Below are 121,896 nucleotides of genomic sequence, written 5' to 3'. Positions count from 1 at the left end.
AATCGACGAGTACTTCTGATGAACAGATTGATGTCATTTTTACTTCCGGTGCACCATTCAATTACCAAGAAAATATGACCATCTTAAACTTCGAAAAACAAATCTGTTCCTCTGAAAGTACCACAAAAACTAGTACAGGCTATGCAACTGATGCATCAGCCAAAGTTGAGGGCGGTGTTTGGTACAAGAAAGAGACCGAATTCGAAATTGACAAGAAAATAACTACACATGAAGACAGCCAAAAGAGCCATTCTCAGAAAAAGCAGGTGACATTACAGGATCAAAACGTACAGTCCTCATATAGAAAATTCAAAACGAATTTTGATGTCTTCAACAAAAATTCAACAAATGACAAAAACAGAGAGAAGGGTGTCAAATTGAAGAAGAAATCCGAAAGTCAGAAACAAAACATCAGTAAAATATATCAAGTGCCGTCGTCAGTGGGAGATGTAAAATCCACAAAACCTTCAAGAAAATCATCCGTCACTGAGAGGAGCATTGATAACAAGTCGGAGGAATGTCGAACAAAATTCAGGAAATGCAAGTGTGAATTCCTCCAACTAATCGTTAACCAGCCGCGTAAAAGACGGAGAATTTCCAAGCAAAGACTTTTGTTAGAGCAGGATATTAAAATGATAATGGAAGACCCTTTTTTACGTAAAAACCTGTCGGTTTGTGTATCAGATTATCGGATCATAATACCAAAACTAATATTTCCTCATCTACGTACTCCCCGAAAGAAAGGGAAGCGAGTAAATAGACGAACTAGGCCTGTTCGAAACGATTCTAAGCTACTTCATAAATGAATTTTAAGAATTGGAATTTTTTTTTTCAAATGCTCACAACCGATAAATACAATGCTTAGTTTGTATGGTATCAAATTTTAAAATAAAATCGGCGTTACAAGAATGAGTTACATTTAATCATTTTATATTAAAAAAAACCCACAAAATTATTTAAAATTTGACGTTTTCACTATATAGTGAGTTGCACATATTCGCTAGTCACTTGCAGCATCAGAACCCAAATACATGTACCTATCCTGTGTACAAGTTGGGTAAAAGCTAGACATATTTACCAAATTTTACCCAAAAAATTTGAATGAATCACTCCAAAACCTTGAATTCACTAGTCCCTCAATTTTGTCAAGGTGACCTATAAAAGTTGTACTACATGTAAAACTTTGTACTTTGCAAGTTATACTTGACCCTGAGACAATGACTCATTTACATATGTTTCTTGTTGATCAGTCATTACAACGTTAACTCTCCTTCTATGCAATGTTCAGATGAAATAACATCTACATCACAAATACGACCATGTACTTAAAGGACCTAGGTCAGGAATGCTCAATACACAACATGCAACGGTACTAGTGACCTTGAGCAAATCTACAGGGCCATTGCACGACTTAATTTCACATCTACGTGTACTTCAAATACTTGTGATGTTCAAGTCAAACTGGACACATCCTCCATTAATAAATGCACAAGAAAGTTAGTTGTATTTATTAACCTATTGTTTTTACCTATTCAGTGTAGTACCATCAAATTCACACAAAAAAAATATTCTTCTACATTTATTTAACAAATAACTGATGTGATTGATTTTAAATTTATTTTATTCAACAACTTGTTAAATGGATAAATTATGATCACAGCCAAAACTGAAATTCAATAAACAACAGATAATACATTGATCCATTTACACCATCATCAATAACTTAAAACCTTGTAACACTTAAAACAATGCCAGCAATGTTAATTTATCATACACAAATTTTATAATGTGCAAATGCTTCCCAAAAGTTCTTTGCATGTAATGTCACTTTTCTAAAAATAATGCACACCTTAAATTCACACATTGTACATATGTAATTATCATTCCTATATATGCCCAGTTATTGATCAAGTTACATGTACATTTTTTAATTTTCAACAACATAAGAACAAGTTGTTTGAGGAAGTAAATAGAGAATTTTAATAAATGCAGAAGGTTCAATAACCAGGTATTCTAATTCCATTATTAATCAGTAGTAAGCATGCATTCATATCTTTAAAGAATAGAATACAGCTACATTGACCATCCCTATAGGCACCTTCCTGGCTACAAATACATGTACAATGCAAATGTATATATGAACAGTTGATGACATTTATCTGTTTTTTATTCACACACAGTCCGTGAAAATTATTGGTGAAATGTATTTCTTTGGAGTCTAAGAAAAGAAGAAAAATGTCTGAAATATGTACCTGCAGGGATTTTTTTTGGAAACCCTAAGAATTGAGATGGTATTTTTTTTCTTTATCTGCCCTATAATTAACCAGTAGGTGGGTAGCTTAATGTAGCAATTGTATGCATTGTCTCCCTTGATCAAGTCCGCTCTCTGTCTTGTCTAATTCAGATGTAAAACACTTACTTTTTCTAAAAATACAAAAGTTCATGTACTCATAGATAATTGATATTAAGAAGCATACTCTTTGGCACATTTCATTATCAAAAAAATATTCTACACCTTCAATATGTGTTCAATCAACATAAAAATATCAATAAATTTGACTACAGTGTACATATCATAGGTGGATTTCTATATATTTAAGAAGACATAAAATGAACAGATGGAATGGGGCCGCCTGTCTGGGACTCTTAATTTCTCATATAGTGTACACAACATTTTGTACACATCAAATAATTGAAAAATTAATTAAAAAAATAAAACAAAAATTCACGAGAATTTCATTAAAAGATCTCAATTTAAAACATCTGTTCATTTAGTAATTGGAACAAGAAGCAACTTATGCATCTTAAGGCAAGAAATGTGACAAATCATGGGACCACATGTATATTTTAAAACAACTGCCATCAATATAATTTTGATTAGTTAAATTTGATATCCGGTTTACAAATAGATATCTGTAAAATTAGCTTATAACTATATTTAAAATAAAGAAAAATAAAATTCAATGTAATGGTTGTATACTCAAACCTTACTTAAATGGGAAATTAAACACCATTATATTGCTTGTAATAAAAATGCACTAAAAGATGGCTTGCTGCTATTGCTGTTACTATAAATAGCACTAGGTCAGACAGGTGGGGGGTTGACATGGTGATACTCTGGGTACACCTGGACCGCTGCGTACCCCACAGGGAAGAAGGACATGATGACACTGACCGCGGCCAGAAACAGGAAGAAGATGACGGTGGCCAGTCGGAGCTTCTTACTGGCTGTCTCCCACTCTGGTACGTGTTCCCAGAACTTGGTCATGATGGTGTCTCGCAAGCTTCTGTACAACACAAAATGTAGAATATAAAATTGGAAACATTTCACTTTTGGAATACCGATTGAAAATACATGCATCTGTTAGACTTCTAAAAACCAAAACATAAAATTCAGAATGATCAACAACAGATTATTTCCCAGAATGCCTTGGTACTGACACTTCCTCTGTTTCCTCTTCCTCCGCCTCTTCACACTTGTCACGGAGTTCCTCCAACGAGTCTGTGATGGAGTTCTGCTGATCTCGTAACTGTTTTAACTGTCCTGTAATCTGAGCCTTGTAGCCCTGCTCAAACCTAACACAAAAAAATGCATCATATATAATATCTATGATTACTGTAAACAAGGAAATGTTTGCATTTGTGAATGAGTAAAGTTTCACAAAATTTATTATCTGTCAACAATACATGAACAATTTTTAAAGGAGGTACAGTACTACAGGATATGCATGCATTAGTGAATTCCTAAACTTCCAATAAAATTACCCCTATCCAAAAGCTTTGTTACATGGAAAAATTGCAGAATTTCACCCCAATAAAAAATATCTGAGTTTACAATATACACATAATGAGAAATGATGTATATGGTTTTATGAAAATCGTCACATGATGATCGACTGACTTGTGATCGATCAGAGTTACTTACCCTTTTTGAAATGCTTCCTCCTCCACTGAATGTTGCTTGGAGCCGGATCCTGAGGACTTGCTGCAGAATAAGATTTTTTTCCATGAAAGAGATCATATATATATTTATAATATATTATATTGCAAGTATTAATATGGAGAATTTCATCAAACATCTGACTAAACATTATACATAAAATATGTGTATTTGAAGCACTTCGAAAGCTGTTGAGTAGGCACGAGCATCACAATTTTGAATCTTTACATGAAAATACATCCAGTTTTTCACAAAGTTGAATAAAATGAAAAAATAAATTTCCATCAATAAAATGTCTTGTGTGGAAAATTATATCTTTTAAGAAATTGCACAATCAAATGTGTGTCATATCATGTAATGAACAAAAGCAATATTTCAGAGAATTGGGGTCCTATGTTTTAGAGGTTTTATTGATTAGGGTGTAGTGATCTATGGCATAATGTAACTGTCTTGTCTGTCCATCATGCTAAAAGAGCAGTGTACATTATATTTAAGTAATATATTCTTGTGCAAAAGTAACTGCCAAGATTAAAGTTTTTGAAAGTCAAACTTTGGGGTCAAGGTCATAAGGTCAAAAATGATAGTACTGTCAACTGAAAAATACTGGCATGAAATCGACCTCTTCTGGTGCAAAAACTACTAATAAGTTTAAGATTTTGAAAATTAGGTCAAACTTCAGGGAAAAGTCGTGTTATAGGAAATGATCATGTAAAAGTATGAAAGCCCGGTCTTTTCAGGTGCAACAGCTCTGACCAAGGTTAATTTTTTCAAAAAATTTTTTGCAAGGTCACAAGGTCAAAAATCATACAATATGTTCTGAAAGGTCCTTTCCTATATAATGCACATAACATGTAAAAGATAAAAGTCCCATCGTTCTCATTCAAAACTTTGGGTCAAAGTTATGTTTTTGTGGCAAACAGACAAATAAGATTTATGTCCTTGCACTTTTGCCAAAGCGGAGGACAAAAAACATGACTAAATGTACATCTATATCTAATAAATACTTTAATAGAGAATTGATAAAATATTGTTTTAATTTTCACAATAATGACAAATAATCTCTGGCTTATCTTTATACTTGATCTTGAATTCTCTACAATAAGTCAAATTAATGTAGTTTACTATATATACCTCTCAGACTGGGTACTGTCCTGGGACAGTCGGAGGTTCTGTCCTAATAGTGACGTGGTGCTGGTCTGTTTACTCATGGAGGCCCGCTTAAAGGCTGAGGTGGTGGAGTTCTTCAGGGCTGCTACTGATGCTAGCTGCTGAAACTTGGATCTGGCATCCTAAAACAGGGTACATACACTGAACATGTTCAAAATCCATACAATAGTTTGTTTTTTTTTCTCTTTGAAATTGACATTGTACATATTTGGAGATTTATGATAAAACAGAGCAGATTTTCTTCTTTTTCTTTTTTAAGAAAGAAGACATTTTAATTAAATTAGTCTAGTCATCTGATTTCTAAGCATATTTATTGCGAAAAAAAAAAAAAAAAAAAGAGTAATAAATATAAACAAAAGCAAGGGCCATATATTTTTGAATACATGCATGCACATGCCTGGAAAACACTAAGAAGTCTACACTAAAAAAGTTTTGACCTTACCCTTATTCAAATTACTTAAAGAATTCAAATGACCCAAGTTTTTATTTTCATACTTCAAAAAAAGATTTCTCTATTCAAATTTTACTCACTACAGAAAGAAACATCTATGGTGCATTCTACTAAAATCATTGCCGAGATCAAAGAAATGCCGCAGACATTATTCTCCAATAAATCAAAAGATTTTCAGATCTGAGACACGTATCAAACTTGTACAGGTGAATGAATATATAACTTTAGAATGTAATATTTATTTAGACCATATCAAACTTGTACAGGTGAATGAATATATAACTTTAGAATGTAATATTTATTTAGACCATATTGATTTCTCTTCAGGCCCCATGGCCAAAAAACTTAGACAAGTTCCTTTTTGCTCTCAATCTCATTTTCCATTATACATTCCTTTGGTAAAAAGGAGACCGAGTCAAAAGTGAGCTCATCTAAGTTTAAGGCCTAAGAGTCTGCAGTCAAAATGTTGTGTATTGCTTGAAACCGCTTATAAATGTCTCAGCTTTCAGGGTTGTCCCTAAGACCCGTGGGCCAGGGAATGTCCGTGCCTGTAATGGCATTATCCCCCCGTTACCCTGGCATTCCCCCTGAACCCCCTGTTAGGGAAGGAATCCAAGACCCCCTTCTACTTCTATAATTGTCCCCTGCTATTTCAATTCTTAGGAACAACCCTGGCCTTTATATTTCAAAACAATATTTTCAACCTTAGACGTTACCCTGCAACATACAAGAAAATGTGAATTTTATTTCTTAATTATTGTAATATTATTAATAATTATTCATACTGTGATAGATTCACATTTTAATATCTGTATTCCTTGGACAAATAATTTTACTCGTTATGGGTCAGGAGAGGGCAAATCAAGATATTTATAATTGTGATCCATAATTTTTTTAAAAGTAAAATAATAATGTAAATTCTAAATATTAAGATTTTTATCACATTGAAATATATAGCATTTACAGTAATTACAGTTTGTCAATTAATGCAGTAGCATGTGGTTATCTCATTCTCACCTCATCTGTAATGGACAACTCCCTCCGTAAAGATGGTGTTACATGCATGGACTCAGAAATGCAGTCCTAGGGTAAGAATGAAGGCATGCACGTTCCAGGCTACTACTTACATTCCAAAGATATTGATGCTAATTGTGTTATAGATTATTATAAAAAGTGCCATAGAAAATGATAATAAATCAAGTATTAAGGTGTATATTTATTATTATGTTGATATAATTTGTATGCTGGTAAAATATGTATGATAGATAATATATCATTATATAGCATTTACAATTAACATATTCCATGTACGATTATAGAAGGCTGCTAGTTTATAACAGTGAAGCTTACATTATGTAAAGGTTGCCTTTTTTAGGGAACTCACACACAGGGTTCAAAAGGTCACTTACCATGGAGACAGAGTGGGGAAGCCCACTTCGATTCAAGGTAGCATCACTAACTCGGCGACGAGCCCCCTGTTTAATTTCATATAAAATTGTTACGTGCATGAGGTCCTACATTAAGAAATACATTATCAAAACTACTGTAATTTCCTTTAATTTGAAGTAAATAAGAATTGCGTTCTTTATCTTCAATATTTTTTAACTACTTAGCATAATAATTTCTTTTAAGTCATTCTCTTTCTTTAACCATCAACAGTTTTGGTGTCAGGAGTGCCCTAGTATCATGTACATGTATAGAAAAAAACTTATCATCTTGAAATGTTAGAATTTTTCCTTTTCTAAAGTATTTAGTCTACATTTCACAAAAAGTCTATTAATGATTTCTAACCCAGTGTGTAGGTAATACCCACAGAATGTAATGTGCTACCATATTTTCCCACTACTCTTCCTTGAGAAGGGGCAAGGTTTCTCATTGAAAAATCATATCCACATACCCTTTCTTCCAAAATTTGGCATGAATTTGGAAAATGGATGCTTAAAAAAAGCACTTTTTGCTTAGCTCAGCTTGAGAGTATACAAAATCAGAGCCATCTCAGAGAGAAGAGCCAGATTAAAATCATGTCCACAAAACAGAAAATTAAAGAACTATAAACTATGAAATGAAGTATCGAAACTAACTGCAAAACTTTCCATGCAAGATTAACACTAAATATCAGAAACCAAAAGTTGCAGAATATCAAAACTTTAATGACAACTAATATTTACTGTACAGAAGAAGCCTTGCATAAAAAGCATGTATAGTTGATCTAAATGCTTGTGGGCCACAAAGGTACGCTATATAATAACACAAAAGAACATGCAAAATCTTCCTTTAATTTCAACAAATATTGTGATCTTGATTTGACTTTAACCTTAAGCACTGTGATGATTGTAAACTGTTAATTAAGTAGCAAAATTTATTATTTAACCAAGCAGCACTGATTAATAAAACTTTATTAAACATACTGATACTATATTGGCATATGACATCACTTTTTCTCTGAGAGAGTAAATATTATAGAATTCTAGTTAATTTACTTTTGGTAGAAAGGCATTGCTCTGGCACACAGAGGCGGATCTTCTCGAAAGTCCTGTAAAATCTCCTGGAAAGAACAATCAACAAAACATATATTAAGTTTCAATCATTTACATGAGTTCACCTATACTCATTTCTTAATTTCTCTCTAGCATCATTGATATCAATTTCACACACGTTATCCCCTTATCAATTAAGCAATATGACTTAAATGAGGACATGTTTTAATATGATAAAAGTTGTTTGAGATGTATGCATTGAATAACCAGCAGATAAAATGATAAGATATCCTTACCTATATCTGAGCTACCACCAAAGGGTCTGTTGTCCTGAATTAATTTTCTACAGCAGAAAATACACAATCTTAATCACCAACACAATATTAATCAGAGATTCTGAATTAAAGCACACAATATCATTATCATGAAAACATACTTGAAATATATTTTTTCCTAATTTTATCAAACAGCTATATCATTATCATGAAAACACAACTGCAAATATATTTTGACTTAACTTTAACTGAACAGCTATATTTCACAGTAAAGTTAATTTACTGGTATTACATAATTGCCTTGTTTAAGTTATCTGATTGATTCCCCTTACCTGGCCTCCTCCAGTTCGGCCGTCTGTCTCTCGTGTGACAATCTCAAGTTATCGACGTGAGTCAACATGATCTCTATTGCCTTACTCATTCTCTTCTCCTGTAAAAAAACCATCAATTTATCAAGACATTCATACTTTGTGCAAATACTGCAGAAGCACTTTTTTCTACCTGGTATTAGTTTATGCTATGCATGGAGTCAATGGAGTCACAAATTTTCTGCGGAAATTTGTCCCGGCATACTTAAGTACATTTAAGGCATAAAGAGGCAATCTAAGAAATCCATACCTGTAATTTTCTACCTGTGGATTGAACAGTAATTGTGATTCTGTTAAATTATGACGCCATGGAAAAAAGTAAATTTGCAGTATGTTGTAATCTTCAAATACTTTAAAGCTGGATTAATGTTACAATATAAAACATAAGACTGACAGGGAAAGTGCTGGAAGAGCAATGTTATTTACTTGATACATGTGTTACCCACCAACAAACCAGTTCATAACATCATGTTTGTCTCCACTATACATGTAAGCTCAAACTGAGGTAAAGCAAACCCAGATAAGACACTTTTATTCTCTCTTTTTAACAGTAAAAAATTCTTTCAAATTATCCTGTAACAAATTTTTTTTTTTGTTCATGAGAAAGATTGTGCTATGATTTAAATGATGCAAACAGCAAAGAGTAACTCATCCTCCCTCCTGTCTCTTTTGATTAAACTTATATGAACTAATTATTTATTTTACATAATGCTTTTTTATACTTGAATGAATCTACAAAATGACATCAGAGATAACAATGAAATATATGAAGATAACGAACAGTATTCGGGCTCAAAAGTTCATCAAACAATACAAAATAGGAGCAGAGCAAACAAGGACCTCAAAACATCAGAGGTGGGATCAGGTGCCATGGAGGAGTGAGCATCCCCTGCCGACCGGTCACACCTGCCGTGTGCTCCTTATCATGATCGGGAAATAATGGCAAAATCCGTCGACAATTCAGTGTGTAAATACTGGCATTCACATTTGCTATTCATGCAATCCTATTCATGTTGCAATGAATAAAATGTCTTTAAAACAAAAATTAACTGGAAGGTCAAGAAAATATATTGCATTCTGAATAAATAATCTAGATTATTGCAAAATGTCCTGCATAGAATAATTAACTGTGAATCTGATGACACAACTGAAGTGATCTTGAAGCAGAGTTATCTCCCTCTGACAACTTTTAACAATTACATCATCTTCATCTCTCAAATTCAGTTTTCAATTTTAAATTAAACATTTCATTTATTCTTTAAATTAACAAATACAATATGAAATGGAAATAAATGTCCAAATATGCAGCAGGTACATATTCTTTGATGTACCTGCAATACTGTGAGTATACTTGAGAACTGGCCAGCACAAACTCACTAAAACTCACCTGACAAATATTACAATACACTTCACGAGATCTTCTGACACTGTCTCACCTGTTGAACTGCCCCAAACACCTCTGCTCTTGAGGACACTCTGGCACTGGCCTGTTCCAGCACAGTAACATGTTTCTGTATCTTCAGAAGGAGGTCCCTGACTTGAGAGTCCACACAGATCTGATTTAATTGCTGCAATCAAATCATTTAAATGGTAACAAGTTGAAGGGGGGGGGGGGGGGGGTTAGGAGGGCCCAGATACCTTCCCCCTCCCAGGCTTTCTGATTTTCAGTTAATTAATTTATATGGTAGAGTAACAAAACACAGACCATGGACCAAGCATATTAACAGATCAAAAGTCATATTCTCCTAAGTAAAGATTTAACTGAACCAAGATGAGTTCCTGTTTTATTCCTGACCTCAAGTGCCTCTCTCAGTCCTTTGATTTCCTTGGCTACATTCTCCTCTGCTATGTCTCGTGATCTCTCCTGTATTTCTAGTCTCTTCTCCAACGTTATCTTGTCTGTCTTAAATGCCAGCGAAAGACTTGTGAACTTGTTCTGAAAAGAGGACGTTTTTTTTTTTAATAAAAAATCTCCCTCTACTTGGTTTTGTAATCAAATGATCTTTTTCAATTTATTTTCAAGAGTCCAATACTTTTGTAGTTAGGTCTTCTGAGAAAATTAAGGTGAGTGTTCATTAAACTCTTGAACACTGATATAAAATAAGGGTATACCAAGTTTAAAATACAGTCAAAACTCGTCATCTCGAACTCAATGGGACCAAGAAAAAACTTCAATATATCTGAGGATTCCAAATATCCAGGGTAAAATACATAAAGAATAAGGAATTGGGACTTTCAAATCACTTCGACATATCCATGGTATTCAAGATATTGGTGTTCGAGATATTGGAGTTCAACTGTACATATAAGGAAAAATCATTTACATTTTAATTCTTCCAAAAATTTAAGACTTACTTCAATTTCTTGTTCCGACAGCTGATCAGGACTGCAAAAAACAAAAATTACAATTAGGAAAAATATTAGTATATAAAGCAATGAAAAGTACTTTATGTTAAACCTTCCTTAATTGTAATAGCAGTAAAGTTTTTCAGGAGCATGTATTAAATCATAAACTTGGAAATTCAAAACAAATCTAATATACTATATACTACAGAAGAATTTAGAGTTGTTTATCAAAACAAAAACGAAATAAATAAAATGATATTCTGAAAATCCATTTCTGAATCATTTAAAAAAATGTGTCTGTTAATTGGTAGCATATCACATGATTTGAAAAAAAAATCTTTTTAAAATCAAAAGGAAAAATATACAAACTTTACCTGATAGTTTTCCCAAATAATTTTAGAACAACATGATAAAATGAATCTGCCATTTTATTTCTGTTTAACTTGTTCAGTAGGAAATCATGCAAGTAAAGTGAATTAAGTCTGCTAAACATTAATATGACAGCCTTCAAAATGGCAATTTCTTATCATTCTTTCTTGTGCAGGCAAAAATAAATCCCCTCTTCTGATTCAATGCAGCTTAGTAATTAGAATGTTATTTGTCAGCTCTGTAAATCATAGGTGGGCTACAAACTGTATTCATGTATTCTCATGTGAATGCATTAAAAGGGTGACAACTCCTCAGAAACACTAAATAGTTTACTCAAGACATGCAATTAACGGAAGACAAAAATACTCCTGAAAGCAACCTAGGATGCGTTAATGAGGAGTGCAGTTTGATGTTGATGTATAAAAATTTTTCTCTATTGTACACCTAGTTATGCTTCTTCCAACCCTTTAGAAGGCATAATTAAACTACTATACTTTTAGCTGAGTAATTGTTTTCTCTACAGTCTTTGGTTTGAACAATATTATAACAAGATGTGTTCGTGAAACACTGATGCCCTCGTATGACAGCTCATGGCCAAGGTTAAAGTTTTTGTGGACAAACAGACAGACAGATGGACACATCAAAACTTATATGTCACTGAAACTCAGACAACAGGAGCATAAACAATTTACTCCCTTCAGGTTTTAACAGAGATACAACTGCGTCCCAAAATTTAACAATTTATGGATGTCTTTGAGATGGCAAGTGCTACAAAGCTGTATATATGTAGAACTTTAATCTTAATGAGGCCCAGTCTACTTGTTCTGCACATACATTTTCATGCAGCACTGTTTCAGACACATCACAGTACACTTAATTGCCATCACAATTGAACAGAATGATGTCACAGTTGCAATGATGTCATATTGTGCTAAAGTGTCTTGCACAGGTTTGGATTGCACATGTAAAATGCTTGAACCGATTCTGGCATTTCTTTCTGTTCATTATGTTTTAATAAATAAATATTTTAATTCATAACGTTAACATAATTTTGACAATATGGTCAATCTCTATGTGGAGATTCTACAATTTTATCTACACACATATGTGTAAGGTACAATGTTATTTTAACTTTTGGAGTTTGAGAATCAACTGCAACCAATCACAAGGAAACACATTTTATTAACCCTTTCCTGTTGATAACTTGAACATGTAGCAGTAGCTTGATTTTTTTTTTGGGGGGGGGGGGGGGGGGGGATCTTTTCAAGTCATTTAAATGCAACTAAAAAGAAATATATTAGTTTCTACAAATCAGAAGTCTCTGAAAAGACAGTAGCTCTACTGGTGTTTACTTACAATAAAGAATCAAGAATCTACTTGTGTGAAAAGTTTAATCAGATCAAAACTGCAGGAGGAGAAGTGTTTTAAAAAAATATTAAAGAAATTTCTATCGTAAGTAATCATGGCAACATTGGTTAAAATAAAATACTGATAAATGGAATATGTATCTTAGTATAGTTTATTTCTGTACCAAGTCTCATTGAAATTGAACCAGAATTGTAAAAGGAGTAGCATTTTGTAAGAATTTAAAAGAAATTTATATTTTTAATGATCATGGCAACAAACCTTTATTGAAATCAAAAACCTATATACAGATATATGTCTCTAGGAAGTCTTATTGAAATTGGACCTGCATATGGGGTTTATGTCTCTCATTTGATTTGATATGCAAGAGCATGCTCTATATATGAACAATTTCTAAATCAAGGCAAGCTATTGACAAACAAGTTGATGAAACAGGGATATTAACAGTCCTGTTCAAAGTCATCATTTTGCAAGTTTTAAGGTCGATACAATGACCTTGTCAGCACATACAACCTATCAATGAGTCAAATGCTGACTGACGTTTTTCTTACTAATTGTTAGGCCATTATTTATACACTGAACTGTCTATGAATTTTCTGGGTTTTTTTTCTGATCATGACAAGGAGCCCACAGCAGGTGTGACCGGTCAGCAGGGGAGGCTCATTCTGTAGACCTGGATTCCTAGCCTAGCAGCTAGGCTAGCTGTTACAATCTTGAACCCAGCCCAGACTATTTTATGTGTACAGCCTATTAAGAATAGCCACTTGATACTAAAAGTTGTTTCCTAACACTGTCACTGCATGACAGACAGGTGTTTGTAACTAGAGAAATCCCCAATCAGCCTCATATAACTCCACACATCAGACTCTATCCCATACACATAGAAAAGAAGCATTCCTTAGAGATCAAAAATGAAATTGAAAGCAGGAATCTAAATCTTAATTTGATCTGAATTTAAAACCCATTTAGATTCAAGGAATTAAGGATTGATCAAGAGGCAGTCAAGTTTTTAACTATTCTTCTTTAAAATTATAGCAATACGATTCTGCTTTGACAGATAGAAAAAATTATAGTCTACTTATTTTCTCTGAGGTCAAGGCCATTTTTAAAGTTCAAATGTCAGGAAATGAAATGCAAGTGTGTTACATTATTCATATCCAAAATGAATTTTTTAAATAAATGATGATTAGGTAGAAGAGTTTTAATTCATTGTGCATTTTAATTAGTCAAGGTCATTTCAACATTATACTCGTAACATGAAATGCTTCTTTACAACTGATTACGTTACCATGCTATGGAAGACATCTGAAGACTCATTAATCATTTACCTGCCTGTAACACATTATATTAAATAAATTACAACAAAATGACACTGCACCTTAAATCCTCTCCATTAAAAACATTCAACTCCTGATAAATCTCATCCACAATTTTACGAAATTCCTCCATGGACACGCCGACCATTCTTCCACCTTCCCTGCAGGTACTCTATAGATTTCTGCACATGCACAGTCAACTCTTAACTAAGCTTTGTTGTATTTGTTTTCTTCTTTGTGTTCTAAAAGATTACCTAAGTACCGACCATTTCTTCCATTGTACACATTGGTGAATAAATCACCTTGAACACAAGGAAGTATCTAGAAGACTATCTGCTATCTTAACACCTATATATGCCTACGTGTAATGCAACGAAGGTTCAATATTCAATCATTCTGATAGTAGCCCCCATACGGCTTTGCATGGTAAAACTGATAACGCATTTTTTTTTCTTAATATTTTAAATAGTTGACATATTCAGATATATATCAGTTTAATCAATAAAAAAATCACCTGCTTAACTTTAAAACAGACTTGTGCAACACAAGCAGTTTATTGAAAAACAGATATATAAATTGATCGATCTCTATTATAATTTGATGACTGACAAAAAACACACACTTAATGGATGTCCTATAAAATATGACCTTGATTATCACTGCAAAAAATGCATGTCCTGCATGTTACCTAATCCCCTATATTTTTGTCACCGTTCTGAAACAGATTTCATTTAAGAGGATCCCCAGGGATTACTTATTGCTTCTCAGACTAGAATCAGATGTACTGAGGTGATAGAACCCTTCATACTTATATAATTATCTATGTACAGAACATTATCCCAACACAATACCTATCACACTCTAGTATTAAATTCAAGCAAATTATATAACCCTATACCTTGATATGGAGGAATGCAAGCAGTACTTTGTAAATGCCCTTTAATATGCAGTTAAATGACTAAAAAAATCCCATCCGTTCTATATTTTTGTTTTGTCCTGGTCTAACATAGAGACTGTTGTTTAACTGGGCTATTTACATAGTCATTTCCCTCCGGCCAGAAACTACTCTTTCTTTTAATTCATTCAAGTCCTTCTTATATCCTGTACAAGTCTCTATGATGCTGACTTAAGGTGACCTTCCTTCCCCCATTCCCTATCAAAAGACCCCTACCCTCCTACCCTCTTGTTCGACTTTGTTCTGGTTTACACCTAAATTAAACAACAGGGTCTCTGGGATGCTCACTTGGTGACAATCCCCCCACCTCACCATTGTAAGACCTCCACTCACCTTTCCTCTTGTTCTGTTTTGTCCTGGTCAATCCCTAAGTCCTGCAGCAGGGTCTCTGGGATGCTGACTTGGTGACCCCCCCCCCCCCCTTCAGCATTGTAAGACCCCACCTACTTCTCTTCTTGTTCTGTTTTGTCCTGATCTACCCCTAAGTCCTGTAGCTAGGGTCTCTGGGATGCTCACTTGGTGACATCCCCCCCACCATTGTAAGACCCCCACTCACCTCTCCTCTTGTTCTGTTTTGTCCTGTTCTACCCCTAAGTCCTGTAGCTAGGGTCTCTGGGATCCTCACTTGGTGACATCCCCTCCCACCATTGTAAGACCCCCACCTACCTCTCTTCTTGTTCCGTTTTGTCCTGATCTACCCCTAAGTCCTGTAGCAGGGTCTCTGGAATGCTGGGCATCACTAGACTGTCAGACTCCCCATCTCCGTTCGTCATCATTTGTCCTGATTCCTGCATCTCATTCAGATCGGGCATCCTTAGGAACTTCATCTGCTCCCGACGCTTGGCAAGGTTTCCCTGCAAAATTTATCCTAGATATTATTGTGCTCAAATATAGTTCATTTTGTCAAACAAAAAAAGATTTGAGCTTTATCCAGAGGGTATCTCTCACGATAAAAGATTGAGTAGGGTTTCTAACAACCTATATGCACAAAGTTTTGTTTCACATTCATACAGGATCTCTTGGTTTAAGTATCCCAAAACAATCAGCACTGTACATGTACCCAAGCATTTGACTTGATTGGAGTCAGAGACTATTTGAACTGCTATTTGAGACTTATAGTAACAAAAGTTCACATTTACAACTTGACACTCTTCCTGTATTCCATGAGAAGATACAGAATCGAAATTACAATTGTTAGCAATATTTTGGCTTCACAACCTACATGTGCATATATATAATCCATATGCACTCGTGTACCAATAATTCATTCTATTTTCTCCCTTTGCATTAAATTTTTCAATAGGTAGATGTAATTTTCCACTTAAGACCATTTGATTTGTTATCATTATAATTTATAAGCCCTGCTTTATAAACCTGTATCAAGACATATTGTAAAATCAGAATTTTTAGCAAGGATTCAAATTTGGAAGTTGGGGTTGCTGAAATTTGATATGAAAACAAATCACTTCCATGGCATCATCAACTCACTTAAAGTATGCAGTGAAGATATTTCATAGTTAATTAATACCATTTTTTATGTCGATCAGTGCCATACTCCTACAGTATCCCTCTCTATATAGATTTAGTTATAAACTGCTTGAAAAGTCATGAATATGTGTGAATTTGTTGCAAAGTATTGCAAAGAAGGTACAAAATGAAAAGAATTACCTGGTTCACAGTGAAAACAAAGATAAATTTTGTAACATTAGTTATCTTGATTATATCAAGAAATTTTTTAAATGCTTAACACAAAGATATCAAAATCCATGCATTTACAGAATTGTCTCAAAACCTTGAACTCTTACCACTATAAGGTTTATGCATATGACACATTAACAGACGTTAAAAGATCGAAATGAATCTCCACATAATTTATAGTTACAAAATTTGGACATAATTTATACCTGTACAGGTTGATTACTTGGATATCTAAACTTTCCTGAGTAACGAAACAAAAACCTCTTCCTGGTTGCCATTCTTTCCTACTCATGTGCACAGACACCAACAATATTTTTTTAAAACAATCGAAATAATATTATCTCACGCCAACTCAGTCTAGATATTGAATGCTTACAGCATACATGAAAACATTGTCTCAAATGTGTTAATTGTATTCTCAATATTCTAAATTTCTACATGATAATGATAAATACTGGAAAAACTGAGAAAATAATTATATAACCACTGTATTTTATCATTTTCTGGAGATTTTCTAACCTTTCTATTATCTAGCTGTCACAATCAAAATTTTCCTAGCGGGCAAAATAAAAAAAAATTTAAAATACATCATGTACATAGATATGAATTGAATGACATAATCACAAACTGCAGCATTGACAGTCATTTATGACATCTGAAATTAATGCATATATCAAATATGCTCTGTCAGTGTCCCAAACTTTTTTTTGTGGGGAGGGGGGCATTCCCTGAATTCTAAGGTTGCATGAACTTGCATCTCAAGTAATAGCACAGGGTGTAGTAATTAAGTTAGCAATTCTCACATTATAGGTCATATGAACCCTAAAACAAGTCAAGTTTTGGAAGTAATCATTACATATTATTTGTAATGTACGTTGCATGCTTAAGACAATTATCTTTTAACCGGCAAATTCTTTAGAGGAGAGCTGGGAAGGAGGAGGGGTGACTGCTGTATACAAGTCTAACATGGTGCTCTCTGTTATCTATCACAAATTGTATACATTCTGTTCTTCTGATGAGAAGCAAAATGATTACATGATACTTTAAGACTAAATCACCAATCAATCTAAATCAGCCTAGATAATCTCTTATCTGCTCATTGTTAAACCTACAAGAAACAGCTAGGCTGATGTTAATCAATCAATGTGATAATTTGCACAGTGCTAGCTGACTTTTTCAAGGTATTGATTTTGGAATTATATTGTAAATGATACAACATTAATTCAAATTTTTTGCTGCATCGGTTTCAACAAACATAGGATGGCATTTCATCTGCAATAGTTAACGCAGTCAGCACATCTTTTGTCTTTTCAAAAAAAAAAGAAAGACAAAAAAATACCATAATGCTAAAATGTTAAATCATTATCAAGGAGGGTTCCCAATCTTTCATGTATTTTGTGGGTAACAATTACCCATAATTTACAACCTCAAGAAAATTAAGAATTAATTTGTAAGATACTAGTACTTTTTTTGTGAAACATGCATGGATCCACAAAATCATATTCCATAGAAATTGTAAATTTTTATCCATCCATGAAAATTTGCTTTCTGGTAATTAACGATTCCAAAGATCACATTAAAAAAATCTCTCCTAACAGAAATGTATAAGAAAAATGACCAAATTTCTGCAAGACTGAACACATTAAATCAAAGACTAGTAAGTTTTTACAGTCCCTTTGATAATAGGATCTTTCAAGTACAGTGTAGCATTCAGTCATCTTGTCCTCCATGGGGTGAACCCTGCATGGCTACCAAGTTTCAAAAGTCATTGAATTAACCGATTCTGTTTTGCAGCTTCTTTGGTAAAACTGTGCATTTCTTTTTTTTTGGGGGGGGGGGGGGGGGGGTTGCTGTTTCAAGATTTTTATTAAAACATTAGAAAGGTTGCTATTTGCTATTTAACACTATTAAATCAAACATGGTTCAAGTTTAATAGCTTATAGTTTATTTACCTGCATAAACCTCTTTTCTATTTGTCATGATCTGTAGAATAAGTTATTTGCACAATCATTCAAACTATTATTAATTAAAGTTAGTTCAGCACTTGGCACTAATTGGGCTCATGCAATCTTGAAAAACTTGCTTTGAATATGCAATAGACATACATCCCAGCAACGGATGTATATATAGATATAAGGAAAATGGTTTAGCTTCTGTGTTAATTGTCTCAACAATGGTTTAGAGTTGGCAGTATATTTCTTAGAGTAATTATTTGTGAAGGTGGGTGTGAAAAAGCCAAAAGCCGCTCTACGAGCAATAAGCTCAGCTAATCAACATGCATATTTTTCTGCCTCTCAGCAGTATATATACCCCCAAATGCCAAACAGTGAATGCACTTATGAAAATGTACACATCCTCAATTTTGTCTATACTATAAATAAGAATTAAAATCTGGGGCCAAAAATAAAATTAGCTTTGTTTGGCGTTGCCGGCCGACTCGCATAAATCGGTGCGGCCCGAAGATTTTTTTCAACAGATACTGATCATAATTTTTATTTTGTTTTATTCATCCAGATTTAGGTGTTTGTACATTTGCGTAATATATACAGAATGGGAAAGAATCATGAAAACGCTTGATTGATCAAACAGTTTTCATTTATAAGCGTCTGTGTGATGTTGAATAAATGCGTATCACGAATCCAAGGATGGCTGTCGAAAGTGGTAAAATGTAAACTCGGTATAACAGAAATTGATGGCATGACTCTCTGTGGTAATGTGGTTTTAAAAGTAAACTGATGAATAAGATATACCAGTTCGAAATAGAAATTTCACGGTACAATGTCCTGTCCGATTTGCTAGTCTGGCTGCCATGCTTGGATTCGAGCACATGATTCGAATTTACACTAATTTAATGTCAGTGATTTTTAATACTATGTATATTAAAGGTTTAAAACTAATAGGGTTTGAAAATCAATGACAAAACTGAGAATCAGTTTGGACTGTGGTTGTCGTTAAACTATCGGAAACCCATGATGTTCGGATACTAACAACATGTACCATTTCTGAAATTTAAATTTAAAAAAATATTTTCCCTACCTACCGACCCAAACGTATAAAGACTAAGTCGGCAACGCCAAACCAACAATATTTTAATTGTGGCCTGGACAATCTAATTATAAAACAAAATATTAAAATATAAACATATTATTATACCATATATGATCATTTTTTGTAATCTGCTGACAATAGTCAAGGCCTGTCTGTATCTTATAACATATACTCGTGATCCATGTTATTGGCACATTCTCATCCACAGAAATGTGTTACATCTTTATTATAAGTAGCACGCTTTTGTGTGTGTGTTTGTTTGCATGTGTGTTTAACTTAGTTTGTCCTTTCGCGAAAAGGAAGAAAAATAATTTGCATCAGGATCGATGTTGAATGCTGTCTTGATTTATAGGTATGCTCTTTGCTAGGGGATGCTCCAGTGTGCGGTGCCCTTTTTTACCTCATCGTGTTTCTGTCAACCTAAAAATTATTTTCATCCTTCGAATTCCCTTTTTACTTAATTTTTCATTTGTTGATGAGTCCAACTTAGAGCAAACTTATTACTGTGGATATTCAAAAGGCCCAGTAAAAGTCAAAGCAATATAGTTAGCAAATCATAATTTGGAAAAAGAGAGCATCTTTCCCATTTTACAATTCACTAGTGATATAGTGCGAGTATAGGACTACTTCAAACAAAGATAAAGCTAAGAGAGAGCACTCACACCATTCTGCTAAGTGTAATGTGTACCAAAATATAAACTTACCCAAATTATATAACTTTAAATTTCTACTGCCCTACAGGTCATGAAGTATAACTTAATAAATTCTTCTTTTTTTTTTTTGAACTTAAACAGGTGATTTAAAGCATGTGCACCTGAGGTATAAATATACACCGGGGGAGTTCCTTCTTTGTCAACAGATTCACAATCCGACTGAATGACAACACCCCAGTAACAAATAAAAATGTCCTACTAAGTCAATACAGAAGAGCTTCTTCTACACAACAGGCAGTTAAAATATACATCTAAACAGCATTTATTACAAGATTGTCTCATCATTTTTCAATTTAATTGTACTTAATCAAAGGTAGAGGCCAAATAACTGACAAAAAATTAAGAAAGTAAACACCTACATATGAAGCATTAATAAAATTTGAAACTAAAGTTACCCAAATCGTTTAATTTTTTTTTTTAGCATTTGAAACTTTTTCCTGGTGTAATACATGTAATCTTGATATCTGACATATATGCATAAACCATGCAGATGGCAAATAATTTTTTTATTATTTTTTTTTTAGCATTTGAAACTTTTTCCTGGTGTAATACATGTAATCTTGATATCTGACAAATAAAATCATGCAGATGGAATAATTTTTTGTTAAAAAATCAACATCATCTTCTATTTTCTCAAGGGTGTCAACCACTAAATGTCAAGTTTAATTTCTGTAATGCAATCAGAACACAATACATGTATAACACATATCCATTCCTGTAACATGTATTTAATTTCTTTACAGTCAGATTGAATTTTAACACCTTAATTTAAAGGTAAAATGTAGAAAAAAAAAATACAGGGCATAATGCCTGCTTTTCATTGTAGTCCCGAACATTTAGTACATTTATAAAAGCTTTAAAACAAAACAACTTGCGCCCGAACCTGTTTCTTATAGCCAATGATGGTAGATTCATATATACCCATAACCATTGATGTACATTTCTGTCATCAACCTGCCACTTTATGATTTTGTTCACTCTAATAAACCAGGTATATTTTTTTTAATTATTTATAGCTATAAAAATTTATTTCAGTAAAGACTAAATTTCTTAAGATACCACCAGACATACCTCTTTCTATATCAGATTGTATCATGAATGCATAATAATTCTAAATGATGGTTAACTCCTCTTGTTACAACTTTAAAAATCTCACAGTCATGACTGAACTAATTGCACTCAATCACTAGCTGTTTTTAAAATCTGTTTGGAAATAATTCAACTTATGATGTATGTGTTTACAAGCTTACCTTTTAAAAATTTGGATGACTGCATGTGGGTGCATTATGAAAATAAGTAAATTAAACGGCTTACATCACTTAATCCACTTAAAATAAATTCTTCTCCCAATGGTCAACCAAATCCTGTTCTATTAAGTCCTAATTTTCACACAGAACATGATGATGAAATTGTACCCATTTATTTGTTTCGAAATCCAAGTCTACGTAAAAAAAATCACAATGCCAATACCCTACCTGTAAACAACCTTCCAAATTGTTATTATTCTCCACAACTGTGATTAGCAATTTAAAACGGCTAGCCTTTGTTACGGATCATCAGTAACCATTTTCTATAGAGCAGATAAGAGATAGACCTATCTCTAAGTATTAAATGACCAAAACTAACTGATCATGTAAATGTTTGCTGCGCTCTTGTATTTGAACTGTATGCATGTATCTGACAGCCAACGTAATGAAATGACATCCTCAAATGCTTTGCTGCTTCTAACCTATTCTGTAAAAGCTAAATACATCGATACAAGCATGGTAATTATATCGCCTCAAACTCTTTTTGAATGCCAATATTTAATGTGACATCAATACTAATTTGTAATTGGCTGTATACAAAATCCTATTTACACTAATTTACATTAAGAGCTGGGCAACTGCTTTGAACTTTCCATTATATACATCCAAGTGCATCCAACTGGCAAAGAAGTTTGAAGAGTTCACTCCCTTTACACATTCAAAAGAGAGAGAGAGAAATAAAAAAGCATTAATAGAAGAAAATTAATGAATACGAAAGTTGTAATAAATCAAAGTAGGTTTTAAAAACACCACCCAACATGAAAACCAACAGATGTAGTTAAATTCACTGGAGGGCATTGCATCTCATATATTAATTCTGACTCACTTAATGATTCTGCTGATCTAAATTTTCATCTTTTCTGTGAAAGTCATTAACATTAAGACTGAGAGGAGTTTAATATCCAAAACTACATTCTAAAGAGTATATATATATCAAGAAGAAGCAGTAATTTTTTAAGTAAGAAATCATTCTTAATGTCTTGTTTTTGACTCTGTGTTTAGATGCATACTTATAAATAAATGACTTACATTAGAGAGTTATAACCTTTACAGGAAGTTGAATTTCACACAAAAAACATGTAAAATACAAACCATCCATCAATTTCTCTCAAAGGAATTTAATCATCCAAAAATTTAATTCACAATTGACATAAAAACTCCTACCTGATAAGATATTCATTGGAGATAATCTGACAGTTTATAGAGTATAATCTGTAACAGCTACTACAAGGTAAACTGTTCATAAAGACGGAAACACAGAAAGAAAACATTTCCTTCCCATTTCACTGAACGACCCTCCTTTGACACTTCACAAGAAATTAACTCCACCTGGACTAAAAAAGATAAAGCCCCCGTTATTTTACCCCTCTCACTGATATAGCTATATAATCCAGAGATCACCCCCTCACTATAGGCCTGCTGAGTGTGATCTCTATATACCTGTAAGACTGTAGTATACATCTGGAGGGTAACTATATAACAAATCTCTGTACAGCTTTAATTGTGGATGGCACTGACATGTGTTTTCAGTGGCTCCAAAGATGCAGAATTGGAACTGAGCATGTGAACATACTTGATGCATATTTATCATAAGAGAAAAGGCATGTTTTTTTTTTTTCTTGCAGGAATTTCCTTTCAATATGTCATCTCTATATTTAGTTTTTATATATTAACACAAATAAGCCAAACTGCGGGGGTGGGTTTACAGTTATGTTTTACAGAAATCATGTTTTTGTTAAGGAAACATCTCTAGGCAAACTAGCTATCATTCCTCAATTGTTTGCAAATTTTTAACAGGTGTTCAACAGGTAAAAAACTGTCATTAAAAAATGATGAAACTCAATTAGAATAAAAATGTCTTTGCATGCTTCTCCAATACTGCAAATCAGTTCTTTTATATAGTACATCTCCAAATTTTACAATTATAAATCTATTTCCATGAGATACTTCTTAGTGAAATTTATACTGCAATTCATTCAGAGTAAATCTACAAATAATTATATATTTAACTTTTATACATTAATATTCAAATGTGAAATTTTGCATCTTACCTGCTTTGGGTGCTACATGTACCATAAGTGCAGAAAATGCAAAAAACTTGTCATACATAAGTGCATGCAGACAGAGATTTATGCCAACTTTATCCCCAAACCCCAATATATCTTATAAAGCACAAGCTATCATGAAGTTAAAATATCAATAAATCACCAGCTCAAAACCTCAATATTCCAAAATCAATATACTGAACGCAAGAATGAGAGCTTGGGTTCAGCAATGAACAGGACACATTGCATACAAGTTTTGATCACAAGATTTGATCATGCATTCTAAAAATCATTATCAGGAAAAGCCCACAATTATACTTGGAAAAATATCTTAAAAGCATATGCCACATTTTTGTACATTACGTAAAAATACACAGAAAAAGAAGAAAAAAACCTGCAGTCGTCAGAAGATAAGTTACCTACTGCAACACATTTTTCTTCCTAAGCTTGGAAAGATGCCACAAATAAAGATGTTATTTGTCAAGTTTCATTAGATTTCTAACACTTTTCACCTCATAACGATACAGAAGTTTTCTCCCTTCTCTCTCTCTGTCTTTCTCTCTCTCACCTGTCTGATTTTCTTGAGGTATGGTGAAGATTTGAATCCACCTGCAGATATGTCACTAGATCCTGAACTGTCACTGAGATTCTGCAAACAGTAAATTCCTAATGATTCCAACAGTTTGTGTTGTCATTTATAGTGTTATAAGTTTCTGATTTCAACAGAATTATCAGGGACAAAGGAACTTAAAGTGACAGTACGGCGCATCTCATCAAAAAACTGACTTGATAAAATTTTCCGACAAGATTTGGTATTTTTTTACTGCTCATAAATGTATAAACTTTCAGAAAATTACAACTGTCACAATTAAATAATTTGGATTATTTCGTTAAAATTAATAGTTATTTATGGGACGTAAATATATACATCGCAACGTGTTTGGGGTTCCACATTCCATGTTATGCACGCATGCATAGTTTTCATAAACAAAACAGCATGGTTAGAGAGGGAAGCCCGGTAAGCCTGCTACATTGACAAAGTCGACCAAAAAGAAAAAGAAACTGAAAATAGAACTTGGAAAAAGCAACTTTCCTGACTAAAATTTAGTTTGGGGATTAATATAATCACTGGATAAGGAAGAAATGGGAACTCGGCGACACTCATGCAGGGCTCTCGAAGGTTCTATTCGACAGGTTTGTTGATACTTGTTATCATTTCTCATTTTTCCATCGCTTTCAAAGAAAAAAAATAAGTGTAAACCCAACATAAAAATACACCTTTGACTTATAAACATTGTTGCCATTTGAAGTGCTAATTTTTTTTAACTGACTGTGCAGAAAAATATTTTGTTTGACATTTGCCGCGATAACGTATGATTAGTTGGTTTTTCCTTTCTCGATCGACCCTAATACACAAAACGTCAACATTTGTACTTTTAATTCTGTTAAATTCGCCTGAAAGCAGACTAAAATCTTTACAATTATTATTTTAGATTATTTTATCAGAAAGTTATGATAATTTGCTTTTGAAAATTGCTTTTACCTAATATTCATTATAATTGTAAACTATACAGTGTAGGCACGTGTCATTTTAGAATTCACGTGGTACTAATAAACAGATCTAAGATTGCTCCAGTTCGTACGACCCTTGATTTTCCTGCAGATTCTAATTACGTTAATTTTGTTTGAGTAGAGAATATTTCTGTTTCTCAAACTGCTTACATAAACTTTATACCTTATTTCTTAGTGACATATAGGGTAAATTTGAATGAAAAAAGCACACATTTTGCAGCCGTACTGTCGCTTTAACTACATTATAAAATCAATAACTCAGATTAGTACAAAAATTATGGTTATCCTATATTTCCAGATTTATACAATGCCCTTTATTACAACTTAGTCGTAGTAAATGTTCATTTGTTTTTTATAAAATAGGATTCATATATTAACCCCTCCACCCCACCCACCCATCTCCCCCAAATTGAGGTAATGTATTCATGACTTAATTTAGTTTGACGGTCTCATACAATTGCAAATTTCTAGAAATAATGATAGCAAGTTGATAACATAGGAAAACATCTGTTCTTTGACATGCACATCATCTTTGTAATCTATACTAGAAATCTAGAAATCAAAAGGATAATAATTTTCTATTTTAAGCTGCATACCAGTTTCTCTAGCTGCCTTATTAAGTTACTGGTTACAGTAATGCTATCATCATCCTTATCCCCCTCCTCTGTGTCTGCCCGCTCTTTTTCTTTGTCTTGACCTTTAGACTTCTCAACTTTGACCTCATTCAACTCTTCCTTCTTTTTGACCTTTGACTCCAAGGCCTCCTTTTCCCCATCTTTGACCTTTGACATGACAGCTGTACTTTCCTTTTGGCTGTTGACGTCAGCTACTGTGGTGGGTGGAGATGCTGTTTTGATGTGTTCTATGCATGTTTCGTCATCTGATGAGTTTAAGGTGGTGGCTGTTGATATTGATGGATTGATGCTTATGGTAGAGGGCGCTGCTAAGGCCTTGATGTCAACTGTATGCAGCAGTATAGAAGATATTACAAGATATGCATTTGAACAGCAAACACCTCAAATTATCTCACAATAAAACTTTCTATAAGATTTTGCATTTCAACTTTCAGTAATTATTTTTAAAAATGTTAACAACAAAATGCCCATTGGCCTTAGTATAGACACCCAATATCAGGCCGCAACTTATCCCAAACATATTTTCTACAAATGAGCCACAAGCTCCTTATGATTTTCTGCTACAACTTTGTGGCACAGACAAAGGTCATCCTAGCTTGCTCTCCTAGTGCCCTTAACCTTGAACTAAATGTGACTACACCCTGTAGTCAAGTTAATGCTTTAATAATATTTTGTAATGTTTTGCCGGTACTATTTCTCTGTTGAATATGTTTGACAGTGTGACTTTAAGTGATCTGAGCACAGCAGAGTGAATACATATGAAATGCCTTTCTCCATATCTTGAACATTAAAAGGTTAAAGTTCACATGCACTTAGTTTTTGACTTTGGTTCTATCAACAGGTCCCACAATTTTAATGCCCTTTCAAGCTTAAATGCTATTTAGACCTTTTTTTTTCAATTTGACTGACATTAATTCAGTCATTAGCTGTAGAAACCTAAAATATTCAACATTTTTCTCTGGAGCAACAAATACAATATTGCTAGACTGCAGACAGAAACAGTAGAAATAGAGAGTCATCTAAGCTACTAAGGTGACCCAATAAAATAAGATAAATATTCCATACTTTTTTTCCACTGTAGATGTGACAACAACTGCATGATTGAATATAAGCAATAATGAATTTCGACAGGAAATTTATGTGGAAATATTTCAGAGCAGTTTATTACATACCTGTGTTATTTTTTCCAGATTTTGTTACCTGAATCACATCTGGTTCTTCCTATAAAATATTATTTCAGTTAACTTCAAAAGAAAAATGTAAATACATGTTTAAGAAAAAAACTACAACATTAAGTTTACAGATAATTCAGCATTTAATGAAGTAATATAAAATAATGTCCTTATTAGTTGCTCTTTTCTTCATAAAAAATAAAATCATTAGATTTCATAACTGCGCAATAAAAAATGAGGAAATGTTTTTATACGACAGTCAGGAGAAAGTTTATCTTTATTATATAACATAAAAATTTCCACTTGAAAGATTGTACATGATTATATATAATTTGCTGAGAACTTTCTATCTCAATTTTAAAATAATTCACAAATATTACATTTACTTTTTAATCAGAGATGAATCCCATATTCAAAAATACACAATCTTAGCAGAATAAGAATCTGATTTGCTCATGCCACCTCAAAAACTGCTTCTGAATACATTAAGTTTTGGAAATGAAATTTACTTAACAACTGTATTTATTTTTTAAGTTAACATTCAGTGTAACAGATGCACTATGGAGTTACTTCCCTTTAACTTTTGTTAATTTAGAGAATGTACTCACAGGTGTGTCATTTAAGTCATCCAATCTACAAATTACAAAAAAAGGTTTGAGGAATATTGACTTTTTATACAAGTATATGTAGCATATAAACACATACATCAAACAAATATTCCTAAAAAATGAAAAAAAATTTTCTTTGAAAATAAATTCGAAAAATTCTTGTTTGAGAGTGATATAATTGAAAGATTTAAAATAAATATAGAAACTTAATTAATATGAATTGTTTAACAATATCAAATGTTAGATGCCTAAAATATATTGCATTTCAGCATGCAGTTACTTGTGGATAGGATGCCTCAGCCCCCCCCCCCCCCCCAACCACCACCATCCCCCCTAATATGCAATCTAGGGCTTCTTCAACATTTTTTTTAATCACCCAAGGAGTTTGGATGAAAATGGCTCATTTTAGAGATAACAACCAAGTATCAGACTTGTTTCTTTTTGATCAGAAAAGCTCACTTGAGCCATTTGCTCAGGTGTCTTGATAAGTATTTTTTTCTTGTAATAGACCTGCAGCACAAATTTATCAATAATCATTATTTTATTGACCCTTCAGACACAACAGTGAGTTGTACATCACAATATTTAAACTGTTTCCAAAAGAATCCAAATCAAGTGATTTACAAGACATGCATGTACCTATGTTTTAGACTTGTGTCCTCAAGTGTACCAGCACTGTCTTCTGCATTGTCCCTCCACTGTGTCCCAAACTGTCTGCTTTTATCACCTATCTGTCCATCAGTGAAATCAGGGTCCATATCACACAACTCTTTGCCTTTGTTACCTGTCTGTCTGTCAGTGACATCACCACCGCTTCCACACAACTGTTTTATCATGACATCACAGTGGTTATGAGAGGTGTCTGTACAAGTCAAGTAACTAGAATTCACAGTAAAATCACCACCACAACCCACAGCACCAGTACTTTGTACACTATCACAGACTGAGTAACACAACGGGGAGGGACTCTGGGAATATGCTGAGGTACCGTGAGACTTTGACATTTTCATGGATGTGGAACAATCCTCCAAGTAATTATATGAAGAAATATAGGAATGAAAACCATCCCCACTTTCTTTTGCCATGCTAGTAGGTAAAATCTGAACTAAGCTTTCAGGGACCTCCACCTCCCTTTCCTCTTTCTGACCCCCCTCAATGGCCGCCTGGAAGCTACCGCTGCGGCACCTTGGGTAGTGCTGTTCTCCAGGTGGACAATTGTGATTGTCAATTGCTGCCTGATAACTGTGTCTTCTCTGCCCCCCACCATTGTACAGGTCATACAAATGCCCCTCCACTTGACAGCCACCATCGTCTATGTATTCCTCCCTCTCATTAACCCTCCCCACATCCAGCTGTAAATGTTCCATAGACTGCTGCACACTCTTTACATTTTTTTCATCTGTGCATATGTTGTTCTTTAGAGAAGGCAATTTTGATGGGGGTTCCTCCCTGACAGCTTGGGTCTGTGTGGCTACAAGATCAAAGGGCAAAACACCTACAATGAAAGAGATCTGTTAAAATCCATTCTTCACACAGGAAATGGAATTTAAAAAGAGGTACAGTGATCAAGCTCACAAAATAATACCCTACCCCCCTCCACACATAAAATTTCTTTAAAGTGCCTATTTGCAATTTTGTAAATGTGATCTAGAACTTGTTAAAATGACCTTAGTTAAAAAACAACAGGCCCAAGGGCCTTAACAGTCACCTGAGTATAATACAAGTAAAGGAACCATAGAACTACAGTGAAACCTGTCTAATCTGACATGCACTGGCAGACAAAGTCTGTCAGAATAGACAGGGTGTCAGATTATACAGTGTAAAGAATGTAGAAAACGGTAAAATGGGAAGGAAATTAAGGGTGGAAATTCACTGTGATGCGGATTGCACAAGGTCGGATTAGATCATTTTCACAATACAGTGAGACTTGTATAATCTGGATCTTGTGTATTCCAAAATCTTGCCTAATCCGATGTTAGCTTTAAGACCCTTTCAGTAAATTTAATTGTTTCAAATGTTGTCTAATCAGAAATTTTGTCTTATCTGAACAATTTTGTTGGAACCATTTGTGTCCGGAATAGACAAGTTTTACTGTATATAATATTGATAAATGGAGAGATGTTACCCATTAGCAAGAGAAATAGGATGACCAAGGATCAACAAAATAGTTAGTCCAGTACGCAGTAGTAATCAGTAACAAATCATAAGGTAGATTTATTTACTTGTCAGTGTTAATACATTCACAATTGTCACTTTCAACATACAGGCTAAAGAAAACAATACTGCTTAAGCATTTGTAGTAAACCCATTCCTTCTCACATTGGCCTCTCTGTTTCTTTGAACAATTAATGTACAAAGATAAGGAAGTTTTGTCTCATCTTTCTTTATTTATTATATTCAAATCTACCTGATCATTAAAAAACTATGAAAGTACCTTTTGTATTACATTAAAATTACTTAATCTTGTATATACATGTAATTCTTTATTCAATTGACCTATCAGATACATTATTTACAGTGATTAATTATCATAAGTGAAATAGCAAAGGGAAATAACTTCTATCAGTTGAATACAGATTTCACTACAAGATCAATAGAGCCCTGCCCAGCACCAGAACACTTGACCCAGTGGTCGAGAATTTCACAAATCTGGTAAAAATACCCTTGCTCAATACAATTTTGTACTCTGTTTCCCTCCTAGACACCCAGGAGCACAGAAGAGGATTTTCAAAACATTAATGCATTTTTACAGTATAATCAATAGGGTCCCATCCTAACATCAGAACCCCTGACCACGGGGCCACAATTTTCACAATTTTGGAAGAGGCATCCTTGCTCATCATAACCATGCACTTACTTTGTTTGCTTAATATAAGGAGCAGAGAAGATTTTCAGAGAATTAATGCCTTTTTCTCTATATAATTAATATAGCCCCATCCTAACACCAGAACCCATTACCCAAGGGCCATGAAATTCACATAAATATTTTGGAAGAGGCACTCTTGCTCATCATAACCATGTACTTACTTTGTTTGCTTAGTACCCAGGATTAGAGAAAGAGATTTTCAAAGAATTAAATGTAGTTTTCTCTATATAATCAATAGAGTACCGCCCGAACACCAAAACCCCTGACCCAGGGCCATGAAATTCACTATTCTGGAAAAAGCACCCATGCTCATAACTATGTAGTTTATTCAATACCCAGAAAAGAAGATTTTCAAAGAAATAATGCACTTTCACTATATGATCTATATAGCCCCACCCTAGCACAGAACCCCTGACCCTGAGACCAATAAGGCAATGAATTTCACAATTTTGGTAGAGGACACAATGCTTATTACAATCATGCCAATAGTTTGACTGCTTGATGTCCAGGAGTAAAGGAGAATATTTTTAAAGATTGCATTAATTTTGGTGGTTTTAGCCCCACCCCTCAGGCCCCTGGGGGGCAGGGACCATGAAATTCACAAATTTTGTTCCCCTTCTCCTATAAACGCTATATGCCAAAACTGGTTGATATTGGTTCAGCAGTTTCAGAGAAGAAGCTGAAAATGTTCAAATGTTAACACACAACGCACAACCAACGACGCATGACGATGTACAAAAACAGATAGCAGTAGGTCACCTGAGAGTGACTCAGGTGACCTAAAAAAGAAAAATTTCTTAAGTTTCTACATTGTCCTGCCCATTTATAAGAACATCTACTGGGAAACAAGTTTTTCGTAACTTACCACTCATGTCTGTGGTTTTCCTTAGCTCACTATTCTCTCTGTTTCTGGAGTGAAGGAATGAAAGTGACTGATCGCTTCTCATCTGAAATCAATATCTATTTTGTTTTACTATCTTCGTTAACCCTTTGCTTTAATTAAACTTCATGACACTGTCTTGTAATCTGACAGTCTCTCTTCACTACTCTTTCTTGGCTGATACTTTTCATTAAGGATAACACTCTGTTCAATAAGAGGGATTGTCTCTGTTATTATGACAATGTCTTTTTGAAGGAAAGAAAATTGAAATCATATTCCATAACTTTTTAAAAAAAAAATACTCTTAACTGTCTTGCTATTGTGAAACATCAAGAAAATAGCAATTTAAGACTTGACATCTCAAAGAGTTCTGCTTCTAGCAAATGACATTGAGATGAATGGTAGATCTGAAACATTGTATTCAGATACAGCATGGATGAAATGCTAGTAGGGAGAAAATATATACCTCCCTATAAAGAGTTTACACAAAAGTTTTAATCTTTCACTTGGTTTAAACACTGCATATCCTTTATCTAAGGGAACTCTTTGGGTGAAGTTTGAGCTAGATGATGCCAATGGGAGAAAAAATGCTCGAGAAAAGCATTTTGCAAAGATTTGCTATAACCTTGAACACTAACTTACTAGAAACTTGGCTCAAGGACACTGCACACCCTCTACCCAGGCAATGAAGTGTGAGCCAGGTAAGACCAAGGGGGAAGAAATATGCTCCAGGTAAGGATTTTACGCATAGAGGTTTTCTGACCTAGCCTTTGATCTAGAAAGTTGGTTCAAGTTCACTGCTCATTCTCTACCTACAGGCATGCTATGGGTGAAGTTTGAGCCCATCTGGGCCAAGGAAGGAGAAAATATGCTCCAGAATTTTACACAGAGATTTTTCTAACTTGACCTTTGACCTAGAAAATTGGTTTAAGTTCACTGCACATCCTCCACCCAAAAGCACTCTATGGGTAAAGATGAAGCTTGACTTGGCCAAGGGAAGATAAAACATGCTCTGGAAAAATGAAATCGGACACATATGGACAGATGGACAGTCTGATCACTAAAGGGAACCGCAGTCGGAGCCCCCTAATAATACAACTATAGACTTTTCTTGCCAGGGTATATCTACATCTCTTTGATGTCAAATACTGTAAGCAGGCCTCTAAGTGACCTCTAAAAGTTAGGCGCCAGCTGGCTCCTAATAAAAAAATTTAGTCGCCAATGCAAATCTTAAGTCGCCGGGCAATTTTTTCTCAGGCGCAAAAAGCTAATATTAGTCAATATAGGGACCCATGAGGCGTAGTCATGGGAGGGGGTTTTCAAAGTGCTCCTTCCACTTTTGAAAGAGGAGGGTCATAAGAGTTTCTTTGTGCCCCACCCCCTTGTCGGAATAGTAATGTAGGAGATACAGGTAACTAGGAAATGATTTTCTCCAATTTAAAATTTCTTTCTAAAATCTCTTCTGAAAAAAAATTGTTGAAAATGTTTATAGGTCCAGAATTCGGCAATAGCCAAGTCAAGTTAAAATGGTTGCCAATTTGGTGACTTATAGAGAAATTTTAGGCGCCAATCAAAAATTAAAGGCACCATGGCGACTAAATTAGTCGCCAATTAGAGGCCAGTGTGTAATTGTACATATTAAATAAGGGCACTCAAAATTTAGTGCAATCTTTCTCATACTGATCAGCATAATGAATTAGTGCATTTGGAGCTAAGCTTCTCAATGTATTTGTTTCAATCATACATAAGCATATACTTAGTGGACAGGAAGTAGTTAATGTGAAAGGCACTAAAATATGATTACCAATAAAATATACATGTATTGTTACAGTATGTACAGCATATCTCAGTGAGGGTTTTAGATCTTTGTGTAAGTATGCCTACTGATCGATACTCCAAATTAGCTATCATGATAAATATGTAATAAATCTAGAATTAGAAGATTCTACACTATTGGAAATGCATGGACAAAACAGGCTTTAAAAAAAATGGTAAATATATAATATATACACAAAATTATAAAGTTAATCAATCTCTGCATGCCAAATATGATTTTTAACCTTGTTGAGTATAACCTTGACATGACATGATGGAAGTGACATTCTCCTTAATGAAATCAATACCTCTGACTCCAATGTTCACAATATTATCTGTAGTACTCACTTTACTTTCCTTGATTTTCTGTGTTAGCTGATTCTCAGCTCGCTGACGTTCCAACTCTAGTACTGCCTTCTCTGCCTCTAGATCTTTCACTTTAGTTTGCTGGTTCTCAATATCTCTGTGTGCTTTCTCTACCTCATCTATCAATCCATTGACTTTACCTACAACATAAAAAAAAAAAATTCTCATAAAGCTATCATAAATAGTTTGAATAGAACAAAAACTCAAGACCAAAAATGTATTCATTTCCTCTAAATTGCACAGAGTTGGTAACTGGGTTTTCTAAAATTAAATTTCCCCTTTTAAAATTACTTGCAACTAAGACTGTTTTCTAAGAAATTAATAGAGAGATTTTTAGAGACTAATTTCTTGATAGTTTGAGGCCTAAGTTGTTGACTGAAAACAAACAAATCAAAACAAAATGCCCCTTGATTTCAATTTCTTGTGTCATAAAAGATTATATTTAACCAACCTTGTAGCTTTTTATTTTTCTCTGTTAGGTCTTTATTCAAACTGAAAAAAAAACAAATATATATATATTTCAAACATTCTTTAATCAGTTTAATTAATTAAAATGATAAAGTCATGCATATTTCACCTACTTAATGTATTTCTCTCTTATATATGCCACCGTGCATTGCTATTAATGCATGTGTTTTGAGACATTAAATTCCCAAACATGCATTTATTCTTGAAAAACAAAAAAAATTGACATCAAGAACATTTCTAGAGTTCAAATCTTGGTTATCTTGTTGATATATTATAGAAACTCTTCTTTTTTGACTACACACTGGGAATGAAAAATGACTTCAACCATTGATTTTCTTTCAACAAACCACAACAAAAATTAAGTATAAAATCTGTTTTAACTTCCGCCTACTAAAGACCCCTTTCACATGTTGAACAACACATTTTTAGAATTCCTACTGTCTTTGAAACAATCTACTATTCCTTTTTTGCATTTGGTCAGCTTGGACTCTCCATTTCTTCTTCTTTTATATGGGATAATTCAAACACTGTAAGACCATTTTATGTGAGTCATACACAGCTCAGATGTTTCGTGTGATCAGCATTTGCTCCCTGTTTGTTCATGGTTTAATTGCTTGCATGATAAGGCCAATGACAATGACGCTTTTTGCTATAATAGTGAAAACTGAAGGTGGACAGCTATAAAAATAAAGGATTTTTTCAAACCTCTGACGGAGAAAAATGGAAATCGGAAGAATAAAAAGAAAAATCATAAGGGTTTACAGCTTTAGAACTGTATTGTACCATAGAATACCATGTAAAAGATGCTATGTTTTCTAGTTTTGATGTCATTTCATTGTACTACCAGGAAATCTGTTGAATAAATATGCAAAAGTGACTCTTGTTTCATGCATATAGAGTTCTTTTCAGCAATTGGCCATAACTGAAGTACTCCCATTGTTGAAACTTTTCAGAAATGAAAACAAATTTTAGTGCTTAAAATCAAGCAACAAGCAATAAGGGAGAGGACAGCTAAGCAAACTGTAAGGAAAATGCTCAATTATCTTCAGAAAGTAAATTAACTCAAAACACAGGTCTACAATATTTTGACTTTAAATTATTTAAATCTTAATGAAACATTCTTACACCTGGTATTTCGTCGAATCAGTATTTTCAAAGTCTAACAATTATACACTGGTGCATTAGATAAGATTAATCTTACTGTCAAAGACTTTACTTCTCTACATAAAATACATTTAAAAGATATTTTGTACAATTGTTTATGGTATTTTCATTTTATCTCATTGCGCATGAAGAAAAACCATTTCACAATGTTTCTTGTAAAGGTGTTCACTGAAGTTATTTCCCTTGTTAAATTTGCCCTATTTATCCAAGACTTCTTATAAGGGAGGTCATTCTATAATGACAATCACAATTGTATGATTGCCATGCAACAACCAAGCAATCACAGAACAGTCGTATGAGTATTATCAGAGGTAATTGAATTTGGATATCTTGACAGTCGCAAAAAACTCAATCTATTTATTTAAACAATAAAACCCTTTCTTTGCTCATACAGAAATTAATGTTGCGACAATACAGAAAAAATAATTAACACGTGCAAGCTCCTAAACTGAGAATGAGAACAGTAGCTATAGATCATCTCTGCTATATGAGACCATCTTGTTACCCTTTACTGGACACAGATTACTGTACATGTACATAATTTGGCGTATTCAAAATTTAGCGCAATCTCTGGGTATGGAGTTGTTGGCGTAATCATGAATTAGCGCTTCTTGTGTCCGTGTCATATATTGTATCTATAAATGATTTCTTAGCGGTATTCATGAATTAGCGCATTGTTGTCTGCACCAAAGCCGCTAAAATATGAAGCCTGCTTTTTTAAGTACACATATAGTATTCTAAACATGTATATGCTAAAAATTGTGAAACTTAATATAAAATTCAATGTCCTTAACTAAATAATGGAAAAAAAATGAAAACAAATCTCCAGCCTAATTAGGATTAAATATTACCAATAATTGATGATCCTACAAATGAAAAATGATGGTCAGCTGATAGTAATGTACATGAAATTTCATGAAGGAAAATTTAGCAAAATATCTTACACATCATAAATCACAATGCACAGTGTCTCCGACTCAAGAATTAAACAAGGCATTATCAGCTTCTGGTTTTGTTCACTTGACATCTCTAAATCCATCCACTGTGGTATACGAAAATGATGCGACATAGAAAATCCTTGCAATATATCTCAGCTTTTAATAGAAGTTCATAGAAGAATTCACCTATAAATTAATTTTAAATTCCATTCCTTGAAGAGCTAGTAGATGAAATGAGAAGTTGACAACAAGAAAGACCTTAATCAAGAATAATGTCAGGTGTGCATTTTTAAAATCAGACTTGCATTGATGTGTTGAAGTCAAAACCCAAAATAATTTAATTTTCAGGACAAAATTAAAGAAAAAATGATAATCTGGCTCTGGATTCCAATTGTTCAGCTCAACAACACTTCCATATCAAAGAAAGTTCACACAATGTAAGCTATAAAATCCTAGCTCCATATTCTGTGTGTCTCACATAAAAAAACACAAAGTTTCTCTGAAGTCATAAATTGCTATTCCCTTAAGTTCCCTGTCTTTGACAGTACGAAGTACGCGGAGACCTCCTCTTAACAACTCAAGCCTGCCTCTCTCCCTCAATATTGATTGGCTGATCTCGTTAAAGATGGACCAACTGTCATGTATCACAAAGATCTGAATCCCCATTCTGTTTATTTATTGTTAAATGAGGGACAACCAGCAACAGCTCTATCGAGGCCCCGTGACGTGCAGGAGAAATGATTCCAAATCCAATAAAGGCAAAATTTAATGCAATTCAGGGAAATTATTGTCTGTGTTGGAAGAGAAGAGAGGGACTTAGATCCCAGGCTATAACAATTAAGACTACAATTCTGACACAAACAATCCATTTCTGGCTCTTGTCTTTTCAAGTATAATTAAGTGTGCAACAATGAGTTGCATTAAATAATATCTAAAAGACATTCTTCTATAATTCCTACACAATAGTTACATTATAGAATGTTTCACAAGTCTGGCATAAAACTTGGGAACAAAATCCATAATTCTCACAGAACTAGACAGCTATATCAATCCAAAGAGGCCCAGCTTTTCTCAATACACAGGATTTTAGAATAGACCCAAAACTGATATTGACCTCCACAAAAATCTTATATCATAAATAATTGAACAGCTTTTTTCTCTTTTAATTATTAATTCTAAAGGTAACATTTGAATGCATCGGTGCAAAGTAAAATGAAACTTCAGTCCAAAATAGGGATTTACACAGATATTTATGTTGACCTTGTGGAAGATATTTGGTGGTGAATGCACGTACATCTTTTAATGTACACATAATCCATTTGTAGATTTCTTAAGATTTGGATTTGCAAAATAATTGTTGCCATAATAATGGATTAATGCATTTTTAAAAATAATTACTGCTAAATTGTATTGATAGAAACAATTGTTGCCATAATAATGGATTAATGCATTTTTAAAAATAATTACTGCTAAATTGTATTGATAGAAACATCACCTTTGTAGTTTATAGATTTCCAGCTTTAAAACTTTCTCGGCTCCTGATTTTTTGTTTTTATCCACAATGACAGCAGTTCTTTCCTTTCCTCTCAACTACAATATGAAAATATATATCTTTGTTTTCCTGTATAGTCTTTAGCATAACCAAAATATTAAAAAGAGCCAAATTTTGTAGCACCTGATTCATGGACAATTAAATTTTTTTTTCAATCACTGCTTCATTGTATTAATCAAAGTGCCTTATTTGACTCTAAAAGAGCTCTGACATATCTTTGTATAAAATGTTAATACAGTTTAGAAAAATCTTAAAGATTCATACAATAATATATAAATATTTTACTTTTGTTCTATCTATCCAGGTTTGATCTAAACCTTATAGTTGTCCCTGACACATTCATTTCCTATACACTGGCCTAGTAAAATATATTTTATTTTCAAACTTGAAAGTCAGTTCTTCATGTTATAAATAAGAAATCTATAAAAACACTTGTCTCTTTCAGGAGTATTCCAAAATTCCCATTTATTTAGAGTCAAAGAATTTGAAAACACAGACATGCCTTAAAAAACTCATTCAGGAGGAGAATTCATTAAGTTTAACAAATTGCTTGTAGGACCAGACCTTTCTCTCCATAAACTTGATGTGGGCTCTCTCCTGATCTATCTGGTCCTTTAGAATCAGGAGTCGTTTGTCTGTCACCGAGTCCCATGAGATTCTATTCTCCATCACATCATCAGCCGCATCCTTCAGAACAGCATTCTCTTCTGTTTGCCAAACAAAATGTATCAAATATCTAATAACAACTTAAGAATAACAAGAGGTCCATGGGTTACAATGCTTAAAATAAAATAAAATTTATTAAAAATAAATATGCACATAAATAAAACCCATTGTAGTCTTCATTTTCAATTTCAAAAAATGTAATTTACAGAACATTGAAGTCAATTAAGTTGATCAAAATTGTAGTCTTGTACTGACAAGAGGAATTTTAAATGATCCACTCCCAAATTAATCAATATTGGTTATCTCCCTTATACACATAAAAGAATGTGGTCGTTCATTTGAACAAATTTGAATCCCTTCATATAAAGATGCTTTGTGGTATTTCAGTTGAAATTGGCCCAGTGTTTTCTGGAGAACTGGATAAGAATGTAAGATTAGAGATACATACTAGACAAACTGTTTAGAAAAGCTCATATGAGCTTCTGGCTCAAGTAAGCTAAAAATTGAGATTAAAAATTACGAATTTTACACAGAAAACCAACTATTATTTGCGTCATCTTTTATTCGCGATTCGTCAGATTGAAATCAATATGCTGCAATTTGTTTTCGCGACTTAGGCAACACCCTCTACAAATACAAAGCAAAATAAATGGTTCGTGGTGATAAATATTCGCAAATAAAAGTTCATCGCGAAATTCGCAAATATTTCTCGCACGCAAATAAAAGTTGGTATTGATATATACTATTTCCTTGGAGTTTCAACATATGCCATCTTACATGGCATCTGAAAACTGGATTTACCTTTAAGCTTCTTCACTTTTTTCTTCTGGCTACATAACCTGTCAAAATGAAGAAAATTAAACCCATCCATGGGAAAAAGATGAACTAGATTCATCTGATGTCTACATTTTTTTTTCTAAGCTAGAGTGGTCAACTTGTGCAAATGTATACCTTTTTATCTACGTCAGTTCTGACTTAAGCTAGAGTGATCATCCTTTGTGCCAGTTTATTACCTTTCATCAATGTCTGTTTTGGTCTGAGCCAGAGTGGTCACCCTTTGGGTCAGTTTACCTTTTATCCACATCTGTCTTGGCTTGAGCGAGAGTGGTCACCCTTTGTGACAATTTAGACATTTGGTCCTCCACCTTCCTGACAAATTCTGAAGTAAAGGATCCATCCCCCGAGGCTCCCCCTGCCCCCAGAAATTCTCGGATCTCCTCCAGCAGGGTGTCTTGTTTATTCTGGTATTTCTCCATCTGTGTATATACATAAATTCAAAGAAACAAAAATAAGGCATACCTGTTAAGAAAGAGAGATTGAACCATTTGCCATTTAACTGCTATTTAAAATCGCCAACATAAATGCACTTCAACTTTTTTGTACAGATAACTTTGAACACTTTATATTTCACATCAAGAAAATATTACTGATAACAATTCCTTTATCTCAAACAAATTGCACTGGCCTCTAAACTGTAGAGAAATTAAGAATCGGCATGCATTAACAACCAAGACTTTTCTCTGACTTTATAACCCCTCTTGTGTTACACCTACAAATTTGGATACATCCATGGTGAGGTCATCTTTCAGTGAAACAGAGTAAATACTGATGTTTGGATCACTCCCCTCCATGTCTTCACCATCCGAGGAAAACACAGGAAAGATCTGGTCCATTTCATCTATTTCTTTCTCACACAAGGGAGAGGGCATGTGATCCCCACTCTCCAACTATCAAAAATAAGAACAAGTGAAAAGCTGTCAATCTGATAGCAAACCAGGTGTTATTTTATGTGAACAGTATTAGTATTTCTTGCATGAATTATAAATCCTTATATTCTGAAAACTGTAGGAAGTGACACATTCACAATGTTAATGTACCCTGAGAACATGTTTTGCATAAAAATGACCAATTTCAGCATGTGGTATATTTCCCATAAATGACCAATAATCAAAATCCAAGTACTATGAAAGTGTCTGATGTATGTACAATTGATCTTCAATATAAGCAAGGTGATTTGTGAAAAACTGATGCCCCCATATGGCAGCTCATGGGAAAGGTATAAGTTTCTCAAATGCTCAAATGAAAGTCAAACTCCAAGGTCAAGAGATCAAAACTATTGTTACACAAAGATAGGTCTTGTCACAAGGAATACGCCTGTAAAATATGAAAGCCCTTGCAGGAACCATTCAGAAATTATAATCAAGGTCAAAGTTTTTCAAAAGTAGGTCAAACTCTGAGCTCAAAGTCATGAGGTAAGAAAATATTGGTACTTATGAAAAGGTCTTGTCACAATGAATACATCCATGAAATATGTAAGCCCTTGCATCAAATGTTCAAAAGATATGGCCAAGGTTGTTAAAGTTTTTACAAAAGTAGGTCAAACTTCAAGGTCAAGGTCAAAATTATTTGTACCCAAGGGTAGGTATTATTACATGGAATACAAATGCAATATATATACAGTAAAATTTGTCTAATCCGGACTCTGAGTACTCCAGAATATTGTCCAGTTCGACTAAAAATTTTAGTCCCATGCACTTCTTAAACAAATGTATTATAAAAATTCTGTGTAGTCTGGATAGTGTCTATTCTGTATTCTGTACGGCCATATTGGTCACAACTGCTCATAATTAACGGTAATTAGCCCCACAAAATTACCCGAGTCACCTCAATGCAATTAACTGATTAACACCTGCTAATGTGTGTTTACATTAGTGTCATGAAACGAACTGAAATGTGGCGGTAACACTGCCCACTTAAAGAAATAAATGATCAAATTACAAGTAAATAAAACAAGATGTGTTTGTGAAACATTGATGCCCCCGTATGGCAGCTCATGGTGAAGGTTAAAGTTTCTCAAATGCAAGTCAAAATCCAGGCCAAAAGATAAAAAATGTTAAATTTGAAAGCCCTAGCTGCAACTGTTCAAAAGTTATGGTGAAGGTTAAAGTTTTTTAAAAGTAAGTAAAACATCAAGGTCAAGGTCAAAGTTGTTGGTATCCAAAGGAAGGTCTTGTCACAAGGATTACATATGTAAAGTATGAAAGCCCTAGCACCAACCATTCAAAAGTTATGGACAAGGTTAAAGTTTTTCGAAAGTAGGTCAAACTCCTATGTCAAGGTCAAAGTGGTTGGTATTCAAAGAAAAATCTTGTCACAAGGATTACATATGTGAAGTATGAAAGCCCTAGCACCAACCATTCAAAAATTATGGCGAAGGTTAAAGTTTTTTAAAAGTAAGTAAAACATCAAGGTCAAAGGGTCAAAGTGGTTGGTATCCAAAGGAAGGTCTTGTCACAAGGATTACATATGTGAAGTATGAAATCCCTAACATCAACCATTCAAAAGTTATGGCCAAGGTTAAAGTTTTTCAAAAGTAGGTCAAACTCCTAGGTCAAGGTCAAAAGGTCAAAGTGATTGATATCCAGAGGAAGGTCTTGTCACAAGGAATACACATGTGAAGTATGAAACCCCAAGCACCAACTGTTCAAAAGTTATGGCCAAGGTTAGAGTTTTTCAAAAGTAGGTCAGACTCCAAGGTCAACGTCAAAAGGTCAAAGTTGTTGGTATCCAAAGGAAGGCCTTGTCACAAAGAATACACATGTAAGTGAAGTTTGAAACCCCAAGCAACAACTGTTCAGAAGTTATGGCCAAGGTTAAAGTCTCATAAAATTTTGCAAAAGTGGGTCAAACTCCAAGGTCAAGGTCAAAAGGTCAAATATTATGGTACCCAAAGAAAGGTCTTGTCATAAGGAATACACATGTGAAATATGAAAGTCATAGCTCCAACCAATCAAAAGTTATGGGCAAGGTTAAAGTTGACAACAGACAAACAGATAAACAGACAAACAGATAAACAGACAAACAGACAGACAGGACAAAAACAATATACCCCCGGGATCTTTCAATCCTGGGGCATAAAAAAGTACTTACTCATTTAACTTGCTTATGCCGCCATATCAGTATAACATTAAATCAATGACAATATAGGTACACGATTTATAAATCAAAATAAAAATCGGGATCCAAACTCAAACGACTCATTTCAAACCGGCACCACAACATTGGGGGGAAGACATAAATGTTTATATAAAAATTAAAATGTCGATTCAATAATTATCAGATCGTAAATAATTGTGTTCATGGTTATGTTGAACGCACCTTTTGACTTGCAAAACCCGCATCTGATAAATACGTGTCTGTAGATTTTGACATTTCACGTTGAAAGTCTAGAACTTTGTGAACGAAAAGAAAAATTGACAGTAAGTGACGCTTTACTTTTGAATAATTTCTAGACTCCAAAAATATCGAATGGAGTTATCATTTATAAATGCACAAAAAAAAAAAATGACTAAGTTCAACAGCTGGTATCGAAAATCAAAATCCAAGTAATATGCACATCTCTGACATATATACAATTGATATGCAAAAAAAAAAAGGTCCCATCTTGAAAACTGTAGTAGGAGTTATCTAGACAAATGATGTACCATTTAGGCAGCCACCACCCCACCAATTTCATCATTTCATAAACAAGATTTATCCTACAGAAAACCCTGGAGATAAAAATAAACACCAATGGTACACAAAGTCTGTCTTATACAACATATGATCTCAATGTTACTTACCATTCCTTTCAATTCCATACAGATGGAGCTGTTCTTCTTGATTGGGGTACTACAGGGAAACCTTGTAAAATGCTCCTCCTTCTCTCTGTATTCAGTGGACTGTTTGAGACTGGTAAAAAACAAACAAAATCACTATCAGGTTAGAATGAATAACCAAACAAATATATAAAGATAAGTTTTTTAAAAATCCTTTTTCAGAGCTTTGAACAATATCAAAAACTAGAACAGACTTCTTGTGGAGTAAAATACAAGTATTCATTTTTCCGATTGAATGAAAATAAGTATAACTTAACCTTATAAAGGCTTCATTAGACTGGTTGAGCTTAGATTGAAGGTCTGTGTTCTCCACTTTCAGTTCCTATAAAAAATGCATATTACAGTATTTATACATTCTAAAGAATTTGGAGAGAAGTCTACTATGATTTTTAAAACATTACTTCTACATTTTTGAAAGGAAAAAAATTTTGCAATAACTCAAAAATAAAATTTCTTTCTTTTTCTTCAACTGAATTCACTGCCACTTTTCAGACAAACTTTGAGGGCATGCAAACCTAAACGAAATACAATAAAACTTCTCTAATTCGAACACAATTGGTTCCAAAGAATTTGGCCGCATTAAACAACATGTAGGATTAGACAACATTTTAAACAATGAAATTTACTGAAAGGGACTTCATGTTTAGATCGTATTAGGCAAGATTCCAGAATACACAGCATCCAGATTAGACAAGTTTCACTGTACTGTCAGCTTGAGCAGCTTGAGAATTAAGCTTGTCAGCTTATTGGATTTTTTTTTTTACTTTATATTTACATAACTACAGGTCAATATACTGATTTTGTCAAGGAAAACAAAATTCTGATCAAGGTCATCCCCATAAAGACACAATCGATCTTGACAGAAATGTCTATAGTATATGAGCCCCCATACCTGAACAGTGTTTGACAAATAAAGCAGCTGGTTCTGTTGATTCTTCAGCTCCTCAAACCTCTGGAAAAAAGTAAAAATTACTGTTTTTATACAAATTTATCACAATCACTATGCTCTAGCCTATTTTCAAACTGAATGACCTGTAGTAAGAATTGCTGTTATTTTTTTTTTTCAATCTGGACTCATATTATATGTGAGCAATCATAAAGCATAATATTGTCTCTATCTCAAATCCACGAACTCATTCAAAGTTAAATGCTTAAAAATTATAGTAGTATTAAAATAACAAGAGATGATTGTGAAACACTTATGACCCCCCCCCCCCCCCCAATAATTGAAATTTTTCTAAATCCAAGGGGCATAACTCTGTCAAAAATTGCTTGATCATACCCAAAACACAACTTAACCTAGATAATTTTGTGATAAATCTGTATAACTCATTTCAGTATGTGCAACCTCTGCAAAGAAAATGAACGGAAACTGCAAATAATTTGAATTTTTCTAAGTCCATGGGACACAACTCAAAAATTGCTCGATCGTACCAAAACAGAACTTGACCTAGATATTCTTATGATAAATTTGTATACCAAATTTCATTTCATTATGTGCAACCTCTGCTTAGAAAATGAACAGAAACTGCAAATAATTGGAATTTTTCTAAGTCCATGGAGCATAACTCTGTCAAAAAATGCTTGATCGTAATCAAATCAGCACTTGACCTACATATTCTTATGATAAATCTGTATAGCAAATTTCATTTTAGTTTGTGCAACCTCTGTGGAGAAAATGAATGGAAACTGCAAACAAGTGTAATTTTTTCAAGTCCAAGGGGCATAACTCTGTCAAAAATTGCTCAATCATACCCAAAACAGAGCTAGACCTAGATATTCTTATGATAAATCTGTATACCAAATTTCATTTCTGAATCAGTATGTGCAACCTCTGCGGCGAAAATGAACGGAAACTGTTGGTGGACCAACAGACAGACAGACCAATCGACAGACAGCAGCAAAGCAATATGCCCTCCCTCCTTCGAAGAAGGGCATAATAAAATTAAAACCAAATTACCGGTATTAAATTGAGTATTACAGCTGAGACATATATATGTTACAACTGACAATTACATGTACCATGCACATGCAATGGACATCTTCAGAATAAAAACTTGATTTACCAGCATCACCTATCATTTTACTGAGTAAAATACAACACTTTTGCAATGGTAAGAGATAAATCTATTTCAAATTTTGTCTACAATATCTATAGTTCAGAATGCAGCTGATGGCATGAAATCCATAGAGACAATTAAAGAAAGACAACTCTTCAATTTCAAATTAAAAAATGTTCAAGTGTATTCAGTTGTAGATATTTTATGCTTTTAATTACCTCTGACAGTTGGATTTCTTGTGCTCTTTTTACCTCTGTCATCTGCTCTATCTTATGCTATATGTTTTAAAACAGATCAAATATGTCTGTACATTAATATCTTCTTCTATCAATCTAATCATACTACAAATTTCAACAAATTTTAACGAAAACAGTATAACAACCTTTAATTCAAATTCATTTGTGTGACTGCTGAAAAAAAAGTGACATCAACTCCTATGAAAATTTCAAAATTCCATCTACTTCAAAACTTATTGTCAATTCATTGAAAGTTTGCTCAATAAAACTGTAAATTTGAGAAAAAGGCAAGCAGCTAGCAAGTCTAGAGTTTCAAATCATTTATTTGTTTTGTTTACCTCATACTCTACAATATTTCCCTTCAGTTCTTTGTTGCTTGTCTTTAAATGATCTAAATCACCTGTAAGACTCTCTATCTGTAACAAAAATATTTCTATATTTAGTAAGATCTCAGTCAAAACAAAAACCAAATAACAAACAAACAAACAAACAAACAAAAAAAAATGAATAGAAAATAAAAAAATCGAAAAACATATTTTTCATTATGTTTATCTCGTTTTCTTTAATGTTTCAAATTTCAAGTGGGCTTTTTCACCCCCGATTTTTTTCTTGAGTAAACATGCATCTTGACTTTTCTACTTAAGTGGTAAATTTGTTAAGCATGATACAGAATGTTTGGGGGTACTAATTCTAATTAACAGTGACTGTGTATGAATACTGACCTTATGATGGAGTTCTTGTTTCTGGTCCTGAAGTCTCAGAATTAGTTCCTCATTTTCATTGTCCTGCTGTTGTTTCAGCTGAATGGCTTCTTGCAAACTGCAGACAGAAATTCATCAGTGACTAAGCAAATAAAATGTACTTAGTGTTTTTTTTTTACCCATAAGATTACCTGTATTTTGACATTCTACATATATCAATTACCCGGGTATCCTATGCAATTACAGGTAATGACAGACTTTACATACATAGGATAAATGAAAAGCAAATTGATCAATATTTTTCTTAACTGAGCCAAGATTTAGATTGTATACGTATTATTTATAGGAGAAAAAAAAGCATTTCAAAATGTTGTGTAAATATGAACAATAGATTTATAATTTTATTTACATAACACTGTACATCTTCAATATATATAGTGTGAAAAAAGACTTAATATATCCTCCAGGCTTATCAAATAATTGTGAAAAGATTTTAAACTAAATATTTTAAACTTATTCTTTAGTAAGTTTATTGAATGAATGAATGACCATCCAGAACAATTCCAGTTATGTTTTGTTCAATCATTCTAAGTGGAATACAAGTGTGAATGGTGGGAGGCTTAAAGGGACAATAAAGAAAGAAAGTCTAAAGTGTGAAGGAGGTGAGAAGTGGATATAGGAGGTGAGGAGTGGATGTAAGGGTTGAGGAGTGGATGTAGAACGTGAGGAGTGAATGTAGGAGGTGAGGAGTGGATGTAAGAGTTGAGGAGTGGATGTAGGAGGTGAGGAGTGGATGTAGGAGGTGAGAAGTGGATGTAAGAGTTGAGGAGTGGATATAGGAGGTGAGGAGTGAATGTAGAACATGAGGAGTGCATGTAGGAGGTGAGGAGTGAATGTAGGAGATGGGGTGTGGATGTAGGAGATGAGGAGTGGATGTAAGAGGTGAGGAGTGGATGTGGGAGATGAGGAGTGGATGTAGGAGGTGAGGAGTAGATGTTGGAGGTGAGGAGTAGATGTAGGAGGTGAGGAGTGTATATAGGAGGTGAGGAGTGAATGGAAAAAGTGAGGAACTGGATATAGGAGGTGAGGAGTGGAGGCAAAAGCTGAGGAGTGGATGTAAGAGTTGAGGAGTGGATATAGGATGTGAGGAGTGGATGTAGAACGTGAGGAGTGGATGTAGGAGGTAAGGAGTGGATGTAGAACATGAGGAGTGAATGTAGGAGGTGAGGAGTGGATGTAGGAGGTGAGGAGTAGATGTAGAACGTGAGGAGTGAATGTAGGAGGTGAGGAGTGGATGTAGGAGGTGAGGAGTGGATGTAGGAGGTGAGGAGTAGATGTAGAATGTGAGGAGTGGATGTAGGAGGTGAGGAGTGAAGGTAAGAGGTGAGGAGTGGATAATATAGGAGGTGAGGAGTGGATATAGGTGAGGAGCGAATGTAGGTGGTGAGGAGTGGATGTAGGAAGTGAGGAGTGGATGTAGGAGGTGAGGAGTGGATGTAGGCGTTGAGAAGTTGATATAGGAGGTGAGGAGTGGATATAGGAGGTGAGGAGTGGATATAGGAAGTGAGGAATGGATATAGGATGTGAGGAGTGGATATAGGAGGTGAGGAGTGGATATAGGAAGTGAGGAGTGGATGTAGGAGGTGAGGAGTTGATATAGGAGGTGAGGAGTGGATGTTGGAGTTGAGGAGGGAGAAAAGAGATGGAGATAAAAAGGAGAGGAAGAACAGGAAATAGGAAAGAAAGAGGAAGGATATCTCCTGTCCACTTCCACAACATTGTTGGTGGCATTACTCTTTTCGTTTCTTTTGTCTTGACTGGGAGAGAGGGGGTGGGTGGGGTCCCGTACTTACTACTTGACTTTCCTGACCAGGCTACAGTATCATTGGTGGCGTTACTCTGGGTTAGGTTCTCCTCTTGACTGTAGATCTGCTGTTGTAGTGTGGTGTTGGTTTTTTTTTTTTTTTTTTTGGGGGGGGGGGGGGGGGGGAGGGTATACTTACTACTTGACTTTCCTGACCAGGCTACAGTATCATTGGTGGTGTTACTCTGGGTTACGTTCTCCTCCTGACTGTAGATCTGCTGTTGTAGTGTGTTTTTTTTGGGGGGGGGGGAGGGTATACTTACTACTTGACTTTCCTGACCAGGCTATCATTGGTGGCATTACTCTGGGTTAGGTTCTCCTCCTGACTGTAGATCTGCTGTTGTAGTGTGGTGTTGGGAGGTTTTTTTTGGGGGGGGGGGGGGAGGGAGGAGGAGTGCCGTACTTACTACTTGACTTTCCTGACCAGGCTATCATTGGTGGCATTACTCTGGGTTACATTCTCCTCCTGACTGTAGATCTGCTGTTGTAGTGTGGTGTTGGTTTATTTTGGGGGGGGGGGAGGGTATACTTACTACTTGACTTTCCTGACTAGGCTATCATTGGTGGCGTTACTCTGGGTTACGTTCTCCTCCTGATTGTAGATCTGCTGTTGTAGTGTGGTGTTGGGGGGGGGGGGTTATACTTACTTCTTGACTTTCCTGACCAGGCTATCATTGGTGGCGTTACTCTGGGTTACGTTCTCCTCCTGATTGTAGATCTGCTGTTGTAGTGTGGTGTTGGGGGGGGGGGGGTATACTTACTACTTGACTTTCCTGACTAGGCTATCATTGGTGGCGTTACTCTGGGTTACGTTCTCCTCCTGATTGTAGATCTGCTGTTGTAGAGTGGTGTTGGGGGGGGGGGGGGGGGGAGGGGGTATACTTACTACTTGACTTTCCTGACCAGGCTATCATTGGTGGTGTTACTCTGGGTTACGTTCTCCTCCTGATTGTAGATCTGCTGTTGTAGTGTGTCGTTCTCCTCTGTTAACTTACTGTTCTGGAACTGAAGTTCATGGATCTTGTCCAGGTACTGTTGTACCTCTTCGGGAGGGGCACCCATCTGATGCACTCCACTACAGTAGACACAGTAAACACAACAGTGTGAACAAGATTAAAGTTAGCTTCAACTTGTGTTAATTCATTCTTTTAAATACCTTGTGACCTTCAAGAGAAATGCATACAATAAATGACTACATGCCTTTAGAATATTTTTGCCCAATGTTTTCAAGTTCTTTTTGAGACAGCTGAAGTTAACTTTGTCATTAATTCATACCAATGTACTGATTGATCATTATCATTAGTCTTGTTCAAATAACAAAAAAATCAGAACAACAGAGTCGAGTTAGCTTACTATTTTTCCTCCTGTCTGGGATATGATCCTAGGTCTGAACTTCCTGCAGGATCTGCCAAAATAAATAAAACTGCTCATACAGAGTGTTATCCCCACTTAAACAGCGGCAAGATTTACTATCTAAATTATTGTATAAATATGTATACAGCTTTCAACAAGAGAATCTTATTCATATATGCATTAATTTTTTTTATTAAGTTTACTTATTTTCCACTGTCAGCTACTGTAAATCACTTTTTATTCGTGAGAACTTTATTTTCGCTTAATTACGCAAAACAGTATGCTCACAAAAATTTTATTCTTGCGTATATTAGTATTTCTAAAGATTATAAAGAGTAATAACCACAATTAGTGAAAATTTTGTTTCACTAATAAAGAGTTTATTACTATCTCGCGAAAATAAGGTGTCGTGAAAATTTAGTGCTCTAGAGTATATGACACCTGATATATAAAGATACATAGCTTGACTATATGTAAACAAGAATTAAAAAACGGTATGGGGAGGGATGAGGACACTAAACTGAGAATGAGTTGGACTATAAATTCACTTCCCTTTGATAAATAGGGATATTGTAAACACTTTTGAGTGATACACTTGGTAGACAATCAGGTATTTGATAAGTAGACATAATTGCTTCTTGGACAGTTTTGACTGAGCTAGATTGTGAAAATACTCACCTTTTACTGAGTTTGACCGTGAGAACACTCACTTTTCACTAAGAAGTGTGAAGACACTCACATTTGACTGAAATTGACTGTGAGAACACTCACCATCTACTGAGTTTGACTGTGAGAATTCTCACTTTTAACTGAGAAGTGTGAAGACACTCACCTTTGACCGAGCTAGATTGTGAGGACACTCACATTTGACCGAGTTTGACTGTGAGAACACTCACTATTTACGGAGTTTGACTGAGAGAACACTCACTCTTTACCGAATTTGACTGAGAGAACACTCACTTTTAACTGATGAAAAGTGTTAAGACACTTACCTTTGACTGAGCTAGACTGCGAGGACACTCTATTAGATGAGTCTGATAGGAAATCTTCATACTCAGAGCCTCCATCACTATAATAAATGTACATTTTAAAAAAAAAACTTGTAAATAGATCTTAATTATCTATACATTCTGCAAATGTACATTCAATTCTTTTGATAAAGCAAATAAGCCATCTTATCTAAAAAAAAAGTTTTGGCAAAAACAAATCATAAAACACACCAGATATTGCAACAGTCTAGATTATCCTAACTATTTCACACAACAACAAACTATACAAAAATGCCTGAAAGAAAGACCTTGCAGAAAATCCCACCCATACCATTAGTGAGTAGGAGTTTAGGGCAATATTACCTGATGGACTTGCTGGATTTGCTGGACGTGGTAGTAGTACTAGTAGTACTAACAGTACTAGTGCTACTCATCATTGATGGTAGTCGGACAACAAACGAGTCAGTCAGACTCGACTGAAACTGACTCTTCTTACGACTCTGTAGTGAAAATAAACGGAACTTCTGTCGTCTCTGATTGGCATCCATAATTGGTTTAAACGATGCACAGGCTTATCACATTCAAAGATTTTTGAAAAAATAATATATGTTATCTCAAGGTAGAGATTTCACCAAATTTCAAACACAAAATATGTCTTTTAGGCAACTCCACTGTTACTTGTTTAGCCAAATAAATTATCCATATATATCCTAAAACCACTGCACATGTGAGTAACAGAATCTCTGAGACACGTCTCTTCTTGTCTTCTATATATTGTAAATATACAAGGAAAAAAAAAAATCACCGTCTCGTGTTCAAAATAAATAACATGGCATGTGATAATTTATATTACTCTGAAAAGGTCACGTTTCCATCGTAAAGATTCAGAAAGTGTTAATTTAATGAACCTAAACACTTCACATGTCTACAAACAAATTATTCATTAAATTTTCCATATTAATTGTCTTTGATCATGATGCTCTCTACAGAAGCACACACAATTTGTACAGGTTTTAGAGTTTCACAACGTTTTTACACAAATAAATATGGCGATTGTGCTCTATCAAATTGCACATGACTTCATTTTCCTTTTAATTACATCAATCTTTGTAAAATCCAAATTTCTTTGCCGACTAAAATATGCACACTGATGTAGATTTGCTGTAAACGGAAGCTTAGACAAGTGGCTTGAATAATTAATGCACAGCATCAATTTCATCAATAAAAGGTGTGTATATTAGCTAAACTAGATCAAAAGCCTACAACCTGTCTCTGTTTATCTTCTTGTTCAGTTTTCAGACCTTATAGTTATACATTTCTATAGTTTTCTTTGTAGACCTGCATTGTTTAATAGAAAACATCTCTCTCTTTATTTTAAATAATCATTGATTACAATTTGTCACTGTAAAATTAACTGTATCACATGCAAATAAAAATTTGATGCATAAGAGGCTTTCAAAGATGACTTGAACATGCAATGCCAGCCTGAAGCGCCAATATCAAGGTACGGACCTCAGAGATAAGTTTTATTAGCTATTCTATTTCTAAGATCATTAAAACATTTTCAACAAAGGTTAAGTTATACTTAAGGGTGTGCTGAAAAGTCATATTTAATATCATCTACCGTATTCTGTTTCTAAGATCACCAAGAGTTTTGTTAAACATAGGGGTGTAATGACAAATGAATGTGCATGTCCACTGACATATTTTAGGAAATTTTTTTTAAAAAATCAGTCTTAGAATGAAAGATAATCAAGCATATCAAACTGTTTACTGATTCTTTTTATCTTATCTAATTTCACTCATGATTTGATCATGCAACTCAAATGATTAAACATTTATTAGATTTTTACAACTGTAGCATAAATTGCTAGTGATTTATAAATTATAAATGAAAATATCAGTAAAATACAAACAAATATATCAGAGATATATATATAGAGATAACTCTAAAACTTTACATTTTTTTTCCACAACTTTGATTTACCCAAGACCTTAAATACATCCAATAAGAAATTCCCTCAAACCAAATTACACACAACACACTTGTAAAGATAAAAGAGAGAGAGAGAGAGAGAAAGACCAAACCAAAATACACAAAACTTGGTCAGGATAAGACAGAGAGAAGAAAGAGAATGATCATGTTTCACCTTGAATCTCTTGATCCGACCTGTAGTTGTTTAATCCACTGCCACATGATCTGTCGGTACTGCTCCAGGGTCAGACGAGGGTTATTTCCCCCTGGGTCTGCCAGCCTTACAAGGATTGATAAATCCTCTTCATTCTATCAGCAAGTGAAAAAAATTACTGCTTTGTGAAATTATACATGTATTGTACAAGGAGGACCTAATTAACTTTTTTTTCAGTGTAGTGAAGAGATTACCTTTTCGTTGGTCCTGAGGCTTGTAATTTAATCAAACAATGAGTTAAATATGTAAATAAAATGCATCACCCCTGCATGCTTGATCCAGGTGGATTTAAAGTAATGTGGAATTATCATGCTACAAACAAACTAAACATAATAATAATTGAATTAAATGGAAAAAAACCTAGGTTGCAAGAAAAATTCATGAAAATCTATTGGGGGGGGCTTAAAAATTGCTGAGAACAGAAACATAACCATAACGGAGATTTGTGACTCTGCCATTTACATTAATTAGCTAAACTATTAACATTTTATTTACAAAAATATGTGATGTTCCAGCCTTATTTAAAAAAAAATTACTCTTTATTGGTTGTGTTTTTCGATCTAATGTTTTATTAACATTAAGTCAATAATATATGGGTGTATGATTTGTTAAGTTTTAAAATTATATATATTTTAATTTTTAAAAGCAAACCAGTCAAATAGAAGAGGTCAATGATCGAAAGACAGATGAGGCCAACCACATGTCAATTGTTATTACAGATTCTTCCTTTGTTGTTGTATATCACTTACAAAAATATAACATTCTGAATTATTTTTTGGTATAATTATAAAAAGGTTCTACATCAATATCTTTGATAATTAATTTTATAGATTTGAAAAAAGTAAAAGATATAGTTTGGGCCTAAAAGAAATGTTGAGATTTCAAACAGTAGTGAATCTATGTTATCTATATCTCTGCTGACAGACAGACAAACAGATCAAAACAATAAACTAACAAAACTTTGTAGTATTACATGGCAAAGGAGTAGTACTGTAGAAAGTGCACTTAATTTCTCCTCTACATTTTCCACAAGGATTTTCCACTGCCCCGTGTAGGGCCAAATATAGGCCCCATTCCAAATAGCAAAATCCCTCCCTTCTTTCCCAAAAATGAACCCACAAAGATAACATGATCAAAGCTCTGGTAAAAAAAAAAAAAAAAAAAAAAAAACATGGCCAGATTTGGAAATCTAAATGAAATGGACCAAATTTTAAGAAACTTGGCTAAAACTTGATTATAATTGATCTATTCTCTGATTTACAGTTCTGAATAATTAAGTAAAAGATTAATTTTATTAATCATAAGTGTTTTATTTCTTGAAAAACATGCAAAAAAATTTCCCAATAAGTGATGAAATGTTGTGAAATTCCCAATTCCAAGGGCCTGGGCCCCATTCCCAAAATGGAGTGGAAAATCCCTGTTCCAACCTACGTACTTCACCAAAACTGGTATGGATTCTCAGATACTCGATGATGCTTGACACAGGGACTAATCCAGTTTCCTCGACATCACTGGTCCGGAACAGAATGTCCACATGGTCTCTGATGTCCTGCTCCGTAAATCCAGACTCGTCAGACGAAAATGTTTCTTCATCCCTGTCCATTCTAGGGAAAGAAATAAACATTTTCTACCAAATACTTATAATGCAACCAAATATAATCAAAGATTACATTATAATCATGTTTGACACACTTCAAGAATTATAATTTTATAAATTCTGTATTTGTTGTTAATTCATGTTCTTTATACATGTTATAATTGTTACAAGGATTGTTTTAATGATGTCACAACCAGTATGAATAATACAAAAATACCTCTCTCTCTTTCTAATATTTGAATATTTTTTCTTATGTACAAATACATACGAAAAATGAATGAATAATGTTTCCTGACAGATCTATAGATTATCTAACTGTATGCAGCGCTAAGGTCGTGTTTACATAAAATTTTACCAGTTTATATTACAGGTTTACTCACTTTACCTTCGGTGTAGATATTGAAGCATCTACATACTCTGGGGAATACAGTTAAATTGATAAAACTCCATACTCAGAATGAATTCAAATGCTGCCTTAAACATTCAAATTCAATGAAAAAAAGGAATCAACTTTGAAGTTCAACGCAGACGACCTCGTATTTCGCGCTCCGTGTCAGAGAACTGATGAAGGCCGATCCCGATCAATTTTTTTTTAGCTCAACTGAGCTGAATTTTCTGATCACCTGTTATCCAGCGTCCGTCCGTATAGCTGTCTGACTACTGCCCAGTCTGGGTCGACCCCGTCTGTCTGTCCGTCGATCTGTAAACTTTTCAGATTTTCGACTTTTTCTCAGGAATCACTGGTCCAATTTTAAACAAAGTTGGCACAAAGCATCCTTGGGTAAAGGGGAATTCATATAAATTTGAGGGTCAAGCCCCCTTCTAAGGGTAGATATTCAATAAAAGGCAAAAATGGGTTGAGGTCATTAAAAATTCCTCTTCTAAAGAAACTTATGTAAGATACTGTTTTAACTCTTAAACACATAAAAATAAATTGCACTAAAAAAAAATAATTTGCCACTGGCTGTATTTGATCCGGGGACCTCTGGATTGTTAAGCGGGTGCTTACCCACATGACCATTCACACCTTGCATAAAATGTCCTTTTAATTAATACTTATATAGATATATGTTTCATTTAAAATTTTCAGAATCTTAGATCAGCAATAATTTTGAATGATAGAAACTAGTTTATTAGGAATATTACTATAGTATTAAATTGATAAAAAGTGATTATATATATATATATATATTTTTTTTTTTTTTTTTCCAAAATATAGAGTTCTTTGTCTAACATACTTCCTGTAATTATCTGAAGCCATATTTGCTTTGTTCGATCTAAAGAAAAATACATAGAAGATCTCTTGGACTGTTCTGCAATGTAAGTGATATTGTGGCATAAAATGTTTTATTTCTATATGTATAACAATGCAGTGTATGTGATAATATGAAATATTTTAATTATTCTGATATTTTTATTGGGTTATAATTCATTCATTGTTTATGTAACAATACCAAGTCAAACAATTCAGTTATTATAATGTTTCTATTACAATCATTTCTCAAAGAGATAAATCATGAATATACAGAAGTAATTCAAGATTTTCAAAGTATATAAAATAATTCCAAATACAGAACTTTTATAACCAAGGTTATTTCTTTTATACTGAAACCTTTACACTTGATAAATAGTAAATATGATGTCATTATTGATGACAGGTTGATGTGAACCTAATTGGGTTACTCGTTGGCTCAATTACAACGTACACCTCCTGTTCAAATCCTTACTTAGGGTATGTGACAATCATAATATTTTATTTTTATGTCCATATTATATTAAATGATATTTATCATTATTATGGTACATAATGAAAAGTAATATATATAGGTATCACATATGTTGAATATCATGAAATTATTTATCTGTTTCATTTATTATATTCAACTGATATAACTGTGTAATAAGGATATAAATTTTAGAAATAAGACAGAAAAAGTATTAGTATCTTTTTTACTGTGAACTGTCTTATACTGCATTAACTGTCATTGTATTTATATATTTATATATTATTGTAGAGCGGTACCTTTAAAAGAAGTTTTTTAATAAATGATTGAAACCTCATAAAATCCTGGTTACACTTATTTGGAAGCATCCTGAAGTACATGCATGTATTGTGGATTCTAAATAGTTCAAATTATGGCGTCAGGGGCAAGAAAAGTTGAAACTTCCTTAAGTAGTGTAGATTCTAAATTGTTCAAACCAGGGCCCTGGGGGTAGAGTGGACCGGGGCCACAACAGGGTATCAATTTTTTACATTGCCCTCTGGTCTCTATTTTTCAACCCCCCCCCCCCCCCCCCATGGCCATTTGAATGCAGTATAACTTGGTAAATATTACATGACGTATCATCTATGAAGACTAATTTTAAAATATTTAAGCGATTCAAACGTATAAGGTTTCTATTTATCATTATATATACTGCACGAGTCCCAAGGAGGAGGGATTGTGTCCGTTTCAATATTCTATGTACAGATCGAACAAAATCCTGATTGATTCTGGTGTAAACTTGTTTGTTTGTTGTTTAATGTCCCTCTCGAGAATTTTTCACTCATCCGGAGACGCCACCACTTGCCGCGATGGAGAGCTGCAAATTTTGGCCTATACGCGGCATTCAGGGCCATTAAGCAGAGAGGGATCTTTTTCGTGCCAGCACCTACTGCGAGACATATATACGGCCTCATCCGAAGGACCGGTCTCCACGTCCCACAGTGGGATTCGAACCCGCGACGTATGGATCAAGGGGAGTCCTAATTAAGTATGTTAAAATAGTTTATATTTTATTATCTGAAAAAAAAGCTTATGAGCTCGCGAAAATAAACATACTAATTATTTAGCTTTTTTCACTGCCTGTTAATACATGTATGAGAGAGAGAGAGAGAGACTTACCATTATCATTTGTTCATCTCTATGCACATGCTCCTTTAATGTTCTTCTTGTAAATGCATGAGCAAAGGATCATCTAACAAATCATTAATGTAACAATAATGCTACTCCCCGGACATCATTTTAACTGTATTTGAATTAATTGACAGCTATTGTGGTATATGAGTTTAGACGCTGATCGATAGCTGTTCGATTTACTAACGATAATACATTGAGATCGCTACCTGCAGTGTTTTTTTAGTGTCCCTATGAATATAATTTATTGATTTGAGACTGAAAAAAATGTAACCGAATTGCTGGATAAAGTCTACATGTGAAGAGATGAATTGTGTGGTGAGAGCATACTAAAGAGAGTTTATAATTGTAGATAGTTTATAATTTTAGATACTTTGACACTGATAGATATACCTAGCTGGAAAGATTGGATTATAGTGGTCATTTCACTCCCATCCAACTCCTGTGTCGCTTTCCCATGAAGTACGAACATCAGAGAGAGAGAGAGAGAGAGAGAGAGAGAACGTTTACGCTCGCCCTACCGCGCAAAAAAAATTAAAAGGTATATTATTACGAAAATCGCTGAATATAGTCCCATGCTTTTAAGTGCTGATATTATTTTTAGTAGTCCAGTCCACGGGTCTGCATGGTTTATGAAAAAGGATTCTTACATTACTGAGATCGATACATCTGGCCTAAAGGATTATAATACCACTCAGGCACGTACTGTGTGTGTGTGTGTGTGTGTGTGTTGGGGGGGGGGGGTCCATCATAATCTTTTACTGATAATTTAGGATGAAAATGCACTTTGTAAGGCCATTTGCGACCCCACACCCTTTTGTTTTTGCTGCAAATCCTCCTATGTCAATGTAGTTTTAAAAAATATCATGTCGAATTTAAGAAGTTGGAACCCCCAACCCCTCACCGAAACGAAATAGGATTTTGGAGTTTGCATAGACTTTTTTTTTTTAATTCTCAAATATTTTCCCCACCCAACCCCACACTTTGAAAAAGGATGCAATGTTGGTGGCATCTGAACTGCATGCACCAGGACAATGATGTACGTACTACATGCCGTACCCCTGTATGTACATGCTACACAAATATGAATGAATGCAACTTTTTAAAATTATAATCAGACATTTTGTTTTTAATTTGAAAATACTGAGAACCTCAAAGTATTCGTTCAAACTTACTGTCAAATATAGTTGCTTCCGGAACACATTTGTCCCGAGTCAGTAAAATTATATAATTATAATGAGTCTGTTGGATCTCAAAATGAAAACTAAGGACAAATCATACAAACTTTTACCAAAAAAACCTTTGAACATAATTGAACATAACAACTAAAGCCGTGTTTATGTAAGTAAAATTAATAAGTTTAACCGCATATATTTTAATTTTTCATTCAAAGTTTCACAATAATGTAATTTAAAGTGACAAAAAGTTGTATATACACTAGACAAAATTGCTAACGCACCACTTGTTATTCTTATTTGTGAATTGAACATTTGCCCGATCGGTAATAGTATATATATATAATATGCCATCTTTTCCAAGACAGTGGGATTGACAAATGTCTTGGTATCATGACAAGACCCTTAAGTATGGCTCCGTGTAAAAATCATGCAGGGGGTGATACATGGGGGGTTTCAGAATTTTTTCAAACTTTGCATGTTGGTAGGGTATGCTAAGATACTACAAAAAATAAAATGATTTTTTATCAATTCTGTGTCTGGTTGCCATGGCAACAGTTAAACTGTTTTCGGTAAAATATGGCTGAAATTTCCTCTAAAAATAGGCAAAAATATCAATATTTCATATGAAATTAAAAGAAAATCAGACAATAAATCACATTTTTGTTTATTTCTCATTCAAATACAGCTCAAATAGTAACTTTTCATAATTAATCAAAATATTTCCATGTCCAGTAAAATGTTCTAATTTTAAGCTGAAAAGGGGAGATAATCCATATTGGAAAAAACAGCAAAATATCAATTTTTTGAGGATTTTCAGCTATCAAAAAATTAAAAAACCCTACGGCCAAACCAAAAGGCCATGCTAGTTTCATAGACACCATACCCTAAAGAAAATAAAATAATTAAAACATTTTTGTGCAAATGATTATTATTTTCCAAAATGATTGACGAGTTTCATTCAAAAAATGGCAATTTCCCTTTTTTTGTCACAGTCCAATATATGCCATATATGTATGCATGTAAAAGGAAATTGACATTTCAACACAATTTCTTTACATTTCCAAACTCAAATACAACACAATTATTTACTTATCTTAATTAATCTAAATATTTTCATGACCTGTAAGATGTTCCAATTTTAAGCTGAAAAGGGAGATAATCCATATTGACAAAAACAGCAAAATATCAATTTTTTGAGGATTTTCAGCTATCAAAAAATTAAAAAACCCAACAGCCAAACCAAAAGGTCATGCTAATTTCATAGACACCATACCCTATAGCAAATAAAATAATAAAAACATTTTTGCGCAAATGATTATTATTTTCCCAAAACGATTGATGAGTTTCATATAAAAAATGGCAATTTCCCTTTTTTTGTCACAGTACAATAACTATGCCCTATACACATATCATGAATATATACCAGGTATGCATGTAAGAATAAATTGACATTTCAAAAAAATTTTCTCAATTTTCTAATTTGAAATACAACACAATTTTACTTTTCATTTAATCAAAATATTTTCATGACCAGTAAAATGTTCTAATTTTAAGCTGAAAAGGGAGATAATCCATATTTACAAAAACAGTATCATATCCCATTTTTGAGGGTTTTTTTCAGCCTATAAGTTTTTTTTAAAGTCCAACAGCCAATGCAAATCAAAAGGTCACGCTTGTTTCGCACACACCATACCCTATGGGTATGATACATCGGGTATTATACAAAAATTGAAATTGCATTTATTTATTTATTTTAGGGGGGGGGGTGTTAATATATTGATCCAACAACCATCGAGGGACAATATTTACTTCCTTCTTTAGGATCGGTGAATGCATACATTTAGGCAAGCCAAACCATTGTAATGACCTCAAAAACAGAAATAATTGTATAATATACAACTTGACTTTTATTTTAATGATAATATGAAAATCATTTTATGTTTCCCTCTTGGTTACACCTTTCAATATACACCACAAGAATTTTGGTCGAATTTTAACTGCATGCAATTACATGTATTAATTAAATGAATGATGTTTTTTACACATCATTACCAAGTCATCTGCTTCTTTTCCATTCAATTTTACCAGTTTATCCCACATCAAAATTATTAATTACTGGTACATGTATCAAAATCATTAATTGATAGATGTAAACAAAATTTTAATAGTTTACATCTTTTAAGATGAAATAATGCTGAACAAAATATCAGTAATCTCCGATGCTTCTCTTTTGTAGTAACTGACTGTCCTTTGTTTATTTATGAGTCTCTTCTAGTGAAATATAAAACTGTAACCTAAAGGTGCTGAAGATCCATGAGAGATGAAGGTCCATGCCTGATTATCTTTATCCAAGTACCAGCATTCTTTGAACTCTAATCTTTGTTATTCCTAAAATAATAGTTACATATAATTATCATTTACCAAATTAAAACTCATTGTTCTACATTGATTTAAAGGTATTAAAGGGTTTTTTTAAATTTATAAATTACATGGAATCTCAAGTTTATGTAATGCAGTAATTTCATGTAAAATCTCAAATGGTTGCATGTGCATGGCATGTGGTCCCCCACCTTTGGAGTCTTATTAGTTGGTGGTGTGCAATGATGTTTTTCTTGCTGTCTCAAAAATACTGTCAGCTTTTCCTTCATAACCATGATGCAAACCATCTTGCGCATTCTGTGAAAATGATATAGGGTTTCATTTCAAAAGTATATAATTCAAATTACTACCGGTAACTTATGAAATATGTAAAATATCTTTACCATATTTTCTATCATTTATGTCTCAGGTTTTAACCATATTACAATTTAAACTGTAACCAGTTATGAATTCTATAATCTTGCTACTGATTAAATTAAAACTACAAAATGAAATACCCGGTACTCTCACAGTACCTGTTATAAAACACTTTTGGGTCTTCCCTTTTCATTCTATCTCTTCAGTCAAACAAGTTCTTGATCATTCTGAAAAACAACAAGGAACATTTTTCATCTAGATTTATATGCAATATGACATACAGAGAGAGAGAGAGATTAGGTATAAAGACAACTAAATATACCTATTTAACAACCCTAAATTAAATTTACCTGGTGATTCCAAAGCACAGTACACTGTTTTCCAAATACACTAGCCTGATTAAAAATGTTGGGCCAGTAAAAATGTAAGTCAGCAATAACTTGACAAGACTAATAGAATTTTCAGTGATATATCTTTTACAAATTATACCATCAGTAATGTTAAAAAATGTGCATAAACAGCCTTGTCTGAAAAATTATATATTTATTAAATAAATCAAGCTTTTTGGTGGTTTTTATATCTTGGTTGATTTTTTTTTCTGTCCATACTTGATTTTGTTATTTAGTTATCATTTCTGACTAGTGCCATGTTGACATGGGTAGAGCAAACAAGAGGCCCATTGGCCACAATGCTCACCTGAGTCAATATCTTCATCAGCAGATTTTTCTAATATATATTCATATGTAAAACTTTGATCCCCATTGCGGTCCTACCCTATCCCAGGGGTTCATGATTTCAACAGATTTGAATCTACACTACTTGAGGATTCTTCAATATATACATGTATCTGTACGACTAATCATGGCTTTGCTGTTCTTAAAAAGAAGAATTATCACTATCTAGTGTGAAACTTTGATCCCCCATTGTGGCCCTATACTACCAGTATGTCTAGTTCTTGAGAAGAAGATTTCTAAAGATTGTTACCTAGTATCTACATTTTTAAAGCCCCATGCTACCGCTACTTTTCACAAAAGTTTCAACCCTTTTGGCCCAGTTTTTCATGAGAAAAAGATTGATAAAGTTTTTTACATATATATTTCTATATGTAACTTTGATTGCTTATTGCAGCCAATTCATATCCCTTGGGGTCATGATCCGAGCAAACTTCCCACTACATTATGTAATAAAGCTTTCACATAAGTTTCATCTTTTCTGTTCCAGTGGTTCTTGAGAGGAAGATTTTTGAAAGATTCATTAAATTTTAACTAATTTTTAATTATCTCCCCTTGAAAGAGGGCAAGGCTCTTCATTTGAACAACACTGAATCTCCTTCATCCAAGGATGCTTTGTGGCAAATATGGTTGAAATTTGCCATGCAGTTCTGGAAGAAGATGAAAATGTGAAAAGTTTTAAACAAAGATGACAATGACACCTGGAACAACAACAGACAATTGACAAAGTGTGATCAGAAAAGCTTACTGCAGCCTTTGGCTCCGGTGAGCTAAAAAATCAAAACCTATCACATAAAGCATATACTTCTTTTAATTAGTAAAATTTACATGTTCATTTTCAATTTGAATTACCATAAACCTGGGGCCTAAAATAAAAATTAATTTGTTTGCAGTTGCCTACCCATGCACTGAAAATGCACCCGACCCAAACTTTTTTTTTCAGCCATTTTGTATTACCGGTATTATTTTTTGTTAAGTTTCAGTTTTTCAGGATATTGAAAATGTTCTATTTTTTATTTTTGTTTTTATCAAGTGAAGCTTATTTATGTTAAGTAAGCCTTGAAGTATGAATATCTCTATAATTTGTTATCTAATAAAAGTCTGAAAAATAACTTATTTTTAAAAAAAAAAAAAAAAAACCTACGTATCCACTCTAAAAATTATAGGTTGGCAACTGCAAACAAAGAATTTTTTAAGCTAATGGCCCGGGCCTTCCCACTGAATCCCTTAAATTTGGGTCACGTTAAATAATGGTTGTTGTATGGGACATGTATTGATTAATGATGAGAGCACAGACAATGTTCCATACTTATATGATGATAAAATGTTCTATTGTTAAGATGATATTCTCCTACAGACCCGGTTTAATGAAAGAATGTGTATTAGCGTTATGTAGCAAAACAAACCGGGCAATAAGTATTATTTAGAGAATGAGACGGGTTCTGTATCGTAGATACAAATTTGGGGGTGGACGAGTGCATAGCACTAGTCTCCGCCCCCAGATTTGTATCTACGATACAGAACCTGTCGAGTTCTCTAAATGATTTGTGACATGATCAATCAAGAAAAAGCACCGCCCACTTTATAGCTGTGCAGCATTCAAACTACTGCCAGTGTTTGTTTGTTCTCTCTGTAGATGAGGCCTTGATGGGGAGTATGCCTCCGCAGTAGATATATATTTCCATGGACAATGTAAGATTTAGTCAGATTAGTTTTGAAAACGGGGGAGACGTTGTCTTAATTGATAAGATGGAGACTGATCCTAATTTATTTCAGGGGTCTTAAAATCTCAGTTTAACTAGATACACATGCAGGCGATACAAACAGTTCTTCAATGAACTTTGATGTCACAAATTTTTATTTTCTTATTGAAATGCGACATTAAATTTAAAAACGAAGAGAAAGAGATGTGCAGCAGTCGTCAGCGATAAGAATTTAAGATGAAATGTTAAAAAAAAATGCTCAAAATGGACTTGAATGAGTTTGCACGAGAAGAGTGGAAAATGCGGGGGGGGGGGGGGGGGGGGGGGGTGACTGTGCGAAGTTCACATAATGTATGCTGCACCCGTGAACCCATTGGCTTAACTATTTTGGAGGGGACCCCAAAAAAGCAGGGAAAGCAAACAGGTTTTCAGAAATTTATTAAACATAGGATGCTTTCCATAACTGCGAATTTTCCTTTTTGTTTGGATCGAAATAACGTGTAGATTCTGTGTGGAATAATTTTTTAAAAATTGAGAAATTTTGATATTTTACATTGCTAGGGATATATTTCTCCAAATTTTATAATAAGATACAACTCAGCATTTACGGTACTATTTGTACTTGCTTTTGATAAATTGAATCAGATTTATTTTTAGACTGTGCTGTATTTTAGATACAGAATAGTTGGCTAATACAAAACACTGAGCTATCGTGTCATAACTAACTCTGGTCAATGCATTTACTCTGAATAATTCAGAGATTTCTGACTGTCAACATGGCATGTAAATTTGAATCGTGTAAAAAAACCTTGACAAAAAGTGTTGAACTCTTACATTATATGGATTAATTTTTGGGGGTGAAAGGTATCCCTGTGACAAAAAAAGGTTAACTTTGTTATTATTAACTTGACGCTTATTTTTCAATGCAATTTCATTTATTTCCTCCAAAATCATTTCAGAGTGTTTCCACCATTTTCTGCCACATTGCGAGAATATGGAAGGCATTCTAACTGTGGTCAGGGCCTGTCCCAAGACACAGTAACATTATTCAAACATATATATGTGTAAGATGTCATTTTTTTCAAAATGGACATGATATTGATATATGTAGGAACTGGCCATCCCCAACAATTTTCCAAATACATACTTTACTGTATAAAATATCAATAACCATACATAAGAAGTAAATTTAAATTAAATCCTACCTATCAAGCTGTTCAAACAGCTGTCCAAATGTACCGGTGGCGCCGGTACATTATCTTCCCCAAGTTGAGTATGCTGACACAGTCGGACTGCAACTCCTCTCTGAGGGCTTACTCTTGGATTCTGGTGGATTAACTTAGAAGCTAAACTTCCGACATAGACCATACTGATGTCAGTAATAAGGAAAATTGCTGATACCCTTATCAACACGATGACAGTAATATTCCCAAGCTACACTTTTTCGTTTCACGGATTTTTTTTCCTCTTAATTTACACGAGCTCCATGTCCAATCTGTTCTTGTAAATTCCTTTCAATCATTTTTACTCAATTCACACAGATATTTGCAATGAACACCACATGATGCATCAAAATAACTTTGCAGAGTACAGCTTTTCATGGAGGCCGCCATTTTTTTTACTACCGCCACCTATATAAATTTCCTAAGGGAGATAACTCATACGAAGAATCTTCACAAATTCCAGATTTTTAACACCCTGTATCTTTTCAATCCTTTGTTTGCACAAAAATATTAGAGTAAATTTAATTTACACTTTCTATTTTCACTGTAATTATGTGTTTAGATTTTATACATCTTCTTGGGTTTAGAAGAAATTATTTTCTGAAATATGCACTATTTACACACTATCCATACAAAATTACCCCTGGAGTACCCTATCCCTAGCTATATGAAAAAAGAAGAATTATAACAAATCCATTCGTTATCATTCATTTTAGACCCAAATGAATATATTAAACTCAGTTTTAATGAATTTGCAGATTATCGATGTAGCGCCTTTTCTGTGCTACCTGCATGATTTTTACGCGGAGCCCTACTTAAATGACCTCGGTGCCTGAAATCGAATTTTCCGATGTGCACTGCGCACCGTTTTTGCCCAGATATGAACTTGGTGATCCCAAAGGTGGTCCGTGAGGTTGCCACAGAAGCATGCAGTCTCCCATTTAAAAAATCAAATAACATACAGTTATTGACTATCATATCGCCTAGTAGTCATCCAGTGCCTTGGTGTCCATACCAAATCCACCCAACTTCCGGTTGACCCAATTTTGTGGTACAATTTTCAAATTATCGTGTGCTGCTTACTAATGCCATGGCTATCTATAGTAAACATTTTTACGTTTATTAATCTATTTGCAACAATTTCTCATGAAAGGAATTCAAAATCTTTAATTGTTTTCATTTTTTTTTTTTTTTTTTTTTTTTTACAAATTTCTCCAAAGGAACCCCCTGCAGCCACTATACTGTCAACGCCGCAAACGGTGTAACTTTTTTTTCTGAGTTTTTGATTAGTACAAATACAAAGAACACAAACACACAGAAAAAAATAGAAATTTATTCTTCCAAAAAAGTATTGACACGACTTTAATTTATTCTATGAAATGGTTACGCTTCAGTAAACATTGTAGTTATCTATCAGTAAAGACATTTAAATGCCTCATTTTTATTTAAGTAACATAATTACATATCAAATACAGCATTAACAAGTTTTGAAAAAAAAATCTTAATTTTCTTTTATGGTGCATTAGCAATTTTTGTCTAGTGTATATATATATCAATAAAGATGGTTGCCGAAAGGTAGAATTTTGAGCATCGTAGGAAGATTCTCAATATTACAGATATTAAATTCATATTCGCATTATTTACAACCAAAATAGGTCTAAAAATATATACCAATCCAGGCATCCATGCATTTTTTGTTTAATTGTTTCATCGATCTGTCCTTAATGTTATAATAACGATGGGTTCATGTACATGTATTACTAAAGTTGTGGTTGCAAATGGAGTATAATAACTCATCAGTGTTATTACAATGTTTTATATGACTGAACAGGGGAATGATGAGCCTTTATATCATGATCAGCTCTATTGAAAACAGGATAACATTTCTTTTAAGCCTTAAAGTAATGGACAGCACTCTTGAGACTCCTTTTTCTACACGGATCAAATAAACACAATCTCTGAAGTATAATGTAACGTGTTTCTGCTCATAAAGGTAGAGGAAAGAATCTGGGAGAATTAGTCGAGCTATTTGCCTGCATATAAATCGTAATAACAAATTAAAAAAAATCAATGATATTTATTAACATATGTATACAAAATTGAGATACCATAATACAGTGTCTGGGAAATTAAACCAAACCAAAATGACCCTACAAAACACCTCGACAAAATTGGGATGAGAAAACTTCATTTTATTCTACATTGTATTGCCAAAGAAGAGAAATCAGAAGTACTGAAATAGTTTAGGACAAAATCAGTCCTGAACATATAGAAAGAGAGAAATATCTTGCAATTTAAGCCAGGAGAATGCCTGATTACATGCTTGGGAATCGGTGACTGGCATCGACATGCAGAAGAGAGGGCTAGGAGTATCGGAATATATCAGAATGAATAAACATGTACATGTAGCACACAAGTATATCGACACAGATATAATCCGGAAAACTATATAAACAGTCTACACGGAGAGCTGCAGTCATCAGCTTAGATTTAGTGAATGCGTATGGAACTGTGCTTCACGAACAGGTTAACACAGTTTATACTGGGGTATAGAATTATTAAGCTATTAAGTGAACACTATAAGAGAATCACACAGGGTGAACCTACGCCATTCAGTCATCTAAATGGTGCCTGAAAGGTCTGGAATGGCAGAGTTTCATCCCGTAGATCAGTCATCATTTGGAAAAGATCTAGAATGAAAGCATAAACAAGCACCCCTGGTATATCTTGATTGATTGATTGTATGTTGTTTTACGTCTCGTTCGAGAATTTTTCACTCATATAGAGACGTCACCATATACCGGTGAAGGGCTTCAAATTTAGACTTTTACACGGCACTCAGGGCCATTGAGCAGGGAGGGATCTTTATCGTGCCAACACTGCCGTGACACGGGGTATCAGTTTTTAAGGTTTCATCCGAAGGACCCGCAACTTTCACTTCAAAGTGCCGAGCGCATGGCAAAGGAACAGTTGCTACCCATTTTATTTCGACTTAGGTCAGTCGCGGCCGGGGCTCGAACCCATGACCTTCCGATCGCTCTACCGTGGTATATCTTGAAGTTTGACGATAAAGAACGAAAAATTATTACTGACCGAAGAAAAGATTCAAGATTGGAAATGAGACAATACCAACAGTTTCAGAGAAACACTTTCAAATCTTTTATTATTGAATTGTCATAAATCATAATGGCTTGATTTGTCAGATGTTATAATCACAAAATATTTAATTTGTTAAATTGCCATTAGTGCATACATACAGTACAGGCCACGAGTTTTCCCCGAAAAACACGGGGCCCAGTGGACCAAAAGGCCACGCTTTAGCGTGGACCTCGATCAATGTCGGCGTCTTTGAAGTTAGGGTGTCTGCGCACCGTGTAACACGGTGTGTACGCGCGGTGTATCACAGTGCCCCATTACGATATCACGCAGAACTTATAATAAAAACTTTTCATTTCTTTATTTAATCAATTATATCAATTTCCTTTAAAATCAGATTTTTTTTCACTTTTCTCTTAAATATTACTACTTCTTTACCGATATACAGATGTTTGAACAAATAAGATGCCATGAAATCTAAGATCCACGTGCTCTTGTCCAGCAAAATACAAACTCTTCAAAATGTGTACGTACATCCATGTAAGTCACGTTTCAAAAACCTAACTATACCGAGAGAAAAAATATGACTGTTCAATAGTCAGACTATTATTATACTACGAAGGAATACACTTTCGTAAAATAATTACCTGGTTGTCTTTTCTCTCTATTATAACTGTGTTCATTTAAATTAGTCATCTCCGTAACAAGATCTCTTTTACCGTTTGTATGCATTCATATATGGTATTTATCAGATGCCTGGTTTATTTTATAAATCATTTTCTACATAAAAAGAATTTAAAAAAAATATGCATCTAAATAAATAAAATTAAAAAACGTGTTAGATACACACACATGAACTCTGCTCTCTGATTATTACTCGGTGAATTATACTTTCGATTAAGGATTATTGCAATCTGTAATCATGTAAAATATGGAGATAAATATCACACACACACAAAAAGTCGACTTTTGGTAACTCAAATCTGCTTTTCAACTATTGTACAAATATTACCAGGGACCCATATACTATTAGTATTTAGGTCCCTGATATTACCTTATTCTGAGATTATTTTATGAAAAATGTGTCGTACGGTTTAAGATAAAAAAAAAATCAGTTAGCGAATGTAGAGCGGGGATGTATAGAACAAAGCTTCTCATGGTCAAAGTATTATCATGGTGTTAAGGAAGAAAAAAAAACCAACTAGCCTCTTTCAAGCTACATGCATTATGTTTGCTACCACCCCCCACCCCCATCGTTTCTCGAAAGTGATATGATTCAGCTAATTAGAAATTAATCGAAAGTCTGTGGATTTATATGTTACGTTATTGTGAAACAAAATAGTTATAATCTATTTATATGTGTCTGAAAAAGGACAATTTACAAGTAAGTTTAAAATCTTGACAAGTCAAAGTGCACCTGTGGTGGACTGGTGGTGTAACCTGTAACCTGGTAGATGAATTCGACTGGAAGTCACTTGAGTGTGTTATACACATGATATGGTCAGGACGAAAGAATTTGAAAGGTGTGATAAACACACAGCGCCCCGGCCCTCCGGCTGTGCCCCAATATATTTTAAAGAAAGGTGTTAACTCGGAACTGACCATAAGAATGTTTCAAATCACAAGAGAATTACTTTCCGCGTAAACAAACTTTCAGGGCCACCTAGTGTTGTACCTGTGAGATTTTGATTGACAGGTAGAGCACAGGATTTCGTGTGTTACGGAGAACAAAATGATTGAACACATGTTGTACATGTAATTGAGTTGAATATGAAACGAAGTTACGGAATTTAAATAGTATAATTTATAGAATGGTTAATTGTGACTTTGGTAATGTAAATAAAACTATGAATTAAATTTATAAGAATCTCAGTCTCTCTCTCTCTCTCTCTCTCTCTCTCTGACATTGTTTCTTTGCACACTTTTCATTCAAATAAAAACTTATTAAATACTTACACTGAAAGGATTTTAAAAGCATAAATACTAGTTTATGAAAAGATAAAGACAATCGTCTGTTACGAGAAATACTCTTGGACATTATAAAACGAAGATTTTTATTTATTTATTTTTACATGTATTTATTTATTTTTTTTTTACAGATTTATGCGAAAGGCTCTCTCTCTCTCTCTCTGACATTGTTTCTTTCAACACTTTTCAATTAAAGACAAATTTATTACAAACTTACACTGAAAGGATTTTCAAAATTCTAGTTTACGAAAATCTGTTACGAGAAATACGCACATTATTGTACACAGGGATTTCGTATTTTTGCTGTCGATTCTCGCTTATAAATTCAGAATAATATAAGATTAACAACATAAATGTGCTCCACTCGGGAATATAAAATTAATTAATGCTTAAGTTTGATTGTGTACTAAAACAACTGCAGCTCGGATCGTATACTACATGTAATGCAGATCGATGGATTATGCTATTTAGTCTTTCTTCGTTGCATGAGCACATGGAATAAAATTCTTCGGACATTAAAAATTTCAGTCCAAATTATAATTTTAAAAAGTAACTAAATAACTTTACTAAAATTAAATACGAACTTCTGGGCGCACGATAAATTCAAAACCATTTAAATTTTCTGCTACCGATATTTAATTAATCCTACTACATGTGTCATTAGTACGATTCATAGCACAGTCAATGTCTTCTAAATTTTAAAACGATAATTATACATATAAATCAAAGTGATTTATTGTTTTTAAATTTCAAAGTTTTTATCAGAACCAAAAGATTATCTCTATAATGTTATGGACACGGTGCAACACGGAGGGAATTTTCTGGGCACGGTGCGACACGGGGAGCATTAGCTGGGATTTTTCTAGACACGGTGCGGCACGGTGTGCCTACCTGTGTATTTCAAATCCACACACACCGTGCTACACCGTGTACACGGTGTAACACAGACCATTTCACACGGTGTGTTTTCCACCGTGCGACGGGGAAAACTCGTGGCCTGTACTGTATCAGATGAACTGTACTTCGAGTGATTTGTTTATTGCTTGTTAACTCAAAAATATTATCTTATAGCTCTACTTGTAAAACAGATACATAAGTAACTCATGATGACGTACACCAGTTGCTTAAATTACATTTTGTCAATTATCATTGTGTCTTTAAATACAAATTTTTGATAACCTTTTGGGGGTTGTCCCTTGGCCTTTTCCCTGATACTGCCCGTCCCAATAAAAATAGAGGATTGCAAATCGTCAGGCATTTTCATCTTATTTATAATTATACCAATAGCCCATGCACCCTGTGTCTTTGTCTTTCAAAGAAGTACACAAAATCTACGGGGTGTAAAAGGAAGATACGGAATGCTCCAATATCTCTCTCTTAGTGAAGAAGAAATCCTGAAAATGTTGACAGAGGAGCATCATCCATTGTCCACATAAACGCTCCCATGTGATGTTGTATCCACACCCTGTCTCCTTGCTGAACGTGTATCACAACTAAATTATTCCCTGTATCAACTTGACCATCAATTGCAGAAGCTGCAATTCCAAGAAGAGGGTTGCCATTTTTTACCATCTTAGCAATCATTCCGTTGGAATGCGTGGCTAGGGAACAATATAACACATAGACGCCATTTTGTGGTACGGTAAACAAACTGGAATCTGCATCATATCCTCCCCCAACATTACTTGTCACGTGTGGAAATACAATTTTCTCTTGTGGCCTCCATTGTTTGTTAACGTCCCGAACTGTTCCTGCAGAAAAATAGATCTGCTTCTGGATATCTGAAACTATTTAAAACAATGTGCATGCTAAAATCATTTTTTTTTCTTTCATAGCTCAACTGAGTTGAATGCTCAATGTAAGTGAGCTTTTCTGATCGAAATTTGTCCTTTGTCTGTCGGTGCCGCTGTCGTCGTCGTAAACTTTTTACAATTCTCGTGTCTAGAGCTACTGGGTTAATTTCAAACAAACTTGACACAAATTATCCTTGGGGATGGGGATTCAAATTAGTTCAAATTAAGACCACACTTTCTTCTGAGGGGAGATAATCAAGAAAATACAATTATAATACAGTTGGGCTATTAAAAAAATCTTAATTCTTTGCAAGACTAACTGAACCAGAAAAGATGAAACTTTAGTTAAAACTTCTTGACATACATGTAGTGTAGATTCAGTTTGTTAAAATCATCCCTCGGGCAAGGTTGGGCCACAATAGGGGATCAACTTTTTACATGGGGTATGCATATAAAGGGAATATCTTCTTTCAAGAACAGAAAAGTCATGATTAATCATATCTATTTTAAATACGTATAAAGGAACTCGGATAGAGCAGTTGGATTGATTGATTGATTGTATGTTATTTTACGTCCCATTCGAGAATTTTTCAATCATATAGAGAGGTCACCATAAACCGGTGAAGGGCTTCAAATTTAGACCTTTACTCGGCACTCAGGGCCATTGAGCAGTGAGGGTAAATTCTATATCGTGCCAACGCCTACCGGACACGGGGCCTCGGTTTTTAAGGTCTCATCTGAAGGACCGCAACTTTCACTTCTAAGTGCCGAGCGCTTGGCGAAGGAACAGTTGCTACCTATTTTTATCGACTTAGGTCAGTCGCGGCCGTTAATACCGATTAGAGCAGTTGGAAGTTTGTTTTATCACATTATAAAACCAAACAAGAAGCACGTTGGCCATAACGCTGACATGACTTACTTTAGACTTGCTGTTCTTTTAGAAGATTAAATAAAAGGATTTTTCTCCTGTATATTTCAATCAAAATTTTGACCCAAAATTATTACCCCCCCCCCCCCAACTTTAACTTTTAGCCTAGATCTATCATTTGTTTTCTGTCTGTCTGTTTATTTTTATTTATATATGAAAGAAACCTCAAAATGTCTTAAAAAGTGTAGGTTTCAATAAAAAAAAAAATAAATCTTAAGACAAGTATACCCTTTGGGAAATAAAGAAACTATTTGATATGTTTGTTGGAGGCATACATGTATGCCGTTAATTACTTATAATTGTGAAAATCCAAAAGCAGACACCCCACCCAACAATTTCAGGTCCCAGAACTTTTTGGCATGTTAAAATAATGTATTCGCCCTACCTGAGGACACCAAACCAGAAATTGTCATTGCCATGGTCCCAGTCTTAGCTTTCAAGCTGGATATTTCACCCATAATGATTTCTTTCTGTTCTTTCATATCCAGTTCCAGATTAAATGTTATCGTTTCTTTTACTTGCTGTATACTGGAATCAGGAAGCTCACTACTGTTTTGTGAAGAACTGTTACATACACAATTCTGAGATTCCAGTCGGAGGCGGAAGTTACGTTCCTTCTTCAGCTCCTCCCGCAGTACGTTCTGTCCGTGTTGTAAATCGGCAATTTGTGACAGAGTAGATGACAGTTGATTCAATGTTGATGAGAGTTGATGTAGAGTTGAAGAGTGTTCCAGTTTTAGAATGTTAATCTCATCCTGAATAGTGCGAAGAAGAGTTGCGTCGCCTCCGTGATAAGATTTGAGGGTTGTAGAAGATTGGGCAGTTACATGTACAAAGCAATGAACATGTAACAGGAAAAAAAGTACACTGACGATACATTTTAGCAAATGAAGGTGTCGTAGCAATCTGCAAAGATAAATAATAGTAAATTTATCTTATCAAGATAAAAACTTATATACCTTTATTTAAATCATTCAGTATGTACACCCACACATGCGTAAGAACAAAGTTCTTGTAGAATTAAGAAGCCTTTTCCAGATCGAGGTGGGAGGGACGCTAGTAGGTTAACGTTCAAATGCATGGGGAAAGGCGATAACAGTGCAACGACTGCATGGGAGGATATGGCTCGTACATGTATACCATATGAAATATAATTGACAAGGAAAAAATATCCAAAGCCCAAATCAAATTATTTCTGCTATCATCGCAAAAAACGGTTGGGTTTTAATTGTTTTCGTTCCAGCTGCAAACCAGGATCAATGTGCGATTAATTGCGTGCTTTTTGTTTTACGTCCTTTGCGAGAATTTTTCATTCAGGTGAAACGTAACCAAATACCGGCGAAGAGCACCAATACTCGACACTCAGATCATTAATTGAGCAAATGAGGGTTCCAGGTGCCGATTTAGGAATTTTTCCAGAAGGATTCACAAAAATGTCAGACTCAGAAAGTTTGTGATAAAGAAGTAAATAAAATAATTAAATAGAAATTGAAAAAAATGAAATAAATATATATAAATAAAAAAATAAGCAATTTGCCAAAAGCTCAAAATCCTATTTCGTGGAGGTGTGTGGGTGTTTTAGGAAAAGACACTTTCCAATAAGTCAATTTTTCTTCAGGTAAATGTTTTGAACATATTTTATTGAATTAATCAAAAGGATTGGAAACAAGTTCTTGCAACTTCCTCTCCTTCTATATAACAATATGTCATGCATGCAAATAATACATTAAAATATAATATTTTCAAGTGATATATAAAGTGAATAAGACGTATTCAGGTAAGTGACGAACTCTCCTTACCGTTTAAAAGGGGTCCGTGTTTCCTTGGGGTATCCAAGGTCATTTTTTGGGGGGTTACTTTTACAGAGAAATTTAACATCTCTGAAAATCCTAAGAGACTCTTCCCCCGATCCCTTCTAGATCCACCCATGATTTTTTTTTTATCTTTCAAACGCCTGTCGTGGCATAGGACCTACGTTTAATGTCATATCCGAAGGACCTGTGACTTTCACTTTTTATGCAGGGTGCTATAAAAAACAGTAACTTTATGTTTGATGATAAGAATAAATCCATTCGGGACACAAACCTGCTTCTTACATAAAATAAAAACAACTTTTACAACATATGTTTTATACGTATAGTTTAATTTAAGAATAACCTAGTTAACTCCACCCTCCCTCAAATCAAAATAAAAACTTCAGCCTAATGGATAAAGAAAGGGGGCAGACATGGGAAATGCTTTCAGCAGTTAGCTTCAAGCAAGTGCATAAAAATCAAGTTCAATTTATTAGTGAACTTAAAATTTGTATCAACTGATCAATGTCATGCAGTTCTTAATTATTTTTAAATATGTTTGAAGTTATTACATTTTTAAAATAATTTTGTTGCGGAAAAATCTTTCGGCAAAAGTTATAAAATAAAATCGTATACCAGTATTTGTAGAACATTACAACTTAATAGGCATTTTTCTTGGCTTATTCCGCCCCTGTTCTTAATTGTCCAATATTGCAAAAAAAAAAAAAAAAAAAAAAAAAGTACCGTCAGCAAAAAACGCCTGAGACCTTTTATCCAACTAATAATTTCATTCAAAAAAATCTTTACACAACTAAATCATGGCGAGGCTCTTTTTATGTATTTGCTGCCTCACATTTACACGTACTAAAAATAATCTATCTTATTTCAACAGATTTTCAAGGTGAATGTATATATAGGCCTATATAATTAAAATAACTTCAATTAAATTTCAGCAGAGACGTATATATGTAAATCCCTGATCATTTAAATAAATAATTGAACCCCACGATATGAGGTGAGGTTAAATTCTGAAATAAAGAACTCAATTTTGAGAGAGAGAGAGAGAGAGAGAGGGGGGAGAGAGAGAAAGAGAGTCATGATCCTAATACGTGTCTTTTGGTTGGATTATAATGAAAAGGGTAAGCCAATCAAATTGCTTGATAACATTTACGGAAGTCAACTGGATTTGTTTACATGGTCGTTTGGTCGAAGGCAGTTTCATGAGTTTGATTTCATTTGACTTTCTCTAAAGGTAAACATATGATTTTATTATTTCATTTCAGTAAAAAAAAAAATGAGTGCTTTGCAGGATTTTCTTCCAACAACTTAAGAATTGTCTCCAATATGCTGAACGTGGGAGTTTCGTTGTACAAATACTCTGGCAGAAGGCAGTAGAATTGCAGAACTTAACTTAGACAGTGGTAGTGCTCGCGTACAAGAAATAAAATTAAACTGAAACCGGAATAATAATTTGACTGTGGAACAAATATCGATCTTCAACACAAATTTTTAGACACTTTTAATAACTTTTAGAAAAGTTTGTTAAAATGTGCTCATTATTTTTTTCACCGAATTTTCTCTGTTTTTATTTCAGTACGTGGCGTCCACAATAGGAATTCGTCAAACGTATATTTAAATGATATAAATACAAATTCACCCTGTTTCATTTATAATCATAAGCTATTGAGACCTGGTATGCTGACTGATTTATTCACACATTTGTTAACTCAGTGACATACGACATACCCCCACCCCCCACCCTGGCTGTTGAAATTCATCTCAGAATTCTATGAAATATCGTAAGGAAATGCTGCAAGGCATGTTCGTAGGGAATAGTGGGTTTTGTACACAGGGTGCCAAAACAATGTTACAGGTGGTGAAAAATGAAGTCTCAACAAGGACTCAAACCCAGTGCCTCTTTTGCTCTAACCATTGAGCTATTGAGAGTCAATTTATTGACATTCATACACCTCTTAACTCGATGACATTATGTTTTCCCTAACACTAGTCAGTAGTGCACAGCTGATTGGGCTGAGATGGTGAAGGAGAAATAATCCTCTAGATATAGTATTTAATTCCTATCTTTCACAAACAGTTTTAGGTTAAAAGTTGTGACTTGAAATTAATATGTGTCCTTGGCCAGTCTTCCTAATTTGTATAAAAAGTACAAAGATGAGATAAACAAGGTGTGTGAAAGATATTGATAGAAGGGGGGAAAGTAAGCTTTTAGTTTACATTTATTTTGAATTCATAGAGAAAAAAAAATAAATGGATGCAATATAATCAGGTAATCCAGGCCAGTATACATGTAGCATTTGTATGAAAGTTTGGGTCAGTAAATCGAATCAGGGTTGATTTAGTTTACAGACCTATTTATATATTATCCCAGGTGCCATACAAGGCCTTTAATCAGTGATAATAATATGCTAGGTAGAAACAAAATAAGAACATTTCGTAGTGGATTACGGTATTTTCTCAGTTTATCAAACACACAATGAATGACGTCTAAGTGTGAAATCTTGTGAACTATAGTGGTAACGTCATCAAGCCATTGTGACTTTTTGTTGGCCAGATAAGTTGCCAATTTTTATTTTGTAAGTAAATAGAACAGGTGCCGCCAACGAGATAATGTGATTACGGAAAAGTGTTTATTTTTATCCTTATTCGGTTAAAGAATCTGTAGAACCCATTAATAGCCAAACAGATTTGAACATTGAAGACATCATGACATCATGTGTTGCAGTAAGAGTTTAAATTCAGATGGTGTATGAGGATTTATTTTCAAAAGGAAAGCTGGATTTTTCCATCAAGATGATCATGGGTAAATGATAAACCTTTATTGTGTGTGTGTGATATTTGGTGTTTTTCTAAATTTTCCTAGGTATATTTTCACTGAAAGGTTAAAAGTGCACAGCTAATGATACCTGTGTCCTTTTCTTCAGTCATTGTCAATATGTCCTTGTGCTGTCTGTTTTCTTAAAGAAACTTTAAAACTTGAATTCATCATTATGATCATAGTCCCTGTAATATGATGCTTACACATTAGTGTTATCTTGCATGTCTTACCATATATTTTATGAACTTGATGTATCTAGTTATTAAGGTCTAAGTAAAGTGTGTAAGCTAAAATCTATGTATGTGTAGGTATGCACATGAAGCATGGGTTCAACAATCAGCAATGAAACTTATTTCAATAAATAAATACCAACTCAGTGAACTTGAACAATTCAACAAATTATTATGGGTAAACAATGTAATTGAAACATATTTAGTTATTTAAACATAGACAAGACCTTCTCAGGCCTGATAGAAATGCATGGGAACAAACGATAGAAATGGTGTATAGCAGAGGAATTAAGAATTTCAAACTTTAATTTAAAAGGTCTGAAAAATTTAAACTCGAGTGTATTTACACAGGTCACTGTGTGTCACTTGAGTAGAAAGAAAGAGGACTAAAAATAACATTCACAATCTCAGATAGAATTCTCCTTTTATATATCCTAATGCAGGGAACATACATGTACATGTAGGTTAAAATATGGATCTGAAAATTTTCATAAATCATGTAGGTTGTAGAAAGGAAGTAATCTTAGTATTATCTTTTAAATGACTGTTACTATTAATGTAACTTACTGGATTTGCATATTGTAATTCTATAAGTAAAGGGTAAAAGAAAATTTAAATCCTAAGCAAATATTTTCTTCAAAATCTGCAGTAAACAAAATAAAATGATTGTAAGTCCATGTACAACATGTGTTGGACTGATATGATTTGAATTACTGGTTTGATACGGACATATTTAATGGGGAAAAAACCAATTGATGTGTCAGACCTGATTTTGATAACCTTTACCTAAGTTGCCTATACATTTTTTGTTGCTATTCATTGTCACACATCAAAGAATATCATCAAGGCTATAGGCCTTTAATTGAGTAAGGCAGTGCACGATTATTTGCAGCAAATAGCAATACTTTGTGTGTCCTCATTCCTGTGTACTTGACATAAAATCATTCCTGGAAGTTTTGTTTAGAAGCGACAGAGTAGGCAGAGAATGGAATTTTAATAAAAAGGGACCAATCTTATCTGAAATTCAGTTGACAGCATCTGTGGAGGAAGTTTTTATGCCCCCTTAATAATTGAAGATTGGGGGCATGTATAGTTTTGATTTGTCCTTCTGTCTATTTGTCAAGCTGTACGTCTGTCTGCAAAATCATTAACCTTGCCCATAACTTTTGAATCGTTGGTGCTAGGGCTTTCATATTTGATACATGTACATGAATGTATTCTAAAATGTGAAAAGACCTTTCTTTGGGTACCAACATATTTGACCTCTTGATCTTGGAGTTCGTCCCACATTAATATTTTGAAAATTTTACCAAACTTATCTTGGTCATTTCTTTCATACAGTTGGTGCTAGGGCTTTCATATTTGACACATCTATTCCTTTCTTTGGGTACCAATGTATGTGACCTCTTGACCTTGGAGTTTGTCCCAGATTTGAAAAATTTACCAAACTTTAACCTTGACCATAGCTTTTACACAGTTGGTGCTAGCACTTTCATGTTTCACACATGTATTTCAAGATCTTTGGGTACCAATATTTTTGACCTCTTGACCTTGGAGTTTTACACATGAAAAACTTTAACCTTGGCCATAATATTCAAATGGTTGGTGCTAGGGCTTATATTTTATATGGGTGTATTCCTTTTGACAAGAACCTTACCTAAAGAGTGTGACCTACATTTGAAAAACTTTATAACCATGGCAATGAGTTGTCATGGGGGTATCAGTGTTTCACAAATACATCTTGTTAGTATTTGATACTTGGAAGTAAGGAAGTGGATCTTCTTTAGATCAATGAAAATCATGTGTCAATCAATATTCACATGTATATATACATGTATATTATATACTGATAGTCTTTAAAAGGAAAATTTTGGTCAGTCATTTTTTGCAGTTATCCTATTTTCTCTTTTTTGCAACTATATTTCTGAATCAAAAATGATCAAAATGCTTTTGAAAAGGAAAAAAAATATGGACTGGAATACTACATGTATATAAAATTTAATTTCAAAGATCTGCTACTTCTCAATTCAAATTCAGAAAATGCAATTAAGAATTCAATTTTGTGAAATTTGTACATTGCTGCCCTAAAAAAATTATTAAAATTAATTCAACAGTTTGAATATTTCATGAATAAGATTTAATATATTTTAGATGGCAAGAACATAAAGATTACCATGACGACTGTTAGAGAGGCGGGATTGTCCCGCCCAGAGGCAGGGCTTGATCCTAGATTGACAACCAATGGAGCCCCTAAAGAGGAAGAGGAGTGTCATGTGTCCCAGAAGCTTGCTGTTTTACAGGAGGAAAGTCTGAAGCCAATCAAAGAGGACCTGGCTGAGTGGATTGCAAGGACTCTTGGTTAGTGTCTGGTCACCTGATGACTACAGGTCTTTAATGGGAATAACCTCTCTATCTCCATACATCCACAAATGCAACTTCTTGGGCCTTTCTGACGAGCGGAAAAATAACTTTGAATATGTTATGTAGGCATTCATGACAACCCCCCTTCTCATAAACATTGAAATAAATGTAGGAAGACCTCTTATCTGTAGAGTATGGAGCTTAAAATTAACTTCATTGGTTGTGAAAAATTTACCTAAAATATACTACAGAAGGGACACTCAGTTTTGTCTATTCAATACTTTAAAAAATAAAAAGCAACTATGTTTTGTATAAAACTTGAACATCTGGTGATGTAAAAACATTCAAGGTTTTTTTTTTTTTTTTCCCAAGCTTGTGGGAAAGACCTGCAGTGAGAATTAAGATGCTATTGATGCATCCATTCACCGGTGTCTCAATTTTTTTTTTTTTTGATTATGTACATGCTGGACTTAGGTCTTACTTTGCATCTAGTTACTTTACTGGAAATTTCCTATAAAGTCTTATAAAATGTATAATTTAAATTAATATCATGATTTTATACATACTAGTACTTGATTTATTATTATTATTTATTATTATCATTCAGGTATTGATATATCAACAGACAATTTTATGGATGTTCTTGATAATGGAGTACATTTGTGTAATCTGGCCAAACTAATCCAGGGGAAAGCAGAAGAGTGTGTCCGAGACGGAAGCTACACAGAGGTAGGCACTAGTGCTAATTAACACAGTGGGGCTAATTAGTTCTTTGATTATGATTTTTGAGATTATATTGTTTCTATTTGCTATAATAATAATTTGCTAATGGGGGATGTATGCTAGGGTACATGTATACAACATGTTTGTATGGAGAGAGTCTTAATAACTCACTGTAAAAGGCAGATATTGACAACCTTTCATTAAATAGAAATGACAATTTAGAATATTACAAATGTAGAAAAATTGAAAGCAGATTTATTTTCATTAATGTGCTCTACATGTGTTATCCTATTTATCTAATTTTGGTAAAAGTTATTAATGGACATGCAAGTGCCAGGTATTTGGTATGATGGTTTTTGCATCTTATTCAGTACGTATGTAAGCTAATCAATACAGATGTTTCTCTATCAAGCTTATAATTTAGAACAAGACAAGCTGATTGAGCTAAAACTGAAATGAGCATTTTCTTTTCTTTTTTTTACTTTCTTTTCTTTTTTCTTTCTTTCCTTTTTTTTTTGTAAAATAGGGGCATACTGGAAAATAAATATGATCTTTTTAAGTTACTTTATTCTTCTTTCAATCTTAAATCTCAGCACACAGTAAATTGTTAACCACCTCTTTTAATCTATTTTTACTCTTATTTTCCCCAACAAAATTAATGCCTGCTTTCATGAGTTTGAAGGAAAGCTACATTTTCTCTTTGCAACAGAGTGATTTTTATTGTTGGAATTAATGGAATAAGTTGAAAAGAACTGTAAGTTTTATCTTGCCATTATAACATAGGTGGAGTTGTAATTTTTATATAGTAATAATTACTGACACTGGAGCAAATGCTTATATGGGTTTGACATGCAACACTCAACATTGCTTGGTACACTGTAAGGCTTTAACCTAAGAATCATTGAATGTAGGTGGTGTATATGTTTATATGTTAGTAGATGTGGTTTATTTTGAAAGATTAACTTGAAACTTTGTATTTATTAATGCATTAGGTGGTGGGTATGTTAGAAGATTTTGATTACATTTGTTTATGCATGAAATAGAGAAATTGTCACTGTATGTGAATATCCAAAAAGGGAAGAGACAATAATTTTGTTGATAATTAGTAAAGTATGTGCATATATGTAGATCAGAAATGAGAAGGTAGTCATGAGTCTTTCAGAAAAAAAAAATGTTTTCTTAAGAAACGGCTACTGTTTCCTTGTCATTTAATAACATGCAAGAATGTGTCAGAGAGAATTAGGACAAAGTATAATTTATATATGTTTATAGATAAAAGAATTCACATGTGTATGTAAATTTGTGAGTTGCATAAACTTTTTTTTTATTGTAACAGCCCCTACCCAAAGTTTCATTGAAGTACCGTAAAAATGCCACTCCTGGAAGCTGGTTTGCAAGAGACAATACGGCTAACTTCCTTAACTGGTGTAAAGCGTACGGAATGGCCGATGATCAGATGTTTGAAACAGAGTACCTAGGTAATGGATTAACCTGTACAATACAAATGAGGCCTGTTCAGCAGAGCGAGTGTTCGCGAGCACTTGTGAACATTTCTGTTGAAGGGATAAGGAATTTTGGCAAGCGCTCACAAACGTTCGCTCTGTTGAACAGGCCTATGGTGTAATGAAAAAAACGGATATTTAGTTTACATTGAAATCAAATCCAATAAGTAGGAGAGCATTGAGGTATTATAAGAAGTTGGGGAAAGATGCCATATTAAAAAGTGGGCTCACTCATCTTTTCCTACCATCAATCATAAGTTCAGTATGACGTGTGATGCAATGAACTTAAAAGATACACTCTCAGGAGTAAATAAGAAGGTTTACAATGTTTTTATATTGAACATGTAACATTCTTATCCGCAAAACTATTACCCAGATGAGTTGAAAAGAAACCAAGAATTTATCAATTACTGGTAAGCTCACCCCAGCCAAAGGTTCTGATCAAAATTTGTCCATTGTCTGTCGTCGTCTTTATCACCTTTTCATGTTTTCATCTTCTTGTTCAAAACCACTGAGCCCATTTCAACCAAACTTGGTAACAGAGTATCCTTTGGTGTAGGGGATTCAAGTTTATTCAAAATGAAGTGCAGCATGCTATTCCAAGGGGAGATAATCAAGAAATTGTGAAAAATACCTGGGTCATTCAAAAATCTTATCAAAAACCACTTGGTCAGAAAAAATGAGAGGGGAGAATCTGCTGCTGAAGAAAAGCAGGGCCATTGTAGCTCAGGTGAGCATTGTGGCACATGGGCCTCTTGTATTTGAATGAAAGTGATCATTTAAATGCCTACATAAGTACAGTACTGATTATGAGAAATAAAAAATAGATACATATATTAGTAGTATGTGATACATTTATCAATACCTTTAAAAAGTGACACACATGTACTGCTAAGTGGTTAGAGTAAAATACTAAGTCAGAAACTTTTCTTGTACCCCTAGTGTCACACACTGGAGAGAAGTCTGTTTTGATGACCATTCTTGAGCTGGCCAGAATCGGCTATAAGTTTGGTCTGGATCCTCCGAATCTGATCCGGATGGAGAAGGAAATCGAGAAAGAAGAGGAGGTTCCAGAGGTGAAACCAGAGAAACCTACAGGTCTCGATGCTGAGGTAATCCCCATAGCAACCTCCGAAAATGTATTTGACCTTGATGCAGAGGTGAGGGGTGGTGAGGCTTGTTAATGCAGTGCCAGGGTTCTAGTTCTTACTGTATTGCTCTCATCCTAAGAAACTAGGGTCCTTTATATTAGTACTGCAGCAGTAGTGTGCTAGCAAATCAATGTAGAAAAAGATATTGTTTGGTAAAAGGTCATGTTGCCAAGAGTTAAAGGGTTCTAGGTGTTAGTATTTGACTCTCATGGTATTGTATGGTATTGATGGTCCAATTCTATACAGGGAGAGATGGAATTGTCTATGGTTTTATATGAAGCAAGTGTTCATCATAACAGTACAATCACTCTGTAGTAGTAGTTTCCTAGGCATATCAAGAAGTTAATGCTTCCAATATTGTAATGAAATTACGAGTTATCTCTCTTTACTGTCATTCACATTCCCATCAATTTATTGAATCCAAAACAAACAAAATAGAAATTGTTATTTAGAAGATGGAGGCCATAGAGCTTTGATTGTGGTGGTGACCAGAAAGCTTTGTCTGGTTCACTTTCAGTCTGCTACCCCCTCCCCTTCTGACAAAGGTTTGTTTTCGATGGTGGTCAGAAAGCTTTGTCTGGTCTGCTTTCAAACCCTCCCCCTTCTGACAAGTCTATTATCAAGAAAATGAATATGATATCAATTCTGACCACACATGAAATCCATATTGACAGGATCTGTATTCATCATCTAGAAGTTGTCAGTTATGGAGAGTCTGAACCATTTATTTAACCTCAGAATTAATGATGTTATAAATTGTAATATTTCAGGATTCGGTAAGTTGTCAGGAATAATTATGATAATGTATAATATGTAAAATTCAAGTGCTTATATTTTTAACAAAAATGTTTAAAATATGCAGGAGAACACACAAAGTTGTATGGTAAAGAAAGTTGCATGAAGTAGATTTTCATGATTAGTGTGTTATTTGCATTGAAACTGGACACAGCATACATTTAACCAAATCATAATGCCAATGCATGTGTTTTAGGAAAATTTAAAAGTGCTTTCAGAGCTTTAGCTATGATTACCACTGCCTTCACTATTTTTGGTGAATTTATTTAAAGAAATTATCTCACAAATTGGTTCAGAGTTTTCATGAAAGTAAATAAACTGATACATCTGAAAATAATCAGAAAATTGGTATTCAATGTGCTTTCACTAATCAATATTTAAACTTATCAGCTTTTAAGCAAAGGTTTGTGAATATTTTCTAAATACATATACTGAAAAAAATAATATATATTAAGCAGGGAGAAAGATGACTTTACTTGAATATATATCATGTTTACATGTATCAGGAAAAAATATGAATAAAATAAAAAGAGTATTCTAGTCTTCATTTAAAATGAAATTCATGGAAGTTTATTGATTATATTATAATTTTGAAATATTGTGATTGAATTATTATCTTTAGTAATTATTTTTCTACAATCATAAACAGGTCAGAAGAATTGCCTTTCTTTGTAAATGTCATGATCATGTGAAGAAGCTAGGGGAAGGAAAATACCTCATCTTTGGAAAAGTGGTCCAGATACGGGTAGGTACTAAAATATACAGTACATGAAAGTGGTCCAGATAGGAGTAAGTAGTGAAATTTACGGTACATTGAGAAAAAAAGCTCATTAGCTCACATCGATTCCTTTATTGGAGTCTTAAAGCATTAAATAAATTTTAATCTCGCACATATTTCCTCTCTGAATTTTAGAATTTTAAAAATAAGAGTTGCTGTAATGAATGGAATTTTGACTTAACAGACAATATCAATTACATGTTAACTTTTACTGTTATAGTTCTTAAAGAATCGTCACCTTATGGTACGAGTAGGAGGAGGTTGGGATACACTGGAACATTATTTGATCCACCACCGACCCGTACAGGTGTTTGAACATAAGAGACTGATCGTAGGAGAACCCCCAGATATCGGAAACAAATACCTGTACTTCAAATCAAAGTATAAATCCCACGCTCAGGTCGCTAGTGAACAGAATGGGCATGCCCACTGAGGAGTGACAAAGGGGTAAAATGTATCCACAGAAATCAAGTGGGCATGTATATATTATTTATGGAAACACCTTTTACAAGATTGAGTCGCTCTTGGATATTATGAAAGTTGTGCTCACGCTGTGTTTGTTCACATTACGATGATTTAATATGTTTACTGGATTCAAGGTTAATTGTTACGTTTTGTACTTGGAATTGTTGATATTGCAAAAGGTTGTGAAGACTTTTACTGGAAGGAATTTTAAGTATCATTTTACTGTACTGTTAATCTTGCACATGGTGTATCTTTTATTTATATTTTTGTTTACATTATCAGAACAGTATTTTTTTCTGTGTATTTATTTTGTCACACATTGTCAGCAAATCTTTTGTTTTGTTATTACATAAAACAATGTTTTTGTTGATCTGTAAATGAACATATTGGTTTTGTGTTCTTCAAAGTATGGGTGCATTTAATTATAAATTCAGTGTTTTTTTTACACCAAAGGTGCTCATATGATATTCCTGATATTTAAGTGAAGAACATACATTGATATGAAATGTTGCTTAAGGGTTTGACTTAAATCTGAAGAGTAATTACATGTACATATACCGTACTGTGTATAGCATGAACTGTTCGTTTGATTGTTCAAAATTTATTGTTTTCAACTAATGTTCAATTAACTATCATCATCCAACTATTAAACCATCTCATTTATTCAACTAATTTTTACCCAAGTTATATTGAATACTGCTGATTCATTTCCACTTCAAGTTTTAGAACAGAACTACAAATGAGCTAGGGTCCATTTTGGTTCTTCTTTTTTCCGTGACAATTTGTCTTCCTTGCTATTCTCTACCTAAGAATGATTTCTTCATTTTCATGCATAAAGATCAAATTTTTCATGTTATTCAGGGTAGAAAGACTTGTACATAAAAGCTAAATCTTTAATTTGGTTTAATGTAAACCAAAAACTTTGAGCTTGATTATTAAATGAAAGATCTGACTAGTAAGCATCCTCTTTTCATATTTATTTTGTATATTTTGGTGTTTATTGGAATGAATAGGGTTTAAACAGAAATATGTATGACATAATATTACTTTATAATGTGTGGACTTCAAATATTGCATATAATTTACATGTAGAAAATTTTATTTAGATTTGTATTGTTTTCAGTAGATGATGTCACAATTGACAACTTCAAATATGTAAAACCACTGTGTGCAGGTTTTCACTTAGTGATTTTTTTTTTCATTTCTCCAACATTATATTATACTGAAGTATAAGCTTTGTACAGTAACACCCATAAGTCAACAGAAAGTATTTTTTTTAAAAATATACACAACTGAATTCAATCCAGAATCGACTTATTTAAAGGGAAATAACCACAATCAAGCTAACTATACATTGTCTCTCGTCCCTTGTCTTTTTAATCAAAAAATTTCTGTTCTCAGACTTAAAAATTTGTTTTAATTTCTAAGGTGTTGAAAACTGGCTTATAATAACTTTTATTCATATATACAGTAATTTTATGCTGTCATGAAGCGTTGTTTTTTTCTTCTTTTGTTGTATATATATACAATGTATTTGTTATTTGCCACATTCCATATACCTACATATACACTAAGTTAAATTTTACTCATGAGATATATTTTATTTGCTATGCAGACCGTCCATTTATTTTAATCCGCTGTTTTGTTGTGTGTTTGGTTAAATACCTTTAATTATATATATTTGTTTATCTTGGGAGATTTTATTTTCAGAATTCCATCAAAAGTTCATTAAAAGTAAATGGATGATTAGTTTTTTTTATTATTTGTGAATTACGAATTTAGATCGAACCCAGAATGACAAGTCTTCATCGACACCTTCCACAATTGTAGAGCAGTTCAGTTCTTACTGTACACATATACACATAGATGATTTACAGCCATGAAATATTTTATCAATTTCTTGTCACCTATAATTTATCCATAAAACACAAGACATTTCCTGATTATTTTGTGGAGAATAAAGCTTTGGCAGGAATTTTCTGGGGTATAAACTTGAAAAACACTCACGTCTACACAGTCTATTATGATTGGTGTTAATATGAATACAAATATATATATATATTTCCATTTCTATTTGTTTTCTCTGTGATAGCTCTGCGAAAGTTAGGAGAGTTGATTTCTCGATCATTCTAAAGGAATGCAAATTTTGCCAAGCGAAAGGTCAGTAGCTAAGAAGGCCTAATATGCATGTAATTCTCGTGCGGCTGTCTTTGTGTTTGACGTCAGTGGGCGGGGACTATTGAAATTGACATGTGAGGCCTCGTGTAATTTAAATCTATTAGTCTACATTTTTAAAATCTAAATTTACATATTTATTTCAAAATGAAATGGAAATATAAGGAATCACTGTCTAGTTAGTAGAGTATGCCAGGGACATCAACGATAGTTGGAAACGTGGGATAATTTATGCATAACGGGCTTCGCCCGTTATGCAAATTATCCCACGTTTCCAACTATCGTTGATGCCCTGGCATACTCTACTAACTAGACAGTGATTCCTTAAGTATTTTCTCTTCACCATTACAGTATTTAAGGGGCCCAGTTTGGCCAAAGTTAATCTGGCTTTTATGTTGAATATTGAAAAAAAATAACGAATCTTTTAAAGATATGTCTCATTATCAGGTGAATAATTGTATGGTATTTGGTGCACTGGTCAATGTGCCAATTTCTGGTCGTTATAATGGAGTTTAAGTTGAAAGTGCTGCTGCTTCCCTCCTCAGTGTGCCTTTACTCAATCTTATGATAGCCTGAGAGAACATATTGAGCTTTTTCATTAAATAGTTTTGACATGAATGTCCGTAAAATTACTAAGCACCAATGATAATTTATACTTGAGAAATATACATTCTCTCAAATATCCCTTAAATGTAAATTCAAAGGCCATTTTCACATGAACTATAGGGGATATTCTGGTTGTGCTTCTTTCAACTAATAAAACCCTTCTTAACATTCTTTCTGTATTTAAACAATTAAACGAGCTGTTGAAATACACTGTAAGTTGCAGAATTCCGTGTTTCGATTTTGATTTCTAGGAAAAATGTCATGGTTACTAAAAATAGAAATTTCTGTGAATTCCTTCTTTTTTTAACAAAAAAAAAAAAAGGCTATTCCAACTCCATTTCCGATTTCAATATACCTTTATTCACAAGTAGATCACAGTACGAGTCATATATAATTCTGATCATTCAGATTTTGAATTCTTTGACCACTGTTGCCATGGTTACTTAAAATAGAAATTTTGTTGAAATTCTTTTTAAAATTGTATACCTACCACAGGCACTTGTTTCGTATACGGGGCACCCCTACCTAAGTAGGGGTGCCCCGTATACGAAACAAGTGCCTGTGGTTCAACCTCCAGAATAAACGTTACATGTACTTGTTACTGTACTGAATGACAGGTAAATGATTGAGAAGCTTCAAGATAAAATGATGATGAATTCTTATTGTTTTCTGTTACATCCATCGAAATTTCCCACGTCTGTAAATTAGTCTTGACGGTTATTGAGAAGTTGACGCTTGCATCAACAATTTTCTTGTTAATATATTGTTTTCATTTCTATCAAGGCCCTGTTATATGATATGTAAATACACCTAGCCAAATACCCCCCCCCCCCCACCTCCTCCCCGCTTGATGAAGCATTCAATTACCGAGTTGAAGCCAATAAATAACGTCCGTGGATGATATACGCTTTTTTGACTAGATAAATTGTCTGAATTTAGGATAGAAATAAAAAAAAAATAGTTTCATTGTATTAAGGGAATTCTAAAAACTGCTCACTAAAGAGTTCCAATTCCATTCTAATTTATTGAGTTAGAGTGATCTGCCCTTTGATGTTACATGTAGATAAAATAAACTCTATTTATTCAGTACATGACACAGTTTGAAATAGGTTAAAGTATTTAAAACATTATACATGACATTAATAGTTTTAGATCATTTGAAATATGTATTCCCAACATAAGAACAACAGTGTTTTCTGTTAACTAACTACTTCGATCATTGACCTTGATTTTTTTTGGGGGGGGGGGGGGTTATCCTATGGCAGATAACTTAATTAGAAAACTCAGTATTTACACTTTCAGATCAAACGATTTTCTTGAAGCCCAAAATTTACATTTTTATCAGAGTTAGGAGCTTCCTTAACTAAAACATATTCATTTTGGTCTTGGATTTAAAATAGGTGACTTGAATTAATACAACTTTAGATACAATTTAAGAGTACTTTTAATCATAAGTTTTATTCATGTCATGTGGACAACATCAATGTTTATAGATCGTCTTTAGCGACCACTAAACAACCAGCCTGATCTGCTGGGCTCTCTCTGTTGGGTGACGGAGAGTTGGAGGTCCAGACACACCAGTTGTCTCCCCGTGTCGTTTTCATTCACTTTTACAATCACATGGTAGTCACCCTGAAATATACACAAGTCTACACCATATCAGATATTGTTCTCAGTGGAAATAATACACAATTATGAAACCACGACTAGGAATATTACTTAAACATCTGTATAAAACTATATTTTTCTTTAAACATCTTAAGTGTATAAATTTTATAGTGATAAGCAATATATTTAAATAAACTTGAAATCATTTTTGATGTAAATATCCTACATTGTAGGTTACATATGAAAACATGTATTTACATGTACCACTGTTAAAATAGTGAGATATTCATCAAGTGGTTAAAATTTTGATTTTGAAATAAAGCTGTTAAATATACCGCTGCAAACCAGGTAAGGATAGCTGGAATTCTAGGGATGCTGATGGGATAGTTGACGATACGTATATTCCTAGGGGGCTGGGGGCACTGGCTAGCATTAACCCCTACACTGCTCAGCATAGTCTGGATTTGTGTACCAATACCCCCCACTATTCCGACCCAGTTCTCGGTGATCATTTGGTGGACCATCGTACAGAGATTATCGTATGTACTGAAATAAAATTGTAGCAAATTCAAAAAATTGAGATGAATCTAACTTGTTCAAATGTTCAAATGGTAGGATGGAACCAATATTCTCTCTCTCTCTCTCTCTTTATTTACCAAGAACCGATATGGAAAAGGCACGGCATGGGAACTTCTACCCCAAAATAAGTTTTCCTTTTTATAGAAAGAGACATTTTTGAGCTTCCAATGGTCTTGGTCAGACTGGCATCAACGGAGAGACGGATATCCCCCGGTATCTGGACTGGCATAGGGGTCAAGGACACACTATGGAACTGGACATCTCTGCTTGAGCCTACAAAGAAAAAAATATTGCAATGGTTGGGGGAATGAATGTACATGACATGTACGTATATATCTATACATGTGTAAACAAAAAGTAGGTAATATAATGTACCACCGGTCCTCCTCCCCAATTCCGGTCTGTCGAGCCTTTAAGTGTATATAACTTTTCGTATTCACCCCACTCCTGTGATGTTAGACCATTACTAAATTCTATCTATATTTACCCAAATTATTATATAATTAATAGGCCTCTATGTGACCTCTAAGATTTAGGCGCCAACTGGCTCCTTATCAAAAAAATTTAGTAGCCAATGCAAATTTTTAGTCGCCAAGCAAATTTTTCTTAGGCGCCAATTTAAAAACCGATATTAATCCATATAATTATAGAGACATATCCATTCCTAACTTTTAAACTTCTTTTCTACTCTTTATAAAAAAATATTTCAAAATGTTTAAAGTTCAGTAATTTGATGATCACAAAGTCAATTTAAACTGGTCGCCAATTTGGCGATTTATAGAAAAATTTTAGGCGCCAATCATATTTTTTAGGCGCCATGGCGACTAAATTAGTCGCCAATTAGAGCCCTGTAATTAAATGGGTTGTAAAATATAGGATGTGTGTAGTTAAATAATTGAGATTGTGTTCTTAAGACATTTTCCTACTAAAAATGTCATTTCCTTTTTCAAAAATTCTTTTAAACGCGTTTATAAACCTCGGAAAGTGAAGAAAATGATTTTGTTTTATACAGGTAAAATTGACGATCATGGGTCAGCAAGAATTAAATAAATAAATTGATTAACTGTAAAAATATCGAAAGGTGAAGCTTAGATCAAAATTGTCCAGGACATCCTTAAACAAGACATAATCATGATAAAAATGTGTCATGTTTACATTTCTTGAGGAAAACCGAACTTTATTTCAGACACTTGAGAGAATTCAGGATTGCAATTTGTTTTTTTAATATATTTTCTTAATATACCTTTTACTTTTGGGTTAGGTTTAATAAGTATAAAATTATTATGGATGAACTTTGAATATATAACATTGTGTAAATACACATTACATTTGTGAATTCAGAAACATTTTTGTAAGAAGAATTTTCAATTAATAAACTGCTGATTTTTAGAACCTGGGGATCGGTCTACCTTGGTGTATTATTCATATTTTTGTTATAATCAGTTTAAGCAAACGTTTGAGTTAAACGTATATGCACGGATCTATAGAGAGGGATCATGAGTGCTCCACCCCCTACAAAACACGGACCCGCTTGAGTCATGCATTTGGTAACTCCCCCCCCCCCCCTCCCCCCGACCCAGCGAAACAAGATTTTAAGGCTTGGGCAAGTTTTGTTTACTTTTTTTTATAATAGTTAGCAAATTTTACATATCTTCTTTTGTTGGTGTGACCCCCCCCCCCCTCCCCCGAGAAAAAAAATTCCGGGAGCTGCACATGACGTACATGTAGATAAGTACATTTATATGTAAGTTTCCAGAAAACAGAAGCTCGGTTTTTAAAAGTCAAATTATTAAGGACCTATATGTAATCAATATGTATAAATTCAGAATTTTATAAACTCTATCACTTACCACACTCGGTCATCTGAAATTGTGTTATTTCCGCCAAAGCCACAGAAATACCCGCCAATAGACAGAAAACACCTCTCTCCATCTTTCCTTCTTCAACTTCTGAATGCAAGTGCAAAGCAAGTACACACGTACTTGTAGGAGGCAAGTACACTCGTACTTGCAGGAACAAAAAAACAAAGAGAGAACAGGCCGAGTGAAAAGTTCGCTGAACGTGCTGCGAATATAAGAAGTTACACTGGGAAACGTGAGTTTTTTTCGAGCACAGGAAATTACATGTACATGTATATACATATTATACAAAAGGCATCCATTTATTGTTCGTTGTACTTTTCGCAGAAATACTCTTCTATAGTTTACATATTGTCAGACATAAGTACATGTACTTTGTCTTTTTATTCTTATTTTCATCGAGAAGTGGCTGTAATTGTTACATGATTGTATATATATCTACATGTACTTGTTAATTAATATGTTTGTACCATGGGATTTCAATTATCAGTCCTTAATCTTACATATGCAGAGGCGCATCTGAAAATCTTAAATATTTTGTTGCCTTGTCCTATCGTTTCTGAGGGATGCATTTTTTTTAAAAACAGCACAAAATGTGCACTTCACGTAAATACAGTATGTGATAGAAAATTTTTCAGTCAAAATTTGGTTTATCCTTTCATTAAAAAGTAAGAAAAATAAAGTACATATAATGTGTTGACTTAAATAAACACGTGAAAATGTGCTTAGTTCATACGCCAGTCCCCTCAGAAAGCCGGGGCGGGTCTTACATGAGGGTTAAACATTATACGCAATGGTTCTCCTAATTGTAATTCTGAGAATTACATGTAGGTGTGAAGAGACATAATGAGTCAAAATCATGTATTTCTTTTATTCTATCTGTGTGGTAAATCTAAAGATTTACATGAGTATAGCAAAGTTCTGAGAAACTCTGGTGCACTGTTTAGGAAGCAAAGAGTGCAAAATATCAATACCAGAAAAACAAACCAAAGGTTTTATCTACCGTATCGTTCTTATCATACATAACAAGGTCATGCGCCTAAGTTAATTTACAGCGTAACAGATAATGTTCCGATGATTTTTTTCGAAGATTGTGTCAATATCCTCAGTTTTTCGGGACTCGTAACGTGTTTAACTTGACATGCTTTGATATTTATAGTTATCGACCATTGGCACGAACCAAGTACATGTGTCTGAAGCCTGTAATTTTCTGTAAAAATTAGTTTCATTGAACAAAATTCGCATGGGCCATGCAAAAATTCTATTTTTTTTTTTTAATTTTCTCGCTTCGTGCGCCACCATGTCTTTTTATGAAGTCTTCTTAACATTACATACGTGTAGCATATGCGAGTTCTTTTAGCTTCATTTTCGTTAGATTTTGCAACAGGTACTAATGATGATGCAGGCGTCACAAATTTTCTGAAACAGGGGTGCGGGGATGGGTTTAGAAGCTAGATTATTCCCCTCTCAGAGTTGAAAAAATATAAATGGTACCATTTTTCTGGGTTCTGATGCAATGTTGTTGTTATTTCTTCACATTTCAGATCATCTAAATCATGTAGAGAATCAGGGTATATAATACCTACATGTATATAAACTATAATGTTTTCAGCTTTCATACAAGATCTTTCATGTAATGTACTTATTTCTCCTTTCATTTAATGGTTTTGGTATTTCAAGGACAAATTTCATAATAACAAATCATAAAATATGCTATATACTAATTCTCCTAATAATTTTAAAACCCAAATTTACTACATTGTACTAGCACATGTATTAACAGATGTAAGTCCAGATGCATGGTACTTAATAAAAATATTTTGAATCTCTACGGTTAATTCCGTCCTTTTTTAACGGGCGCTGCGTCGAAAGAAATGCTTTCGGAGCGTGACTTGCATAATTATTTTAAAAAAATTATTCACTGTACGGTTCACAAAAACGAACCGTACCCTTCGCTTTGTGCACGGCACGGTACGCTTCTTGCACGGAACGGTTCGTTTTGTGAACGGAACGGTTCGTTTTGTGCATGGTACGGTACGCTTCTTGCACGGAAAGGTTCGTTCTGAGGTGTTTTAGCACGTTTTAGGGTCTTTAGAATACTATAGAAAACATAGCTACTATGTGCTTGTGCCCCCTCAAGAATAAAGTCTGCTGACCCTTTTTTTTTTTTGTCAAGGAATTTTTGGTAGTTAATAGTGCCCCCCACCCCCAATTGAAATTAAAAATGTTTGGTTGTGTGGTTGTGCCCCCAAAACTGAGATTGCTTCCTACGGGCCTGATAGTTGACTAAGTGACTTAGCTATACTAAACTATAGTAATAACTGACATTTTTTCTTACTTTAGTAATAACTTTAAAACATTTTTTTTACTGTAGTAATCACTTTGACACTATAGTGATAACTTTGAAAAACTGTGATTAACTAGTTAGTGGTGAAAAGTACTTTATAAGACATATGGTAATACCTCTATTCATTTGGTGTGAAAAACTAAATGACATTTGCATACTGTGACTTACTTCTGTGCAATACCATTCCCCCCCCCCCCCAAAAAAAAATAAAAATTATAAAAAAAAAAATGAAATGAAATGGATTTTACATAGAAAATATATCGCTACGTATAGTTCCGTATAACATAGAAAAACACGAATGAGAGTGAGAAGCAAACCATTATACATTTTAGAAATATCTCATTGAAAAATAGGTTTCAAAAAGAATTTATACTAACAATAACATATCAAATAAAAAGTTAGAAGTACTAATAAAGTGTATATAATTCATCAACAGATATATTTGGTTAATTACAAAAAGATTTGTAAAACTGGATAATATCTTAGAATTTGTGATCCGACCTCTGGAATTTCCGAGTGTCCGTATTTTATTCCTGGTCACCGATTTGTATTGTTTTTAGTTTTTTTTTTAAAGATTGATCACTGTTCGCTATCTTTACCTATTCATTTAGCAGATTCACATATCCTGTAAGTATTCTCATTATAAGAAAGTTAATCTTCGGAGATAATCCACACATATATACATGTGCCTCTTTATTTTCTGGAAGGCATTAAGCATGTTTGATGTATTGAACACAATTGCAAGATTGAAAAACCAATATCTTTAGTGAAATAAAAAAATACAATCATTCAGTAGGATACATTGTCCTGAATATAAAATCCATATGAGATACCCAGTGACAAGCTTATTAAGACACTATTGAAGATGGACGAGATCGCCCGTCTTTTTCTTCTTGGATTAAGTCTCCATTTTCAAGGTATTTTTTTTTTCAAAGCCTTTTATGACATGTCATGTATTATAAAATCCGCTTTCCTTTAATATACGAGGGGTTATCAAAAAGTTCGTGGACTAGCGCCATAAGATTAAAACCGCTTTAGGTACATCAATGAATTTTTAAACATATAGTTAGCATCATCTTTTCTATCTATAGAATAAACCATAAATCATAAGTTTTATTTTTTAAATAAAATTTTAATGTTTTTGTAAGCAATGGTATGTCCAGGCGGCGCAACCTCAAATATGAGTTTTTTCTACCTGAGTGTAACTGAGAAAAACTCTTTTGATATGAGCATTTGTCATAAAAAAATCCTGTTATTTCAGACATGTAGTACGACACAATTGTCTGTAAAATTTGCAATATTTACCCCATTCTGTACGTTCTATGAAATTTTATTGTAAATTTTATATGGAGTGTCCAAAAAATTAAGGCTTGAAAATGACGTCAAATTTACAATGTATTCCATATGAAAAATCCAAAAAATAACGCAGAATTAACGTTTTACTGAAAAAATCATACCCGCGGTATTATAAAATAGAGAAGTAATTTCGCCCACTTTAAAATACCCCAAAAAGGTCGCACTGTAATTTTGCTTCATTTCCCGAACTTTTTCGTAGACCTCTGGCTTTTCCCTCAATTCTATAACACTCGGAACTCGAGAGTTACACGCTAGGTGTCGTTTTTGCATCACTTCCGTAATTTCTACTATGACGTTTACAAATCTTGTAGCGTTTTTGACGTTTGACGATGAAAACTCGGATTATTGTGGAATGTCTGGGCAATTAAATAGCACGATTAAAGACAAAAATATCTACCGAAACAAGATATAATGACACATTTTGGTGACATGTAGTAGGTATATGATATTTCAGGCCCGATATCCAAGAGGGGTCCAGTGTTAACAAATGGAAGTGACTTAATGATTATGAAGCAAAATTACAGTGCGACCTTTTTGGGGTATTTTAAAGTGGGCGAAATTACTTCTCTATTTTATAATACCGCGGGTATGATTTTTTCAGTAAAACGTTAATTCTGCGTTATTTTTTGGATTTTTCATATGGAATACATTGTAAATGTGTACTAGAAGAATAGTTTATGAAAAAAAGATATAATAATATTTTCTGACCCGGGGGTATATTCGGGGGGGGGGGGGGTCCTGTCCACAAGTACCTCTCTATTTTATAATACCGCGGGTATGATTTTTTAGTAAAACGTTAATTCTGCTTTATTTTTGGATTTTTCATATGGAATACATTGTAAATGTGTACTAGAAGAATAGTTTATGAAAAAAAGACATAAAAATATTTTTTGACCCGGGGGTATATTCGGGGGGGGGGGGGGAGGGGGTCCTGTCCACAAGTACCTCTAGTTTATGGCGCACGTCATGGTGTGTATAAAAATGGACACTAATTGGCACGTACTCTTACATGTTATGAATTTTATTAAATTTTATGCCGATGCGTTTAATAATGCGAACACACTTTTCAAAACGGAAGTTACATTTAAACATAGAGCAACCACTGATTGCGGTAGTATTCAAGAAAGACTGGATCTCAATTTTTTCTTACACATGTGCACAAATTAATGCTTTTAATAACTTTCAACTCGCAGTGAAAGAGGTTTGTCGAATTTACAGAAGAATTGATTATATTTGTCCGCATGGTAACGGGTATGGAGGCCTGTTGCGACAAATGCATTTAAGTATAAACAATATATTAATAACTTCAAAACCTGAGAATTTTCTGAAAACAGTAAAGTTTCTAGAAATTCATTCAAAACTTCAATTTTACCTGACTTCAAATGTGTTATTGTGAAATCCCTCTAGTAACGAGTTCTTGAGATGATCAAAGATTTTATTCAAATCAAATTGAAATTGAGTTATTAGAAATTAGCTGTCAGAGCTTGTTCGGATCCTTTTGTTTAATTGTTACAATAAGATGAAAACAATGAACCTCTCCTTCATCTCTACCAGCACAGTTATATTAACATATTTGTAGTGTACAAAAATTAAAACAAACCTTTTAAGTGATAAGATGTGGAGATATAATAATTGGATTTACGGGAAAAAAATATCCTCAAGTTCATCGACCCTCTGATAAAAGCGGTAGCTCTCAATGGGAAAAATGACTTAAATTTGTTTATTTGTTTATTGTTTAACTCCCTCTCGAGAACTTTTCACTCATATATACACTGTACTCACTTGCCGATGGATGGCTACAAATCTTGACCTATGCTTGGCACTCAATGCCATTGAGCAGTGAGGGATCTTTTTCGTGCCAGCACGTTCTGCGACACGGGACCTCGATTTATACGGTCTCATCCGAAGGACCGGTCTCCGCGTCCCTCAGTGGGATTCGAACCCGCGACGTAAGGATCAACTCCTTACTCAGCGACTCTAGAGCAGACGCTCTAACCACTGCGCCACTCGGGCGACAAAATGACTTTAATAACTTTATAAAAATGTCAAGTTAAAATGCACTATAATTAAAATCAGATATTTGTTACGCTCCATAATTCTAATATTCGCTACAACACACAGCATACAGCAACAAAGACCTTGGTTAAAATGCCATATTTGTCATTTTTTTCCCGAAAAGTAAGCTGATATTGCAGTATATTTCAATTATCTTTTTTAGGGGGGGGGGGGAGCAAAAATTTCAGATGAGTGATCAGAAAAACGATGACATCAGTAAAAAACAAATGATTTTTTGTTCAATGAATCCTAAAACATGTCACCATTTTTTACCATTAGTCTTGATCTAACGTTTTACAGATACGTTTGTTTTGATAAGTTTTCACAGTTTATCTAATCAATGGCTTCGATTGCCAAGGGGTATGCGTGTTTTGAATAAATGAATTGAATTGAAATTCATCATAAGCATTACATTGTAAGATATCTTAATAGGAAATTAAGCCGCTTTTAAATCCTTGAATACGTAATTTTAAATAAATTGCAATTATCTGAAATGGAATAAAGTTAACAAACAAGCGATTACATTATATTACACCTTGGTTAAAAGGTAAATTAGATATGTACAATAAATACGAGGGGTTATCAAAAAGTTCATGGACTGATGCGATAAAATTAATACTATGTAGTCTGTGCTTACAAAATTTATAAGAAACATAAAACAACAAAAGTTTAAGAGATGTTGAAAATTTTAGCTCGATACGTAGATAATTTTCCAAATTATTCTAAAATAAAAAAGACATTATATTGTTGATGTTCAAATTCTACCACACATGATCAACGTCACTTTTCGACGTGACTGACTTTTAACACCTTGACTACAAATCGACATGAACTGTGCATTTTTCATCTCTCTGAATCTTTTTGGGCATTTAAAAACAACTACTCTGGATGCATTTTATTTCTCTTTTGCCCGTTTTAACATTCCATAGGTCTATACCAGTTTTTCCAGGTTCGAAACTTTATAGAATGCTGGAAAAAGAAACCCCTCCCCCTTTTTGACGTCATTTTCAAGCCTTAATTTTTTGGACACTCCATATAAAATTTACAATAAAATTTCATAGAACGTACAGAATGGGGTAAATATTGCAAATTTTACAGACAATTGTGTCGTACTACATGTCTGAAATAACAGGATTTTTTTGATGACAAAATGCTCATATCAAAAGAGTTTTTCTCAGTTACACTCAGGTAGAAAAAACTCATATTTGAGGTTGCGCCGCCTGGACATACCATTGCTTACAAAAACATTAAAAATTTATTTAAAAAATAAAACTTATGATTTATGGTTTATTCTAGATCTATAGATAGAAAAGATGATGCTAACTATATGTTTAAAAATTCATTGATGTACCTAAAGCGGTTTTAATCTTATGGCGCTAGTCCACGAACTTTTTGATAACCCCTCGTATATATTAAAGGAAAGCGGATTTTATAATACATGACATATCATAAAAGGCTTTGAAAAAAAAATACCTTGAAAATAGAGACTTAATCCAAGAAGAAAAAGACGGGCGATCTCGTCCATCTTCAATAGTGTCTTAATAAGCTTGTCACTGGGTATCTCATATGGATTTTATATTCAGGACAATGTATCCTACTGAATGATTGTATTTTTTTATTTCACTAAAGATATTGGTTTTTCAATCTTGCAATTGTGTTCAATACATCAAACATGCTTAATGCCTTCCAGAAAATAAAGAGGCACATGTATATATGTGTGGATTATCTCCGAAGATTAACTTTCTTATAATGAGAATACTTACAGGATATGTGAATCTGCTAAATGAATAGGTAAAGATAGCGAACAGTGATCAATCTTTAAAAAAACCTAAAAACAATACAAATCGGTGACCAGGAATAAAATATGGACACTCGGAAATTCCAGAGGTCGGATCACAAATTCTAAGATATTATCCAGTTTTACAATTCTTTTTGTAATTAACCAAATATATCTGTTGATGAATTATATACACTTTATTTGTACTTCTAACTTTTTATTTGATATGTTATTGTTAGTATAAATTCTTTTTGAAACCTATTTTTCAATGAGATATTTCTGAAATGTATAATGGTTTGCTTCTCACTCTCATTCGTGTTTTTCTATGTTATACGGAACTATACGAAGCGATATATTTTCTATGTAAAATCCATTTCATTTCATTTTTTTTTGTAATTTTTTTTTTTTTTTTTGGAATGGTATTGCACAGAAGTAAGTCACAGTATGCAAATGTCATTTAGTTTTTCACACCAAATGAATAGAGGTATTACCATATGTCTTATAAAGTACCTTTCACCAGTAACTAGTTAATCACAGTTTTTCAAAGTTATCACTATAGTGTCAAAGTGATTACTACAGTAAAAAATGTTTTAAAGTTATTACTAAAGTAAGAAAAAATGTCAGTTATTACTAAAGTTTAGTATAGCTAAGTCACTTAGTTAACTATCAGGCCCGTAGGAAGCAATCTCAGTTTTGGGGGCACAACCACACAACCAAACATTTTTAATTTCAATTGGGGGTGGGGGGCACTATTAACTACCAAAAATTCCTTGACAAAAAAAAAAAAAAAAGGTCAGCAGACTTTATTCTTGAGGGGGCACAAGCACATAGTAGCTATGTTTTCTATAGTATTCCAAAGACCCTAAAACGTGCTAAAACACCTCAGAACGAACCTTTCCGTGCAAGAAGCGTACCGTACCATGCACAAAACGAACCGTTCCGTTCACAAAACGAACCGTTCCGTGCAAGAAGCGTACCGTGCCGTGCACAAAGCGAAGGGTACGGTTCGTTTTTGTGAACCGTACGGTGAATAATTTTTTAAAATAATTATGCAAGTCACGCTCCGAAAGCATTTCTTTCGACGCAGCGCCCGTTAAAAAAGGACGGAATTAACCGTAGAGATTCAAAATATTTTTATTAAGTACCATGCATCTGGACTTACATCTGTTAATACATGTGCTAGTACAATGTAGTAAATTTGGGTTTTAAAATTATTAGGAGAATTAGTATATAGAATATTTTATGATTTGTTATTATGAAATTTGTCCTTGAAATACCAAAACCATTAAATGAAAGGAGAAATAAATACATTACATGAAAGATCTTGTATGAAAGCTGAAAACATTATAGTTTATATACATGTAGGTATTATATACCCTGATTCTCTACATGATTTAGATGATCTGAAATGTGAAGAAATAACAACAACATTGCATCAGAACCCAGAAAAATGGTACCATTTATATTTTTTCAACTCTGAGAGGGGAATAATCTAGCTTCTAAACCCTTCCCCGCACCCCTGTTTCAGAAAATTTGTGACGCCTGCATCATCATTAGTACCTGTTGCAAAAATCTAACGAAAATGAAGCTAAAAGAACTCGCATATGCTACACGTATGTAATGTTAAGAAGACTTCATAAAAAGACATGGTGGCGCACGAAGCGAGAAAATTAAAAAAAAAAATAGAATTTTTGCATGGCCCATCCGAATTTTGTTCAATGAAACTGAAGAGTCATAATGTCATAAATCGCAAAAATTAAGCCTTCATTACTGACAGATGAGAAATATTAAAGTAATAGTTTTGAAGCTTTTTATGCTTCCGTAGTTAGTGAATTAGGGGCATATAGTTTTTAGTCTGTCTGTCTCTTTTTCTGTTTGTCTGCCTTTAAGAAAAAACTTGCCCTTAACTTTTGAATAGTTGGAGCTATGGTTTTCATATTTCACATGTGTATTCCTTCTGATAAGAACTTTCTTTGGGTACAAACATATTTGACCTCATGACGTTGACCTACGAGTTTCACCTTTTTTTTTTATAACCTTGGCAACAACTTATGAAGAATTGGTGCTAGGACTTTCATATTTCACATGCGATTACCTTTGACAAGACCTTTCTTTAGAAACTATCACTTTTGACACCATAACCTTACCTTCGGAGTTTAACCTACTTTTCAAAAGCTTTAACCTTAGCAGTAGCTTCTTAGTTGGATCAGTTGGATCTAGGGCTTTTATATTTCACATATTTTCTTTATAAGTTATAACAAAATCTTTCTTTTGATACCAACATTAGTGATCTTTTGACATTGGCCTCTTAGAGTTAACTTTGAACGTTCGGTTTTAGGGTTTCGGTATTTCAGAGGTGGAATTCTTTTGGAAAGACCTTTCTTTGGCACCTTGTTTTTGACCTCATGACCTTGGAGTTTGACCTACCTCTGAAAAACTTTCATTTGGCCATTAACTACCATGAGGGTCATTAATATTTTACAAGCACATTTGTTTGTATTTATCTTTTTGTCTTAAGAAAATTTTAAAAATTAATCTTAAAACTACTATTTAGCAAATATTATTATTATTAAAAACTTTTATATTATTTTTTATGGCGTCACATTTTGTGACAAAATTTTGCATTGTCAAAATATTTTAGGTAAAAGCCCTAGCAGCAACTATTCAAAAGTTATGGCCAAGGTTAAAGTCTGAAAAAATATTTCAAAAGTGGGTCAAACTCCAAGGTCAAGGTCAAAAGGTCAAATTTTATGGTACCCAAAAGAAAGGTCTTGTCACAAAAAATACACATGTGATGTATGAAAGCCATAGTTCCAACCAATCAAAAGTTATGGGCAAGGTTAAAGTCTTTGCGGACAAACAGACAAGCAGACAGAGAGATAGACAGACAGACAGACAGACAGACGGACAGGGCAAAAACTATATGCCCCCGAATCTTCGATTACGGGGGCATAAAATCGGAAGAATGAATAGACGCCCTCTATTGCTGTAAACATGAGAAAAGACCGAGGATTTTGACAAAATAAATTAAAATCTGCTTCGATTCCATACATGAATACGATGATTCCAGCTTTCAATAAGTCAGGCAACGTGACAAAGAATATAAACTCAAGTCGGTTGATATGTTAACCTTTGTTTTACAGGCACATATACTGTAAGTGTAATTTGCAAAAGGGTTCCATATTTTAGAGGCTCTGGCCCAGACAAAGATGCATTAATTCATAATTACCTTAAATAAATAAATGCATACACGATCTTTGTCAGTTCTTACCCGTGTGTTTACTATTTCTAAGGCGTTCAGAATCGAGCCCGAATCAAGTATGATCGATATTTAAAAAAACGTATACTGCCCAAACTCGAAATCTCTATTTCGTGTGTGTGAGGGTGTGTGTGTGTGTGTGTGTGTGTGTACTGGGGGGGGGGGGGGGATTGGGTTGGTAGTCGAACCTTTCTCTAATTTTTCGGTACTTATTTTCAAGTTCTAGAATTTGACCTTTCAGCAACAAAAAATTTAAAGTTTGGGGGTGAGCAGCATCTTACTGAATATTTATATATTAAAACTAAAGCAAACGACTTTAAAAAAAAAAAAAAAAAAAACAACAAATAGGGGCTGCCCCCCCCCCCCCCCCCCCGCTTACTACGGGCTTGCGATATATGTGTATGACTCTTTGTAATATTTACTTTGTTTCTGATTCAATTTTAATATTTGAGATTTGTTTTTCTGAAAATGAATAAATATTCATTCAGAACTATTTTTAATTTTCTCGGAATGCCTTTAGAATTTAGAACTGTCGGAATGGCCGGAATTTCTCGTTTTGAATCGGGCTTTAGTATTTTCACTTAGTTCCGGGAATGTTCACGAAAAGTTTGAAAAAGTGTTAAATTATCATGTTTTAGGAATTATTTGCAAGATATGAGGGTTTTTATAATAAATAATCAATGTTCCAAGACGTCCGGTGCACAAAGTTCGCTAGATGCAGCGTCATTTTCAAGGATCTAGCCATGTAAACAAGCGAGTAGAGCAGACGCCATTACAGAGCCTGCATACCTTTACTTTTTTTTTTTTTTTTTTTTTTTTTTTTACATATCAATAAGGTACATACTTATTTGATATGTTTTACGGTGTGGCCGTTAGGGCGAGCGCAGCTGTACCATCAAAAACTTATATACACACCTTACACTTGTAACGTTGACCGCACGAGACTCAGTCTAGACTGTGACGTCACATGACGTCGGAATTTACGGAGACAGCCGAATGTCTGGTTGAACAAGACTACAGTTCTTGTTTAAAAATTTAAAGAAATACGTTGTAGAATAGATGCAATTGTTTTTTTTTTTGTTTCTTTTAAGCTCCCTGCAAAGAAATAAAAGTAAACGTATCTCAAAGATATTTTCCCTTCCTTGTCCTTGACAAAGCACTCCTCCCTTGTGTTGTCTTATTATAACTTTATAATTTTCTTTTAATATTTTTTTTTTTACATTATTAGCAAGCCCCCTGATATTAATCACCAAGTGAAGTTGTGCATGCAATATTCAAAATGGCCACTGTAGCCATGGAAATACTGGTAGGTCAATTCAGGGTGAAATACACCAAAGCTTGCACTGGCAAAATTTTTATTTGTACTTGCATCTATACTCACTGCTTTAAACCACAGACTTCATCATGCTTATGGTACTATTTTCTGAGCTTTTTAACTATGTCCCAGTGAGCACCATCAGAGACATAAAGAAATTCGAACACCATAAAATCTCAAAGACAACAACATCTATAGAAATACTTTATACATGTATACGTGTTACTAACATTACATGTACCTAACTTAATTATATCTCAAGCTTTGCGGCTCATGGATCACTGACTTGATCATCAGTCGACAGGAAACAGTGTGAAATGGAGTGATATGTCCGACTAATATATTTACGGTAAATAAGCCTTAGTTCCCTTACAACTCAGCCGAATTTTGTTGCTGCAGAAACAGTACTTTCTACAGTTGATGAATGATCCAGGAAAACTCTATCGTAGTCCAAGTCGCCGTGTAATCCAGTAGTTGCTTTGAAGTGAATCAGTACCAGTTCATGTGATCAAAACTTCGCCAAGCTTGGTATGGTCACTGATGCCTAAAATATTAGAATGGTCATTGGAAAGCATTTTCTCCTTGAGAGCCATTAGGGGGGTATATTTGGGGAGGGGGATATTTTGAAAAGCCAAAAAATTACTTATGCTCCACAAGCTCTAGACTAAGTATTTTCAATATCTCACTGGTAATGTTTACATTGAGAAGTTGACAGCATATTCTATTTTTGAAAAGAGAGAGGAGCAAGGACTGAAGGAGGGGATGCAACGCATTCTACAGCTGTTCTACAGATCAACATGACATTCCTTTTTAACTGTCCCTTTCCTCAAGTTCAGAGAGAGAGAGAGAGTTAAGAAGTAAAGTATGAAACCCATTTGGAGAGTTTTGATGCATATAATTTATAATTTATAATCATAAATATTGACACTAGTTTTACACTAAAATTATAATGTAGTAAAGATAAGGATTTCAGCGTCAGAATTATGATATTGATGGAAGAATTGTCAATTGTAAAGCAATATGTTCTTTGACAGACTAAGAGAAGAGGTGAAGTGAAAGGGGGGGGGGTCTCTAAATTTTTTTTTTCAAATACAAATGTATTTGTATGCCAAATTTTCCCATGAGACCTTCAAATTTGGTTTTCTTTTCACAATCAAAATCTGCATGGCATTTTCTCCCCCTCATTTTCCCTGTAATTCCGCGAAGGAAGGGATCAAAAACTCCTTGTATCACGTCTCCGACGAACGCCCCTCGAACAAAAATCCTGGATCCGCCCCTGGCAGTGGGGCCTTTATGAAATGAAATTCGTTTGTAAGTATATAATGTACTTGCAAAACTTATTCATCCATTTTAATAAGATCAAATCCCTATAGTTATATATAATGTGTACTGAATAAATTGTATGTGCATAAATGAAGCTAATGTTTCGAAATATTTATCATTTTGTGGAGATTTCTAAGCATCGTAAAATAAATAAATAAATAAATACACACTGCAACCAAGCCAAAGTGATGGTGAATCACTGGAAGATCCAATGGCAACTAAAGAAATTCTTATCAGAACACCTTCCATTTTAACTTGATCAATTCCATTTGATCAAAAGCTCTGTATGGTTGTAAAGTACAAAAAAGACAACTGAAATCTATGCATACTTCAAACACTTTATTTTCCAATTCTTACCAAATGCTTGTTAAAGAAACCATTATATATCTGGCATGTCTTAACAACTGTTTGTTAAGAACACGAAAAATAAGCTGAAGGAATTCTTAAGTAATTGCTTGTTAAATAAAATTAAGTAAAACTGTAACACTTTTATACAGAGTTTTAACAACTGTTTGTTAAGACTACCCAAAGAATTCCACAAGATATATTCTTAACAACTGGTTGTTACATGTAGAAATGCAAAGGAAGACAAACAGAATAAAGTCTTAACAACTGCTTGTTAAGAATACCAAAAGAATTTCACAAGGTATATTCTTAACAACTGGTTGTTAGGAATGGAAAGGAAGTCAAACGGAATAATGTCTTAACAACTGCTTGTTAAGAATACCAAAAGAATTTCACAAGATATATTCTTAACAACTGGTTGTTAGAAATGCAAAGGAAGTCAAACGAAATAAAGTCTTAACAACTGCTTGTTAAGAATACTTAAAGAATTTCACAAGATATATTCTTAACAACTGGTTGTTAGAAATGCAAAGGAAGACAAACAGAATAAAGTCTTAACAACTGCTTGTTAAGAATACCAAAAGAATTTCACAAGGTATATTCTTAACAACTGGTTGTTAGAAATGGAAAGGAAGTCAAACGGAATAAAGTCTTAACAACTGCTTGTTAAGAATACCAAAAGAATTTCACAAGATATATTCATAACAACTGGTTGTTAGAAATGCAAAGGAAGACAAACAGAAAAAAGTCTTAACAACTGCTTGTTAAGAATACCAAAAGAATTTCACAAGGTATATTCTTAACAACTGGTTGTTAGAAATGGAAAGGAAGACAAACAGAAAAAAGTCTTAACAACTGCTTGTTAAGAATACCAAAAGAATTTCACAAGGTATATTCTTAACAACTGGTTGTTAGAAATGCAAAGGAAGTCAAACGAAATAAAGTCTTAACAACTGCTTGTTAAGAATACTTAAAGAATTTCACAAGATATATTCTTAACAACTGGTTGTTAGAAATGCAAAGGAAGACAAACAGAATAAAGTCTTAACAACTGCTTGTTAAGAATACCAAAAGAATTTCACAAGGTATATTCTTAACAACTGGTTGTTAGAAATGGAAAGGAAGTCAAACAGAATAAAGTCTTAACAACTGCTTGTTAAGAATACCAAAAGAATTTCACAAGATATATTCATAACAACTGGTTGTTAGAAATGCAAAGGAAGACAAACAGAAAAAAGTCTTAACAACTGCTTGTTAAGAATACCAAAAGAATTTCACAAGGTATATTCTTAACAACTGGTTGTTAGAAATGGAAAGGAAGACAAACAGAAAAAAGTCTTAACAACTGCTTGTTAAGAATACCAAAAGAATTTCACAAGGTATATTCTTAACAACTGGTTGTTAGAAATGCAAAGGAAGACAAACAGAATTAAGTCTTTACAACTGCTTGTTAAGGATGCTAGAAGTAGGTTCATGGAATCCTTTTAAAATTTGTTAGAGACCAGGACAAAAATTGACAATGAATGAAAATGAATGAAGAATAGCACATACAAGTTTAAAGAAATATTCTTAACAACTAGTTGTTAGAGGAATAAGGTTAGGCAACTCAGGAAACATAAGAAAAATGTCTTAACTTTAAAAAGAAAAGATTCCTGATTCCTCAATAAGTCTAAACCCTAACAACTGCTTGTTTAGAATCTAAGATAGCTTCACGAAAAGTCTTAACCCTAACAACTGCTTGTTAAATATAGCTTCATGAAGAAGTCTTAACAAACAGTTGTTAGAATACAAAGGGAAGTCAATTCAGAAAACTGAAAGACAAATGTCTTAACAACTGTTTGTTAAGAATTTCACAATTAAGTTGATATGTTTAATCAGTTATTTGCAAAGAAAATAAGTCTAAAAACAACTGATTTCTAAGAATAGAATATAAGGGTAATTATTCTTTACAATTGATTGTTAAAGAGCCAAGGGAAAACAATTTAGAAAAGAAATTAGAAACAAGTCTTGACAAATGCTTGTCAAGAAAATCGTTTTTGGAATATCGATTAACTGTTTCTAATTCAATTTAAAAACAATACAATCTCTAAAAAATATGGCTAAAATATGGCTAATATAGAAAAAAAAATAAAGATAAAAATAAACATATTCATATCTAAAATAACCATTTGTTATGGGTATCATTAACATTAGGGGAAAAGAATCTTTAAAAACTTTTTGTTCAGAATATCAGAAATTAGTTCACGATATCCTCTTAATTTATTGGTCTAGAAAACCAAGATAAAAATTGTAAATTAATTACAGTTTATAGCAAGTGTCTGTTGAAAACATGATAAACAAATTAAAGATGTATTCTAAACAACTCATAGGAGAAACTAGGTAAAGATCAGGAAACATAAGAGTAGCTGTATACAAGTCCTAACAACTTCATATTTGCTTCTTATTACGAATATCAAAGGCCACTTTATAAAAAAAAAAGGAAGAAAAAAACCCCCAAGTTTTTCACAAGTATTTGTTAAGTTAAATATACAGCTTAACAAATCATTGTTTTAATTTTTAATGTACATATCTTACCAAATAATTCTGTCAATAAAAGTTTCTGTCTGTGTATCAGATTCATATTTTATGGTCAGGGATGGAACAATTTTTAAAGATAGATTCAATAGTAAAATAAGCCTTTTCTTGCTTCTAGGTATGCTTTGATGAATAAGGGTCTATTCGAATAATTTTGTATTAAATTATATTTTTATAGACTGTTTTAATCATTGCAATCTTTCTCTTCTTTAGATGAATTAAAATGAATAAAAAACACCGGAAAATTATTATAAAATTCAAGTAATTCGATTACTTCACTAAAACAACAAAACACATTCTTGTGTAATTTATGCTTCACAATTCTTCTTAAAAGACTTCTTTCAGGAGTGCAACACAAATGTTCGAATTACCTATTATCAATTATGAATTAATTAAAAAAGTGAAGAGTAGAATACTTCTGGATGACTTTTGATTGCATACAGTGCTTTCCAAATGATCGAAGTAATATACTGGTATCCTATGAAATATACTTTAAACTTCTAATTACAGTTTATTTAATATTTTTAGTTAGTTTTGTGACATTAAAAGGGAACATATTGTTTTTAAACTTGGTGTTGACAGAACTTTGAAATTTGGGGTTTTTATTTTAAATTTTACTATTGTTAGGAGTGTAACAAAACAATTTTATATTCATCAATGATCTTTATCTCTCTTCTTCAAAAAGTAATTGCAGAAAATGTTCGAGTATTTGTAGTTAAAATTGTTTTATCTATCAACAAATGAAAGATAGTTTTTGATATTTAAGGGCTAATTCACTGAAAAAAAAAAACAAACTTAAAACCATAGCTTAGATATATATATATATATATATATATATATATATATATATATATATATATATATATATATATATATATATATATATATTAAAAGCAAATAATCATTTTTGAACTCAAGAAATTATAAAGAACTAATCATTTATAAAAAATATCAAAACAACGTATCCATTTATAAACTTTAATTTGAAATTGTAACTGACCTGTGTTATAAGATTTTAAACAAAATTTAAATATGAGGGGAAAAAATATCAGATATCAGGAGTACCAAAAAAGGTATAAATGTACATGTATAGGAATCACTGCGAAGTATTTTCTAAAAGAAAACTTGAATACTAAAGTCGTTTACTAAAGACAGGATGTTAATTAAAGAAATCATATGTGTATGATAATTCTTTCATATTAAAACTTTTCAAATGATAAGGAAACAATAGATGTACTGTAGATTCCTAAATATACGCGAGGAATAAATTATCGCGTAATTACGCGAGAAGCACCACTCGCGAAATAAATTTACTCGCTTTTATTTTTATGGTGCTTTAATGTATGTAAAATCTCTAGATAAAACGCCCATTCGCGAATTATTGATCTCGCGATTTGACGCCCTTGGGTCATTTCGCGATATTAAGTACTCGCGTAAAATAAGGAATCTACAGTAAATTAAAAATCAAAAAATTAAATTTTTGCACACATACAGAGACAAAAATCAAGGTTTAAAGAATAAGAAAACGAAAACTATAATTATGGTACAATGACCTTTTACATAAATTTCAATTATCTGGTAATTTTTTAAAAAATATTTTTTTGGAAACAGTGCATCAAACAATCGATATTTTTTCTTGAGTGAATTTTTTATCATCGACGGAATGTTTTTATTGTTTGTTAATTTGAACACATATACCAAGCAAGGTCTAACGTTGACATTGATTACTTCTCCAGTGCCCTGAAAGGAATTCTTTTTTCTTCTGAATATTGCTAGTTCCATTTTCTTCTCCAGAGAGGTTGCGGATTTTGCGAACAGAAAGCTTTGTGGTAGATATCTTTGATAGGACCATGCCTTCTTTGTCATATTTTCGCCAATTTTCTCCAAGTTGTTTTGTGAAAACCTGTAAATAGTGTGAAATATAAAATGTTTCAATTAAACTGAACTGCTTTTTTCACTATATGTGGCATTTAAATTTTTGTTAAAATGAAATGTCTGATGGAATAAATATAAATGAATGATTTCATTTTTTCTTGTTAAAAAATAAACTCGAAAAAAAAGTAAAACCATTTGTCTGCATATAAAAATTTGTAATTATTGGATGCAAATCAATAAACTCAAGTCCATTATCCGGCACATAGGAAATCGTCTAAGATCACTACCCATTCATCTACATTGCTTCTGTTCTCTCTCATACTTTTGATAACTCTTCAGGCAAGCAAATAATGCTGACGTAAAGCATGTATCATTTGCTTTTATTTTTTCAGCCCCAGTAGTAGGCTGCCTTGTTGGTCTAGTCTTTAATACAATGAAAATTAAAAAAAAAAGCTTTCAGCTTTTGAAATAGGCATGTGGTTTGTTGTCGTCTTTAAATTTGTGGTATTTCAAAGCAAAAAAGGAGGGATGAGGGCATTTCATCAATAGAAAAAACTGACCCATCAAATTGAAAAACAATTGGCAAAAATCCTATTCTATCAAGATGGAGGGGGGGGGGGGGTCATTCACATTTTCAGGAAAAGATTTAGAACAAAATCATGAGGGATTTCGTCATTGCTAAACAAAAAGAAAAGGGGGATACCAGTCTATGAATGAAAACTTTATGTGACAAAGGCAAGAACTTTATTCTCATAAAACTAGTTACAGATGGAGAGAACAATAATTTAGACAAAAATATAGATGACAATGCACATTGCGTGGAAAAAATTAACCAGAACAGCGAACTCTCGAGATATTTTTTTGTATAAAATTACAGACCCTTATCAACTGTTTCTTTCTGCGATTTTAAACAGATTCGGATTCACAGTATAATAATAAGATAAATATAATGACCTTGCTTGTTTTAATATTGCATCAGTACAATTTAATAAATAATGAAACTCATCACCATTTTCATTACAATTACATAGGTTTCAGAGTCTTAATTCTCTAGGAACACCGTGCCATCCACTTGTTTAAATAGGGAACCTAGTGTTATTAATTCTAAATTTCCAAAAAAAATATCTCAGTAATTTCAATGGTAAAATGTCAAAATATTTCTCAAAGGATAATGTACTTTTAAAAAACCTGTAAGTAAGTGTTTTTGGTGTTGGGCATTTCACTAGACCATGATTGTTTAAATTGATCTATAAGAGTATGATATAATCTATTTTTTATCCATTTGACATTTATCATATATATTTCCACATATATGATAAACCACATTCATTTAAGATTTGTTGTACAAATTTATTCGATGGTGTTTCGTTTATATTATTTGACAATGGATATCTTCCCAATTCACCGTATACCATTCAATTAGGAGTAGATTACTTCCACAATTTAGACATGTTTACAAGATTTAAGATGTAGTTTTTCAATTAAAAAAGAAAACCCCTATATTTTACAAAACGTATTGCAAAATTGTTTTAAAAGTTTTATCGAAGAGGTCAAGCTTGCATTTTATAGATAAATCTCGTCCTTCACATTTACTAATTACTCTTATGTTCTAATTCGACCAGTCTCAACCGAACATAAATTATTTATATCCTCATTCAAAAATCAAAACAAAACACCAATATTATGGGTAGCAGCTCCAAGACCTGCGCATTTAATTAGACGACATTGCTCAACATTAATAAAGTGCTTTCATAACATTTACAAAAATTAATATTACAACAACAGAAAACTTAAGATTACTGGAGGGAGGGAGGGGGGGGGGGTAGTGACTGAAAAGCACGCAGTCTTGAGCTCGAATGACAAATCACAAAGAACGCTTTACCTTTATCATTACAAGACTGGTCATACAGGTATTCCTACTCACTCAGGTAAAAATAGAAAAACGTGTTCGAAAAGAAATAGTACGATATCTAATTTTAGATTTTTTCAACCTGTAATAAATATATCAGACTTTGCTCTTCTTGTTTTATCATACTACTCTTTTATATTCATATTGAATGACACAATTTTACAAAATATAACATCAAGATATCTGTATTGACTAACGACTTCCAATTATGGTACTTCATTATATCAAAAAACAATACTGTGATTCACTTTACCTCTACCAAAAATAATTTTATTTTTGTTAATATTCACCTTTAAATGCCTTTTTAACAATATTTAGAAAAAATTCTAGAATTCTAACTGATGCTGAAAATCATATTGGTCTAACAAGATATACAGTTTCATCAATAAGCTAGTATTCTATTCCATTTTATCTGACAATGTTGTTAAACCATAGACATCATTTACAACAAGAAATTCTTCTAAATCATTGAGATACAATGAAAACAGAATATGTGACAAGCTATCACTCTGTCTTACCCCATTAGTACAAGGGAAAAAATTTGAACTCTATTCATTACAAAATTCTTCAGACGTGATATTTTTGTACATATTTTAAGTATTCTAAAACACTTTCCATCTATATTACAAAATTTTCTTCCATAAACCTATATGCCAGAAAGAATCCAAAGCTTTTTTAAAGTCAATAAATGCACAATATAATTTCTTCAATGATTTGTAAATTTCTGTTTTAGAATACAAATATAAATTATCCTGAGTGAAAAAATATTTGCAGAAGCTTGACTTTCCAATAAAAGAGAAATGTTTCTGTAGTAGTAGCAGCAGCAGCAGCAGTAGTAGAAGTAGTAGTAGTAGTAGTTTATTTATTTTAGTGACATGTGTTACATGTAGTTCTTTAGAAGTAGATATTTTCCTTTTCATTTTTATTTATTGCAGTTCTTCAGAAGTAGATATTTTCCTATATATTTCTATATGACTTTGATCCTCCATTGTGGCCCAGCCCTGACCCCGGGGGTCTAGATTTGAACAAAATAGAATCTACACTACCTGAGGATGCTTCCACATAAATATGATCAATCAGGGCTTTGCTGTTCCTGAGAATTTTTTTTTTTTTTTTTTTTTTACATTTTTCCTATATATTTCTATGTAAAACTTTGATACTCCATAGTGGCCCCACCTTATCCCCGGGGGTCATGATTTGAATAAATTTGAATCTACACTACCTGAGGATGCTTCCATATAAGTATAACCAATCAGAACTTTGCTGTTCCCGAGAAGAAGATTTTTAAAGATTTTTTCTATATATTTCTATGTAAGACTTTGATCCTCCATTGTGGCCCCGCCCTACCCCCGGGGGTCATGATTTGAACAAACTTGAATCTACACTACCTGAGGATGCTTCCTTATAAATATTACTTAACATGGCTTTGTTGTTCTTGAGAAAAAGTTTTTTAAAAGTTTTTTTCCCTTTACATTTTTATGTAAAACTATATTCCTTCATTGTGGCCCCGGCCTACCCCCGGGGGTCATGATTTGAACAAACTTGAATCTACACTACCTAGGATGCTTCCATATAAATATAACTCATCATGGCTTTGCTTTTCTTTAGAAGAAGATTTTTAAAGGTTTTTCCTATATATTTCTATGTAAAACTTTGACCCTCCATTGTGGCCCCGCCCTACCCCCAGGGGTATTGATTTGAACAAACTTGAATCTACACTACCTGAGGATGCTTCCTTATAAATATAACTTATCATGGCTTTGCTCTTCTTCAGAAGAAGATTTTTAAAGGTTTTTCCTATATTTCTATGTAAAAATTTGATCCTCCATTGTGGCCCAGCCCTAACCCCGCGGGTCATGATTTGTACAAAACAGAATCTACACTACCTGAGGATGCTTCCACATAAATATGATCAATTAGGGATTTGCTGTTTCTGAGAAAAAGATTTTTTTTTTAATTTTTCCTACATATTTCTATGTAAAACTTTGATACTCCATAGTGGCCCAACCCTACCCCCGGGGGTCATGATTTGAATAAATTTGAATCTACACTACCTGAGGATACCTCCATATAAGAATGACCAATCAGGGCTTTGCTGCTCCTGAAAAGAAGATTTTTAAAGATTTTTTCCGACATATTTCTATGTAAAATTTTGATCCTCCATTGTGGCCCCGGCCTACCCCCGGGGGTCATGATTTGAACAAACTTGAATCTAGTAGATTCAAGTTTGTTCATCTTGAATCTTGGGTAGAAGGTGTGTCGCGCACTGAAAGTAGGTGGCTCTGACCTTTAATTAAGATGCTATGGCCAAATATGGAAAAATTCTGTCCGGCTCATAACTAAAAAAACTATTGGACTTCGAAGCATCAAACTTGGCCAATTTATGCATCTTGTTAGAAGGTGTGTCGCGACCTATTTCAAGGTCACTGTGACCTTTAATTTAAGTGAAATTAAAATGAATTTGCTGAAAAGTAATTAAAACTTTTTTGATATTGAATAATAAATTAATTTGATATTGTATAATAAACTAATTTGATAAAGTATAATATAATTAAAACTAATTATACTTGGGGAGATATTGGAATGAATTGCAAGTATTTAAAAAAAAATGTTTTAATTATGGTAGATAGTCCCTACAAATCTAAGAGTAATGCAGAAACCTTATTAAAAATGTTGCATCAAGATTACACAAGTTTTTTTTTTTCTTTTTATAAATCTTTGTAACAAATTAAAAGAAAATCTTTGTTCTCAAATTTAATTTCAGAATGACATAAATATGCATTTTTATTGCACTACAAAGCAGATAGAATGTATAGATCCATTCATCCGTTGGGAGTAATGAGTGGACATGCATCCAGTTAAAGATTAATTAATGAGTTCAGTGTAGGGAGGTTAGCTGTCTCAATCATTTCTTTTAGAGGATCTCTGATCAAGCATCTCTTATCTGTATCCTTTGGGAATTAGAAGAACTGCTTGTCAGTTTATAGCATATGTCATTTGATGGCCAGCCATTTATTTTTAATATTAATTTGATATAGATTAAGTTGTTAAGACTAAATTGATATTGTTTTATATGATATTTTTACTTAATTTTTTTTAAAATATCAACTAATTCAAAGCATCGGGGGGGGGGGGGGGGCTGCAGATGGGCATTTGTCAAGCTCTAACACAACCAGTTGAGGATCTATAATGTAATATTTGTTATAATTAATGCCTACACCACAGGAGATGTATAAACAAATATTATAAGAAATGGAAAAATCATTGAAATCCTTGTATCAAGGTTGACATGATTTTCTTGCACTCTAAACTGTTTATAACTAATGAACAATATTTGACGGCTGTATCATGCTGTGGCGGGGCACTTTATTTTAAGTATCCGAGGTCAAATTCCATGTTTACCCCATCACACTTTTCTGCCTAAATCTGTCCAGCATTATGCACAAATGTAATAAATTTGTTTGGTTAATGTAAAAAATCAATTAATGGTTTATTTTACAATATATTTGATAGAAAAAATATCAAAGAATATGAATTTTACCACTCAAATGATGTATATTTTTTACAGGGTATTACAGAAGAGGAATAGATTATTACACTGTGGCAGTTGTTGAATACTTGAGGAGTAATAGAGAAGAACAAGTAAATTAACCTACTGCAAGACTTTTTTAGGAAAACTCGATGAACAATTTATCATGTCTAATATTAATATGAATTTATTAATACTAAACTAAAAAGACACACGGAAAATTGCCACAATTTCTTTAAATTTATCTGAATTGTCTTCCCTTAGCTCTCTAACAACCACTTGTTAAAAATATTTACTTTTTATATTATATTTTAAGCAATCAGCATTTAAGACTTGCAAATAAATCTTTTTTCAGACTTATTTTCTTAGCAAGTAACTGTTATCACATGTTATTAAACATATAAAGAGCTAGAGCCACGAACCATCAAAATGTGCCTTAAATTTTAGACAAAATTTAAGTTTGAAATCACTAAGCCTGTCATATGTTATATTGTAGTGCACAATGTCATGCTATCCTACATACAATTTTTTGCCACACAGACCAACGTCTTTAGCACATGCGCAGCATCAAATATACATTTATGAAGTTAAAAACTGCTATAAAACGTCGATTTTACGGTAGTTATTTCAAAATTTGAATGTGGCCACACTCAAGTACCGATTCCAAACTTTGCAGAGAGAAAAATATTACATATATGCATTTTTAAGCCAAATATCTTAGAGGTACTCGAGTGTGGCCAATATGAATTTTAGATTTTTTGAACGATGAGCTATCAGAAAATGAAGCAAGGCCCTCCATTTTAACAGAAGGTATGAGTTCATTATATACGTAAATAGCTTAAATTAGTTATTAGTATATGAGATTTATTCTTGATAACTGCATAATCCCTAATTTGTCAATTATTTTGTCTTAAACTCACATTTAACATGTGTTGTTTCATATAAAATTTAAAATTACGTTCTTTTCATTCATGCTTACGTACATCAATGATGACGTCATAATTTGACGTTTTTGACGTCGACTGCATCTCATAGATAATTTGAAGAAGATTGCCAAAATAATTTCAAAATAGATAATTGAAAAGTGTCGAAATCCAGTTTCCGATTTTTTGCCAGTACTACATGTTGAACGTATTTTTTTTTTCAGATTTATTATATTAATAAAAATACAAATGCCTATTTCAAAGGTTATTATCTAAAATACATACAATACGCAAAAATTATGCGCGTTTTAGATATACATGAAGCGGAAATAGTTTGACTTGTTCACACACTGATATTTTATATGAAGAAATTATACTGTATTTATGCATTTAACATCGGTTGATTGTGTTCTCGATCCAATTATCAATAATTTTATTTAGCTAACAGCTTACATATCATATACCCGTTTTAAAAAATAAAACGACTTAGAATTTTTTGACGAACACAAAAAGGGAAAAAAAAATTCCAATGCGCGGAAAGGGGGGGGGGATGTTTTGACAAAAAAAATTCCCTGAAAGGGGCTGCGGGTGTAAGACACTTCTCTTGAACAAGCCGCTAAATAAACTCTTCTTACCGGGTTCCCTGTTTCTTGTGTGCATGTGTGGAGGAGTGTTTTCAAGGACATCTATCGGTCATTTTATTATATAGACCTAATAACTCTGAAATTGAATAACTCCGGAACACCCCCTCCTCTCCCCTATAGATCCGCGCATACGTATATGCATCATTTTATATCTAAAGAAAAGTGTCCGACCCAATGTCAAATGTGTCCGAAATTCTATTACATCTGAATGCATTTTGAGGTACAATACCGAGGTGACCCAAATAAACACATAGGATATATAAGATAGTAATGCCTTTCCAATACATATTTTGGACCCTCATTTACTATTAGATCTAGATGGTTTGCCTACATGTACCGGCTTTCTAAATCACATCTAGGGTGATCAGACATAGCATGGATCGGACAGCTTTAACAAATTAGATCATTAGGGTAAAAAATTAGATTCAAAGTATTATTAGTTTAGAAGGGAATTCCTGCGGAAATGATGTAAAAATGTTACCTAAGGGGGTGACAATTAAACAGAAAGAATAAAGCTTTTGAAATATGTACAGTCCAGGACATACTTTATTTGTCAATCTATATTATATACTACCTATTTTTATCCCATGTTTACCCCTTTATCCCGTGGATATGACTCATTGAATAAATTTTTCATAATCCACAGTTGTGACGTCACAATGGTTTTTGCGTTAGCGCGATGAAGTAAAATAAAGTGGAGTCCTATATAAAACAGTGTAAAACATTGGTTGTGAAGTATTAAACATGGGATAAAAAGAATCTCCCATGATTTGTAGTTGGATATGACTTTTATCCAACTCGTTGTGTGTTTTTATCCCCTCGCCAAGGCTCGGGGATAAAAAAAACACACAACTCGTTGGATAAAAATCATATCCAACTACAAATCATGGGAGATCCTATATTAATACTACAATAAACGTGAAATTGGGACAATTGTTTTGTTAGAAAAGGCCCTTCACTAAAGACTGGTAGTTTAGCTGGTTTAGCTTCAATTATTAAAATAAAATGTGGCAAGGTGGTAATTTTGACGGAATCGAGGAGTAGGAGGAGAAGAGCAGCGATGAAAAAGTTTATTTAATCTAATAAAAAAGTAGAGGAAGGTCTCCAAACTTAATTTGACCCTGCCCCTTTCCCGGGTACTACTCTTCTGAATGTGCATCTTTTCTTTGTGCGATTTTAAATGATGATATTTTTACAAACACATGAAACACATATTTGAGACAAGAAACAATCATTTACTGATGTAAATACTTGAACTGTTCAACAATATAACAAAGAATAAACATACGCACTGTTTCTTATGCAGTACATTCTCATGTATGCGTTTCGAAATTAAAATGCATGTCTTACGCTGTTCCGCTACGATAGCCCCCCCCCCCCCCCCGAACAAAAAAAAAAAACACAAATGGAAGCGATAGTACATAAAAAATAAAAAAAATAAACATGATTCTGCTTTTAGGGCAAGATACATTCTGATAGGGAAAAAAAACTAAATTCAAATACGTGTATTTAGGGGAGGGGGTCAAGAATTTTTTGTTGTCTAACATCGATAATTATTGTACATGAAACTTTATGTAAATGTTTATATGAATCAGCAATTATAAGACATACCATTTATTTACAGTTTATAAATAATAGTACGTTATAATTAAATTTCATTCAACATTCATCATATTTACTTTTGAAAGGGAGGTCATGTTGAAAACTATGTGAATTGGGTTTTATGTTAGAAACACAGGCACTTGTTTCGGTAATAATTTTTTGACCTACAGTAAAATATAATCGCACTTGTTTCGGTAATAACTTGTTTTGGTATGTGTTAATCCCGGGCAGAGATTTTGATTGGCTAAAAATCTGCTTCTAAAATTACATAGGATAAACATCGTAATGTTTTCAGGGAAAATCAGACTGAAACAATTTTTTTTTATTCACTGCAATATTTAAACACTGGAATTGAATTATTAAACCCACTCATTTTTTAATTTTGTTCTCTGTCCGGGATTAGCACATACCATTTCATGGGTTAAATCGACTTTTCCACTCGGCGAGCAGAGATTTGACGCTGTTTACGGAGATAAAAGAAAATAAAGACAAGTATGTTATATATGGTTGTGTAGATAAATTATCGTAGAAGACATAGGTACAAACAGTTTGCCAGTGCGTTTCCTCTGAAAGTGTAAATGAGTGCGATTCTGGGGGAGGGGGGTACTCCATGTAATTCGGAGTTGGATACCTTGGGTTATTATCATACTATGGGTCAAAAATTTATTACCGAAACAAGTGCCTGTGTTGTTATTACTATGGGTCAAAAATTTATTACCGAAACAAGTGCCTGTGATTAGAAATTAAACTTTTGATCTCGTCACATATTTTGAATAACATAAAAAAATATCGATATTATAATATCTAGCGGATTATAATATAATATTACTCTAGAAAACTCATATTTAGAGATAGAAAGTTTTTGTTCAGTTCATGTATTTTAAATAAAATTAATCTATCAGTTACAAAAACCCTTTTTCAGTTTATGTTGAAAACTAAACGAAAATCGGCGAGACATTCAATTGTTTTAATTCATTTCATTGTAAAAACGCACATATGATTTGGAAATAAGTCCTTCGCACTCACAAAGTACTCTTCTCTGATAATTCAATTTTGATTTAATTGGAATAAGATCTTTAATACCCTCACATGCTCGCTACGAAAAGGGTTTGACAATTACCATACTGGACATCACTTTCTATTGAAAATATGTATTTGCCTTTATATTTCTATCCAGTTCAGATGAAGCTTTCCAGAATTTATTTTTGATATCAGAAAATAATGTAGAATATAGCATTTATAAGTTATACGTCTATAGTATAAGATACTTTAATACTAATCAAAAGGACTATAGCAGTACTCATGTGTACAAAAATAGCAGATACTGTAGAACGCTCCTTCGTCAAATGATTCCCAGTCTCGGGGACACAGATTATTCTTCCATGTACTATAGGATATAATGCAATCGGTTTACACTCGCGCGAAGTTATCGCATAAACTGCAATATGAAGTCAACACCTTTCTTTGTTTTTTTTTTTAAATATATTGGTAAAATGATCATGATGCTGATTAGATACTTCTCTATTCCAATTTTAAGTTTTTAAATGTGTTCATATAATTGCAATCATGGATTTTTTACGACGTTACGATGTAACATAATGACGTTACGTTACAAATAATGACGTTCCTCACGCAAATTTCAATGAAAACAATACCATAATGTAAAATCTCTTCTTGAAAAAGTATAATAGATATCTAAAAAAGAAAAACAGTAATGAAAAGCTAAAAGTCTCTACTATCTATATTGAAATCCTCATTCATTTTTGAGTTAAGGCACATTTTGATGGTTCGTGGCTCTAGCTCTTTAATAATGAATTTCTTATCAAACTGTTGTTAAAAATTTGTTTTCCTTTAAAGTTTTCTGAATTAACTTACCTTGTTATTCTAACAACTAGTTGCTAAGACATTTTCAGGAAGCTCTCTAAGATATTCTTAACAAGCAATTGTTAAGGTTAAGACTTTCTTGAAGCTATTTAATATTTTCTTAACAAGCAGTTGTTAGGGTTTAGACTTATTCAGGAATCTACGATATTCTTAACAACCAGTTATTAGAGTTTTAAAAGAATTGCATTAATTGAAACATAGCTTTCTTAACAAGCAGTTGTTAAGAAAATATCTTGAACACACTCCTAATCTTTTTATTAAAAAGTTAAGACATTTTTACCAATGTTTCCTGAGTTGTCTAGCCTTGGTCCTCTAACAACTAGTTGTTAAGAAAAGAATATCTCATTAAACTTGTATGTGCTATATTTGCTTAATAATCTTAATTGATTGTCAATTGTCAATTTTTATCCCGGTTTTCTAGCAAATTTTAAAAGGATTCCATGGACCTACTTCTAGCATCCTTAACAAGCAGTTGTTAAGACTTTATGCCGTTTGACTTCCTTTCCATTTCTAACAACCAGTTTTTAAGAATATATCTTGTGAAAATCTTTTGGTATTCTTAACAAGCAGTTGCTAAGACTTTATTCTGTTTGACTTCCTTTGCATTCCTAACAACCAGTTGTTAAGAATATATCTTGTGGAATTCTTTGGGTAGTCTTAACAAACAGTTGTTAAAACTCTGTATAAAAGTGTAACAGTTTTACTTAATTTTATTTAACAAGCAATTACTTAAGAATTCCTTCAGCTTATTTTTCGTGTTCTTAACAAACAGTTGTTAAGACATGCCAGATGTATAATGGTTTCTTTAACAAGCATTTGGTAAGAATTGGAAAATAAAGTGTTTGAAGTATGCATAGATTTCAGTTGTCTTTTTTGTACTTAACAACCAAACAGAGCTTTTGATCAAATGGAATTGATCAAATTAAAATGGAAGGTGTTTCAGTGAGAAATTATTGAAACTGGTGCAAGTTATATGTTAAATATTTCTTTACTAACCGGCATTATATAATTCATCAGCTGATTCTGAAATATCAAACACAAATTAATGACGTAAATAGTAAATATGCGATTTTTACAAACAAGCAGATGCATACCCGCTAGAAATATGTCAACTTTATATTCACTACATCTAAGAGAATTTGAAAATTGTGATTCAAGATTAAAAAGTTACAGATGACGAAATGTGGATACACATATATACATTTCAATTTAAACCTGATACTGCAACAAAATAACAAAGTAAATGGATTGCAGACAATCATAAAAGAGACAACAG

General features: G+C 33.4%; 4 protein-coding genes and 1 long non-coding RNA gene across 5 annotated transcripts; 1 reads left to right on the top strand and 4 right to left on the bottom strand.

Annotated features, from left to right (window-relative positions):
- Nucleotides 1-2,179: 2,179 nt before the first annotated feature.
- LOC133203387 (uncharacterized) lies at nt 2,180-54,195 on the bottom strand. The gene is made up of 36 exons (XM_061339179.1): nt 54,028-54,195; nt 52,554-52,687; nt 50,407-50,483; nt 49,415-49,466; nt 48,948-49,136; nt 46,219-46,315; nt 45,835-45,912; nt 45,479-45,535; nt 44,093-44,152; nt 43,458-43,522; nt 43,165-43,273; nt 40,096-40,269; nt 39,614-39,798; nt 39,344-39,381; nt 38,441-38,583; nt 37,820-37,914; nt 34,206-34,246; nt 33,697-33,894; nt 28,467-29,322; nt 27,828-27,852; nt 27,220-27,268; nt 26,009-26,373; nt 24,409-24,489; nt 15,696-15,883; nt 11,034-11,064; nt 10,474-10,614; nt 10,115-10,246; nt 8,643-8,740; nt 8,332-8,378; nt 8,039-8,103; nt 6,968-7,033; nt 6,576-6,641; nt 5,072-5,229; nt 3,926-3,985; nt 3,442-3,576; nt 2,180-3,287 (listed from the first exon to the last, which is right to left on the bottom strand). Exons 1-36 carry the CDS (start codon nt 54,193-54,195, stop codon nt 3,086-3,088), a joined length of 4,725 nt encoding a protein of 1,574 aa, XP_061195163.1. The 3' UTR covers nt 2,180-3,085.
- Nucleotides 54,196-58,911: 4,716 nt separating this feature from the next.
- LOC133203338 (uncharacterized) lies at nt 58,912-64,698 on the bottom strand. Its single transcript, XR_009723398.1, has 4 exons — nt 64,640-64,698; nt 61,159-61,227; nt 60,835-60,940; nt 58,912-60,652 (listed from the first exon to the last, which is right to left on the bottom strand). It is a non-coding gene; the product is annotated as an uncharacterized LOC133203338 (long non-coding RNA).
- A 6,400-nt stretch (nt 64,699-71,098) lies between these two features.
- LOC133203386 (uncharacterized) lies at nt 71,099-77,879 on the bottom strand. Its single transcript, XM_061339178.1, has 3 exons — nt 77,869-77,879; nt 72,828-73,348; nt 71,099-71,508 (listed from the first exon to the last, which is right to left on the bottom strand). The coding sequence occupies exons 1-3, from the start codon at nt 77,877-77,879 to the stop codon at nt 71,099-71,101; spliced, it is 942 nt and encodes a 313-aa protein (XP_061195162.1).
- On the top strand, nt 75,418-86,810 carry LOC133203421 (growth arrest-specific protein 2-like). The gene is made up of 7 exons (XM_061339201.1): nt 75,418-75,487; nt 79,453-79,659; nt 80,270-80,391; nt 81,722-81,863; nt 82,830-82,999; nt 84,483-84,578; nt 84,832-86,810. The coding sequence occupies exons 2-7, from the start codon at nt 79,476-79,478 to the stop codon at nt 85,042-85,044; spliced, it is 927 nt and encodes a 308-aa protein (XP_061195185.1). The 5' UTR covers nt 75,418-75,487; nt 79,453-79,475; the 3' UTR covers nt 85,045-86,810.
- Nucleotides 86,811-89,326: 2,516 nt separating this feature from the next.
- Nucleotides 89,327-92,006, bottom strand: LOC133203334 (ganglioside GM2 activator-like). The gene is made up of 4 exons (XM_061339138.1): nt 91,895-92,006; nt 90,122-90,317; nt 89,801-90,011; nt 89,327-89,489 (listed from the first exon to the last, which is right to left on the bottom strand). Exons 1-4 carry the CDS (start codon nt 91,974-91,976, stop codon nt 89,358-89,360), a joined length of 621 nt encoding a protein of 206 aa, XP_061195122.1. The 5' UTR covers nt 91,977-92,006; the 3' UTR covers nt 89,327-89,357.
- Nucleotides 92,007-121,896: the final 29,890 nt, after the last annotated feature.

Source organism: Saccostrea echinata, unplaced genomic scaffold, assembly GCF_033153115.1.
Source record: "Saccostrea echinata isolate AGI-Se365-2 ecotype Australia unplaced genomic scaffold, CSIRO_AGI_Sech_v1 ptg000050l, whole genome shotgun sequence".
Taxonomy (NCBI): domain Eukaryota; kingdom Metazoa; phylum Mollusca; class Bivalvia; order Ostreida; family Ostreidae; genus Saccostrea; species Saccostrea echinata.
The sequence above is the reverse complement of the archived record's forward strand: the minus strand, read 5'-3'. Positions and strand labels throughout refer to the sequence as shown.

Coding starts and splice junctions, on each gene's coding strand:
- LOC133203387 (XM_061339179.1), bottom strand. CDS start 54,195: ATGGACAGGGATGAAGAAACATTTTCGTCTGACGAGTCTGGATTTACG. Junction 50,484..52,553: donor GTCGGATCAAGAGATTCAAG/GTGAAACATGAT, acceptor CATTTATTATAG/TGATGGAGGCTCTGAGTATG. Junction 26,374..27,219: donor ATCTGGAAAAAATAACACAG/GTATGTAATAAA, acceptor TGCTGCATACAG/TTGACATCAAGGCCTTAGCA.
- LOC133203386 (XM_061339178.1), bottom strand. Junction 71,509..72,827: donor TTCTGGTTTGGTGTCCTCAG/GTAGGGCGAATA, acceptor TGTTTTAAATAG/TTTCAGATATCCAGAAGCAG.
- LOC133203421 (XM_061339201.1), top strand. CDS start 79,476: ATGACGACTGTTAGAGAGGCGGGATTGTCCCGCCCAGAGGCAGGGCTT. Junction 80,392..81,721: donor GAGACGGAAGCTACACAGAG/GTAGGCACTAGT, acceptor TTATTGTAACAG/CCCCTACCCAAAGTTTCATT. Junction 84,579..84,831: donor GAAAAGTGGTCCAGATACGG/GTAGGTACTAAA, acceptor TTACTGTTATAG/TTCTTAAAGAATCGTCACCT.
- LOC133203334 (XM_061339138.1), bottom strand. CDS start 91,976: ATGGAGAGAGGTGTTTTCTGTCTATTGGCGGGTATTTCTGTGGCTTTG. Junction 90,318..91,894: donor ATTTCAGATGACCGAGTGTG/GTAAGTGATAGA, acceptor TTTTCTTTGTAG/GCTCAAGCAGAGATGTCCAG. Junction 90,012..90,121: donor CTTTTCCATATCGGTTCTTG/GTAAATAAAGAG, acceptor ATTTTATTTCAG/TACATACGATAATCTCTGTA.